Here is a 144,179-nt window from a genome sequence, read left to right as displayed (position 1 = left end):
CATAAATATATTACTGCTATCATTCTCAACTATAGAAAACACTTTTTAGACAGAATCTGCAGACATAACGTAAATAAACAATGCCTTTTGATCACAGACAATAATACAACATATGTATATGTCTGTGTGTAGTACTTTGATACAATATAATCTATAGGGGTAACTGTGGTATCCTGTTACTATTATTATCTATTTGGAGTATTATTTTCCTCCTACATCTGTAAATATTATATTTATAAGATATACATATTATAGGCAGATATGTATAAATCATATTTTCTAAAACCACAGTAACCATGGAACTGTTTTAAACATTTACATAAAACAGAATTAAGGGCATCGTGACCTAGTTAGTAGTCAGTACCCTGACTTAGACCGAAAAGTTGGTAGTTCAAATCTGAAAGACAATACACACAGTTACGTGTAACATTTTAATTTCTTACTTACTCTCCGGTGATGAAAACACCTATAACAAACCAAACCTGATCTGATCGATGCCCACTACAACAACATGAGCGACATGTGGGCATATCAACCGTACTGTTCATATTGACGTCGACATGCGCTTATCATTACTAAGCTAGCTTTTAGCGAGTAAGCAATACTTGCAAAAACATTATTTCGCAAATTATATCAAAAATATTTATCATAAATTCATAATTACATATTTAAATAACTATATGTTTAATACATAAATCACAAAAAATCTACCACTATACAAAGTAAAATACTGTATTACGTATTATTGGATAAATAGGTAGAATATGCATTCGTTTGTATTATACAGTAAAAGAAAATAAGTACATTTAAATATTAAATCATTACATCTATCGTATAAATACAATAAGGCATATATATAAAATATGTTGCGGTACAAACTTTGTCTCTTATAGATGAAATCAATTAGCAAATGTGTATAAGCTTATTTCAGTACGGTTAACCCTATTTCAGTTATTCGTGTTTTGTTGTGTTTATAATTCTCATAATCAGATGTGTGAAAGGATTATTAGGACTTTAAAAGAATTATTTGATGTTATACATAACAATAAGGTTTAAAAAACTCCACAGAAAAAATATCATCTTCGGAGCATGAATTATAAAGTATAAAAACTTATTTTAAGTATAGGAAAAGTCAATATATTTCAAAAAGTACTTCGTGAGTGTGTAACTAACTTAAAAAACTACCCGACTGAAGAAGACATTTTGCAGTGAATCAATATTTTCTGACATTCAGATCAATAAAATGTAGGGTACATTTTATTGGTTTTAAAGTTATGTTTTTAAGTCGGATAAGTAGTTAGGAAGCTTATCGATAAAAATCGCAACGATGTATATAGAATAAGAATATCTACTAGTTATATATCACATTTCTAAAATATAAGAATAATATTATTGTTTTTTGCCTGAAATCTTTACGCTCCTGTTTATTCTGAAACGTCAAAGTAAATGCGATAGTTTTCTCTAAAAAGCCTCATAAACTGATAAACTCGTGAAAGCAACCTTTGAGGATAAACTAATAAGTAAGTAAGTAAATATATATATTTGTGTTTTCAGGATTTATATGTAGGTACATTATTTTGGCGGTTTAACCTAAAACTACTTAACAAACATTACGTGACATCACAAAGTTTGACACTCTGAAAGTCAGAGCAACCAACTAAAACATAAAATTAAACAAAACTCCAGAAAAAATATATAAGAAGGTACATAGTAACAATGTTGTAATCTGCCAGATATGACGGAATTGTTATTATAATTAAAAACCTAAAAAATGATTACGGGACTCCAATAGTGCACGGCTAACACGCTCGTGGCCGGCATTTAACACTAAATCGCCCGTCAAAAAATCAACGGCAAATAAATATATGTGCGTATAAAGTAATCCACTGAATAATCTTGATGTTTATTTAGAAAGCAAATTTAATGGATGCCCGGCGGGTCGAGTGCTCAATATATTTGTTTTCTCGCGCCTGGTTTCAATCCCAGTTGAAGCCATTACTGCCAGAACAAGTGGTTAAACAGGCATCTAAGATATTCAACTCGAAAAGTTTAATTTAAAAATACCCTACCTCAAAGGAAGCAGGAGCCATGCACTGTAAAAAGGGCTTACTTAATATGAGCTGACCTAATAACGGACGCTTTCACGTCTATTCCTTTCCAACTTCCTTAAGCCTAATGTCCTCGTTGTGTTGAGTAGTACCATTTATAATTATGACAGTTCAATTTAGGAGAACCAGACGTATTTTTAACATTTATATCTGAGGCCCAGCCACACAGTAGCCACTTCAATCCATTGCAACTCGTTCAAGTACAGTCGCTACTCGTATTTTCACCTATATTCTTCTTACATTCCAAATAGATACAATATGAGTGTGAAATAAATTTCATAAATAAATAACAAAGCCGTAAAGGGTCTAAAAGATAATACATATTAATATTCGTATATATATTTTTATAATTATAGTGTACTATATCTACAATAATAAAAAGGTTTTTTACAATTTTATTTAAAAAAATCAATACCTATTTATCATGGTATACAACATTTTAATCCCACATGCGATCAAAACAAAACGCAATTGAAATATCTTTTAGATATCTACGATAAAATTCCACAAACAAACAGAAAATGTGAACAATCGCGATGAGATTAAATTAAAAGTTACAGGTGTTTGCATTTATTTTGTTATGTAATAATTTGTATTCAAACAAAGTATTCATTACAATTACTACACAAGACAAAAATGTTTCACTGAACGAATTCTTTGTGAATACTACGACATATTTTCAGTAAATAATATATACAATTTGTTCACAATTTTATTCGGTACATATTTTTAATTATAATACATGTAGGTACCAAAGTTGATACATAAGTAATATGAACACACAAAATGTTTATTAATAAAATGCATATTTCAATTGTCATACAGCAGCTCTTTAAAATGGAAGGTAATTATAAAATATGTCTTACAATGAAATAAGTAATTGAATTGGATTGAACGTCCTACCAAAAGTTTTAATGTACCACAAAACATATTTATGTAGAGAAGTGAAAACAATAATTTACTAAACAGCCATGTATATTTTGTAAATTATTCTTTTCCCTTCCCTACATAAATATGTTTTGTAGTAATGCAATCTAAGATTAAATAATATCATTAGGCATATAGATGTACTTAGAGATAACAAAATGCGTTAATGATAAGTCTTCTATGTAAGGTATGTTCAATTTAGAATTAAGATAAATGCCTAAAATGCGTCATACCGCGATATGATCAACGTAGATGAAAGATTGTAGCTATTAATATATATGTATATTGATAATTTATCAGTGGTTACAACATCATCAAGGTCATTGCCCTAGCCTTAATTGTTAACAAAATATTGAAAATAAATTAAACCCTTTTTAGGGTTCCATTACTCTGACATTTGTCTGAGTAATTTTGATCGTCATGATTAGAATGTTAGAATAATTTTATTCAGTAATTAAAAAACACAAATTAATTATGAATAATTTAAAATTCAGCACCCCAACAACTATGTAATCTCAATTTCCAACATTCAATCAAAATAAATTTGAATAAAAATGCGCATACAAAATAATGATTTGCGATTATCGACTTTTTCACAAAATTAATAATTAATCTTATCTATCTTAGAGACACACGTAAAGTACTAGTTTCATTAATATAGTATTAAAAATTTTATTTACAAATGATTTTTATATACCTACGTAGAAAATTATTTTATATAATTGATTTCTATTACACACAAGCCTACGGAATCCAGCAACAATGGTGCCTCTATATGATATTGTCTGATCTCTACAAGTTGTAGATTATACTTACACAATTTTATCCGAAGTAATTAATAACTTTCTGAAAAGTTATTTCTTTCATAAACTGAAGTTTTTATCTGTTAAAGGATTTATAAATATAGCTGTATAATTTGCAACAGTTATGTAAGTCAAATTTAATTATTTAAATATAAAAGTGTTTTATGCTTCTAATATTTACTCTTTGTTTAAGTCTACTAAAATTAAACACATACATCTGACTAACTCTACCCAATATTATAACAAGTAATAAGTATTTTTAATAGATGTATAATATAATCAACTGTTATTAATTTGTGAACCTATTAGAATAAAATACACAAGTAAATATAGAACCATGGAACCGTGTTGGAACATCATATTATTCATGAAATACTCATTCAAATCGGTTAAACCCATTTTGGGATTAGTGTACACAAACCTAAATACCAACAAATGTAAATTCTTTTTTGTACCACTATGACATAATTTGAATATTTATTATAAACACGCTTTACAATTTTGTTATATGTATGATTACAGCATGCTTATACAAAGAGGTTATCTTTTTCTATATATTTATTCTACAATGCCGGGATTAGTCAATTTACTCAAATTATAATACATGTTTCTTTTTATAACCGCAGTCAAATGAGTATAATGGACATTTAGGATAAAGAGCGTAATATAATATATGGTTTTATAAACCAATTATATGAAGTTAATGTTATTATATAATTCATATAGTGTCTATTTTAAATTCATATAATTGTATATACCTATGCTAGTATGAGAATGCAGATATTTTAAAGAAATGAATGTTAATTCGTCTGTAAATATTCAAAATGCGGATCTCTTATGTTACGGTAAAGTATCAATAACAATAACAACACTAATACACGGTATGTACATGTGTCCTAGCTCGTCTATTTTCATTATTTGTCTTATGAACAGTGCCACTCTTCCTTGGATAAAATGTTATTATAAAATATATCTAATCATATTAAATATAATACTAATTACTGTTAAATAACATTAAATATTTTTTAAATAATAATATAGTACCTAATAATAATACTTGAGTAGACTTTGCAAAAAAACATCTGCGTACCAGAGATACTTACGTAGATGGTAAATGACACTTCTCACCTATTACAGCCACCATACCACATGCTTTGTAACATATATTTCGGTTGAAGGATGTATTAAGACAGTGAAATTAAAGGATACATGAGTGGTATCACGGGCATTACATGATAACGTGATATCCGTGGTGCTATTTATATGTATAGGCGACGGTTGCCAATTACCATCATCATCCACCAGCCTGTTTTACATTCCGCTTATAACTGTTTATTTAATAGAAACTTAGTGCCTTAACAAATTGTAATAAAAGTTTTCTAATAAACATTCTTAAAAAGACGTAAAGAAGATTAATTATTTCTTCAACTTCATTGACGACAATAAATTATTATTCGGTCTTGTTTCTATCTAAATATTCTTATCACAACTGTCTAACAGAAAATATTAGCATAATAGATAGAACAGATATAAAATTTTACTATTGTTATTACCAGAATATTATATTCTTTATTGCACAGTTAATACATTGGTATTATTTAGAGACATTGTGAGCCAAGGAGAACTTATTTTATTATTATCTAAATAACATGCGTTTACTAAATTGGAACTTCATTAAAAACCAGACAAAAGTTTGATAAAATTATTACAGATGAATAGTAAAAACGAACAGAAAGATAATTAAAAGCTCGTTCAAAAATAATTATAAATTTATTGTTAAATAAATATTAATCATATTTACCATACTACATAGTTATGTAAAGTAGGTGTGTCTAATTAGTTTTGTTACTGATTCAAAACTATTATTTTAGTAAAATGTTATTATTTAAAGAAGTATCCCAATTTTACAAGTCCATAATTGCTATAAGTTAAACACAGTTTTCATGACAATTAACTTTGCGTGTTCTTTAAGCCAAGCATCAAATTATATGACTATAGATCTTTTACTTGTATTCAAGATTACTATATTCTATTCCTTTTCTTTTCTATCCTTTTTCTTTTATATTTACTTTCAATCCATATATAGAATCAAAAGTAAATATTAATAGAAAGTAAAACTTGACTTTCATAAGCAGTTAAAATATCCACCTTGATAAATGAGTTTAGTTGCATATATTTTTAAAAATGAAATTTTCTTAGTAAGACTATCTATATCCAACAAGTAAGATTATCCAAATTTCCTGTTCCATGTATTCACAACGATGGGGTGTAGAAATTGAATTTTTGCAGGTGCAACGAGAATGGCACTTGGTTCCACCACCCGGAAACTCACAGACCTTGGTCCAATTACACGACTTGTGTTGATTTCGAAGACCTGAGTGTGAGTATAAACAGATCAGTTTTTATATAGTATATAGGTATAATAGTCTTTAACATCACAGAAGAAATTATGTTACCGGACATACCGTATCTTTGTACAGTGTGTCCGGTAATATAGTTTTTGTTTCAATTACATGAGCAGTCCTATCACACCTTTTTACCATCAAAGATCTAGCACAGAAAGCTGTATTCTGATTTCTAGATTTAGATAAGTCAGTTGTATGATAACATAAAATCATAACGCTCAGGATAAACAGCGCATAGAGATACCACTGAAATCACAATTTATTTTGTGACGTACGTGGTTTACTTTATCATTAAATAAGAATAAAAGTATCACATACGATACGGTTTACCGCAAATACCAATATTAGTGGAGCGACTTAAGCAACAAGTCTCCTCACGTGATAATTTATCAGGACACGAAGGATCGGCCCGACCAATCGCCTACTAATTTATGACGCACGTAGAAATCAAAATACAAACTTTTATCAAGTAGATACTATATAATCTCGTCATGATTTTGAAGTAAACTGGAAAGCATCGATTCATAATAAAAAAAGTGATATCTATTTTGCCTAATCCTTTGTGTGTATGATACTTCTGTTTTCCCTCTGCGGAGCGTATGATTATGTAAATACACACACTAATACGAGGGAGTGTATGTGAAAATATATCACTGTACCGGATGACGTGACACCCGTTACACGACGACGCCGGATCTTGGCACAACATTAGCGTCACTTACACTCGCCCCGAACATTTTTCTACTAAGCTATCAATCACCCAATAATTCAAGAAAGCACAGGTTGTCACGTTGATTTTTATCACAGAAAACTAAAAGCTGTTCAGCTCGAAATCCTAGAATGTCGTTGCGTTCTAAATTTGCGCAGAAGGAGCCGCAATCTAAATTGTTATAATATAACATGCAGTGACTATATTAATTTAAAAATATTACTTAGGCATTAATTTTTCTATCGATGTGTGTAATATTTAATAATGTTGAACAGAAATTAATTTATTTTATTTAACATTTTAATTTCCGTACAAGAATTTAGAGAAATTGAAAACGACAAAATCAAGTGATTTCATTATGGTTGTTTAAATAATTTAAAATATCTACGTTACGGCTCTTGGAGTAACGGAAAATTTATCGGAGTGTCAAAAAAATAAATTCTCAACTTAACTGAGAAGGATTCGTTGATTTATTTCCTGGGTCAGAACTTAGAAGACTTATTAATTTGTGACAGCAAGCGTAGTCTGCTATTTCTAAAATCTATAAATGATATTATCTTTTATACTTTTCTTAATTATACACCATAATATAATTTAGATCATCGTGGCAAGACTAAACTCTACTATTAAGCGCAGCATACTGCGCGGTTCAAAACTCCGCTCTACTGGGGAAACAGTGTGGAGTTAATCATCATGTGCGATACTCCTTAAAATAAGGAAGATTATAATATAGCCCACAACAAACATATAATAACCAAAAAATTTTTTTAACTAATGAGAAATCGACTCTGGTTGATTACTCTACTTATTTTGTTACAGTTCCGAAACATCATTAACAATATCTACATTGGAGGCTATTCAATTTCGGTAGCTGCTCTATTGCTTTCTATTATCATCTTCGTGTATTTCAGGTAATGTATATATAAATTTTATTTTATTCTAACTGTTGCTCAAGTGATTCCATGACACACATGCTACGCTTTTTAAATGATGCATATGCATCAAGTACTAAAATCTTCAGAAGATTCAAACGATATTAATCGTTGTAAGGCCGCTAATATCAAATGACCTAAAATAAAATATTGTATTAGCCTGCGCGTACTGTATAGCGGATAGTACTTGAAGAGCATGAGGTCGGATTAATTACCCTATCCTGTATGGGGAAACAAACATAATAATATCCAGGGAGACCACGTGGTTGGATTCCAAACAATCCCCTTTCACAACCATCTTTTTTCTGTTTGAACTGTTATGTTGTATTACTATGTATTACTGATTAACAATTGATACCTATTAATCTAATCAACCAAATAAAAAGGACTTTACGTCGGTTACAACTTTGAATATTGACAAATCTTATAGCGTCAAGTGAATTATTACGCAAATCAATAATAATTATCTATTATTGATATAATCTTTATGCGGTATAAATGCGGTATATAATATACATAATATGATAAATATTGGTTACTGTTGTTGACTATGTTTTTAATGAAATAACATAATGTTTCTATACAATGAAAACGACCACAGGAGTAATTTGTCGCGCTACGTATTTTGTTTCCAGAGAGTACTAACTACTAACAGACTGTTATCACCTCGTTACCTTAAGATTTTGTATTAGATTTTCTTCACTTATTACATGTAAGTGAAATAAAATAAAAATTACATAATACAATATAGATGCTACTCCTCGTCCATATAATATTACTGTAGTAGATATAGCTGAAAGTACAACGGAAATTTAATAATAGACTTCCGTGAGCAAGCATTTTCTCCTCTAATAATCAGCACCTTAGAAATGTATATTGGTTTTATTGGGGATAATAATAACATTTACGTAACTTAAGTATACCACTAACAAGGATGCCGAAATATACACTAACTATATTTACATATATATACTATAATACAAAAGATATTTTAAACTAGCGATCTGCTCGGTTACTTCGAGTATCTAAGAAGTATATATATATATATATATATATATATGTAATCTGTTAATTGTAAAACTTTTATATTGAAGCAAATTTTTATATTATCCATATAATTTGAAAACTGATGCGCTTACTTACATAGTACAAATGATATTTAATATTAGGTAGTATAACTACAGGGGAGTAAGTTTTCTTATCATTTTGGGAGCGTGACGATGGCGCGTGAACGTGAACAGAATCAAGCTCATGACCATTCTATCACCCTCCATTGATGTTGTATTAGCAAGCGCGTAACCGCATTTCTATCAGCCGTTAAAAGTTTCATCCATAAATTGTAGGTGTGCCTAAAAAATAAATTAAGCTTCTAGCTTTAAAAATGACGATACTTTCATACAATCTTTCATCCTTTTTCGCAATAAAAAGCTTATGTTCTTTCTCAGGGTCTAGATTATCTGTGTACCAAATTTCATTTCAATCGGTTCGGTAATTTTGCCGTAAAAGCTAGGTAGACAGATAGTGTTACTTTCGCATTTATAATAAAAGTGAGGATAATTAAATATATGTATGTAATGTACCTACATATTTTTTAGATCACTTCAATGTACGCGAATACGTATTCACATACACCTCTTCATTTCCTTCGCTTTGAACAATATTCTGTGGATTGTGTGGTACAAGGCAGTAGTCAACAGAGTTAGTGTTGTTCAAAATAATGAGGTAATGCCAATGTTTCGTTATTATAAACATAGACATAATAAGTTTGTTCACTGTAGGATACATACTAATACGTACTAAGTACTTTATATGTCTCAGTAGTATAACACATTCTCCGAGTTTTTCGTGTATTTCGGCATTATATAAGCTTCTGTATATATTATTATATTAAACTCTTTTTATGAATAAGTAAATAACACTTATTCAACCTTTATGAACAGTAAGAGCAAACGATTATTATGTAATCACTTAATTTTATTGCATTATTTACTAAAGTAAGTGAGTAAGTGCTTTGTAATTTGTAGATAACTCTATCTTAGTAATAATAAAGTATAATTAGTCATTTATTTCACCACTTACATCACAAATACTGTCTTACTTTCGATGGTTGCGGGTTCGATTCCTCGCAAGGCACAAATATTTGTATTCATTAGTACGATTGTTTGTATCGATCGGAGTATTTTCTACGTATAATATGAATGTATTTACGAAAAAATATTTATGAATTTATATCAGTTGTTACTACTAACAGTCAGTTGGGTACTAACCCATAAGACCAGATCTAGCTAGCTTAACTTGGATCTACATGGCGCTGTGTGAGTTGTCCTGAGATTATTATAACTATGTTTCCATTTTATATGTAATTGACATAAAGCTGACCTAATCTCCTGATTGCCTAATATGAAGATATATTGGGATACAATCTACATACAATTTTATTAGGATTCCTTTAGCGTGTTAATTTTGAAAATATAACAAACATCAGACAGACACTTTCACATTTATAATATTAGTATAGTAGTTTTTATGAAAATCCTATAACTTCAATACTATTAAACATCCCTGAATAAATGTACTTGATAACGATTAAAGGTTATACCTACAGTGAAATATACTAAACAACTCAGTAGATAAAAATAATCCTTTCAACATGTTCACATAATTTTCAAATCAAACCCTTTGTTTTTATAACATTGGCGACCAGTCAAATATTGAAAACAAATGGTAGGTATTATACAAAAAGCATTGGTGCTTTCTGCTTGTTTTATTTAATGAGTATCGAGTTATAATGAGTATGTAATCGAAGAAACTGTATATAGTAATATACAGTTTCTTCGACTATATTCTACAGTCAATATAACGAAAAAAAAAGAGTAGACAGAATAGCAGATAACAAAGCAATGACATTTGTATAAAATATTCTTGACATTCAATAATAAAAAAAACATAAGAAATATGCAATAACGTCTTGCACAGAGTACTTTTGTATATGTGAACATATGAAAATCATTTCTATGTTTTGCAGATATGGTGCCAAATACTTCACATCATAACTAACTACTTCATGGTTACTAGCTACATATGGATGTTTTGTGAAGGCCTACATCTGCATATAGCTCTTGTAGTAGTGAGTTATTTGTTTAATATTTTCTCAATACCAAATTCCAGCAGTTACTTTAGTCATTATCTTGAAACTACCTCACAATACTATAAACTTTATTTATATTTAAAGTAATATAATACCTATATATAAAAATAAATGTAAATTAATACCTATAATAAATACTAGTTGTTCTTTATTTTGTGCAGCAATATGAGAGAGATAACGTGACCACATCGGTGTAGGACACAGTTTATAACTCCTATAAGATCAATGTATAAATTTAAACTTCAAATTAGATACCACTTCCCTAGTATTTAATTAAGAATTGGTGCCAACTAAATAATTTCTAAATATAAGCATTTTTCTACAATGTATATTCTACATCTAGTAGTATAGATAAAATTAACTTTTGATAATGTTTATGAAACTGTCATTCCATACTTAATTGAATATATAACAGTGATTTATTACACTTTGTTATATTCTGATCTTAACTTTACATAGTTGTACCGACTCAATATACACACATACACATCCTTGAACACTGAACCTGTCTGTACTACTGCATTTGATTCTCATTGCGTCTCACTGGACATCTGATATGGTTAGTGTGTAGTAGGTGTGACACATGCGTTTGATGCAATATAGTAAGGTTGTTTGATATTGACAACCTGTACCATAATTATCAGGTTGTACAATAATTTTACCTACTCGTATGTACGTTGTACAATATCGTACCTATTTTTAAAATACCTTATACCTATATAAAAAACCCTTGTTTTAGAAGAAATAATCGTTCTTTCCTCTAACGCAAAATATCAACAATGAACAACAACCAAACAAAAAATCAATACCATTTCTAAAGTAAATTTTAATATATTTTTAAAAACATTATTTGTTATTTCATAATATTTATTTCAAAAGGCGTTTATAGCAAAAAATGAAAGCATTGGAACACTAATTATTTAAATATTGTGTACAGTATGATGTTAGGTCACCTGTAGAGAACGATAAGGTGACCGTCAGGTTAGGTTAGTTAGCCCTTCTTGACAACTTTACTCACTACAATTGTTTTGAAGGAGGACCACGACATTCTAAATTGTTTAAATGCATAATTATTTAATTTAACTTCCTAAAGCCAAACTTTTAAAATTTTGACCAATCAAAATCAGGTATTTGTTTAAATGTAGTTTACATTTAAACAAGTACACATTCAGTATACAGATCTTACTGCATACTCATTCTGTTATACTTCACTGGTACACCGTCAAAGTATAACGTTAGCGCGGACATTACATATTCATCAAATGAGTAATACAGAATAAGTACCTATACATATATACGCTGCTATTAGAAAATAACGTTTTAATAAAGAAACAAATTGAAAATCATGTCACATTTCTAAATAAAATGTTATAAGTGCTTGCGATGATATATAAACCTTTCATAAAAAATAAACATTTATAAAAATATTCTAGGTTTTCGTGAAAGATGACGTAGCCATGCGGTGGTTCGTAGCAATGGGCTGGGGACTGCCTCTAATCATCATCATGATTTATTCATTCATTAGATATCATACCTATGAAGACACAGAAAGGTTGGTATATTATTTTGCTAACACCATTTAATGTAAATAACTGAGTACTATGTCACATTATGTAAATGTGAAGATTTACGAAGCGTAATAATTTTGCACGTGCGATTTATCGTTTTTGCAAACTTAGTTGGATATTATCTCCTTAATGGTATTTACTAACTTTACTACCATGTAATGTACTAACAGCATTGTATATCTGTGCTCATGCGATTGGCGATAGACTATTGTAATACTATATAATAATATATAAATTGAAAATTTCATACGTTTTCATAATTGATGAAATAATATAGTATAATTCCTAATTCCATCATAACATATACATTGGATTTTAAAAAATCTGTAACTTTTCTGTTTATGTATAATTATATAAGCAAATTTTAAAATTATTGTAAGTATTCATTGAAAGGTCTAAATAAGGTGTTATTAAGGTTTTTATGCCTAAGGTCTCAAAATAAATTGCACGTGTAGGTAATGCGTGATATATATAAATGAGACCAATTTTGGAATAATATGTACATATTTGAGCCAAAAAAACTAAATTAAATTAAAAACATACTTATTTATAATAATATGTTAATATTTACCAATCATCCCCGTATTACTTAACAATAGGTCAGTAATCATCGAAAGAAAGAATAAATTCTCACATTTCTAGTAAGGCTTTCTCTCTTTGATTGTTCTTTCTTATAACCTCAAGCATCAGATGACATCAGTTTCTCCACAAATTTATCTACACCAGCCATTGCTGGTGTAGATAAATTTGTGTTTTTGTGACATAATGACATCATTATGTCATTGAACTTCTTTATATACATAAATGTTTTCCACCATTCGTTGAAAATATATTAAATACTGTGCCCGCGGTTTCACCCGCGTTAAATTTATAGCCTATATTGCTGTAAATTTCATCAAAATCCGTTCAGTAGTTTTTGCATGTACAAGTAACAAACATCCATCCATTCTCAAACTTTCGGGTTGATAATATTAATAAATTAAACCGGATGTTCTCTGATACAAAAAGTTCAAGCTAAAAATTTATTTTTAGCCTTCAAATATTATGACGTACAATATATGAAACTTACCTACTTCATTGAATACACTAGCCCATACTCCAAGTCGATAACACTACGATTATACATAGTTTATTTATTATTTCATCCAAAAACAATAACAAATAACAGATATTATTTTGTGCTACAGATATTATCAGATTACTACGGAAAAACATATATAAACATATATAGGTACATACTGAATCACTAATCTCGTTTTCAAATCATGTTTGACTACATTAATTATATGAAAACAGGATTATATTATTAAATAGTTATATAATTACTATAAAAATCTATAAAACCTATCGGTATTCATTAGCATTTTAAAAACTATTCGCTAAACATATTCTTAAATATTCTCCTAGTTTATTGGTAATTGACGACTAATAGATCATTTATATTTAATAATAATATACAATAATAAAATGCTGTTTTATTAACTGGACAATAAGTCACGCTTAATACTTAAAGTGCTAAAAAATATATTTAATAAAGTAAACAATATTTGAAATCTATTTTCTCTTCTGATCATCTTTGAAGAATATTCCACCCTCAGGATACACCGCGATGCGATTCTACAAGTACATAGTACCTACACCACACTTGGTGATCGATGGATCGTATATAAAATGCTTTCCTTCGATTATAATAAAAGTACTTACTCCTTTAACTGCTTTTATCCTTTATCCTCATTTCAATTTTTAAATATAATCGCTCTAGAAGATGCCTTATTTAGAAACTAATTCTGTATTAGTAGATTATCCGTAGTTGAAACTATTATGCTCTGATAGAATTTATTACTAAGTTCTACTACATTTTCAAGTATCAAAAGGATACTCCCTATATACAGCACCATTATATATATACCATTAAGTACTTTGAATTAACTTCATTTTAATTAGAGTTTATGTTATCCTTATATATCTCGAAAGGGTAGCAATTTAGTAGGAGCCGCTTTAGCTGTTGTTTCTGTTAATCGCATTTATTTATAAGTAGTTGTATCTACAAATACGTTAGTGTGTTTTGCATTTCACTTTGTAGACGTCAAGTATTGATGATAATCAAATGACAGGAAATAAACTACACATTGATATAGGTGGCTTATTGGATATATTAGAAAAAAATCTTACTGAAACTGTATTAGTATGATTTTTTTTCACATATCCTTACCAATATAATAACATATTCATTTTAATTCCTTAATCTTGACACGTATACAGGCAAACAAACAGTTTTTATATCATTACTGTATTATTATATGTAAAGATGTAATTAAATAGCTCGTAAAACCGAGTGAGTGTCCCTTTTATCGGACTGTGGCAAGCACAAAACGAAATATTTATTTTTATGTCCACAGGGAAATTAAAGCTGAATATTGAAATGTCTATGTAGTAGGTAATAGACATAATCCTACTAATGGCGCCAATTTAGTAGCGTTTATTATTTTTGAATTATTATCCTCCGATACAAATATATAACACAGTGCCTAATTTGTCGGAATTTCAATAGATTTATATTTTATACCTATTTGATATAACTAATAAATTCACTAAAGTTGCTTCGTATCACGTCACAAGAAACCTTATAACAAACATAATCACACAGAAGTTCTAGAAGAGTAAAACTATAAGTGGCAACATATGTACTATCGTTGTGGAAATAATAAATTAATCATACGAGACTATACACTTGAATAACGTCATGTTTAAACCTTCCATATTCAATGGATTTTCACAAACATTAGTTACCCGCCAACCCTTGACCCCACACGTGTATTAAATAATGAGATCATTAATATTCTGCTTTAAAGATGCTGGATGGACCAAAGTGACGCATTCTGGATTATCATAGTACCAGTACTGATGTCTCTCGTAGCTTCATTTGGTAAGTGTCAGTACTATTCAAGTAAATAAACTAGATAGTTAATTTAAGTACTAAATAATTAAGAGGACTCGCGAAAAGAGAAGTCAAGATATATCTTGTTATTTTTTTATTATAAAGATATCAATAAAATTTATTATTATTATAATGTGTTATTATTTTATTTAATAAAAACATATATATATTACTAAATTTTAAAATCTTTATAACAAAAATCGCAACATTTGCAATAATGTAAAATTACCTTATCTCAAATATTGGTTCGTTGACTCTTCGTTGGCTATACTCGTAGTCCTACGGTAGTATTAGTTATTCTGTGGTCAAACGCTATTAAATAATTCAGGCCGCTTGAAGGTCGCAAACCTCTTTACCAAAAATTGTCGATACTTTGTAAGTAGGAGGCTAAATACAACGTCGTCATTTAATGTAATGAATGGAAATGGATTTCTTCTTACCAAAGACATTCAAAATTACTTTTGACGATCATTACCAGCGCGTATTTTACCAATTTACTTACTACTGTTACCTATATGTCACCAGTATTATCTAAAGGTTCTGCTATAGCAACATACGCATTATATATTTGACCCATCATGTAAAAGGCTAAATTATAGAGACGTAGACGAACCTAGAATGAGGCTGACATCCAAGGGACAACAAAGGAGAAGCAAGGGTCACGTGCGCCGCCCGTCGTCTGTAACGTAACACTACGTAACCCACGCCATTACTGTTTCATACCTCATTGAACCCTAATTTACATTATAAAACTAAAGCCATGAAAATAGTTTCTCTTGACATTAATTTCATATACAGTTACACTTGTAAACCTATAATATACGTATTTGTATTACTCAAGTAAAATACGAGTAGTTTTGTGAAATCACTAAGAAGCTTAAATTCTTCATTCTGCAAATACGATATTAAGCTGTTGTCTATCTATATATTTGGCCTTCTATGATATAGTTATTATAGAGATATATCTAATTTTCTTCGAATTTTGTATTAATTATATCTAAAGATTGATAATTTGTTTACATTCATCTATTTCAGATGATAGAACATAATTTGAATAGTGAAGTAGTCAAATTCAGTATGGCAGTTAATATTCATAAGCTTATATTATAGATAATAAATGATTAAAAACAAGAATTTTCAATTAGAATGATTACCATTATTTATATTCATATATTTATACTCATTCCTTGCAATTTATTTAGGAAATCAACTTTAATGTGGTACTCCTTCTCCTCTTAAACCATCTTGGGAAATTCCAAAGAATTTGCTGCTTAAACGGCGAACCAGAGTGATCCTTTGATCCTCATCATTTTGTTCTTCAGTATTTCTTTGTCTTGCTATTTCTTGGATAAAAACATCCAACGTTCGCGTTACCACATTTCTCGTAATGATTTTACCAAATGTTTATTTTATTTACAGTATTTTTAGTTAATGTGGTTCGTGTACTGCTTACTAAACTACACCCGGCTCCCAATCAGCACGCATCACTAGCTGCAAGGAAAGCAACTCGAGCAGCTCTTATACTTGTATGATATTTACATTCTATTTAATATTATATATGAGTACAATTTTTGATAATAAAAAAGATCATGTTAATGTCAACTTTCTATATTATCATAATCTAAATTTTCATTGTAAGAATTTAAATTCAAATATTAAATGACAAATTATTAATGACTTGCAATCCTAATGACGAGAATTGTATTAGTGTCAATTTTCTTACAGACCAAAGAGCATAAATCGTAGGTATATCAAGAACCCCTATTATACAATGGTTTTGTAATATCCACTTTTATAACTCGTATAAAGGGGCCTAAAAATATATATATGTGCATATGATTCAAATACAGAACAAAGCAGTCCCGTACAATATACTCGTATATAACTGTAAACAGTATCTTAAACATAGCTAATATACTTATTTTGCTCGGCATATATACCTATATATTTGAAATAATAATTTTATTTGTAATTAATCTTTAAATATTTTCTTACATAGATACCACTGTTTGGGTTGCATTTCGTACTCATTCCATTACGGCCACCGTCTGGTACTCAAGGTGAAATTATCTACCAGGTTATCTCTGCCCTTCTAACTAGTCTGCAGGTGAGTTAAATGCATGGATCTTCTTTATATTTATATATCTGTATATCATACATATTGTATAATAAAACTACCACTGAGTTAGATATGGCATGTTCACAATAATCCCAAAAAGTACTAACGGATTTTAATGCGGTTGTTATTTGTACGGTATAGTCTAATTTCTAAAGAATAAGCTACGTATATAATTCTTGAAAGGTTTTAGTAAAATAGTTGAAATATCACGATGATCGATACTGTACAAAAATAATCAAGTCGGGTGGGAAAAAAATTCATTCCTGCCATTGTAACCGTTATAACTTAACAAAAATTATACCTTTAGACTGCTGTCCGTCTACTTATTGTCTACATTTTGAAAGATATATGGTATCACGAGAACAGACTTATGTATGTATATAAGGCTATCTTTTGTCATAAAAATTATTCTGAGACAGGTTATAATAACGTGCATATTCTATATACTCTTCACTATATTTTGAATAGAATTGTTTGTATTTAGGTGAAATATGTACTTTTGTATATATTTTTTTAATATATTTAATCTCTGCCATTAATAATATGTGAATAAGTCGAGCTCTTTACCATTTTTTTATAATGGAATATCGTAGTATGTCTACGCAATATTATACATACATACCTACTTACAGCTTAAACATCACAAATATACAAGCATTAGCTGTTTACAAAAGGTTGGACCCTCATGAAGCTTTGATTCCCGTGGGTATTACAAGAAATCCCACGTAGTGATCGTAATAAAATGAATGTATATTATATCTCAAGTTTTCATCTTTATCTGGTTAATAGTAATATTAAAATCTTAATAGTAAATGATAAATTCAACCTTTACACTAAATTGAAGTAAAAAAACTAAATTGTTCTACTACTAACAAGACCTATAATATTTATATGCTTCCAACGTATATATTTGTGCGTACTACTTATTGCTGTTAGCAATATTGTCATATATGAATAGTTGTTAAGAGATCAACTTTACTATTTACAATAACAGTTAACGCAATGATGAATAAAATAGATCGATCATAAATCATAATCAATATCATTTAGATTGAAAATAAGATAGAAATAGAGATAAAAGTAATTAAATATTTAACATTAAGTATTAATTTCAATAATGTACGTCAATGAACAATTGATAAATAAATCAACCTTGTAAATCAAATCATAAAATAACGTAACTAGTCGAATGCATGTTCAAAGATTTGGAAGCCAATAACTTAGATCCAATACTATGTATGTTGGATTTAGTGCAAATGCGTAGATGAAATAATTTACAATTAATAATTTATCTAACTACCGTTACATCTTTTTCATATTTTATCACACCAAAGCTGATGTCCCAGAGAGGATCGCTATTAGTCTATACCGAATTGCCAATAGATTTTTTTGTCTGTGGCGGTCATTAGCTCAAGTTATAAGTCCAATCTATTATGAAGTCATAAACCTACAATTTACCTGTCCCTATTGTTGTAACCTTGTGTTGTAGCTGTTTTCCACTTTATTTTTTAAACAAGCATATTTCTGTGTTAGGGAAAGAATATAGTATCGCGTTAAATTTCATTAAGATTCGTTCAGTCGTGATTTGTTGTATAAAGGTACAGGTAGAGTACCTCTTCGACTTTATAGTACTGGTATCGATATTAACCATTTATATATTATTATCATGTCAAGTCTATTTTTATGTCACAGTATCATATATCTATACTTTAGAAATTTTTTATTTGAATTATTTGAAAATCCCACTTAATGGAACGTTATGAGGTCGCGAAGGTAAAGTGTCCCTAAATAGCTAATATTATTTAAAATGGTCCCTACTTACGCCGTAATGGATCTTTTGTGTTTGTATATGACGTTTAGTACAACAAACGGAATCCTCATAATGTAATTTTATAATCTATCTCTATGTTTAAGTCCTTCCTCCATGGTATAAGGAAATCTTACAGAGCCATTTTAGGAAAAAATATATTTAAATATACATTTTGTTTTCCTACTATCTCTAGTCTATTCTTTATTCTGAACAATATTATTTTGTAGCAACCCTAAATCATTAATTAAATTATAATAATAATATTCTCAGGACAATTCACACAACGCCATCTAGATCTAAGTTAAGCTAGCTAAAGCTTGTGTTATAAGTATAATAGATACAAATACATAGATATTTTTTTCTTAATACATACATATTATACATAGAAAACATCCAGACCGACACAAACAATCATACTCATGAATACAAAATGTTTGTGCCATGCGAGGAACCGAACCCGCGACCATTGGAAGTAAGGCAGTGTATTAAACCACTAGACTACCGAGGCTGTCAAAATTAATAGAAAGTAATACTAACCTTCACATCTAAAATAAATAGTTAATATGCGCCTAGTTACTTGCTTCTCCTAACAAATAAAAAATAAAGTAAACTCGAAACAAAATGCTGTTACTTTCTTTATTAAAAACCTCCTTAAAAAAAAGGACAAGCGATGAAATATATTTCTAACCGATGTTCTTTAGTATTGAGTCTTGCCCTAAAATAACAATCAATATGATGTTAGGCATATTATTAGGTAAACAAGTAAAGATATATCTACGATATATTTTTGTAATTAACTTTTGTATGTGCAGGGTCTCTGCGTTGCCATTCTCTTCTGCTTTACGAACCATGACGTAATGACCGCTACAAAAGCAGTACTCACTAGGATCCTCAGGAGCAACGATGTGATAGTCATGACAGGTAAGAATCAATATCTATAAAGGCTGATTGCATTGTCAAATACATTCTGTCTCAAAATTATAATTTCGAATGACCAGCGCAGAACACTGCTGGCGGATCTTACAAAAACTTAAACTTGTCTTTAAAAAAAACTGTCTATGTGCGATTATCCTAAAATTTCTAATTTTTAGGATATTCTAAATCTCTCTCAATCTCATTAAAATAATCATATAAAATAATCTTTTCCCATATTGTAAAATGTAAAAATTAAAAATAAACAATTGCAATGTATGTTACATTGAAATTGTTTATTTTTAATATCTGAATACTGTTCATATTTGTTATTGTAATTAAAATATATACCTATAACTTAAATTTTTTTGTGTAAATGCATAGCCAATTTAAGAAAAAATATATGATTATAGATAGGTACTATATATTAATTTATATGGATAATGCCATCTAGCGAACGCTAAACGAAGCGCGGTCGCCCTACTAACTTTTAAATAAACAATTCCGATAGTTAACATTTTCAATAGAGAATAATAGTAATAAATCCATATTAATAATTATGAATTAAATATAGGAAAAACAGATTTATTTAAAACAATTATTAAAATCTAAGTTACTTAAATTTATTTTATTCTAAAATAATTTCTTGTTTTGTTGTTTATCTATTTATGTAGGTTATTACCCTTTAATTAGTAGATGTATAACTGAACTAAAATATTTAAAATCGAGATAGGTTGCCTAGCATTCAGTAATATACTGAATAATATTATGCAATAAGTATCTGAGTTTTTCTTTTTTATTTCTCATAATTCTAGCAAATACCTATGACTAATACACTACTTTTTATTAATTTTATACGCAGTAATGAAAATAAGTATAAGATTTTAGCCATAAAATATAAAATATTTCTACAGTCCAGTTAGTTTAAATAAAACTTTGAACAAAGGTCAGTTGCAAATTGTTCCTCAATATTTATATGTGTACTTGTTGCAGGGATAACAGGTGGAGAAAGCATGGTAAATACAAGAGAAAATATAGTATAAAATATGTAACTCTGGTTAAAAATATCCTTATCCACCTATTCATATTTAATCATATTATAATAAATGTAACCACTCTGTCTATATATGGAAAATACATGAAAAAAACTATAATTAGTAGACTTCATCGACGTATAATAATATCAAAACCAAAGTTTGATAGTATATTGGAGTAGTTTGTCAGTTGTCATAGAAGTATTGTATAATTTTAATTTGTTTATTTAACTTTGCAAGTTAACAAACGCGCAGATAAACTAAAATTTTGGACGCGGTTTCCACCAATGCTTTATAGTAAGCTTCACATAAAATGTTGCGATTGTTTCATTCCATTTGGTTTACGTTCAAAAATGTTATGAACTATTGTTACTACGTAATAGTACAGTTACTACGTTTCAAGCTCAGCTAGGTTTATATAAAACTATGTCCTGTGAATACTTTAGAATTTCCAATGTTGTTGTTAATATAATAAACATGCAGCAATTAGCAGATAGGTAGGTAGTTATTAAATTATATATAAACTGACTAGGTATGCCTAATACAAGTGTATAGTAAATTACATGTTTTAATTTAAATCTTTGACTATATGAAACATATGTATTCAAAATTATTGAACATTAAATTTACTCAATAGACTTGGATAGTCAAGGAAAATGTTTCAGGAGTCCATTCATTATTACAAAATCTATTACAAGTCCAGACAGAAAATTCCATAAAAATACAAACATGATTTTCATATTTCCGCGAATTTTCCTTCAGAAATTGTAATAGCCACGAATAACACTGTCATTAACATTCCATGTAGCCATTTTTACGTTTTTCACTACAAGCGCATTATATTACAAGTATATTATATATTGTATAGCTGTAAATGACAGATATTAATTAACTAATAAGTATTTATAACAATCTCTATACTACTATTATCTCATTTACAATAACAAATCTAGTCAGACATTTATTTAGAATTAAGAATAACTGAGACTTTTAAAAGCAGAAATGTTTCATCTCAACATAAATTTTGTTGATCTTACATATTTCCGAGTACAATAAAAGGTATTCGGTACCGACAATGTATTTTTGGAGAGAAAAACATTCTTTTGTAGCATTTTTAACGAACTTCTAATGTGGCGAATGCTTTGATGTCCATAAAGGCTATGCTAGCTTCCAACCCGACAATTTATGAGGTCATTAAAAGGGACAAACTGAATTGCAAATGAACACACTTCACATAAGGCGATTTAAGTTAGTTAATTTAAGTGTTAATACAGCTTGTATGCCACACGTATAAAAAGAAATTTACCTATTGTTAGAAATATTTATGCAACTCTCAATGATTCGTCTAGTCAGAACTCAAATATGTTATTTTGTTTAATTATATATAGTATGAACAATAAACACCCAGACTAATATAAACAGACAGCCTAGCTTATTTACATGTTGTCTTTCTGTTGACGGGTGTGATAGGAGAGTGAAATTATTAAGTACGGAAGCTGGACACTTATGTCTGTATGGTGCTCTTTTCATGTTTTTATACGTCGCTTGCCGCTTACCATCTGGCGGGCCGGCAGCTTGTTTGCCATTTTACTAATAAAAAAACATGATGCTCATGAACACTAGAGTGTGTATTATGCAGGGATCTAACTCGATAATATCTTAAGATAAGGCAGTATGTTTAATCGATAGTCCTGTAAGGTCGTATACACGTAATTGTATACAAATATGTTATATTACATATGTACTATTCTTAGCCTAGATAAAATATGTTATAAAAACACTATTAAATAAATTATTATCACGTACCAAAGCATATGTGTTTTATTTCAATACCAATGTGCACTATTAATGTTATTGTATTATATTGTATATCTTTACTTCCAATAATATGACTAAGAACTGTCACGTAACGTAAGTCTCTTTATCTCAGTGAATAAAATATTTATTAGATGGTACTGGCAAAGAATTGAGAACGATTGCTTAAAAATTATTATTACTAATAACATAAACAATATAAACAACGAGTATCGCCACAATTTTTTTTATAAAATTTTGGGCATTCCTTAGTACTGTCCATGTGAGGTAAGTATTATTATTATTTCTGTATTATTCTGTATTATTTTTGTATAATAATTTAAGTAGTCTAATTCCCGTATCTTACCAGTCTTATTCACTACCATCTTCCGAGTCTATGATAATTACGTCAATGTTATATAATTAGAAATTGACAGTTTTTGGTATAAAACAGAATTAACTTTATCTTCTTTATAAGTAGTTCCCTTATACAGTATATTTAGTTATTTCGGCTACTACTTATACGTTTACAGAATGTCATCAATGTGTGTGAAACCTTTTCTTTTCTGGTTCTTGTTATTAATGGGAATCCCTATTTATAACCAACGTCTCCGCCCTAAGACTATTTCAAAGTTAACGGCTATTGTACCTGTTATCCTCCACCAATTCCCTCGAAAGCATATACCGTTTGTGCATACGGGAAGACTATTAATAAATAACCTTTTCATCTCCAAGATATTGTAGAAAAGACAGTAAAAAAACAAAGTGCGGACAAATATACCTCTGCAATAGACGTACCTCGCCGAAATAAACCCTTCTACAAATCTCCTTACTATCATGGTAATGCTAAACTAAATCCCTTTCTAATGAGGAGAAACCTATATCCGGAAAAAGAACAATAAAGGGTCGTTATAATAATGGAATGCAATTACTATCAGTGACTATTTTAGTAAATAAATTAAAGTCGATAATAAATATTTCAAATCATTTTATTGACGATACTATGAAAATATTGGTACTAATATACTAGCTTAAACTGAAAATTCTTTTACTTGCAATAAATTGATCAAGTTACTCATATTTTCTTTAGTTTTCAAAATTACAGACATATTAGTTAAAGTTCTAGAGTTTCCTTACTTAAATACTACCACTGGTTACGAATTGGAATTTTATCTTAATCATTTCTGTCTAAGCCAATATACATACTTACTTAAATTTTACATACTCTTATTTCGTTAATGTATATAAGAATGTATATTAGAAAAACGAATATGTAAATAAATAAGTAGTATATTATGTAGTAACCAATTTAAATCCACTTTTTATGTACATGAGGGAAAGAGGGGTTAAGCAATCGACAACTTAAACCAAAAGTGGAACAAATATAACATACATTTTCAAAATCACTAATCATAGATTTATATACATAACACAAATTTGTTGATCCTACATTGAGGTATTATGTCTAAAAGTATATAAAGGAAAAGACAAATATAAACAACGAATAACAACAAACGCCACGAGTCTTAGGGAACATAATAAACAGTTACTCTTTTTGATTTAATTATTTCTTGAATTATAGTATATATGTATGTATTATATTTTATTACACAACACGGAATATTATTCAGATTACGTTTATTTTTCAGACGCGACTACACTAGCGAGCGTCTAGGAACTGAGTATAATAGCGGCACTGATGCCGCAATCCATAGAGACACTTATAGCAAATGTATCTTTTCTAGGACTTACATTAGAGCATAATACCTCAATGATTTATGCACGCTAATGCATTTCTCGTATATACGATACGTATCGCATTTCAGATCTAAATTAATTTCTAACATCACAGACATCATTGACACTCTCCTTATTGTCATTTCATTCTAAATCACAATATTTGAAGATATATATTTAAAACGGTGCTGTAGAATATATAAAATAAAATTAACAGCGTCTTATGATCCTATTTTATAATATATTTGACTTCATATGTGACATTTATAATCAGTATTTTTTTCTGTAATTTTTTAGTATATGTACGTATATTCACATACTATTATTTTTATTTCGAAAGCTACTTATATTTGTAGATATATTTTTTGAATTTTCATATTAAATTAATCAAATAACTCCAAATTGTAAAAAAAATACTTGTTTTCTCTACCAACACCATTAAAGACCTGGCTTGATGAGATCATCATCAATATTTCACATCCAAATTCAATCACAATCCAATTCGACATTATTATGGGCATTGCGCAAATGCAATAAGTCATTCATCCTAATAGTACTTAAGTAGACATATGAACTATAACAACCAAAAGTAATCACAAACAATCTTTGCTTTGGGTGTATGTATTAATTACTGCACATATATTTGTAATTAAAATCATAAATATTACAATTCAATTGACACTTCAAGCCAAGTTTTGTCTAATTGTAATGTTCTGCCACACAATGTTAATGTAAATAACACACTAATAACAGTGGTTAGAAATCAACGACGCACTACAACACGAGCCGCACGGATCAACAATTTTCGAGTCCCCTGTCAAAAATAACACCCATCTCGACAAGAATCGCGAAAGTTATACATATAACGTAGAGAATTGCTAATATGGCTCCAACAGATTTTCTTAATTTAAACTTTCCAAGGTATAAAGTAATCCATAAACATGTGACAGCCACCAGCAGGGAGCCCACGATGAAGTCAATTCCAGCCGAATTAATTAAGATGGCCGTCTGATCGGCACCTTGGGCGACGTTTGCCAAAGTTTTGATCAACCACGGCAGTCCTAATGCAAACAATATCGCTAAAGAGTTCGCGCCCAACGCATTCGATACACCGATGCCGCCTTCGCCTGAAACAATATAAATACTTATTGTTAACAAAAACTATCCATTACATTCTTACTGGACTATATAACCACATATATATAGAGCAAAGACTACTGCCATGTAGGAAAATGTAAAAATGTCATAATAGAAGAAATATAAACTAAGAAAGCCCAAAAATAAATAGGTACACCTGGTAATTAGTAGTTTATAGGTTAAAGAAAAATTATAGGTAAGATTATGGATATAAAATGTAAAATAAAAACGTGGAAAATAAGATAGAAGCCTGGAAATATAATATGGGATTGATGTGTGTATAGAAAAAAAATAACAAAGCATGCGCAGAATATTGCCATTGTTTTATCGAACATATTTATGCAAATATCTATTAAAATTCCATAACGCCTCTAAATCAATTCGCAGGTATTTATATAAATTTGAAACTTCGCAGTCAAACATCATTATAAATATTCGCCTTAGCCATTCTTAGGAATGCAATAAAATTGTGTACTAACATACTATCTATATACATCACAGATTGTTATCATCATTTATCTAAGATATAATACATAAGACATTGCATATCCAATTTATATTGGAATTTGACACATTATAATGAGGTTATATTATTATTACGCATAAAATATATATATTTATCTATTAATTGAAATATATTGGACAATGGATAAATATGATTTAAATACTGTCAGCCATTCTAATGTTATAAAAAATCAAAATTATTATGTAAAATTGTAAGTTAAATTGTAAAAAATAAATGAAAGTTATTTCAACAGTAACAATATATTCTATAAATTCAATATCATATGCATTGACATTCATCACTGCATGAAATTACTTAATTCTACGTATGCAGTAATTCAATAAATATATTAATATAAACGTATAGAGCTATAATAAATTCGCTAAAAGCTTTGGTAATGAAATTATCTGTTAATTTTGTTAATGTTAGATACTTATTGAGGACATATCAAAACGGTATTGTGGAATTTTCCGCTTTACATATATTAGCTACTGACTAACTTTATGTCATACGGGTATTGTAGCAAGCTCTACAATTCGGTAAACGACAAGTAGGATTATTGTAAGATAACGATCAACTTTGTGAAACTAGATTTAAATTTTCATATAAAAAGTCTCCACGGTCATGCGATACTAGAATCAAAGGCGATATCGAAGCCCTTATGAGAAGCACTCTAGATCGCTTCCTAGATCGTTGCATCGTAGATCGCTTATAAATATTCAATATACTTATATAAATATGAGACTATTTTTACTTAACATCCGCGCCAATCCAAAGTGTATACTATTTTAGTCATAATATATTCTAGATAAACCTTAATCTACCAGAATACTAATATATCATTATAATATAATTCATAAATATGTATATATATATATATATATACCTCGTCGAGACATGATGAATATAGAACAAGCCTCTGGTAAACATCCGCCGAATGCCAAGAATGTCATTCCCATCACTGACTCAGGAATGAAGAAGGTTTCACCTAAAATGAAATATTGCAACATACAATTACTATATCTTGTACTAGCTGACCCGCGCAATTTCGACTGCATTACAATTATTTGACTAATTTACAAAGTATCTTTTTAAATTGTAACCTACGTGTTATTCTGATGTGTAAGCTATATTATTGTAAAATTTCATCAAAATCTGTTTAGTAGTTTTTACTTGAAATAATAACAAACATTTATCTATAGTCACAAACTTTCGCGTTTATAATATTAGTAAAATTGACGTTAGCGTATGTAATAAAATATCAGACCAAAACTTAAAATCTGTTGATTAATTAATAAATGGATATGGTATATACATAATATCAATTATTATAGTCAATATACCATAAACAACAATTGGACAAATTTATATCTAGCACACATTTTAATCTTTCCGGTATTAAACTATTAGTCATTTAGTGCCTGTTATAAATATACATCATACATATTGTTTACTTAAATATAACGAGCTATCTGTTTTTTTTATATTTCTTAACTAAAAAGTATATCTGTATCACTGTATCTGTAAGGCAATCTATAAAACTGTGTGTGGTAGACTTCACTTAGAGATATTATAGGTAAGAGTCAGAGACGCAGCTAGTCTCTATCCTTTATATTCTACGAGTATATACAAAACATACCTATAACAGTCATGCTCCAAGTAACGAAATATGAATTTATTCCAATCCATACGATACACATGAAAAATGCCAGTGGATATAATTTTCTATATTTCACAGGCGAAGGGATAGTCAATCCGAGAATTAGTTTAAGCGGCCAAGTGTAGAGCCACCATATTTTTTTAATCAACGATTTTTCTTTAGGAAATCGCCATAAACTTGTCGGTGGTTTCGACTCAGTTTCTTCAACTAAAATATATAAACAAAATTAGTTGTAAAAAATGTATTGTTATTCATACAAATTGATTAAACTTATTGTATTATAAATGGAATCATTACCATTTTCAGCAGCTATAGCCTTATCGTTGGTAGATCCATTGACTGTTTTATTGGCTTCGCCTTCTTTATTATCAAATCCTTCCTCAACAGATTTGTTATTATTTTCGTTAAGAGATGTATCAATAGTATTGACAGAGGCTGAAAATATATAAAAATTAATATATAGGTAAATAACTTCTACTGTAAAATCATACTGTACTGCGTACATTAATTTTAAATAAAGAAATAAATTATTTTTGTGCATTAAGACATACGAGTAGATACTTGATACAAATATAGACAGAGAAGTGTGGTTTTGTATGAATATTTTTTTTATATAGCATGAGCTGGTGGTATCTGAGTATATTTTGTATAGCTAGAAAATTATTAATGTGAAATGAAGCCTAATATTCCAGTGAAAGCAATACTTTTACAGTTGGTTATCCTTTTCCCTAACTCCCCGAAGAAAAAATTGTGAGTTCTTTTATTAACTACAATAAATTTACATATAATAATAATATATATCTACATAAAATAAGGCGCGGCCTTTTCTAATACAGAACAAGATTATAGTTAATAAAAATGTATACTTTAATATTATAATTGAATTACTTACATGAACCTTTAGGAATACATTTTCCAAATAGTTTGTCGAAAAGAGCAAATAGTCTTAGACTGTTAAACATTATCACAAAGTAGACAATGTATAGTATGCCCAGTACCATTGCCTCGTACCAGTCAATTTGTCCATCCCACACAAATATTACCAGGACACTAACGTTGACCATATATATTATAACATCTCTAGTTACTGGCTGAGGTTCGATTGCAATTGACTGCGAGAAAATAAAAAATCGATATATTATTGTCTTAAAAAGCATTTGTTTTTAACACGTTGAATTAAAAAATCTTTATCACATAGGAACCGGCATTTTTTTATGTTAAATACGTATATTATTTTATTAAATATGTTTTTAGTGTACAATAATTTTAACTCCGAGATTTATTTCATTTAAATTGACGGATGATCATCCGGTGAGCATGCGGTCTTTAACATTTTGAACAAAATATAACTTTAATTACTATAGTTTTTTCCTTGTAATCTGACGGTAAATGATAACACTCAATTGTATAAATGAACATCATATTATTATGTGTTGATGTGTGTGGGATTACACATACCTGCATGTGTTCATACCCAGTAATTTCACTGCAATATCTGACCCGCCTACCTCAATGCAACTGTACGTAAAATTTTCAAACAGCGAAAATATTTTAAATAATTAAGTATTGTAAACTGTAAATAAATAAAATATTTTCATTTACACAACAAGTAATCAAAAATATAGTAAGTGACTTTCAATAAAATGACGAACCATTATCTATGTGTCAACAACGAATGGAAAATATTATAATGTACACCGGTAATTACACACAATGACATATTATCAGTTTATGGGAACCGTACAGACTATATCATACGTGTACTACTAGAGTATTAGATATAGTACGCGATAACGATATAAATGTAGGTTTAGTTAAGAGATAAACTATTTTATATTGAATTGTGACTAGTTTTGTCTATAAAGTATACTAATACTTTATAGACAAAACCTATTTAAACATTTATTTCAATTTAGGCATTGAATGTTGTTTTATATAATTATTTTCGACTTTATACAAAAAATAATGGCGTCCGCTTAGTTAAGTTATCTGTGTCACTTATTTCAGTAGCCAAGCAACTTGCTTATTAAAGTCATTTGAAGGATGAGATAAGTTAGGGAAATCGTGAGATTACGGATCATAACATCTTAGTTCTTCAGAAGAACAATGTACGAGTAGTATCACTAGAGACTTTAATATTTTAAAAGATAAGAAGAAAATTACCTAACACTTATCCATCAGATACTATCATCAATTAAATATTGTTTGCCATTCAATTTCTATAAAAGAAAAAAATGGTTTCTAAATAGGTCTAAAGAACAATAACTTATAACTTACATGTACTGCGGCTAGACCGCCTATGGCACCAACGCCGAGAGCATTGAAAATTGCAGATCCAATAATTGTTCCTATTCCCATGTCAGATTCAGTGAGAAATGTTGATATTACGTTAACAAAAAACTCTGGAAATGAAGTGGCCACGGACATAAATGTAGCCGCTGCCACATTCTGAAATGTACAAAAATATTATTAAATAAAAGTTTCGTTTTTTAACCTTTACCTAAAATATCTTATACAATCAAGTAATCTCTTATGGGATATGTGTAGTGGTCATTGATATTTTGTAATAACATATACTATGTGTATTATATTTAAAAGTAAATGATTAAATTGATCATATGTCCAAGACTATATGAATTCATAAAAAGAGATAAGGGTGATTCACTCGTATTTATTTTGAAGTAAATTTATTCTCTTAGTATAATTACAAAATATCGCATAACATAAGAGCGTTTTGGTAACAAAAATTCAATATAAATAAAGTAGATAGTTGTCTAAATTTCAAAACGACGAAAGTTGGTTATATTACCTACTTTATTGATGTCGTAGATACAACTGATCAACATAATTTCATTGTATAGCGTAGCGTTTTATAATAATAATATTCTATTCACTTATATATTGTTGTTTCCTACTGCGCTACGAGTATACCTCCATTTGATTAAATTCGTTGTGAGATTTATAAGGCAGGCTTGGTTTTCCCCCAGGGCTATATGAGCTTCATTGTTCTTCATATAGATACAGTGTTATATATGTAATACAGAAATCACATAGGTAGTAATATATAGTTCGAGATTAACTTAGGTATCCGTCCATATACCTACATCATCACTGGTATCGATATAAAGGAATGGCCTCAAATCAGTACACAACCTACTACATCGATTTACAATCCATTTGTTTTCTTTATCATTAAGTACCTAATCAGTGTCAACATATCTTAATTATGCAAGGTATCTACTTCAAGAACTGTAATATTTTATCTAATTATTACGCATAATAATCGAAGCGATATTAAACTCAATAACGGATACAGGTGAAACTACTTTTTTCTATTTAGAACTATTACTCCTATTACTCCTCCGAAACGGCTTGACCGATTTTTATGAAATTTTGTATTCAGTAGGTCTGAGAATCGGCTACTATCAATTATTCAATCCTACAAGTAATAAGGATTGTTCACCACTAACATATATTTTATGGATATGTTTTTTATTTTTATTATAATGTGAATATGAATTAAAAATACACACAAGCCTGAAATTTCACCCTTCTATCACCAACCCCTATTTTTTAATAGCGAGTTCAATTTATAAGGCAAAACAACGTTCGCAGGTTCAGTTAGTATTTTAGAAATGAGATGTAATTAAAAATTGTCAGTTGTAATTATTTTATTAATTTGAGGTTAACATCAAACTGGGTAGCATGATATTATCGAAACTTTAACATAGAGAATTTTCTACCCGAATTCCTTAATGACAATGCTTACCATGCTCTTAAGTTCATGAACGTATTATAGTCATAACCTCACGTATTATTAGTTCTCATAAGAGTTAAGGTGCTTTGCCTTCATAATTATTTAAGTACAGGAAACAAAAATAACTAACCTGCGGTATTTTTAAATCTTCACATATAAACTCTACGCTCGGAATGAAGTAGTCATTGCACACAATTGCTAATAATGTAAACGTATAAATTCCAAATAATGCATATAACAAAAACGCCCCCTTCCGTAGTTGGTCCTCTGAAAATATTAGCGTTTTTATACAGAGTTACTATAAACACATATTCACTAAAAAATAAAATAGAAATAAACTTATAAACATGTATTATTCTTGATCATCACTATGCACTAAATTATAAAATTAATTTCAAGTTGATATTGTTATGTTATGATAGCATATTATATAAAACTCAATAAGTTTTATATAATATGCTATCATAACAATAATGCGTAGTTTTGGCTCAGCACTGTATATCAACATATTACTATTACGCCTTTCATTTATCGTACAATACGAACACTTGTGGTAACATGGATTACAAATAACATTCTGTAGCCAAACTAATGTGGAAAAGTGATCTGTCTGCATTGTGCGTGTTTATACATTGTAATGGTAAATGCTCTTATGCTGATAATGCACCTAATAATCGTTCAACCACACAACGGTATCATAATTACCATACTTTCCCAAATGATCAAGAAAATTATATGTAAATATTATTCAAAAAATTAACTTCAACTTGTTGTCATAATGCGACTAGGGTAAGTTCGATAAATCTAGACGACCTAGACAAAGACCTATCACAATCAGATAGATCAGGTCGATAAATAGCTGGCCCATGAATGAGTCAAAGGTCTCCAGAATTGACACATAACAAGTCATTACGAAAGTAAAAAAAATTGTGCGCGAATAGATTAATTATTTTTAAGTATACAACGTAACAAGTGTGATTCGGCTTTATAAATTATCTAATTCTAATATTAATTAAAAACCAATTAAAATTTTTGTAATAATTAATTTCTCGACTTCCTCAAGATAAATTAAATTACAACGATTTAATCTAACATAATACTTTATGTAGATATTTGCATCCAACAGAAGAAATAAAAATATTCTATTTCTTTTCACTCTTGTTACGTATGGATTCTTAAACAATGCACAAGTAATAAATTAATTGGAGTTTCTCATTATTATGACGACGACATAGAACAGGTTCGTATAACGGCGGTCGAGATATGTGTTCGTATCGGCCAATAAATATAAACTTATTATCAAAGAACTAAAAAAATAGGCAGCATAAGAATTGTTTTGTGCCATGTTTCAATTTGTAAAGATAATTTTACAGTAAAATTACAGGGTATGATTGTAATCACTTCGAAGAGCAGCCTAATTTATAAAATCAGACCCATGTTCTTTCGAGAATATGAGCCCACTTGTTAGTGTAAACAATAGTAAAATGAGATAATAGCAGTGCAGTATAAGCAATCGAGCCATGAAACTATAACAATCTGAATAATAACGCACGAAATGTATTATTTAAAGTATTACCAGTAAATCTTACCATCAAATATGCCTTCAGGAAAATTATTACTAGAAGGGTCTTCGAAACAAGAAATATCATTTACAACTCCATCTAATACCGCAGTCCTTGTTCGTAACCATGGCTTCAGATGCCAACTCTCCTGCTCTAAAGTCAACTTGTTCATTAATTCATATGATATATATACGGATTCACCATTTCTATTGATCATCAATAAATTGTTAAAATCTTCGGTTGCGTCTGTAACAAAACATTTGTTAATGGAATGAAATGATCGCTAAACACGTGTAGTCTGTGCGTTGTACTGCAGAAACTTTGTTTCTGAATGTAGCTCAGTTTTAGATAGTCTGATAACTAACGATGGACCAATCATTATATTCCCTTAATAATCCAGATTCAGATACAGATTAGCAATCACATATATGATAAGAGTGTCCAAAATGACGCCTCTACTAAATCTAATGAGAAAGTGCCTACACATGTTTTGTTGTCAATGCGCCACTGTCATGGGCCAATTATGTAGATATAGATATTGCGCTTCAATATTCACTTCGCGTAATTAACTTTAGTCATTTGTACTGTCAATATATTTTTAATGCTGAATGATTTTTTATTTTCAAAATGTATTTTCGAGAATTATTAAAAACTTACTAAGTATTTCCGCTGCATCACTGAAAGTGACCCAAACTAGAATCAAACTCAAGTAGGCGATAACACTTTGTCCTTGCAAAAGCATTTTCTCTGTCTTCAGTTGTACTCGAAATATTTTTATTCCACAAATCTAAAATGAAAACATGATTTTATAATACACACATTGTAAAGACGTGCTCTTTCGGTTCTTTAGGGTGATATTAAAGATCAAACCGTGGAGAATGAAGTCCTAAATGAAATCATAGAATTACTCGGCCGCAGAGCACTTAAGGGCTCAATAATATGACTTTGAAGTGATAGCATTAGAAGAAGCATTAGATAGAAGTGATATCGTTCTGGTGTCTCTTCAGCATGATTGCTGAATAGACACCAGAACGCGCGTATGGGCAAAAACCCGTTTCGATCCTATGATCCCGTAAATACATCACGACATACTCAAGTAGTAACTGAGTAGTGTAGTTCGTAGATACCATCTACACTGCAGAATTGGGGAAGTCAATACGACGTTGATAGTTGCTGTATTACAAACACCATATTTTAGTTTCATAATTCCATCAGTACTCAAGTATTCAGGGTTATGTGTTTGAAAAGTAGGACCTGGCCCTACTCTGATTATATATAAATAAATACTATTAACCACATAGTGGTAAAATCATTTACATCAAAAGAGAGTATATAAGTATATGTCCCAATCTAAAAGAGAGGATATTTATTAATCACTTAGCACACCAGTAACAACCAGATAATACAAATTAATTATTGTACAGAAATCACTAAGTCCATATAGCTATACATATTCACATGGAGAGGAGCTACTAAGTTAAAATCTTACTAAGATTTTCATTATGTATTACTATATATAAGCCGATATATATAGCGAGGCGATGTAGTAGGCATTTCAATCAGCTAAATGACATAATGAAATAAACAGTAATATTTTGACGATGTTCTATTGATAGAATACTAGGCCTATACAGATGCACGACTCAGTGTAAAATAACTTTTAATAAATTTTGCACAAGCTCCTAGATTCGTATTCTCATCCATAAAAACTAGATATCTAAATCGTACTGAATTCATTTAATTTGAAATATAATAAAAGTTGATGATGATGGCACGTTCATTTATTATTTATGTATATGTATAATCCTAATATATGTTTTGTATGTTTTTATGTAATGAAACCTACCTTAAATTATTTAATTCCGCATCTATAATCAGTGTCTTTGTTATCATAATAATGCTTTATCCTAGTATTATACTAGTATTATAATAATATCTAAATAGCATGTAAGTTGAACAATAGAAATATAATTACGCGAATGCGCATAATATCTGAAATGAAATTTTAATAGGTGACTGAAATATAACCATGATATTAAACTAATTAGGATACGCTTCACATCACCACGTGTTACTTGTCAGCTTCATTGTATTTACATGTCCAACTAACTAGCTAAATCCGTCTAAATTAGCTGAAAAATATAGTAAAACCCTGTAACTATTTACGATAATTAATAAACTATTCATTATATTTGTCTTGATTCGGTATCTTAAAAATGACTCAATCAATACTCGTATTCATATAAATTTTCATTGACAGAATATTGTTAATAGTGTATTGTTGTGTGTATTCATATCAGAACAATGAAATCAGAAAAACCTCACCAATATTTCACGGTTCGAGTTTTCCCACTTTTTACGTTTTCGGGCTTACGTAGATTGTACGGTCTATTTTTAATTCATGCAAAAAGTATAAGCTCTTCCTATTGGTCCAAATCGGTCCTCAGTTTCCCGCCAATTTTAATTCTATATATACATATTTCTTTTTTATTTTCTATGGCCAAGGAAATTTAATGTGGTATTAATTAACTACCATGTATAACTTAATTAATTTTACATTCATATTTCATAAAATAATGTATTTTTTAATACGCTTTGCATCTTATTTCATCCGTTTTTATATATAAACAAAACGTAGTTATAAACGCAAATAGTATTCAAGTAGTATTCCAAAACCACTGTACTTTTTGCAATTTTTCAAATTTCGAACTGACCGAGCCTTAGCCAATAGACAGCGCGCTGATTTAAAAACGTAAAACGGCAGGAAAGCTACGTTTGTCACAGTTTCATGATTGAGTTTATTTAACACTAGCAACCCGCCCCAATTTTGCAAGGGTCCAATATTAAAAATAAGATATTTCCTAAAGTGTTCGTTTTAATCATACAGTGTAAATTCAATAGTTATGTTAAAAATCGTATTTATTTGGATAAAAATTTATATAATGTTTCTAGATTCAACTACGGAAATAAAACGTTATCTATACATATAAATAAAATTGTAGTGCCTGTTTGTAATATTGAAATGACCGTTTTTTACTACATGTATATGAATATAAATACCAAAATAACATTTATTACAATTTTTGTCTGTCTGTCTGTTTGTTCCGGGTAATCTCTGAAATGGTTGGACTGACTTTGGCGGGACTTTTTTTGGCAGGTAGCTGATGTAATAAGGAGTAACTTAGGCTACTTTTATCTTAGAAAAATAAACTTGAATTCCACGCGAACGAAGTCTTGGGAACAGCTAGTCTGAAATAAATTAAAAAATTGCCACATTTTTAGATTAAAGATAAAAAACGTCATACGATATGCGTGTGTATTTAACACACTTAACTTTACTAAGCCCTCGCCTTCGACTTGGGTTGAAATTTCGTATGTTATGTAGTGTTTTAAATAATATATGGTGATATAGTATATCTTTTCACTTGAATTACATCAATTGAAAATTTTTCTTTATGAATAGAATAGAATAGAATAGAAAATCATTTATTCAAATAAACTTACATTGAAGCACTTTTGAATAGTCATAACATTTTTTTTTTAATCTACCGCTCATTCGGAATGCTGTCTCATCACAAGAAGAACAAGCAAGAAACTTGTGTGTTGCTCTTTTAAATAATTTATTCTTACTTACAATTTAAGTTTAAGTGTGTGAATACAAACCACCGATTAGCACTAATTCAATTAAATACTCAAAAAGAAAAAAATATTGAATACATAACCAACTGGTTAAACAATTAATAAGAGGAAATCAGTCATAGTGATTAGAGCAGACCAGTCCCTATGGTATTGTTTATTTTGATTTACTTTTCTAAAATCGTAGAAATAATAATAAGGCCTAATATTATTTTATTCGTGATCATAAATAAGATAATATTACATAATAGGGTTATTTTTGTTATTATTATTATTATTAAATAATAATAATAATAATAACAAAAATAACCCTGGACAATTCACACAACGCCATTTAATTCCAGCAGAGATAAATATTTAAATACACAGTAATATACAAACAATCATACTCATGAATTCCCTATCTGATCCCAGAAACCATTGTGATTCATGACTTCTGAACTTATCACTATAGCTAACTGACCAGACATCACATCCATCTCCTCTACTGGTGCCCCGCTAAGTTTTATGTTAACACAATTGGGTGCACCATTTCATTCTTATTCATTGATAAAACAAACCTCGAAAATCAGAAGCATTGATGTTATTACTAATTATACGAAACTATTAAAAGCGTGGCTAATTTACACTTAGTTTAGTTCAGATAGCATCCACATAGATAGGTATATCAATGACGTAGATTTCGAAAGTCATCTATAATTAAACTAATAGCTTCGGCGACCACAGATTTCTAATCTATATAAAGTTTTAATTCACAACAACGAAACATGTCGATTTGATTTTAAAGTATCATAGGCGAACTCTACTTCACTCATTTGCTCTTAGTAATTCAAACAGAGGCAAAGAGTTCAATGTCATTGTATGTAAGTACGATATTAAAGTAAAATCGTATATAGGAAATACATTACTGATATTACACTTTTTCATTATTATAACATGTTATTAATACAATGTATTGTAATGTATTAGTTACAACATTGTACTAAAAAAATAAATTACAATTTAACAAGTAGTTTATTTATCTATAGATGACTATCTAGATAAGTACATATACATTATTAAAGATTTTAGTTTTAGTTGGTGTATTTTAATAATGTAAACCTCAAGAAAACAGTAACAACCCTAGTGAAGCCATTACTGAAGTAGAAGTAGTCACTATCGATTATAAAAATAAATCTGATGTAGATGCCATGCTACATATAAACAAAATACCGTTGAATAATACATGGTGGCAATTGAACATAACTTTTGTAACAAGTAAATAACTGTTGGTTTATACTACAATTTAAATAATAAGTGCAAAAGTAATTGTTTATTATTTAACCATTATCACATGAAACGTGAAAAATAGGAGTATTATACGATATTATGTATATCTTCAAACTTATCTTTTTTCTACATAGGTTAGCTAGTTTGTCAAAATCGATTGGTAATTGAGTTAATATTCGACTCTACTGTTTATTTACTTACGAGACTGCACATATTTCAGATTCTGTCACGACGAGCCATGCCGCCAAAGCTGTTTCATTTATTGCAAAATCCGACACTGAATCGTGATCTGATCGTGAACCATTCCATCACACGGATCACACACGCACGCATACGACGCCATCCTCGCCGGCGAAGACGAAGACACCTCACCATACAGCGCAATCTACCGGACGCCTGCACATTCAACTACAACGCCCACGGTCGCTCCTCTAACAGACCAATTTAAACTGCCGAGCCGAGGTTCGAACCTCTAGCAAAATCCTCAGAATAAAATCGTATTCGTCAGGCACAAGTTTGCCTTCAGCCGGCCTATAAGTTCGCGGGTTTGGAGTGCCATCTGCACTCGCCCCTTATCGTTCTGTGAACCCATAAAGCCCATCCGCGGCCAACAGCATTAGAATAAAATAATTAAAATGCCAATAGCATTAGTTCGAAAAAAAGGGTCGTCGTAGTTGAAGCTAATAATCTGAATAGGTACAAGTTAAAGAGTTACATTGCATGTGTAATGAAACCTCCCCAATTGTACGTACCTGCCATAATCATCTCTAATCTCACCAATCCACAGGCTTCATCGGAAATAATGTAATGGTAAGGTTTTCATTTATTTATTTATTGACATCAATTCTTTTATTATGTTACATAGGTCAGTATATATATATTTTATTTTATTTTATATTAGTAGTTATTTCATTTCAATTTAGCCATAATCTAAATTTAATAGAATTATTAGCAGATTACATTTGTAGTAAGCAGTCGTTCATCATATTTGCTGCAGAGCTAAGATTAATCAGCAAAAATAATCTAATCTATCTTATTAGTGGAGATTTTAATATTCCTGATTATATTATTTTTTCAGGTACATTGGACTGTATAAATAATTTCTCTTTATATGATATCTAATTGATTCTAGAGTCCAATATTACTTATTATTCTTACGTTCAATATGCAAATTGACAAATTAATATAAGCACTGCAAAAATTCTGCATAGGATTATCTAATTCACTAAATTCATATGTGAATATCTTATATTAGTGTTTCCAATAAGTAAATATGTAATTAAAATTAATCTAAATAAGGGAATATACTCTTAATTGAGACGACTATATAATTTTTTTAATGAAGTCAATACCTAATATGTGAATGAAAGGACGATAAACGATAAATAAAGAAATTTCTAAAGGAACATTTCTAGAAATTATAAAAAAGAAGTAAAAGCGCTCTTCTACGTCGAATATAACAACTGACAAAATATGTTCGATAATGCAATTATAAAATGAAAAAAATAGCATGTAGTTGACAAGAATGAATATAAGGAAACACCAATGTAGAGTGTTATCGACTTTTCTTCACCGAGTGTGGTCATTGGTGTATCGTTACACGATATTGATGAAAAGTCCGGTTGTTATCGTTTATCTCTAATAATTTTTATATAATCAAATAAATTAAATCATAATTTAAATGCTAAAATTTAACATTATAATCATTACTAATCCTTGTTAATACCGATTAAATCTATGTTTTGAAAATGAGGATGTTTAAAGAAAACGGATATTATAGTAGGATATAGGGTAGGTCCGTTGATCGTCTGGTGGAAGTAAATCTATATACATAGGTTAATTTTACAATCATTATTATACATAGATCAAAGTATTGCGAAGGAAATCACGACGAGCTCATATTATAACTAATATTCTTTTGAAAATAAGATTTTTTATAATGTTAATATGATCATTATAAAATTTAATACGCATAAATAAAATCTTTATTGCCTGTGTCTATAAGTTCTCCTAGAATACAAAGGATACAGGATGTACTGTATTGTACTGTAAGATAAACATTAAGCATGAAGTGCATAAATGAGAATCTTATTTAGTCTGTAGAATAATAAATAATGGATAATAAAAGATAATCTCCTTGCTTGACTTATCTAGGTACCCTACTTCAGTCTGAGGGCATAGATAAAGGTCCAAACCTTGGCTAAAGCCATCATTTTGTTCGATCCCCATTTAATGAGAATTAATGAGAAATAAATGCAATTTAATTATTTATTGATAAAACGACCTATCAGATATAAAATTGCTAATATATGTATCATATTTATTAAAATGACTTTCGGTATTTTGTTATGTCAATAATTTATTTAACCTTTAATTATTACAAATTTACTTGTGTTTGAGTTATGACATTAAAAATAATAATAAGACTACGCGACACACTAGTAAGGGCATTTATGCATATGTAGCGCTAGGGAAAAAACGTAAATATTATTGAATATATCTTAGGTCTACTAATCACTACATTAATAAATATTTATTACGGTTATTATCCGAAAAATATATCTTTCTTCATTGTGAGTAAATACCGTCATGCCGTATGCTTTGATTATATGTACTCAGTACTCGAAACTTGATAGATGAACACCGACAACTGATAAAAAAACGATTACAGTTCCATTGTATTTTTCAAGTATATATATTACTTATCATCATAAAGAGCAATTGATTATATTTACTCTTGTTGTTAAGGAACATATGGAAATGGGACAGATTGTACAACTTTTGTAATGTTTTATATTGACAAATAACTCTATTACCAATAGATAACTGAAATAAACTCTTCATTATCCCTAATGTCATTATGCAATAAGTAGTTCAATTTTTTTTTTAAATATAACGCGTAAGTCTAGTCTTGCTATGCGGTATCGAGTTTAATATTAAACATTTGCATTTAAGGTGAAAGTCAGAATTAAGTACTACAACAAGTAATTAGAAAGTATAATTGTAGTTATGGTTTGGGATTTTACAACTTACTTTATTACTATTTACTAGTCAATCGCCCCAGCTTTGCAGGTGTGTACATGTATTATATATATAAACCTTCCTCTTGAATTACTCTATCTATTAAAAAAACCGCTTCGAAATCCGTTGCGCAGTTTTAAAGATTTAAGCATACATAGGGACCGACAGCGACAGTGACTTTGTTTTATACTACTACTATATGTAATGATTAGAGTACTAAGATACAAACTGGATCATAGTTTCTACCTCGATGAATTCGATCGAATAGAACTAGTAGATATATTCCTATAAAGTGAAAGAAGAAAAGTTATGTCATATTATGTGTGGAAATTTTTCAACCCACCAAAATAGGAGGGTGGGAGCGGGGAATACTAACCAACTCCAACAACATCTCGGTATACCTCGAGGCCTACTGCCGGAGTCATGGGTCCGGCCCATGACTCCGGCAGTTGGCCTCGAGGTTTCTTGAGGTTAAATGGCCTACACTCGATACTAACTTCATAAGCAAGGCTACTGTACACTACACTAATTGTAAGTATAATTTTGCTACGTACGAGGTGATCTCCGAAGCAATCCCCTGCTCCAATTTTATACCAGATTTCTGTCCTGCTACAACCTACTACTACAACAACTCCAACGCATGACCTACCAAGTTAACATTAAATAAAATGGTGATTCATACAGATAACTCACTTTTATCGAAATGTCACATACAAATCAAAAAGAAGGGTGCCCTTTAACCTGTATGTATGTATAAATACATATGTGCAAATATATTGAATATAATATATGCAAAATATGAACGTAGTTTTGAAGCCTACTTCTAAACTAATATGGTATCATGGTAGAGGCAGGTAAAAGGTGATATTAAATTAGAATAAATATAAAAAAGTGCTGTCTTTAATTATGCCGTGTTAAATCAAATTAAAGAATATTACGACATATCTAATATATACTTAGCTGTATACTTAATAATAAATGAAAACAATTAAATACAATTAAGGTAAATATATTTTTAAGAAGCATATAATTATCATTACTTACTCCGAAATAAATTAAATAAAAGTATCAAAATTCAAAAAAATATTTACATTTGCATTCATTTGCTTAATAACTGAAAACTATTGTTAAAATCTTAATACTTTTTTTTAATATGAGTATTTACCATTACTTAACTATGTATACAATCTTTAAAATATATTATATATAAATTTATATTACTGACTATAAATATTGATTTATTAGACCACTAATAAATTCCAATAAGAACATTTTCGTATTTTTATATATATTATTAATTATTTTCCTATATATATATATATTAATAATTTGTGTACTTATTTTTAGATAATAACTTAATTTAAAAGTTTTTTTATAGGATATTACAAAACATTAACTGTATGTTACTTTGTGATAGTGGACTGAGGCGTTCAAGCCTAGAAGTAAATAAGTATATTTTCTAATTTATAATATTTCATTGATGATGAGATGCAATAAAAAATACTAAAGCCCGCGTTACGCACAGCAAATGTTATTATTAGCACGTAAATACATTTTACAAGAACCATATAATTATCATTACCTTCTAAGAAATATACGAAATAAATTTGCATTTAGCATGATAAAAATCTCGAATTCTACACACCAAAAACGCAATAGCATTTCTAAAGCGACATACCTACTCTTTTTATAATAAAAATCCTGTGATCACCTTTATGAATACCAGCCGTAGTTGCGTTTAGTCTTCTAGATTAGTCTAGATGAATGGAATAACTACACTCTCACACACACTAGCTTAATCGTAAGACTCGGAAATACGAAACGAACTACGAAAATACCCGGACCAACTTTGTAAAAATGGCACTATAATTAAAGAAATATTTTTGTTCGTTTTTATATTAACAAAACAAAGCTAAAAGCAGTAGCATACTCACATTATATTTAAATAATTACTCCAAGAAATAAATGATAACGAGCACAATATAAATTTTATGAAATTAATATAATAACATTAATATATTAATTAACATTTCAATTCAACCATTACCACTCTACAATCAGATCTCGTATACAATACTGAAAGCTAGATATCATTTGCAGTGGTTTTAAAGGAGATAATCTTAATTGATAAGGCATAGTGATTAGTAGATTTAATTTATATATTTCTACGTATATGTAAAGTAGCAATCTATTTTTTTATTCGGCATCACGTTGGTATTGTAGTAAAAAATATATAAATTTACTTTTGTTTTTAATGACAATAATATAAAAATCGTTAAGAAATACTTACTTGTAAAAATAATTTCACTAATCTTTTTAATTATCCTCACGAATTATTTTAATGATAAACATTATGTCTTGAATTTGGTCGATATAATATAAATATATAGTAAACCTGAATAGTTATCTAGTTTCATTCAAGACATTTGTTATCATTTACTTTAAATCATAAGTACTACACTTATGATTAGAAATAAACAAAGTATGCGAATATTTTAATCATATTTGTCGTCATATCATGGGCAATCAAGGTCAATATCATTAATAAAATTATTCTAAGCTGGATGTTTTATTTATTTTCAAATATTATAAATGGTAAACTATTAGACAGCCCACCTGATATACATATCGACCTAATAGTTAGGAACCGTTGTTTTTAGACACTAACGTCTAGCTGCAACGGTAAAGATAGGTTACTTGTCTATTGTCACAAAAGTAGATACTATTAGATTAGATACTAAAAATTAAAGAATAAACGTACAAAATAGGAAATAAAATCACTGGTCAGATAAATATTAAAGACCAGCAAATATCTCCGGAAGCAGCGAGTCTGAGGCAAGCTATGAAAATAGACAGCTTAATTGGCTGTCTATTTTCATAACTTGCCTCGTAGTATTGATTTGGAATCTGCAATAAATTTATGTATTAACTATATAACTGTATACAATTTTTTTATGCCGTTTAAATAATAATATGTCGCCAAATAATTAAATAAAATACTATCGACTCAAAACTTATAGACTTTTGAGTTGACAGTATTTCTTTTACTATAAAGATATAATAATAAACTTTGTCATTTAGAACTAAAGTTCAAAACATTTTGATTTGGGGTATATGCCCGAAATACTATATTATGAAACTTGTGTCGGTGATAGGTATAAGTTACATCTACATATGCACTAAGCCAAATTCCTTAGATTCCCTACTATTCCCTAACACAATAGCGATGGAAGGTTAATATTGAAAATTTACACATCGCCACATATTCGACTTTTCAATATTAACACATCCAGTACGATAACGAATATACATATGTAATACTATCAGGACAATTCACACAGCGCCATCTAAACCCAAGTTAAGCTAGCTAAAGCTTTTTTATACATTTTTTTTTCGTAAACGCATACATAGGTATTATACACAGAAAACATCCAAAAAATGAACCGCGGTCATCGGAAGTAAGGCGGAGTGTTAAACCACTAGACCATCGAGGTCGTTAAATATGTATATAGAAAATATCACCACTCAAGTCCTGTATTAATTTTGTGTCATATCAGTATTTGATAGTAAGCATGATATTAGCCTCAGATATAACAGCGACATACACAGGCCGTGTTATGGCACATCTAGGTATATTAGACAATTGAAAAAGGATAGTTGACGATAGAAGTTAGATTTTTTTTCCTTTATAACACACACGTATCCTGTTAATACTCATATTTATTTCTACCATTCTTCATTTATTTTTCTGTATTATTGTTTTTTCTCGTTAGCCATTCTATATTTGTCGCATGTTTATAAAAACTATTGTAGTTATGCCTATGACTGCGTGTGTGTATACATTTGTAGGTGCCATCCATGATGATATGTACCTAATAAGAACAATAGTCAAGTATAAAGATGTATTACTTTATTAAAAAATAAAATATTAAATAGGAGGAATAGATATATTGAATCTTATTAAAATGATTAATTATATATTTTATTAGAATGATGATGGAATAATGCACCCACCTGCGCTAACCCTGGTACCAGTGGAGTATTATAAGATGGAGATAGGTAAAGTCAGGTTAGTTAGCCCAACGTGATGAATTCACCAAAAATTAACCACCATGGTTTCCATTACTAGCAATAGCGGTAATATTCTCCATTATTATCAACCCCTACCATCACCCTCCACTATGCTACTAATTCTTCGAGTTACTTATTTACTTACGTTTTTCACCTATTCACGATTTCATAATATTATGTGTATCATATTAATTTATAATACAAATTTGAATATTAATTAAGTTCCTACTCACAAACTTCTATACGTTTGTGTATTAAATGCATGGTAGTGTGTATAATTGCTTTAATATATTATGTGGTAATTAAAAAAAATGCGTTCCATAGTTTACATAGTCCATGTAATTTTCGTAAAAATGGATTAAAGTTTAATATAATGATGTTAAGATAAAGATTATGAAAAATCTCTACCTATATAGCTAACTATATATTGTTCGCCGTTAAATTAGTAGATGGAGTATTTAAATTAGCGAGAAACCCAAAATAAGTTTAGGTTCCTCGCGGCCAAAGTCAGGGTAAACAGATACTAAATATGAAATAATTAAGTGCTTATAGACAGCGTTATCATTAAATGTCTTTCGTCGTTAAATCAAAAACGTTTTAATCATTTTTATTGATGATAACTGATAAGAAGTGACTAACAATGAACTATAATATCAATGCGTTTATCATAATTATATTCAAATTTACACCTACGTATATCTAAGTAGATAACAATATCTTAATGTCCTCTCAAATACATAATCCAGCCTCAGACATGACAACATTATTTTCATAATTCCGACTCACCCAAACGCTATTTCACAGATTAGCCTTGATTATGACTTATGCTGGCGTGTAGTTATTCGGGTCATAAGATCTAACTCTCTTGATTATCTCTGTGTATTTGTAAATACTAACAAGATTCACAAAAATAGTACATTATAAGTACTAGACACGCTAATCATTCAAACATATTATATGTTGAATAATTAATACAGTATTATTTCTAGTGTTTGAAACACAATCTCTAATGTAGACAAAAAATAACTTGTGAAAATAAATAGTTTTGTGTATTCAATATAGTATAGGGAATGCAACACATATGTTTTAGTCGAAACACCCAGGATATACCTATATATTATTATTCATAATTCATGCCTCTGACTATATAGCATTTTTACACAAAACAAAAACGATAATATCGTACGATATTGTGCCATGCTACAATTAATTATTAAAGCGCCGATGGTAATTCAGTTGCTCCCACAAGGGGAACCGCTTAAATTACAAACAACTTTCAAAGAAACGAAACAGAGAACAGCGTGTTTGAAAATGTTTTCTCAAGAAGTGTTTCTACTTTAAAAATAGACGCTTTATATTCCAGGTTTCAAAATTTCATTAATACGTAGTTATCATAAATTAATTATACATTTTGTTAATGATGAGATAACTAAAAATAAAATATAAAATTATCCGATTATTTAAGAGATTAACAGGATTAACAAATAATTTAATAAGTAATGCGGTTTAATAAACTGTTTCACTTTCATTTGATCACAGATTAAATTCCAGTACAGTAGAAACATATACCTAGTATATATAATATTGCATAACTGCCAGAATAATACATAATTCATATCAGTAGATGGCGTTAGTCATAACATATGTATAATTTACAAAATCCATATCATAATGTAACTTTGGTTTATTCACTGGTACTGGCCTACCTGGCCTCGCCAGAGTATTCCGCTAACGCAGGCGTCTGCACGACTTCATATTTGTCCTTCAAAAAAATAAGTCTGCTTTTGTGTTATATATTTGTAATTTTAATTTTTGTGCTGCTTTTAAAAATAATTCTATGGCATTTTTTATGTGGCCTGTCTATATTTTTGTAATTTTCTTTAGACATTGACAGGTAGAGATATTCTTCCCGGCCTCTGTACTAGAAACCACATCAAGAGATAAGGAATATTAGTAGAATAACTGTATATGAATCAGAAAAGGAAACACTAAACCAAGTACAATTTTTAACAATGTTTGTAATAAATTATAGACATGATAAATTTTGTAATGGAATTTTTCTACATATCACTTTACTAGGTATGTGATAACAAATTATTATGACTCTTAATTTGCTGACTACTACAGGTAAAAATTTATTCACAATATACATACCTTTATATTATCAATAATAATAAACATAGGCATAAAAATATTGTAGTAAAGTTATATTTAAGTTTTAAACATGTATATGACACTCTGATTACTACTAACTATTGATTCGTCCAGGTTATAACTACGTTTAAATTATTAAGTAGCTGAAGATTATAATGACTTCAAATTTCTTTGTTCTATTGTTATTTCTCATTTACTCTTTACTAAAGTAGGTAGTTCGTCAGCAATGTTTGTCGAATTGGTAACATTAATGGAGGAATGATGGACGTACACCTAGAGAAGACATTTGTATTACTTTTTCCTTTAGTTGAAGATAAACTCCGGAAAAATTAGTTACAGATAAATCATTATGTTGTTTACTTCTTGACGGGAAGCTTTTTTCGTTTAAATTAGTTTCCTCGCCATTATGTAAGCATTTTACCTACTACCGAATATCAGGTACTTGCACATTTGAAGAGAGAGTGTTTTCCATAACAGAGTCCGTTAATCTTAGCTCAATGTAGATTCCTTTTTGAGATAGATCTTCAAGCATTAAGTATAAAATGTTTGTAGTTTTACTCAAATCCAAATATCTAAAATGTTAGTCAATATTACAAACTTGGTATTGTTTCTCCTTATATTTATTACCTCGTAGCGCTATCATGTCAAGAAATTTGGCATGAAAGAGACAAAAGAAACTATTTGTAGCGGACAAATACATACGCTTCTTATTATCAGGGCAATATCAGTCAATGTCCTAGTCAAACATTCGTAGAGTGGATAGTACATTCTTATATTTATAATTAGTCTGTACAGATAGGACTTTAGCGTAAAATTCCGATTAGTTTGAACACAATATAATTCCACAAAATTTACTTGCTGCCGGGCAGATGGTTAGTACTACGAATATCCAGAAGTTTGTCGCTCAGTTTTCCACTAACATGCTTTTCGCATTCTTGTTTATAGTAACTTTGGTATGGTAGTTATTCTCAGACAGGTAGAGTTGATACAACACACTGTTATACGAGATAACGTATAACATGGCCATACTAATATTATAAAATAATAAAGTTTGTAAGTAATATCGGGTACTACTGATCTGTTTTTAAAATTTATTTTAGTATTTAATAGCCCATTGCTCGAGGAAGGCTTTTTTAATGGATAATAGTACCTACACTGGCCTGCGTTTTACGCTGGACATTAATGAAAGATGATGAGATGAGCATATAAGATCAAGGTAGTTAGCGTATCGTCCAAAATATCAACAAGAATTAAAGCACGATCGTTTCACAGGACCGCGTTGAGGTTAACCGGACTTAGTTACATTGACAGTAATGGACTCCATGAATGGATGTAGCCTTCCCCCTATAATATAATATTATTCTTTGCAGATCCGCTCCTATTATTAGGGATTGACCAATTGGAACAGATCTGCATCAATGCGAAATGTTGCAAAAGTGGGGAAAGTATTACATAGACATAGTTGCGAGTCAAAGTTAAATAGTTACATAGCTAGTCTAGTTTACCAGAACTAGACTGTACCTCAACCTCGTCTGTTTCCGCCGCAAAACAGCTTTTTTAAGTATGTATCAATAACATGGTGCGATTATGCTGTTGAATTACGGAATAAGATAACATCTTAGCCCTCTGGAACGCATGAAGAGTATCACGGATGTCACATGATATAGAGATGTGCAAAGCGCTGGGAAGGTGGCTCATCACCTTGAATGCTATTCCAACTACATGAGAAAAGACTAGCTACTTGATATAGGTAAATAAAAATAATATCACTAACTTACTATAAATCTTTCATACTATGGTATCTAAAGCTAAGCGATGGATTACAGGTATTATATTGTTTCCTTTATTTGCAAACAACATAAACATTCACACTGACAGTTTTTCATTATTTATTGTCAACGACAAAATATAGGGTTCTCTCGTGGATTTTGTAGCCAAAAACTGTAGTGTATGAATCCAATTTCTGTATTGACCGCAACAATGTAAAAAATATAGAGTATGTAGTTAATTAGATACTAAAGTGTTGATAGTAATATCCTAAGTTAAAGAGCAAGCACTATGTCTTTGAGCTCCCTTGTACAAGACAATAAGTTTTATCTTGGCTAAGTGTAGATTAAAGCTTAGTTTTATCCTTCCTGTCGCCCTCGATTGCGTCCATATTTCACTTATATATCTATACAGTTTAATTTGGAATTGTATTGAAATAAAATACGATTTATATTTAATTAAGTGTTTATTGACAAAAAATGCGTGTACTTTTACAATAAATATCTTTTGATGTTCTATACTATACATTTAATTTACTTATTTATATATAGTAGGTATTAAACAACAAATATATAATATTTGTAATTACAAAAGACATTGTCCACGTCTCACAAGCTAGATAATTATTTAGTAGGTATGTGAGGCGTAGACATTGGCTCAAAAAGAAAAGGGGCAAACTCGAAGCCTTTAAAATATAGTGTAAAAGTATGGAAAGAATTAGCTGGAAAGATGTTCTACGAAGATAAATAGCAAAAATGATATTGAAAATAGACGCGAAAAATGTTGTAGTACTTGATACGACTTGATATTATTATTGAAGGAAAGAGAAGATGTGAAAGACAAAACACAGTTATATCAAACAGAGCAAGGAATAAGTTGAAGTCGTATGAATACTCACATAATCATGAGCGCGGCTTTGATATTAAAAATCTATCACCATTTTTGAGGTGTTAAAGCCGATTTATCTAACCACGCATATTTTTTTGGATAGGATTTTACATTTAATCGATTGCTTGTATAAATTTTAGGGTCAGAAAAAGCGTTCTTCTTATGGTCCTCTTCGTCATGCTTGAAGAAATGCTCGTAGACCGTTGTAAAAGTGAAGAAGAGTATGAGATCAAATCCTGATATAAGAGTGAAACCCAGCATCAAACTTAGGAGACCGCCAAATGCAGCTAGATAACAAGAATATTTACAATTTAGCATATTACAAAAAAACATGGCTATTTATGAGGTTACAGTAAATGCCCTTATAGTAAATGCCCACACATAAATTAATTATCAAGTTTACTTCTACTGTAAATGCTAATTTAGGTAGGTATACCTTTACATAAAAGTATTAGAATAGCGCTAAAACGCTATATAAGTTTATATGTATATTGTTTTATGTACATATCCTATTACTAACTATAAGGCACCTCAACTAAGCTACCACATTATTCTCTATTACTTAAGACGTGTTTTTCTAATCAAACCTATGTGTTTTTTATAATACGTTAGCAAACAGGCATACGGACCATCTGATGGTAAACGGATACCCTAGTCTGTGTTCGCCTGAAACAACAAGGACGTCACGTGCGCGTTGCCGGCCCTTAAGATATACCCTTCTTGAAAACCCCATGATGTAGTCTGTCGAGAAAACCTCGGTAGATAGTTCATTCCACAATCTAGTAAGTAATTTTAGGGCTACGTTTAGTATTCTAGGGCTACTTATTTTTTTATTTATTTATTATTTATCTATTAGTGTGTTATAACTACATTAATAAACAAAACTGCAATGAATTTTATCAACGATTTGAATTTATATCAATAGATTAATATTTCCCATCATAAATATAACACACATCAAATTACAATAACAATGTTACTCATGTGAATGCATTTGTTCCTTATTTCGACCCTATTTATTTAGATTTTGTTAAAACTTTAATCGAGCTTCTGTCTATCGCCTTTGTAATTTATGTTAAGCAATATGTCAAATATATTAAAATATACAGAAATTCGATATTTTATTAAATAAATATATATTTCTAAAATTCCACGACTACACCTTATTATATACTTGTAACTACTAAGAGCTATAACGGAGACCTTACAATTGGTGCGCTCCTAATAGTACACACATACAATAGCTTATAATTTTTTAAATATTATATTAGGTGTGTTATGTTATAGTTAATTTCTTTATTAATGTAAAGAATATATAAACTATTATAATGTTCTTTTTAAATAGTTACAATTATTATTCTTTTTTATACCACCCATACAACAATAACGAAATGGACCGTTACTGATAAATTACGAGGGCATGAACCAAATGCCAAAGACACTCGTTGGGGTTCCTGAACAAATCTTTTTTGTATTTTTCATTTTTAATTACTATTATTAATTTACATTTTTTAAACGCGTATATTACGTATATAAGCTTATCTGACAACCGATTAATAATGTGACTGTGCATTACGCAGCGAACAAGCAATTTGCTGATATTCTATTTATAGACATACAAATTTGTGCTCGGTAAGCCACAATACCTACTTACTTATCGTTGTGATATTGTCACATATCTTATGTAATCATCAAAAACTACTAAGATAAACTATATTCAAATTAACTATTTCTATTGTATGTAAAATATTATCAATTCTGTTTGTAAGTTAATCCATAAAGCAACGACGCTTTCTAATACAAATACAGACCTAATATATTTTGCCAGTTTAAATATACATCACGTCGATATTTTGTTGAAACCAAATCATTGAAGAACACATTTAACAAGGATCGGTTCTCCAAACTGATGTCCTTACTGAAACATAATAAATATTATAAAACAAAAATTTTTATTAAGGAGGGTGCATTGATTTTATTCGTCCAATAAACGTGAAGTAATAAAAAAAGTATTTTTATTAATACACCTTTATAACCTTTGATAAAAAAAATCTATTTCGATTTGCAATACACAAATCAAGTCTTCCTATATGCCTAAAATCCGTTTATAAATTTATATTATATCTAGAGGATAAGGTGCAAACTGTAAATATTGATGGTGTAAAGTCTAAGGGAACTAATATTAAAATGGGCGTTCCTCAAGGTTCAATCTTAGTCCCATTTCGCTTTTTAATTTATATAAATGACCTTCCCTACATGGTAGAGAAAGTTGCAGATATAGTATTATTTGCGGATGATACTTCGTTAGTATTTAAAACCAGTCGCCAATGTAATCAATTAAACGATGTAAATTATGCTATCTCTGCTATATTAAATTGGTTCACATGTAATAATCTATTATTAAACTCCAACAAAACTAAGTGTATTAAATTCACGCTTCCTAATGTAAGACAAGTAGGTAAATACGCAGCTATTGCTTAATAATGAAGTAGTAGATAAAAAACAAATTGTTATGACTATTCAAAAGTGCTTAAATTAAGATTATTTGAATTTCTATTCTTCTATTCTATTCTATATTGCTGATTTACGGTAATTTAATTTATAGTAACAATAATATCATATAGTTCGTTTGTTTAACACATAACGACCCATATAATAATAATAATAAATAAATAATGTCAGACCAATTCCCACAGCGCCATCTAGACCCAGTTAAGCTAAATAAAACTTGTTAAGTATACTAGATAACTGATCCAAATACATAGATATGTTTTTCGTATATACATTGAACACATACAGACTAATACAATCACGCTCCGTACGAGGAATCGAACCCGCGTCCATCGGAAGTAAGGCAGTGTGCTTAACCACAGTATCACTGAGGCCGTTAAACATTTCTTACAACCCATTCGAAATACATTTTCCTTAATTTCTGTTACTTCCTGCTCGAGTTCATTCATGTACAAATTTATCAATGTCAAAGAAAGTAACCGCATCAATACAATGCTTTAACACTTGAATAAACCTCATATGCCCACTACACATTATATTTAATCCTATTTTTCAACAAATACGACGATTAATACAGGTATGTAATATTATCTGTGGTATAGGGAAAATATGGAAACGAGTAGTAGGTACCTATATAATGAAAAAATTTTTATAGACCCAAGTACGTACCTACCCAGGTAGCCATCTTTATTATTTCTGTTATCTGAAATTGCATACTACAAGTATAATTAAACTTTTATATACTGTTACTATTTATATAGGATGTGTAACATAAAATAAATGTATTTATTTTATATTTATATTTTATATTATTTATCAAATAAATTTGTTTTTCTAGGAATAATCAAACTTTTGCAATAAGGTTTTGGTTATATTTAATAATACAGCTAAATAAAAAGCCAAACTAGATAAACAAATTTTTCAGACGCTGTTTTTAAACAAATTACTAATCATAGTTTTGGTGGTTTATGACAAAATTTTGGATACTACTTTTAGATGCTTGTTTTTAGTGTAATACAGCTAGGAAGAATTTTACCCCTAAACTTGACTTTATAAAAGTCGTTTCAGTGTGAATCTCTATTTCAACTACATATTTCATCCCAAGTAGCTTGCTTTGTAAGCTACGTTTCGGTTCTAGGATGAGATATAGCAATATAATACAGGATTTGGGGGCATAAACACTTAGACCTCCGGAATAGCTACCCATGAGTTATTATAAACGTCACATGTCTACGAAAAAAATATGACCGTAGTATTTTTTTTTCATTGACATGTGACTACTAATGTTACTTGGACTACTCTAATGCTGTTGGCCGCACCTGGCCTTTACAGCTTCATCAGACGATACCTCCGTGGTGCTGTTCATATATATGGGGGCGGATACCACTTTCCTTCAGATGGTATATTAGCTAATTTTCATAAAAAAATATGTTATTATAGGTACGTAAATAACTTACTAAAATGGAAGTCCATTGAGTTCTATATTGTTAGCTAATGTTCCAAGTGCTACTTCCAAATGATAATCGAAATGTTCGCACTCTGGTAAGCAATGCAGTGTTTGGTGGTGCTTAGAATAGTTGAGATACACTTCCGTAGGACCTATGAAATAAAATATTTTGGATTCCTAAGTACGTTAAGAAATAAAAGTATAACAAACTATTATATTTGGCCAAGACAGTTATTGAAAGATATGATCTTACTATACCAGAATTTACAATGCAATATAGATTGATATGTTTACATTACCCCTTGTATGTTTTAATAACAGAATAAAAAGAGATTCAATAAATGCAGTGAAAAGTAATAGAAAACCAAAATGTTCGTTAGTTATTATACAAGGACAGACAATTTCCTTCAAGATTAAAATGTAATACAGAGGTAGACTTACTTAAAAGTTTTTCCATACAGTCCAAGTCATGGAAGTTACAGACACGATATTGTCCTGAAAAAAAAACAATGAAAGCTAAATAATTTTAAATTGTCCAAGGTAACTAATTTTATCTTGTAATCTTTCGCATTGAGTACCAATGCCTCATTAGTAGATATAGTTTGTTGATCTGGGCACGAACAATTTTAGAAAAATAAAGTACTAAACTCGAAAATACTCGTACTTTATTTACTTCAGCGTATTGTTATAGGGCACAAAGGTGTTTAGTACCAAATAATAATTACATTTAATATATCTTTATAATACGCTACAATACCTTTCATGGGAAAATAGTACGGTATACATTGGCATATGCTTCGAAACAGTTCTACTTTGATAAATACCATACAGTTATGGAAGGAGTACTGTCGGAAGATGCCAATCTGTAACTGAAATACATACATATATAATACAAGTAAACATTCATATTAATAGATTTCTCACACTCTACAACATATAGGTAGGTACTAATATAACATACATATACTGTAAACAAGGTAGAAAGCCAATATAAGGCGGTCCGTTACGTGTTAACTTGTACAAATCTTGTGTTTAAGTTCAGGTATTAAACTTTAGAAGTCGATTATGTACTATGCATTAATATGGTCTCTTCGATATGGTAGGTACACATTAGTTTCGAACGGTGTATTTTGTATAAATACAAATACATAGAGAATGCTTCTATTTTTCTTAATATAAAATGATAAAAAGGCCCCACCAGATGGAAAGTGGTAACCGTAGCCTATGAACATGAACAGCACTAAGCGATCACGTCATGTGACAATGCGATACAATTCATGTAAGACTGATTTGTAATGGATGGATGGAATGGAACTTTCAAAAAGTCAAAAGTGACATATCAAAAAATACAAATATTTAAAATAATAATGGTGGACAAGCTGCTATCAACAACTCATATTTTGGAATTTTCGGTCTTTGATTATATATCTAATTCCAATTTTAGGCTAACAGACCTTTCATTATTCCTAACTAATTACCAATTAATTATGTCAGCTTGATAAAAATACCATTTCTATCTTTTGTTGTATAACATCCTTAGGGTCTCTTACTTAATATTTGATCAAATTATCGTGATTTTTAATTGTATTTTCTAACATATGTATATGTTATGCGTGTATTTGTTATCAATATTCTGATTCAGTAGAGATATATCACAAAATATGTAGATTAACATAAGGCTAGATATATCTTTGAAATTATTGCGTCAATAATTACGTGTGTAGGTAACATACACACTGTCTGAAAAATAGCGATACAATCGCAATAATGTATATAATCCGATAGCCTATTATAGATTACATTTATTTTTAGGAATGCATACTATATTGTAATTCAAATATAGTGTCATCACTAAAAAATTTAACTTCAACCCAACCATCGCCAAATATCCGTCTTACTACACCTGCTATGTTAAAGCATAGCTCTCAAACAAAGTAAGCAGGAATTGTCGACCAATGTACGGGTATAAAAAATTAAAAAGAATACAATAATCACATTAAATAATGATACGCAACGGAACCCTCTGCACATAATACTACTATCACTTGACCAATAATTATTATCTCATGAGCTTAAAATACAATCGCGTAACTATCTGTACGAAACTATCACGGGTAGTTATTAGCGAATTACCTTAATACGTAATGCCACTGCATTGCATCCGTACAAACACACACGATTAATTAGCCCGTAATCTATATTGTCTAAACTAATAAAAGGGAAAAAAAATTTTTTTTTAATTAATATACTCAAAGTATACTTAATCTATTTTAAAAAAATCATATACAACGCTTCATTATGTTATATTCATATATCCGGTGATTTATATTCATAAAAATTAAACATGCCGCTATTGTGATATTTATTTGTGAAATATATATTTGGTGTAAAGTTTTGTTTAAAAAATATTATCTTATGATTTTATGATATGAGAAGCAAAATATTACAGCTAAATAAAATATACGTTTTCATTTACTTGAATCGTAGTAATGATAAACAATTTATATCGAACTACCCACTCCCACCCACAATTCACATTGCTATTTAATCATATATGCAAAGCCTCAACTAACTATAACACCTTAAACTTCCTCTATAATCACTCAGTTGATGACCGAAAAAGATTTTGGCAAATATATAGATATACGCGGCGGTGGAGTTTTATTTATAACATATATATGTATATTGATTACAAAAATATTTTGTTTTAGTTTCTAACTTAATGAAATCAATTTAATCTAACATTGTTAACTTTTATATACATGAGTAATAGTATTCATTCCTTAAAAACTGAAAGATTGATATTGATAACTCAAAGACAATCCTTTTTGATGTCAAAATTTATAAATACGTAATATGAAAATTTCTAAGGCCTATTTTTGCTTTATGTCTTTCCACATTTTAGCGGGATTTATTTGCACTATTTTGCATTCTCTTTAATGTTTAAATAAATAACCACTATGTTATTAAATTTATTTAATATATTGAGATCAATAAAACAAACGTAGTAAATTTAGATTCTCCATTCCGTAATCGTATATTTATCAATCCCTTTAAATATTCTTACATTTTCTACTAAAATACTAATTTGTAAAAATGAACTCAGAATATACGTGCCATACCGAGTTAATGGCGATGAATGATGTGATTTGCTTAGGGTAAGGTAAGGTGAGTTAAATTAGAGTTAAATTACAGGAAAAGAGGTATGAAATCTGAGTTCTCGGAAATAGCAACATAACGCCTGCCATACTATTTAAATAGTATGACAGGCGTCACATGATAATGTTAGGTTCATAATGGTCATATATATTGACGAGGATCTCTGGTTATCGCCGAAATAACTGTCATTTTGTTTGCCATCTTAATTACATAAAAAAGAGGTGGAATAACTTCAAAATATTGCAAGAAGCTTTGTGCCATAAGTAATAGTCTATATACATACATGTAGGTACGGCAGTGGTCGATGAATATTTAAAAAAGGATGATTTATTAAGTATCCCATAAAGTGCCCTCAAAATATTGTCATAAATCTAATAAACAAATTAGCGTGGTGTTGAATCTCTAAATAAAGATAAAAAATATTAGCTTAGCACGCAAAATGAATGGTGATAAACCTTTCATTCATAAAGACAAACAACTTTATATTTAGATATTAATAAATAACAAACAATTACAACATGATAAAATTCCGTTATCTCAATATAAAAAATAAAAAACGCAGCATTTACGTCAATAGTAATTGCTATTAATTAAGGATAAACAAACCTTATTAATCTAACAATTTCATATTACATATACCACTATATATAATAAATAGCACAGCGTACCTACATCATAAAACACATTTTAACAATTGTGAGAGATGGGAAGAATACCCCTTCCCATCCCATCCCATCAGAATACCCTTTCCCAGAGATGGGAAGGGGTATTGGTAACAACGAGGTCATCCCATTGCTAGCAATGCACCATATCAAGTTGACCTCCGGGTGGTTCCCCCTGGAAACTATCCTGATAAAGTCCTTGTCACGTTTGGCTAAATGACCTGACCTCATTCGCATCTTCATATTCCACTGATGGTTGACTGTTAACGGAAGCGCGTGCACTATTTCATTATCATCCATAAAAAAAACATTTCAGAAAATACATACAGGAAATAAATGAATAACTGAATTGAAGAATGTATGTCCAAGAAGTAAAGCATGTAAATCCTGCTTAATCATCAGTCAATAATATAAAACCTAACTATAAAAGCCTATATAATATAAATAATAATTCTATTACGTTATTAAAAGATTTCAATTAATAAGTAATTGTTTTTTAATTTAATTAATGTTAGGACATCATTTTTTTATAATGCTCAACATGCCAACACCCTTATTCACTTTGTAAATATAAGTACGACGCAAACAAACTTTATAATACAAACAATTATATTTTGAATTTGTGTCTGTTCTATCATTTGGTTTAACCGATTTGAAAAATAATATAATATCCTTGTAAAACCATATCTCATTAAAATTGGACAATTAAATATATTTTTCTTTTCTATACAATCGATTACGTTTAATTATAATATGTGGTCAAAACATTAACGGTCAGTTATTGTTCTGATATTACAAGTGATTCATGGTTGTTTACAATAATATGATAAATACTATAAACAAGAAATGAATCACTTTGGATTGCTTTAATTTATTTGAAATTCCACCGTCAATAATATATCATTGAACACATTGTTATATTTATCATAATATATTTTTGATGCCGACTGTAGCACGTATAGTATTGTTATTCAAATTCATATTTTTATTTACTATTATTCTTATTTATTTCAGGCAACTGAATGTTATATAGCAATATTGGTCCGTATTATGTATATATTAAGGAATAACACATATAGAAAATAATAAAATTTTAAATAAAATATTAATATACATTATTTAATTTACATTGTGGTCATCACAATCACTATGTCAATCTGCCACCATCATGAAGGAAGATTACTGACCGAAGGGAGTTATATAACTCCCTGCAGCATGTTGGTAGGGACTCGGGCTATAAATGAGTTGAAGCCCGCGTTGTGACTCGATCCCAACTGCGTCACCCTCATGTTCGGGTTATTCTTCCGTCCGTCCGTATGTAGTCGACGATATACTGTTCCTTTGTGGTGTAGTATGAACGAAACAGATACAGTGCCTTGGTGGCATACAATAAGAAGTTGGGCCAAGGTACATTGCCGAAATTGGTACTGTTATATACAACAAGAAGTTGGGTAGTAGTAGTAGTAGTTAGTAGTGCAGTGCCACAATGCTTTCGATTAACCCTCTTGACCTCTCTCTCTCTCCTTGACTCTTGACTTAACCCTCTTGAGTCAATATATCTCCTCCAAAATACATGTTACGTCGACGTGGTCGAACTTGAACGTGGTGGAAGCTTGTTAATTTCCTAGGCCACGAAACTCCACACGTCCTTAGAATCGATCACCTTCTTCCAACAACAACTTCCAAATTATTTTGAGTACCGTCACATCTGTGAAACACCACCTGTTATCTCTTGTTGACTCTTGGGACACATCTTGAGCTTCGCTATGTGGTTCTGGTCAAGGTTTGACACACATATCTGTATAAAATTAAATTTCCTCTTTGGCGTCTATTTTTGGTTGCAAATTCGCAGGAAGGTCGTTGTCCATAAGTTTATTTATCACACATGGGCTCAGAATGAACTATCATAGCGTACGTCGCGCCGAGCAAATTATAGGTATATATTTAATTAAAACAATACGTACATCTGAACGCACATACTGACTTGTTCGAATCGTTTCAACTCGGGCTAGTCTTCAACATTGGAACTAAAGCTAACCGAATGAACATAAAGTTGGTGCATAAAGACAACGCTCCATCTCTATTTGACAAACCTCTCGGGCGACTGGTTGCGAAATCGAGTCGACCATAGCCACTTTTAGAGACTTAATAATGGCTATCACTAGATAACCAAGTTCGCTAGTATATCTATCCTTTCTATTCATAATCAAATCTCTATCCTGATACACAATAGCGAGGACAGTTGTCCTCACAAGCCCTTCTTATCTGTCCGAGCGCAGGTACTTAATTGAAAATAACATGTATACTATATAGACTATCTCATAAAAGGTCTTTTTTTTAAACTTCCTTCAGATATATTAGTATAAATTCATATATTATATATTATTAATCATTTAAACCAATCACGAAGAATATCTTATCTTATATAATCTTTGCTGTATTATTAAATAGAGAAGTACCTCCTAATATAGGTATAAATATGACTAATGACTAATATATTATCACAAAAAAAGCGATAAAAATAAACAATTGATTGAAGAAACTTTCAGTTTTAAGATGAGACAGGCTCAGTTATAGTTATAACCTATATTTGACTGGTACACTAGTTGAACACACTACTTTACATTAACAGTAGCGGGTTGTTATCCGGGGAATACACCCCGCTTATATTCAAAGAATAGTTGACTTTAAAAAATAAAAATAATCATCATTCAGTTTAACAATAGGATTACAATGTAACACACTTTTTCGCGTTCCAAACAAGGTTTTTATCATAAAATTATGATCTAGCAAAGATATATTTACAGTCGTCATTTTTAGTCAATATATCATTAATAAATAGTCTAGAAATATAGCATGTACTCATGCCCATTTCCAAGTTTCAAGGTAAGACAAGGCAAGAATGGAAGAAAATTGTTTCTATTGAGAACAAGGACAAATCAAGTGGACATCTGTACCATACACCCTCCCTGAAAATGTAGTGGTTAATTGCAATAAAGGACCAGTCCTTTGCCACTATGAAGTAACGGATCTGAAATACCGATTGCTCATTCTAACTGGTGACTCGCCAGCCTTAAATTTTTAGCGCGGTATCTAGATTATTCTTTTGTTTCAGTCCATTTCCGTTCCAATTTATACTGTAGTATCATATAATACTGGTATGGTTTAAATAATACAAGCAATAGTAGAAAAAAACTTTACCTCATCAAAGTAATAACACTGCCTCTGCTCAGGTCTAAAGGACCTAATACCTGGCGTTGCATAGGTGCGTTCCGGTGATAATGATATAAGCACTTCCGTGGAAGGATTCACCATGCGTACAGGAGTATCCATATCAGGTATATTGTATGCATCATCTATAAATACCTGCAAAAAAATATTTTATAAAATATATTTTTTATTTATTCGACCTTTATATTATAATCATCAATATAGTTCAAATATATAACATATTCATGATTATGGAATAAAATTATAATTATTATTAAACCTATAAACCATTTTTAATTACAGGTACTCAAATATTTACTAAACATTAATTTCTTTGTTCTAATTGATTGTACCGGAATGCTAATAACAATTTACAAATCAACATTATCACGGCAAAATCCGCCTACCAAAATTCCTTGAGAAGCCACGAAAGCACTATAATAATCATCAGCATTATTATTCAGAATAACAGTAAGAGCTGTTTGGTAGCCACAGGACGCTACGCGGCGAGGACTGCTCGTACTAAGGTCTTGTCTGCAAAAGAATGTTATATTTAATACGTTATTAATATATATATATATATATATATATATAATAGGCCCGTATCGTAGAAACTTGTAATAGTATAGTCATTACTACTACTTTTGTTCATATTTTACATATGCTTTATATAACATAGATATGGTTTCCATTTAGAAAATACATTAGGTATATATAATTCATTTATATATCTTTCTTTTTCGGATAGTATGTCCGAACTATTTCATTATTATGTTATAAAATTATAATTATAAAAACATTTATATATATATAAAATAAAAAATATAACATATGCAACGGAAAATCAAATTTCCGAAATGCTATTAGTCAATACAATTTTTTTTTTTAAATATTGTTTATAAAATACATTAATATTTCATAATTTATATTATTTATTATTGTTAGTCTAATGTAAAAAGTTCATAAAAAGTATAAAAAAATCATTCATATACAATATGATAAAAGCAGTCCAAAATTCTTCTCTTATGAGCTTATACTCATTAATTAGTTATTATGGCGTAGTATCTACAACCCTACTACAATACACTCTACATGATAGAATAGTAAATACTGTAGTAGTACTGTAGTAAATAATGAAACACTAGTAAATACTGCTATGCTTACAAAGCTTCGCAACAACAGAACGCTGTTACGACAACAAATAACTTATTTAGTAATATTAAAAATTAATTCTAAGATTCCCAAAAATAGATGTCTGTGCATAATATATGCATTACTAATATTATGCATAACGAGTTGACGCAATATGTTTTCCACTTCATTTACCGCATAATTCGCGCATAATGTGATTGTTACGCACTTGTAAAGATCTATAAATATTTTTACAAAATCTAGTACTTTCACACTTACGAGGTCACGTTGTCATTCTCCATCACGGCCAAATAGTTGAAAGCACAACATAGGCTCATAGTTGTAAATATGTTTTGGAACAGCTCATTACATCGATAGATTGTATTCTTCCACATACACCTTTGAACTAAATGATTGCATGACTTTGCTGGTGATAACTGTAAATAATTTAGACATTACAAAAAATAGTTTTTCCTTGTATAGTATATTCAAATAAAACAGCCTTCAACCTACCACTACATCGAGGTCAATATTTGATACAATCGTTTCATATGACCTATATAATTTACTTATTGAAGCAGTAAAGGTACAATAATATCCAGAAAGTAGTTGCTATTTATCTTTGCGCCTATAATCTATATTTTTTATATTCCAAACATTATTTTATTTAAATAAAATTGCATTATATGTATATCTTTTACTATGTTCCCCATTCGCAAATATTTTTGTACATATGATCATCTTTAAGTATAACTTTACCTCTATGTTTTTGTAGGCAAAATGTTCCTTAAGCTGTGCATTCAATAAATAATATTGCGCGCAATACCTTTACTTTTTGCACAGCAATATTCCTAATAGTTGTGCTGAATATTTTACATGTTAATAAAACATTTAAGTCTACTGACTTACCTCCCGAAATAGCATATTTATTGATACATTATTTAGGTCTAGTACCAATTGCAATTTACGTAAGTCTTCCTTATGTTCATTATCAATTATGTATGAAGAATGCAACATAGGCGCTAGCCGAATGGCGTTGAACACAAAATCGGCACTAATATTAGCTGGTAACGTTCTGCGGGATAACAATTATAGATATTAACACTAATTCTTAAAAACTAAGGAAATTTTTGATTAATACCAAAAACTCGAGCTCAACGATTACTTTGGTGGGTATATATATTGTATATACATATATGATTACAGCTAATTTCATAATATTCGTTGTCTCTAGCGCAGGTTAGATTTCTTGTATGATGCAAACATTTGTATTCATGAGTATAATTGTTTATATTGGTTTGGTTGTTTTCTGTGGTGTAGGTGCTATGTATATATTAAAAAAGGCATTTAAGTATTTGTATCTGTTGTCTAGTATCAATATGAGAAGATCTGATTAATTTGTGAGTAGACGGCGTTATTATTATTATATATGTAATTCGTCGTAACATTTTGGTATCAAAAAGATTTACTTCCTTGTTAAAACGTAGCTAATTTTGCAATTGAATATTTATTTGAATTAAATATTATATCCTTGAACAAATAAAATTCAAATCTACTATAGGATAGTGATAAATAATTTTTAAGTACATAAGATCTAATTATAAAATGATTTACAAATAACAAAATATATTTTTTAATTTTCGCAATGATAAGATTCGTTACTGATACTTACAAATTGTCAGCAAATCGTCGTGCTGCCATACGAGAAATTATATTCAAATCGCAAATCGTCACTGCAGGAAATGGTACTTCCCATATAGCGCCCTGTGTACTTTCTATAACCTGTTGTAGTGTGTTTTGGGTGCCATTAAATAATTTGTAACCCCTTAGAAACTTAAACTAATATAAAAACTATCGATTATACCTATGTTTTTTGTACTTAAATAGGTGAATAGCAAAGAGACAGCATACCGGATGTTACAGCACACGGCAAATATGTCGCCTAAATGTCGCATGTTGAGTTGTTTATGCCCTACATGTACAACGGTCACCTCATAATCATAAGATTTATGTCTTTATCCATTGTAATTCTGGATGAATCCTTTATTCATCCATGTTTCTTTGCTTATCTTTACATAGTACCTATAAAAGTAAATCGCTTCCGCTGTTTACTCTCTGAGATCTTTTAAACTATGTACCTACTCAGCGAACTTTAATACAGTTTTCAGCAATAAATACAGTGATTTAAGAGGAAGGTTTATATTATATGTATAATATATACATAATATTGTATAGAAAAGTCGAAAAATTCAAATATTTGTAAAGTGATGTCGTAATATTATTGTGCGCTTTTTTTCAGATGTGCGAAAGCGATTTTTTTTCTGACTACTCTAATGCTTTTGGCCGCAGTTGGCCAACAGCATTACAGCTTCAACGATAGGCGGCACTTCAAAACGGCGGAAGGATTTATGGAGCGGGTAAAGGCCAACTCTTGCCTGACGAATATGATTGTAGTCTGAGGTCACCGCTAGGAGTTCGTACCTCGGCTCAGGCCGTCGTTTGATTTAGACGAGGAATCGACCGGAAGGGTTGACGGGGGATCGATCGGAGGGGGCACTTGGCCCTATAGCGTGGTATAATTCGCAACGATTGCAGGCGTCTATAGATGTTCTCCAGGCCGTAAAATAAAAATAAAAATTGCTTTTCAGTACATTGTTATATTTTGTAGTTATTATGGATTGAGATTTTAGTATTTGAGTAGGTACTCAGGTGAATTTATCAATTAATCTATTTAGGTTAATTTATCTATTTAGTTACTTAGGCAAGATTGATTTCAAAGAAAATAATATGTTTTTTAATTATCATATTTCTAAGATTTTCAATTATCATAGTTTAAAAAGGAACTAGATTTCATCTATATACAAAGCAATAGGTACTTGTATCAAGTGCCGTGCGAAGCCGGCGAGCGTATTTTATACCGGCTATAAAATACGCTCGCCGGTTAATATCAAAAGTAAACAAAGAAAAATAATACATTAAAGTAAACATAGTATAATAATAATAATATTTTAATAAACATATATTACATTATATATTTATTATTATACAGTGCTCGCGAATTTATAACTTTCAAAAATAACTTAAATGAAGACAAATTAATGTTTATAACATTTGACAAAGTCGGGAACTATGATCTACAAAGAAAACACACAGTTTGGACAGCCCTGATGTATGTCAATCCAGGCTGAAGTGATCTAAACGCGAGCGCAGGTAATGTACTATAATAAACTTATAGTATTTTTTAACAATATTTTTTTTATTAATAATCAACTGATCTGGAAAACAGTTTTAACACAAGTAGAATGAGCAATAAACTTGCTTATTCTTTGTTTTAAATATACATATTGTATAAATTTACATTTGTAAGTAAGGATGAACCCGAAAAACGCTTGGCAATTTTTAAAATATTTGATCGCTCATGCCTCGGAGTGTATTTAAATTCCAAAAAAAAATCAGAGATTGTTAGTAAATCTTACTTACGGTGACTATGGGGTTCCTGGCATACCATCTGTATGCTGTAACCACAAAATAAATTGCAATGACTGTACTCATTACAACTGCTATAAACCAACAGAACCTACAACAACAAACATTGAAATTATATACTATATTATTTTACCAACAACGAGACACTGAATGGAGTGCATAAGATTAAAAGTCGTAGCAAAACAACAGAAGGAAAATTTGTAAAGATTTTTATAACTACGAATGAATTGGCAAACAACCTGATGACACAATAGACATGAACTGCACTATATCTACAGTGGATCCGTGTTACCCCACATATACCTACCTAATGTCGTTTCTATGAACTGAAATCAACTCTTTACTCAGTAATATTACCGCTATAGGTATCTTACTTGAAAACATAACAACTTTCAAAACAAGACCTGTAAACAAACCAGGTGACACCAAGGCTTATAAGACCTGCTGTCTTCGCCAAGTAAAAGACCAAGGGCATTTGTAAGAGTGCAATCAAGACTAACCTTTCAAGAAAGCTGAGCTCCTCCATCACAATGTACTTATATCCGTGTAAATCAGTTCGTCTACAAAATTCTTTCAATTTACCCATTAAACACCCCTCTTTAGATTTTTTCTTATTGCGATTCTTTTTCTTAATAACGCTTTTGCCTTTCGTGTCCAATGCTCCATCGATACTGTATAAAACCATTATAATATACCGATTCAAGAAAATCGTTTCCTAAAACAACACAGACATGCAGCACGGTAAAACCGTTTATCCAGAGTGGAAAATAGTCATTATTTGTAATTCACGAGCCAGCAATTATAAACCTTCGATTGAACAGATACGCCAACTCACAAACTGACACGATATATATACATTAAACCATGTTGATAGGACAAACGACAAGGATGAAATTAAACGATACTTATTAGAAATAACGTAAATTATTAATTCTGTTAGTAGGTGTTGTGGAACAAAATATAAAATTAATAAAAGTTTACTGTAGACATCAGACAGATTGAATGAATATTTTCTAAATTTATGCAAAACTCTAAGGATGTACTACATAATTGAAAATTCTTTCACAATTTTAATCGTTGATTAAACCAGCTAGAGATACACTCTACAGTCTAATAGGGATAGGCAATATTTAGAACTCCATAGAACGAAAAACAAAAACTGACGGGCCAACAAATAGAACTAAAAAGAGAATAAATAGTAACCAAATACTATGGATGTAGCCCTTTATATTGGATAGTTTTTCCGTCAAAATATCGGATATAAACATTGATTACAATAGCAATTTTGACAAATTATTTTTCGAAATCTATATGTATATTTTATATCAGGCGCTATTAATTTGTTCGTATAAACAATTACAATGTATTAACATACATGGATCAAGGACAACACTATTTAAAAATTCATTACTGTTAACGATTATTTTACAATTCACGCTCGCAAAGCAGTCGTTAGTTTAATAATTAATTAGATAAATTAGAAACATAGGTATAGTATAGAATGTAGCCTGCCACATACCCACTATGTATCTAATATCTAATTATAATTAGGATAGGCAAATACTAAGAATAGGATATAAAATAGAATAGAAAATTGAATAAATTAAAACTTAAGCACTTTTGAATGATCATACTTATTTTTTTATAGAAACTCCCTCATCACAAGAAGTGCTAGCAAGATACTTGCTCTTTTAAATAAGTTATATCATTATCAATGAAGAAGAAGAATTAACGCAAGAATCAACTTGGATATACTTACCAATATTGATGGAGAATTAGTAGCTTGCTGAGTTTACCGTTGATCGTGTGATCCTCTGTGAGATTCCGGTCCGCCGTCGAGTCTCCAGAGTGAGCCCCGCAACTGGTGCCCACTTGCGCAAATTGTTGAGAGCGATACAGTGCGTAATCCAACTACACAAAGTGTACTTTGTTAACGAGAGAACGCGCTAGTATTGCAGACCGAATTTGTTGACGCAAATTCGTTGCTGCAATCCACTTGCGACTGTCTTACAGTGCGATCACCTGCCCCTTTAGGGCGGAATTTCCTAACTTTCGGTAGGTTCGTCGTGAGGTTCCAGTCCCCACACCACCCTCTCCCACCTCTCTCTTTCGTGTCGTAATGTCACAAAGGGCCAAAGCCCCCAGGAAACCTCCTGACAGGGGAGCTCCCCGAACTGTTGTGCGTCGGGATCTGAGGAACAAGACCTTCCACGCTCGCCCGGCATCCAAGGGCACTCCCTCTGCCCTCGCGGGAAGCGGCAATAATGCCGCCGACCGGGAACCAGGCAGAGGGCAAAGATGCGCACAACCCGGCCCATCTAAACGACGCGCACCGCCGTCGCCGACCTCGCCCGCTAGAGGCGACAAACGGAGGGATGTAGAGGAGTCCCCTCCCCCCGCGACCTCGACCTAGTGAAGGCGCCGCCGACGCCGAGAATCCGGCTCGTGGACAGGGGCTACCAACCCGTACCGTCCCAGTCGGGTACCGTGCACCGTCACCCCCTGCGCGCTCACCCTGCCCACCGCCGGATAGCGGGAGCGAGGAGGGAGGGGAAGAAGAGCGATTTTACGGCGACGCATGTTCGTCGCCGTCTCCTGCGACCTTGCCTGAGCCTTCGCGCGCTCCTTCGCCTGCGCCCTCGCCAGCACCTCGCTCCTATACGCTAGATAGCCACAATCACCCGAGCCGATGCACACCCCGTCCCCTCGCCGCGACGACGAACCCCGCCGTCCTTTGCGGCAGTAGCAGCAGGTCCCGACCTTTTGAGCCCCGTCCCGGAAATCCCCTCACAGACGAGGAAAGCCGACACAGGTATAGAACCCGCCACAGGGCGAGGTAAATACCCCCCCCCCCCCATAGTGGCAGAACGCCTCCCTAACTGGACGCGCCACTTCGACCAGCTCAGACGCGTCCTTGGGGAGGGACCTAACGCAAGACCCTACGGCACGGGGGTGCGGTTCCTACCTAGGACGGACGAAGAATTTCGTGCCGTCCAAAGACACCTGATAGAGGCCAGCGAAAAGGACCCAACAATAAGTTGGTACTTTTATAGTCTGGCCTCCGAACTGCCCACCAAGGTGGCGATAAGGGGCCTCCCAGCCGACACGCCCAACGAAGATTGCAGAGGCACTGCAGGAGAAGGGGTTCGGAGTGCGGCTAGTGCGGGGCATACCCGCACGTTGCGGCCGCCCCGGCTGCATTTTCCACGCCCAACTCGACCCCATGGACAGGGACGAGCTCGCACGCTTATACGCGGCTGAAGAGCTCCTGTACATGCGGGGCGTCGTGGTTGAGGCGTGGAAGAATCAAACCCCGCCCCCCCCCCCGTCCCCACTGCGACGTCGACGGCGCCCACGGCGCAGCAACGGCGGCGTAACAATCCCACCGCGGCGCCTCGTACCTACGTCGCCCAGGCTCCCCCTCCCGTAATAACGATCGAGGAAACCGCTGGCGCCAACTTAATGGCGCCGGCTAACGAGCCGACGCAACGAGGCGCCGATACCGGTGCAACTAAAAAGCGCCGCCGCCGAAGACGCGGCAAGAAGAGGCGCGGAGATGAGCCCGTGACGGCATCAACCCCAATCCCCTTCCTACCCGATCCCACACCAATATTTGCGTACACCGCACCACCCTCCCTTGCCACGCATGCTGTCTCAACCAAAGACCCACGAGCTGCGCCTCGGCGCCGCCAGGCGGTGCCACCGGCAATCAACGCGCCGAGAGTGGCATTCGAGCCGCCACAAGCGGACGCAAGACGCGCAACTCCCGCACATCTTACACATTCCGCATACCCCGCGGCGCGAACGGCACACCCCGCGCCCGCGCCCTTCACACAAGCGCCCGTCGACTGAGCACTGAACATGCATATTAGACTGTTGACTCCTGGGTGAAACGAAGTTCACAGAAAAGGAGACGTTGAGGGTGCCTAACTACCACGAGTATAGACGCGACGAAACGTCACCGGCGGGCTATGCTTACTGCGGTACGGCGGTACTAGTCCGCCGAGACGTAGTCCACGTGGAGTTAGAGAGCCCCGAGTTCCGCGTCATGCGCTCCATAGGAGTCAGCATCAACGACGACGGCGCGGAACTGAAGGTCCTGGTAGCTTACCGTCCCCCGGGATCGGAATTCAGCAACTCCGATGTCCGGAACGTTCTGGATGGGAGGAGTCCCACCCTGCTTATGGGCGACCTAAACGCGAAGCACACGGCTTGGGGATCCCGTTTGTGCTCGCCGATAGGTCGAAGACTCCTCCAGGATTCGCAGATCCACGGGTACGAGGTGTTGGGCCCAGCGCACCCAACCCACGTACCCTCAAATCCCACACATAGCCCAGACGTTCTGGACATTGCCCTAATGCAGGCTGTGCCTTGCCCGGTCTTACTGGAGGTACTGTATGACCTTGACACGCAGCACCTCCCAGTTCTAACCACGCTTGACCTCTCCATCACCACCATATCGACGAGACCGTCGAGGCGGCGGATAGATTGACGTGTTTTTCGCGCAGAATTGGAGCATCTACACCTCGACGGCGAACTATCTTCGCCAGAGGGTGTCGAAGCCGCCTCTACACTCTTAACGGAGCGAATTCGCACCGCCGTGGAGGCGGCAACTACCACCTTAAACGTGGCTTCTCGCCGTCGAGAGGAATTGCCACACCATCTGCGCGAAAATCTCGCCCGGAAAAAGAACCTCCGTCGCCTATGGGCCCGAACCGCCTGCCGAAGCGCAAAGCGCCCGGAGCGGACGGGATCAGCAACGCAGCGCTCGCACAGCTGCCCCGTAAAGCCCTAGAATGTTTAGATAGGCTCTACAACGGTATACTCCGGACTGGCCACTTCCCCAGCAGCTGGAAATTGGGTAGAGTCATAGTCCTCCCGAAACCCGGCAAGGACAAGTGCCTGCCGGCAAGCTACCGGCCCATCACTCTGCTCTCGCACGTAGCAAAGTCGTTCAAGCGCCTCCTGCTCCGCCGCCTGAGACCGACTCTGTCGCCACTCGACGAACATTTCGGTTTCAGAGGCGGACACTCGACGACTTTGCAGCTGACGCGCGTGCTCCACCACCACATGGCTGTCGAACACAACCGCGGCCACTACACGGTCGGCGTATTTCTCGACATAAAGAAGGCGTTCGACCGTGTGTGGCACGACGGTTTGGTGTCGTACACAGACGACATCCCCACCTTGAGAGATGAGGTCCGAGAGGGAGAGAGGGACCTGCTCCCCGAGTGGCTGGATAAGGGGCGCACCACCATTAATGTGGGTAAAACGGCGCTGCTTACCCGCCCCGGGTGCAAATACCCGCCGCCACTTTTACTGAGAGGCTAACCCATACAGTGGGAACACACAGTGCGTTACCTAGGGGTGGAAATCGACCGGTCGCTGCGTAGGACGCCGCAGGTGGACCGGGCTGTTACTCAAGCCAAGGCCAAACGCCGCCCTCCGTCTGTGCACAAATGCCGTAATGACGTGATCGCCCGCGACGTCAAGATCCCATCGGTGGAGCAGTTCCTCGTCCGGTTGACGCGCGCAGACAGCGGGCGCGAAGCGCACCTGCACGACCTCGCCCCCCTCCACGCACGCCCACCGGACGCCACTCGCGCGCTCCCGCGCGACCTACTCTCCACCGAGTGATCACGTCATTTACGTGACGTGGCGGCGTTAAGCCGGCTCGGCGAGCGAAAGAATGATGCCCGCCACACAACGCCCACAGGCGGCCGCTGAAAAGCAGCCGCCCTCAGTAAAAGAACGACGCTGGGGTGGTTTACCCCAGCAAAATGCCCGGGCAAAGAACGCAAGCTCGGGGCCCGTACCCAGCGGTCCACAAAGAACCAGCGGACGACCCGAAGTGGGTAATATATTTTAAACTATAAGTATTTTGCATTTATTTACAGATGCTTTTACAATTGTCAGATTTTACATACAAATGACGAGACGAGTGACCGTTAACATGCAAGACGTATATAGAAAAATATAAAGACATTATATAATAATTTAATTTTTGCTTTATAAAGTTGCCGCGCAAATTCTTTTGTATTATATTTGCTCCTATTTTGCAAAATTGTGGACTAGTAATCCTCAATTAGTGGCTAATATTAAAAATTTCAAAATGGGTTTATCGGTACCGAAGATTACCCCGAACACTCAAACTCAAAAATTTTACCTCTTTATAATAATACTGTATAATGTACTTATTAAATGACAGTTAAAATGAAATTGTGTTTATGTTTATTATTTTTAAATTGCTTTAACTTTTATTGGTATTTCTCAGGTTAGTAATGACCCCCGCCGTTTTTATATCACTGAGAATGGGTACCATTTTTCTTTCTATATTAGGTTTACTGCCCTTACACTGGGCATAATGTGCAATTTAGAGGCAGTCTTAGTACATAAGGAGTCTGCGAAGGAACTGTGAAGGATATTCTACATTAAGATACCGATATTAAACATAAAACATAATTACATAATCGACATATTATGTATATATATATATGTATATATATTTGTGCAAATAAAATATCATCGGTGAAGCGAAATTAAGTTTATTTTCTAAATGACTGCATTACTCTGTAAACCATTTTAACCAAATACATGGTATTCCATATCAAGATATAGACTAATCCAAACCAAATAATAAAGATAAAATATAATGTTAGCAAAATATAACATATTCTAAAATCAACATATGTATTTTGTGACAACATTTTTATATATTATTATTATATATTGTATATTAGTCTTCTGGTAGCACCTGTTACATTGACATAGAACAATATAACTATATGTAGTTATTTACAAATTATTCAATAAATGCCAAACAAATAACAGTATATTCAAATATCAATTACATTTATATACATATATATATATAAATTCGAAATGTAATAGAATACAAACTTAAGGTTTTAGGGTTTAAGGTAATACATTACAAATTTGAAATAAATAAATTCATGTTCATTTAAAAAATAAACTACTTTTAGTAGTAGATTCGCATTGAACTATATCAGTTACAAAAAAAGATTACATGTTTGTAATGTACGGAATTTATTACTTTTTAAACCACATCTTTACTTCTAAACATTCAGTATTATCTGAGCTCTATACAGCATATAGCTCTGCTATACGCATATACAGATCATTTATTTATAAAAAAATAGTTTTAATTGGTTTTATACCAATAGTTACTTTTCTGTATAAGTTACCATACACCTTAACAAATTCTTAAGAATTAAACTTTTAATATATGTATATATATATATTAGATATACTTTCTTAATAATATAATTTGAATGAAATTTACAGCAAAAATATAATAGTATAAAAATAGAATTTTGTCAGATCCGTGCCGTTGCCGTCTAATATTATAAATTTTCACATTCATATAGTATAAGAAATAGTTAATAACTATTAGATACCAAAAAATATTATATAAAATAAACTATTTTTTTTTTTTATGTTGTCATTAGCATGTCCATTATTAAAATTAATGATTTAAAAATAGGAATATTAAGATACCTACATGAGAAGAACATAGAATACCTAATTAATTAAACCTTAGACAGATTAATGCAAGCTTGTTTTAAATGTTTTTAATAATTACAGAAAGACATTGCAAGTTTATTACAATGTATGAAATGTATAAAAAAGATGAAAAATCTTCCGCATTTCATATATTTGTTTAAAGATATACATACATAATAGAAATTGCTTACAGTAACAATATTGTTTGATATTGTTGTACTTATATTAAATTGTTCTATACTCTATTATAATTATAAATTGAAACAAAACTAATAAAGTAGATAAAAATTGTATTTTTTATGCTAATAACTTACTTAATATTGAGCGCACCACATGTCTCTGTGGAAAATATTCATGTTTACATAACATAACATAGTCCCTAAATTATCACATTGGAAAACAAATCCCTATATTTGTCAAACATTAATAATATTAAGTAATTAGTCGCCATTCGGTAACATTCAGTAATATTTATTTTTCATTATAAAAAACAGAGACAAATCATTTTTAAATTCGCTAAAGAATAACTCTGGTTTGGCAACATATGTTTAATTATTTATAAAACATATTTTATATATCAACGTAATCATCTATGAAAACAATGTAGATCTGTATATATTTATTTAAATTATATACATATATAGATATACTACTGTATTGTTTTCCTAATAAATAAAAATAAATCTTTGTATTTAGTATTTGAGTACTATTGTGATGGCTAATTAAACATTACTTTCCTAATATAATAGTGGCAGCAAAATCAATAATTTGGAATGAGCTCTGTGATATTCGTAACATCTTTTACAAAATGTGGCCAAGTCTTAATAATATCAAACAATTTATCACCAGGACTCAACGTTGACGCTAGTTGACGATGGGCAAACAATTTATAGTCTTCTTTTAGTTTTCCTAACTGAACACCAAGCTTAATAAGTTTTTCACAAGCTTCTATTTGTCTCTGTGGTGGTGCTTCGTTATTAAAAGTGCCTATGAAGGCAATAGCGATACTGTAACGATTGTATCCCAGGGTATGTGCTCCGACGCTGTCCCACCCTCGTCCAAGATAGGCAGAACCATCTCCTCCGACCAAAAAATTATATCCAATATCAAACCATTTCCTTGACTCAATGTGGTACATTTGTATTGACCGGACGTGATACACGCACTCGCTCTGTAATCATAATATTAATATTTTAAATGAGATTTATCCTTTATATATACAGTGTTATAAATTGTTATATAGGGTATTTGAATTAATAATGAGCGTTTCGATCAAGAAGCTGCCACTAGTGTACATTTCAATATTCCAGTTTGCAATGTCTGCCCGCTAAAACCTACACATTGTGGTCGTCTTAAATAGCTAGTATCATTTGGTTGAAACTTATACAACAGTACTAAATATTGATTCGAATATGTCCAATTACGTACCAGATGAAGCGTTTTGGCGGGTTCTTGTTCATGCCAAAAAAATAAAGGGCTTTTTGAATCGCATTATCACTGGCGATGAAAAGTGGATTCGTTATGATAACCCAAGCGCAAAAAGTCATGGGACTGCCCGGACAGCTATCAACATTCTTCGCAAAGCCGTATTAATATTCCGTACAAATATTCATGGCATGAAACTTATGCTCTGTATTTGGTGGGACCAGCAGCGTCATCTGTCACTGAGCTGTTCAAACCGAATGAAATAATCACGGGGGAATGCTATCTGACTCAACTCATGCGAGAAAGGCACAGCAAAGTGATTTTGCAACATGACACACACTTGGCCACATGTTACAAAACCGGTAAAATCTACCTAGAAACTCTGAAATGGGAAGTTCTACCCCACCCACTATAATCTCCAGACATTGCTTCCTCAGACTATTACTTATTCCAGTCGATGACACATGGGTCTGACCCATCAGGAGTTCACTTTATATGAACACTCCAAAAAATGGGTCCATGATTGGATTGCCTCATCCGAAAATTGTCAGAAAGATGGAAAAAGGTAGTGGCCAGCGATGGACAATACTTCGATTAATATATTTGGAACCATTATTTGAAAAAGAATCCGTAAACTTCGAAAAAAACGCTCATTATTAATTCACATACCCTATATATATTTTACATACCTGAGAGTAACAACTTTCTGTAGCTGTGTGCGTAACTATTACCCATGGAACTGGTTGACGTATCTTATCAAGCGCATTTTCTACGGGTTGAGCGAGCCAATCCGCCCTTGGAACTATCCTCAAGTGGTTTGGTGCTATCAGCAGAGTATTCGCTGAAAATCAAGTGTTAATTCTAAGTAAACTAGCAATTACAACACATTGATAATTCTTTATAATATAAAACTATCTCTAGCAAGCAACTTATCATGTAATAGTAAATAGTAGTAGCTTTTACAAATACTTATTGCAATTTCAGTATTCATAGAAATATAATTTACTACCATATAATGTTATTCGAAAAATATTATTTTTGAAAATTAGTAATACAGACTTAGACATGTTATTCATACATACTGTGATAAAATATTCTGATAACAATACGAACAACACACACAAAGAAATGTAGGTATTATTCGATTGAATAGTAATTATGTACTTCATTCCTAATGGAATTAACAACAAAACTGTATTACTAGACTTTGTTATTCTAATTTAAACTATAAACAAATTATATATTATTCGATTCCTTTTTTTAGAACAAATTTATATACGTGGGTATTTATAGAGAATACGAAAAGAAACTTAAGAGCATAGGTACTGAAATATCGATATATATGAATTTTTATATACAATATTTTGTATTTCAATCAAATATCAAAATAATTTCATTTGGACATTCTAATAAATATTATTGCTGAATAATATTAAACATTATTACATTAAATATGTACATACATAGGTCATCCACAGACCTATGTCACATATATAATATTAAATCAGTTTTAATTAATAATATATACAGTTTTAATACACTTGCCAGCAATGTGATGTGATCCTATATATGTAATTTAATTATCACCTACAAAAATAACAATCATTATTGCAGTGTTAATTAATAATAATTATAGAGTCAACAACTTAGGTTATATCACAATATTAGCATACCTTCCTCTTTAACATTTTTTATCATTCGTGTCTCAAATTCTGTAGTACTATGAATCCTAGAATGGGATATTCTTTTCTTATCAATATCACGGGCTCGAAGTGTTAGTAATGAATATAACAGTAATATTAAGGGTACCGATATGATAGTAAACGTAATCAGTTGTATGTTGTTATAATATACTCCCACCACCGAGATGCAGTCTGAAATAATAAAGTCATAAAATATGTGATTTACCACGTTAGATATGAATTAGATATAGATAGTTAAATACTGTATTATTTGCCCACATTGAAATGTTTGTTGTAAATATTATTGGAAATGAAACCTTAAATACAGCACATGCATATGTCATCCAATTATAAATGCCTGCAAAATGGGTACTTCTGTTGATTAAATACAATTTTTTTTATATAGTTGTTCTATTAATTCCTTACTCTAAAGCTATAAGGATTCTGCTTAGCAAATTTAATATGAAGGGTAATAGCATGAGTAAAATTTTACATGTACCTACATGCACAATGATAATGATCATGTTAAAATGGTGATGTTAATAATAGTAATGAAATCTGAATGGATTCCCGCGCCAATTATTAGCCTTTTAAACTCATTACCATTATGTATTGAACAAGGAAATCTGTTCTATAATGATTTATTTTTAGGAAGTACACACCATGAAGTATTCTTACTGAGTCTTGAATAAGGGAACACTTTGTACAAAGTAGTCTGCGTAAACATCTTCTAAATGTCGTCTATTTTTACCGTGATAAAGCTAACTATGCTTGTTGCATTCCATGTGAGGTAATAATAATAACAATAATCTCAGGTCAAATAACTAAGATAAAATACTATGTGTAGAAAATATACAGCAGCTAACGAAGACTAAATTATTATGTATAAACCAAACATGGATATTAACTCTTATTTCCTGAGGAGGATGCTCTTCTCCTTTAGATTGCGTTTAGTTTACATAACAAACCTAAATGTTAAAACTCATCATCATCTGCTTCATATTTATCCCATTTTTTGTGGTCGGCGTAATATGTTTTTCTCTTCCATTCATCCCTGTTCGCAGTCATCTCATTATTTCTTATCATATCATATTTCACATGGTCGTTCCATCTCTTTTTCGGCCTTCCTCTGCCCTTATAACCATCCACGTTCATATGTAACACCTTATTAAAATATTGTACTAAATCCAAAAACTATTGCAAATAAAATTATCATTTTTAAGTAGCTATTAGCTACTTATAAAATAACATTTATGCTACAAAAGAGATAATTATGTATAAACTGTAATAAATAAAAAATGTTTAAACTTACTTTCCAATTCAGCTTCCATTTCAGTCATAGTATCATTGGAACTATTATTATTACGTGGTATTAAGAGAGCTAAGGCACATGTAACTGCAATTAGAATGACAAATACTGCGGAGATTACTACCTTTACCCAGGAGTGAATTTGAAACTTTCTAACAGCTGTGAAAAAAAATCAAATATACAGCACCAGTATATGTGAGTTAGGACTTACTTTACAAACAGTAGTTTGTATTTTAAAAGGATGGTCTACCACAGATGCACAGGATGCTATTGTAGTCTTTTATAATACATATCTCTAAAGCTTTACTTATACATTATATAGGTGTAACATTATATAGGTTATATCAAGGTGCTCCTGCTGTCATGATAAATAAGTAGTCACCATATAAAAATACTTAAATATTAATAATTCGAGTCTCATATATAAAAATATCATATAGACATAGCATTAACAATAATAATTACAATCTCAGGATAATTCACACAGTGCGAACTTCACCTTAAACTAGCTATAGCTTGTTTTATGGTTATTAGTCAACTCATACAAGTATACAGATTTGTTTTTTAAAATTCATATGTATTATACATAGAAAACACCCAGACCGATATAAACAATCATACTCATGAAAACAATTTTTTGTACCATGACAGGAATCAAACTCGCAGCCATCGGAAATAAAGTAGTATGCTATATCGCTAGACCACCAATGCCATCAATATAATGCTATTTATGTGATAATTAAATGTGTCTCATTATTTCTTCACTACTGTGTCAAACATGTAAGCAATTCTTAAAATTGATGTGTGCAAACTGTGCAACTGACATTTTAAAATTCCACTATAACTGATTAATTATGAAGTTAGTGGAGCCTTAAACTACATCAATTATAGAGTGAATAATTATAATTTCTTTAGTCATTTTAACCATATTAAATTAATGTAAAACAGTTATTCTGTTACATTATTCAAAGTATACCTACCATTATCATAGAACTACAAAACTACAAATTGAGGAGGTTGAAATTGATATTTATGATTACAAAACACTGATACAGAAAAAAAAGTTTATACTTTTTTTTCTGTATCAGTGTTACAAATACATATATATATATATATATATATATATATATATAATTTTGATAAAATACTCAATAACTATTTGTGTCATATAAGCAGATTTTGTAAGAACCATGTCTTCATTAACATGTAAGGATGAATATACTTTGTAAGCAGTATATAAGGATTGATAATATATAATATAATAAACGAAACAGTACCTAGCATTTGCTTTAGAAGCACCACCCATATAAACATCTTGTACCCAAAATCATAGACAATTAAATAAATTACAATTATTTATATTCTTATATAAAAATTGATTACTCAGTGATTTAAGAAAAAGTCCTATTAGAACTCATTAAAGCATAATGAAATAGTAGATATCAACAGTAGTAAATACAATGCATTCTAATTGTTAATTGATTTTATAAGAGTATAATCATAATTCTCTGTCTTATAAATTACTTACCATACCAGTATGAAATATGTTTTTACTACTGCAATGTCTACATTAAATAAAGGTGCAATTTTAAACTGCAACTAAAACATTGTATAGTAAATAAATTGACTTCAATATTATATTATATATTAATTTAAAATTTTAAACCGACATTTATTAAAATAGCTTTAAACAATTTAATAAAACAAACAATAAAAAACTTACGAGGTTCGTCACATTTCGTAGTTGTTGAATATGTTTCTCGTTTAGGTTCACTGTCATCTTCTGTGTGTGTGTAAGACACATTCTCGACACCAGTGTTGTTATGGATGATAGTTACAGGACCATGAAAATGAGTAGTGTCACCAAATTGAACATTATCAGAATTAGACACTGCAACACTACCAAAAACAGGCGCATACGAACGTTTTCCTATAGAAGAAAACTTATCTACATCGTCAGTCCTTGAACTCACTCGATTATCGAATACGCCATCATTAATATCATTGTTATTAATAGTGGAAATTTGGAGATCGTCAAGATCCTCTTCAAGTTTTGCATTGAGATTATTGCTGCTATCTTCCTTGATTATATTCGGTGTCATATCCATTTCGCATAAATATCCTCACATATTGTTTTACATATAGATTTGTCCTAAATATTGTTATTCTTTGGTTTTTTTGTTACCTTTAAAATAATATAATTCTATTTTTAAATAAGTAAAAATTTTGTAAATACAAATTCATTGAATGAAATCAGAATCAGATCACAGAGTACTTTTTTAAAGAGAAAAATAGGAACGTATAGCAGAATGTTTTGACTTTTCGAATGACAAATTGTCACAGTTTTCCTTAAGATAAGAAAGAGTGAGGGCCAATGGCTTTACTTTGATTTGTGACACCCTGAGTATATTCTTTGCCCTGTGGTATCTGCCTTACAGCACAGATTACTTACTTTTCATATAGGGTTTGAAATAAAAATATTTTTAATTAGGATTATAAAGAGAATATGGAAATCAACAATTATTAATTGTTCCTATAACTTATAATTATACTCAAAACTTCGTTAATGTTTTTATACCATACCAAAAGGATCTCCAAATATTACTTTTAATGCCAAAATTATCATATAAAATTGAAAGTTGAAGGTTTATCTCGAATTATTATGTATACTATACATGAAGGAGAAATATTGTTGAAAGAAAAATATGGCTCTACATCCAATAAACGATTCTATGTAAAACCGCCAGGTAAGTTTGTGTACAAGTCATAAATGAATCTATAGTTCAATTTAGTTTTGGCTAAGTTTATCAAGTCATCACTGCGATTTCCTGATTGGCAACAGAGCGACTTCACACTCATTTTATCATCTTCCAACTCCACTGGTACCAGCCGTATATTTAGTGCAAAATATTATCATTATATTCTCTAAGTATCATGTATGTGGAACACAGAGTGTGCGCCAAATGCATTCTCAGATACTATTGGGTACTAGTAGCTAAAATTTTGGCCGTAATGTTCTATTTAGTTCGAAACTACCTGTGATACCCCCTAATATAGTGCCTAGTCAATTCACCACGGAAAACTACTATGTTATCTTTCTTTCATATTTCATTATTGGGCCACTAACATATACTACTATTCCATCTATAAAAAACTTAATGGTCTATACTAAATGTAGATGAAGGGTTTTAGAGAAGAAATTTTAGAATTAAAATTATGCAGATTATATATCTTCAACATTAAAACTTTTACTTTACAGCTCTGTATATTGGAGAGGATAAGTACAATTGGGTTACTCTGCTGAAAAAAATAATATAGTCTATCAAATATATAGCTTATGGACAATGATAGAAAAGATCCTCATAACATGATATAATTTATAAATAACCTCAAATATATCTTTTATAAATGTCTATTACAGATCAAGATAATATAGTAGTAGTGGATGATGAAAGAATAAGTGATGTCATTAACTGGTTCACAAGAATATTTCTACCACAAGGCTATCCTGGTAGTGTTAGTAAAGACTACATATCCTACCAAATTTGGGACACTGCTCAGGCTTTTTGCAGTACCATTACAGGTAAGTTGTAAATATAATAATAAAAAGATAAAATATGTTATTGTGGAAGGTGGATGCACATATAGTACTGTAAAGAGATAGAGACAATAGGTATTTTTTAACTTTCTTGTTTAATATATAATATTTATATTATTAACCAGGTCTTAACACAATTTTTTTTAAACATTGAGAGAGGTAAATGCCTTTATTTGCCATAAAATTATTCATGTTAAGACCCACACCCAGATACCACTACTGTGATATTGTTCATTTACATGGTATCCTATAGACATTTGGCTGATGGAATACTGGATGCGGACACAGTCATGTTTTCATTTGGCACACATGCTGGATTATTTTTTAACATTACACATTTCACCTCAAGGCCAGTTTGTTGTTGTATCCAAACAAAATTTTTGTGGGATGATCAATATAATAGCAGAAAAGCAACTCTGCCTTACTACTATTGATTCAAATCATACACATACATAAAATGAAATGAGGTCTGAATTAGGCCTCCTGTCTGGATTTATTCTCAAATGTTTCCATTACTAATATAAAGACAATTCATGTTAGAATAACCTATATATTATGATGTTTGTTGTAACTTATAGGCACTTTGGCCACTCAAGAAGTTCTTCGTGGTGTGGGAGTAGGAGATACTAGCGCCACACCTTTGGCTGCTACGGTTACATGGGTAATAAAAGATGGGTGTGGACATCTAGGAAGAATTTTGTTTGCATTCAGCCATGGGTTGGTATATATATAACTTTATATCTATATACATATATGCTTACAATTTCTATATAGCATAGTTGATCACATTAGTTGCTTTTCGTAGTATAAGTATAAATTTTGAATAGGTATATTCATCTGCGACCCTAATTTATTTTTTTACCTACCTAATCTGTTGAATTTTGTTACATGAACATAACGCCAAAAAGCATCCGTCACTTTTTATTCATTTAATTTTTTCCCAATAAGGTCTTTTTTCATTTTTGAGAATAGACAATAATCACTCCAAAGACTGTAGGGTGGCCGCGTCATAATTCCTAAGCCCACTTTCTGCATGGCACACATTGCAATACGGCACTTGTGTATAGTCGCGTTGTCGTACAGAAGGCAGACCTTTTATAAATCTTCCTCTTTTTTTTTGTTGGCTTCTTTTAACCGGTACAGGATTAAATCGTAATCTTTGTAAATAATCAACTTTATACCTTCTTAATTCCAAAAGGTGTTAAACTTATTGGCGATGGTATGCCTTTTGTGTCTTTGCCTTGAGTCCTGTTTGGAACCAGGTTTATAATGATGAACCCAAATTTTGTTCTAAATAATAATTCAAGCCAATAATCCATCCTTGTCTTCATGATAGAGGTCTAGAAAATCGCGAAAAGACTTCACGCCTTGTTATTGAAGCGGCGTGAGCATTCTCCTCTTCCATCTTATACTGACTATATGATGAACCCAAGCTTCGTTCTCAATAATAATTTAAGCCAGTACCCCCAACCTAGTCTTCACAACAGAGGTCCAGAAAGTCACGAAAAGATTACGCATTGTTATTGAAGCGGCGAGTAGGAGTATATATTTAATTTTCTCCATATTACACAAAATTTTCTAATTACGATAAATTGATTTTTATACTAATAATAATAATAATTAATTACTTCAATCGTAACGACTTAGGTAGGTACTGTTAGTGGTGACTTATCTGCGGAACTAAACGAAATGTAAAAAGTCCTCTCGTGTAATATTAATAATAAGCCTTTTGCGATCACACTAGGGTTCATGATTTCTCGAGCTTTTCAATTTCTCGGGTCTCGAGAATTCTCGAGGTCAATTTCTCGGGTCTTCTCGGGTTGTCGAGAAATTTACATTTACGTACGTTTTGTCATATTATTTGGTTCCAATAACGTCAAGAAATTTGAATAACTTCTTGCAAGGGAAAAAATTGCACTCCGATGGGGCAGTCCAAAGTGCAAAAACAAAAGGCAAAAGTGCATAAATAGAAATGGTATATACTTTGATTAAATAAATATATTTTATATATTATTTATTTTGATATAGTTTGAAAAAAAAAATACTGCAGGTTATTCCCTTACAAAACGCCAATTTCAATTTTTTAGTACCTAATTATTCAAACTTATATATATAATGATAGCACCATTTTTGGCTACTTATTTAGATAAAAAAAAAACAATGTAAACAAAAATAGTTTCTACAAAATAAAAAAATAACATAAAAGAAAACAAAAACGTTAATATCTTAAATTATTGCGCCGCCACGCAACAAAGGGCAATTTAATTTCTATATCGGTACATGATTTCTCGAGTTCTCGACTTTTCTCGAGCTTGATTTCCCGGGAACAAAACCCATGAATTTCCCGGGAATTCCCGAGAATGAACCCTAGACACACTAACTTTAGACCCTAGTTAAACTAACTTTATGGCAATAGGATTTTTAGTGTTATGACCAAATTTGCTAATACTCTTTTACTTGTATAGTGGGGAAGGCGATTGTTAGTATTCTGGAGTCTAATAAACCCATTGCTTACAATGTACCATGGCAGGTTGACCTCAACGCGATTCCCCTTCGAAATCATCATTGCCACTTGCCAAGCTGGCCTAACTGACCTGACTTCATGCTCATTTTAGCATATTCCACTGGCATTCATTCATTTTAGCGTATTCCGTAAACCGTTAGCGGCATCATTACATTATAATCCAAAAAAAAAATTAAAAGCTGACTATGAGTATGCGATTACGGATGATAATGACATATACAATTTAGAAATGCATACGGCGACATGGATTACATTGTAGGCACCGATCCCGAACCCAAATATAAAATAAATATTGGCGTATACATTAAATTTATATAAAACAGGCTGTAAACTTGAACCTATAAACTATATATCTGACTATTAATTATATTTATTTAATTTCTTGAGCTAGAACGTGATCTATGTTAGATTACGTTCTAGCTCCGTATAGCTTACGTTCGTCCTCGTGATACAGTCTTCGTATTCAATTTTATTAAAATGTGGTACGAAGCTAGACTATATATCATACAAACTTTTACGTCTTTTTTTTTACGTCTACAAACTTTTGACGGCTGCGGTGGTCTAGAGTGTTAGCATACCGCCTTTATACCGACACTAGCGGATTCGATTGCTTGCACAGTACAAACATTTGTATTCATTAGTATGATTATTTGTATCTGTCTGAGTGTTTTCTCTATGTGTATTATGTATGTTTTTGTAAAAAAAAACGTATCTATATGTTTATATCATAACACAATTATTAGTACCCATACCACAAACTCTGCTTAACTTGGCATTATTATTAAATTACGTTCAGCCGTATTATCGTGAACAGGCAATACATAGAGAAACACACTTTTAAATTAATAATATTAGTATGAATAGAGATATAATATGGTATTGAAATCTTCATAATATTGTTGTCAATAATTATTTTTTATTCCTCAGGACATATTTAGACGCATACAGTAAAAAGTGGAGACTGTATGCGGATACACTAAACGACGCAGCAATGTGTATTGAAATTGCCTTGCCATTGTTCAGGAACTATACAACATTCGCTTTGTGTGTAAGCACTGTGATGAAAGCTATTGTTGGCGTTGCTGGTAAGTAAAACTATATCTATATATATGTAATGACAATATTTACAACAAAAATTAAAAAAAAATTCTCTACTATACTATTCGTTATCCACTTATCTTACACTTATAATAATTTAAATAAATCTAGAACATCATTATTGGCATTAATGGTAATCTTCAAAGGTTTTTTTAAATGTAGCTTAGCCATAGATGGCTTTGAATATGATGTACAGTACCAATTTAATTTCTGTGTCAATATTAAAATTTTAGTTTTTTACTTTACTAGCTACTCGCCCCAGCTTCGTAAAGGTGTACATGTATTATATGTATAAAACTTCCTCTTGAATCACTCTATCTATTAAAAAACACCGCTCCAAAACCCTTTGCGTAGTTAAGATTTAAGCATACATGGGGACAGACAGCTACAGCGACTTTTTTTATACTATGTAATGATAATCATGATTGCGTTATTTGCCGGCTAAATATATAGTTTCCCTCCATTAGTTCTTACAATCCACTTATTAACTTCTTATTAACATTCATATTAATATAGCCTTGTGATCCTAATTTTTATACCTACCTATAAATCTAATAATATTTATATATAACATTTCGTTACCGATGTACCATCACACAGGCGGGGCGACAAGAGCGGCTATGACTCAACATCATGCCCTAAGAGGTAACATGGCTGATGTATCTGCAAAAGATTCGGCACAAGAGACGGCTGTCAACTTAATCGCTTCCATAACAGCGCTTTTCATCATTAGTTTATTTGGGTGATTACAAGTTATTAATTATATAAACATGTTCCTCAGATTAGTATTACTGTATCGCTGAGTATTTAGTTTAATGCTTTGTACGTTTTGTACGCCATTGCTGAAGTATTTTTTATATTTTATATATTGATTGTCATATCTGTATTATTTTACAGGAATTCCATCATCATTTTTATCTTAATGATGATACTTCACATAATCTTCAATTACTTTGCCGTGAGAGCTGTATGTTTGAGAACTTTAAATGAGCCTAGATTTTTACAAGTAATCGACATATATTTGAAACAAGAAGTCATTGCGAACCCTTGCGAGATTAATCGTGCTGAACCAATAATACTTTATCAATTGGGACCAAATTTATTAGGTATTTATTTTAGATGTATATAATTTTAAATATACATGTTGGATTACGAATCCTTATAAATTAATATATAAAAAAGGAGGTTCGGAATACGGAACAATACACAATTTAAATTTTTAACAATGAAAATGTATCATATACTTACTTTACATTTACAGACTTGAAGCTGTGTGGATTTCAAATTAAACTAGGATATTCAATAAAAAAAATAATTAATGAACAATCAAATAGCGCACGTTTGCGAAGAATCATTGATGTTTATAATGATAAACAGTACCTACTGCTCCCAGATATAAGTAAACGAAAGATGCATGTATTATTAAAGGAGGAAGCAACGGCTGATGACATACTATGTTCATATTTCCATGCTGCGTTACTGTCCATAATCATATGCGCTATAAACGATTATTCTTTGGTAAGCTTTTATATTTGTTAATGAAAATTATTTTTCAGTCAGTCCCACTCTGTTAAACCGGTACTGTTAAAGTTAAAAATAGTAATCATAAATAAACAAAAAAATATCTCACATGTGTATATTTGTAATTCACGATATATGATTTTATATTTTTTCAGCCTATTTACTGCAATTCAGTAGAACCACGTCCATTCGCACAAGTATGTCACACCTTGCAATCGGCGGAATGGAGTCGTGAAGCAACGAACGTCTCCGAATCTTATAATCTATTCCAATACGAGCCTACGCAAGAGCTCATAGTATATGTAGACAAGATAGTACAAAAGGAGTGGTTTAAAATAAGAAGAGGATTAGCACAAACTGGTAAAATATGTATAGCATAGAACTGATTATAATTAATTGCTTATAACCATTTCACCTTCACTATTAATCTAATCCTCTGATCTAAATTTGGGACCTCAGCATTAAATACAGATCTAATCCAGAAAATTATTTTTTTTTACTTTATAAAACATATTCAACCTTTCGCGTTTTCACCTTCATAATCTATACTCCATTATTATAATAATAACAATCTTACGACAATTCACACAGCGCCCTTTTTGCGCCCTCAGTTAGCTAAAGCTTTTGTTATGGGTACTAGATAACTGATACAAATATGTATGTGTTTTTTTTAGTAAATATATACATATTATACATAGACCGATACAAACAATCATACTCATGAATGTTTGTACCGTGCGATGAATCGTACCCGCGACCATCGAAAGTAAAGCGGTGTGCTAAACCGCTAAATTACCGAGGCCATAAATTATATCATTAATAAATGTGAATTTGTAAAGTATTATAGTAAATAAAATATGATAGCTCCTAACACAGTTCCCAACTTGTGCCCGAGCAAATTTTTTATCGCCATATTAGTTCAGGGTTGATTTATTTAATAATTCATATTTGAACAAAATTAAATCTAGTGCTACAATTGTGTAAACTATAAAAAAGTTTTAGTCAGTTGCAATTGCGAACCGTACAGCTTAAGGTAAGTTATGTGGTTCTATACCATTTGCTAATCTCAAATGATTAATAGAAAATGCAAACCTGTCGATTATAATCTGTTGCAATTGAGAATTGTTCTGGGAACTAGTAATTAACCCATTGCTAGCAATGTACCATTAGGTCGACCTCCATGCGGTTCCTCCTGGAAACTATTGTTATAAATTCCTGGCGAATTTGTCACGATGGGCTAACTGTCCTGACGTTATATTAATCTTATCATACTCCACTGGTGAACGACTACAACACTCCAACGTGAACTGTTAGCGCAGGCAGGTGAATCATGTCATTATCATCCATAAAAGAATAGAATTATTAATAATAGCGTTACAAAATCCGAGATTTCACTCTTCACACAAATAATATAGAAAAATCTGAATTAAGGTTCTAGTCATTCACATATTCCCCAAGTGATTTTAGCTTCTTATTCCTATCGGTCTTAATCAGTAAAATTTTGTATTTTTAAACATTATTTTACCATGTAAACATACCCATTATAGTTATTTTCTAATGTACTTTCTGTCTATGGTACAAATTATACACACTCTGAATTTTAAAATCCATACTTGTTAGTTTTGGATAAGTCGTGTGTCCATGACTTTAAATAAATTACCTTATATTATATATAATACAATATTATTTTCAGGCTGGGATCTTAACAAACACCTACTTATGGTTGATGAATGGCGAGTGTGTAGCCAAACAATTACGAATACAGTACCAATAGAAAAGAGTCTCGATACCATTGTACCGCCAAATAGTAAAACGATATCTTTCGGGGAAATACTAGAATTCGAAACAGATGAGAATTCTGAGAAGGATGCTTTTACTATAGAACCTGAATATTCAATGGCAGAAATACTAACCAAAACTGACATAATAGAAACCACAGAAAAGGAAGATTGTACTAAACTAGAAGTGAAACTCAGTAAGAATAAAAAAGAAGACTGAAAAAACTTGTAGGTTAACAATATAGATCAACAAAGACTATATACTATAGACTATAATACTTTGCGCATTTTACATTCAGGAACCAATAAAGAGAATACATGTAATTTTTAAGCTAGACTACTACTTATTTATATTATTTTGTATGTCTCGGTTTCCACAAAAGAATTTTACTCTTCATTTCCGCATTTACTAAAAAAATGTGCCAAAGCAGTGCTAATGTGTCTGATGCAATATATAAGATGCTACCAAATTATCTGCATTTCCTGATATAAGGCATTAATGTTAGTTTTATACAATAAGTAATGTCTTGGCAGCATTGTTTAATTAAATATACCAAAATTTCTTCACTGAATGCCAATCCTCTGATCCTATAGTACCTACTAAAGCATACTGTGACTAGAGCTGTAGTTAAAAAGATACTAGATGGCGTTGGGGTCAAATTAAATCGCGCTATAATTTCTCCCGATCCGAAAGCCTTATACGCAAACTGTCTAAAGCTAACCACTCATACCAATACAACATGTTACAAAAGGCATTGATGAATAAATTTTTGAAGCACCTGGTCTGATTTCTTCAGAGTCTGGTGCATATAAACAAAGAATACCGACGGAAAAATAAATAAATTTGCTTCAGGTGAGTCTTAATACACAATTAATAATAATATACTTATATAATATATATATAATACTTAATAATAGAAAAACATCGAATCATCTTAAGAAAAAATATTCAGTTCCAGTATATACGGAGATGGTGGTGGGCAAGTTAAATCGTACAAATGTTAAAATACTATTGCTAGTAATATGTAGATGTCCACACGGTTCCACTTTCGTTCTATCGTTGTTAATTCCGGAAGAATTCACTATGATTGGGCGAGGGGCTAAAAAATATTAGTCAAAGCTTAAAATGCTGCTTAAAACTAAGCAATCAATCAATTGAATACTGTCAATGGATTTCGAAATATGCTAAATATTGTCAGAAGAAATAATAGTAAGCAGTATTAGTGAATTTAGTAACTAACTTATATAACATTGCCTTGTATCTAAAACTATCCACTTTATAGTCAGTAAGTATTAAGACTTCCTGACTATAAAGTGGATTATTGTTATGTAAACATCGAGGCAAATAAATTTTAATGTTACTAAACTGTAGCAATCCAATGTCCAAACCACCTGAAGACCATGGACTTTGTGGCGTCTTATTAGGCAATTAGATGTAGCAAAAATAGATTATGTATTATACTTTGAAAAACAGAACGATGTTTATTTTATACGAATTGGACATGAGTGTAGTTATTAATTTATGACTAAATCAATTAACATTCCATTTAGGGTTATGAAATTATTATATTAACATAGTGTGTGATTATTTGACAGTAATATTGACAGTATCTATTGTGTAATTAGAGAGTATTCTTTATAGCAGGTACAGTATATTAATAAAATTGTAATCAGTAAGTACAATGTTTTATTACTGTAACCTTTATGGCGCCATTATACTAGAACTATAAACATAAAGCATATCTTAGGTACAAATACGGATCTATGATTCGCTGATTATGATACTTTATTATTATATTTTATATTGGACAATTTGCATATTTTCACCAGAATATCATCATCATTCATTTCAGCCTCCAAGCAGCTTCTTTTCTGAGCTGCATTATCTCCCCCACAGCTGAAGCTACGAGGCAGTGAAAGTTACAGAATAAGAGGCATGAAATTTTAACCCTCTTAAATGAAACATGAGTAGTTTACGGGCGTCACATGATAACGCTATGTCCGTAGTGCTAGGTTCATGAGTATAGGCGATGGTTACCACTTACCATGAAGTGAGCTGAAAGCTCGTCATCCATTCAAATTACTTAAAAAATATTGTAAAAGTTGTTGTTCCTCACACCAACTGGTAATTATCATCAAATTGATAAATAAATTTTAATTTTTATACTAACGGTTCACATATGACGCGGTGTAATATCCATTTTTAAACAGTTGAATTTTATAGCCAATTTTAGTTAATTTACTTACCAATTGTGTTTACCTTGTAATATTCCAACATTTTGCGTGTTACGATTTGAAGTGCAGATATACCTACCGAATAAAGTCTTTCCTAATGGTTGAATTGCTTACCGTAAACTGTACCATTAGACTTCAGCCACTGTTCTTCTCCACTGCTTGACAATAGGGAAACATGACTCGAGGAAATACTTAATATATCAACTATAATTTCTTACAAGTCACAATCTAATCGTTTAAGCTGCATGATACGCTTCGCCGTCGCGACTCCACGCCGATAGTAATGATAAGAACAATATGATACGTGAGCATATTAAATAACGTCATAGATTTTATCATATCTATAGTAGTGACATAAACTAACGCCCGCTATCGAAGTTATACGTTAAAATAATTGTAATGAACTTAGACCATTGGACGTTGGACGAAGATAAACTTACATTTTTTTTACTTTTAGCCACTTATTGCGATGGAAACGCTCCGTCCATGCGACACATAACATATTTAAATCCAAATATAAGTAACTTTAAAAAAATCTATTAAAAAGAATAATTGAAAATTTTGTATCACCGAATAAATAACTGGTCCAACATTTTTTCGTGTGCTAAATAAGTTTTCTGTGGTATCACCATAGTACCCGTTCTTCCCTTTAAATATTCACCTATACAATTTCAATTAATTAAACGTAAAATAAAATATATTTACTATTTATTTATACATATATTAACATAACTGTTTGTTATTACTTCTTTTCACTTTCAAATATAGAATTCATTTCTGCGTCTACTTCTCTCTGCAATAAAAATAAAAGAGTAAATTTCCATGTCATATTTACTGCTAAACTACTTACGAGTTTTAAGCCAATATCGACCTCTATATACTATGATAATCTACTCTACTACAATTTTTACTTTTACCACCTTTTATCTATTTTTATACCGCGATGTTGACGTTTGTTATAAAGCGACGGATACATATAAAACCTAAAGATACATCTCTAAAAATGTATCTCTAAGCCAACGTTTACGGTTTAATAAAGGACATTTTGTAATAAAAGTAAATTATACACCATACCAATTTATTTTAGTATTGTCGAATTATTGAATCGCGCCGATAGAAGACGAGGCACCATCACTTGTTAAATCAATGTCCACACCACAGCAAATTCATACATACCGACACTACTATGAGATGTTTTAATAAATATCAATGACAACAAGTGAATTAATATTAATGATGCTAATACCATAGCCATATCAACAGAACTTTTTTATTATTTTAACAAATTTAAATTTTTTCAATTGGACCTTTTAATAAATGTGCGCAGGGTGAAATTATAAATGATATGGCTATCAATACAGTAACTCATTCATAAATTAAAAATAATGATTTTGTATTTTTATATACATCATAATATATAAATACTTTGGTAACAAGTAATTACATTACAGTACAGCTAAAATCATGATTTAAAAGAAATAAATAACAGAAATGAGAAGAACTGCTCAGGAAAGTATAGCGAAGTAGGATAGTAATTTGTTTCCTAAAAAAGAAGACAAATCACACCTCTCTAAGTACTACTAGACCACTCACTTAACATAGGGTCTATTTATTGTTACAGACACTGTTCTTTTTCATACAGTTAAATAAACCAACGTATTTATGGATAATGGGGTCTTATGCAAATTCTTTACATCGTCATAGTTAAGTATGCACCGCATACTGTATTATATTCCACAATCTCTAAATACAATAATAGTAATATTCTAGAATTAATAAGAACTATTGACCCAATAATTCATTTGCACGTTAGTTTATTTAAGTTACAAAATATGGATGCAGTTGACACACACCACTACATTAGTCAATTTGTATAATGATTTACATAAAAAAAAGATTATAATCCAATTAAATATAGTACAACATTTACAAAATATACATAATATTATCACATGTGAATAAGTACATAATTTAATTATTTTTATAATACTCAATAATCATATTAAATAGTTAAACATAATAAAAATTCATTATTACGCTTACAACTACTAAAGCATTCAAGTTGTATAATATTTTATAAAATTTAATTTCAGTATATTATAATATTAGGCTTATAATATTTTAAGTGTTTATAGATACAATTGACTATCGTGGTGTATCGTGTGAATCGAACTGTGTCAAATCAGTCTAGGATTTAAACTACACGTCGCCAAACACGGACCCTAATGTATCGTTGCTACGTGGTGGTTACTTGCCAACCTGTTTAATTAGGAGCTCGGTACTGAGGGACTTGGGCCGCTCGATGGGGAAGCCGAGAGCGCGGGACCAGATCAGCTGGGCGAGCACGCCGAGAGCCCGGGACACGCCGAACATTACCGTGTAGTAGTTCATTTCCTTCAGTCCGTAATACTGTAAACAAACATTTTCAAACATCAATAAATAGTGATAATATTATATTAATACATACGGTCTATATATTTTACCACTGCAATTAACGAACTAATAACCCAACTCATCCTCCCATCATTGGATGTCACTGTATTTTATAGATCATATATATCTATAGTCATGGTAAGCCTGATTTCGCAGGAATGCTAACCACTGATGTATACTAAAGGAGTAATTCAGTACAAGCACGAAATAGGAAATAAAAGTTTTAATACTATATTCTGTATATATGAACTTATGCATTGTGTACAAAGCACCTCAATTTTCTATTGTAATAAAAGTCATCATTATTTCGGAAATTTTTAAGTATATTTTATAACAAATTTTCTAGTCCAGTTACTTTGTACAACGAAATACTTTGTACATACACATATTTATAATGTGTAAAATAATAATACATGAATTCATTTACCTGTAAAAGTACACCAGAGTGGGAGTCCACATTTGGCCACGGGTTCTTCACTTTGCCCAACTCAGTTAGGATCGGAGGCACTACTTTATATATAGCTGCGACCAGTTTGAACAGCGGGTCATTTGGCAAATGCTTTAGAGCAAACTCTCGCTGGCAGGTATACCTGTACAAAAGTTATTATTTATATTCACGTGAAGTTAAACTCATGTACAATAGCAATGACTGCAAATATATTTGTTATGAAACTGCTTGAATTAAAAAAATGTGTTTATGTTCTGTGAATTACAGCTTCATATGATGATGAATTTGATATTTTTTACGTATCATGTATTTCTACGTTCTAAGTTCGAGGAGTTATTGTATTTTATATACCTGGGATCAGTCTTTCTGAGTACAGCATGTCCATATCCAGGTACGACCTGGCCCGATTTCAAGGTCTTCCAAATGAATTCCTTCAGCTGTTCTTCCGTGAAGTTATCACCGACCTGTTTACGCAACTTCTCCAACCAGACGAGTACCTATAAATATAACAGATAAATAACAATTAATAAATTATATTACTATAATACTACTCTTTTCTCATATAATAAATTAAATTAAAGTAATTTATTATGCATATCTAATTAGATTCACAATTCCAGTAGTGTAGTAATGCATATGCATATTACATTATAAGAACTGATAATTTCATACACCTTATACATTATCTATTCTTTGATTTTCATAATTATACAACTGTTCTTTGTATGTATCGAATCCGTAAATTGTACTAGACACTTAATAACAATAGATTAAGTTGATTTAATAACCGTAAAAAAGATATTCAAGTCACACTATTGCTTCGATAAATTACTTATACAAACAATTCTCTTTAAATTGATACACATTGGGCCTACTTTCGAACGGACACACTAAAATTGTGTTTTAATCTATATTACTGATAGTAAATGTTAATACGTAGATGGTCAACATTCATAATATTGAAAAGCTGTTTATACAGATGACCAAACAGTCGTCCTACCTCGTGATAAATATAATAATCCTTGCATCGCGTTCATACTAACTAGTCAGGGGGAAGGAGATTGTTAGTAAATGAGGACTGTTGCTGATAAATTCCCTGCAAATTTGTTATGATGGGCTAACTGACCTGATCTTATATACATCTTATCATCCTCCACTGGGGCCCCGCCAGCGCAAACCATTAGAGCAGGTGGGTGCAACATACTATATTCACATTTAAACAAAATATAACGTGTTTTTTTAAATGACATTTAAAAAAACACGGGCTAGCCAACGTAAAACATCATCAACGCATCAAGTTTGCACACATTGGTGTGGTAACAACATTGTGGATGCACAATGTGATTAGACTTACGTCTCATTAAAATCCTCTATAGGAATTTCAGTACCTTCCAGAACGTTCTACATCGCAGGTGAAAATCAAACATGTGTGCCCTAAATATAAAGTAAATATGAACCAAATTAACGTTGAAGTACATTAAGTAAATACGTACTGTAATTAGATCAGTGACATTAATCGGAAAATTACGGTCTCGAATTAAATACGTAGGTACAAAAGTGGATAAAGTGTGTTAATTTGAATTAGTGGGTTAATGGTCTAATATAACAATTACATAACCATATATTACCACACCAATAAATTAATTTCTGTAATATTGTATGAGAGATAAAAAAGGTAATACGCAAAAATTCGAATATTCTGAAAAAAAGTGAGTTATCACTTCTTATTATATTGTATTCTGATTTTAATTACATAAGTCTCTTATATAACATATATATATATATATTACATAAGAGGATTATTTACGTAGTAAAATTGATAATTAGTACTACGGAAAAATTGTAGCTATAATGAATTACTAATTGCCGTTGATAATTTTATTATAGGAAATGGATATTCACATTAATTATAATACTTTGATAGTGTGTCATTATCAATGCCCGTTAGATATCCGTATCGTTTAATAATACTTAATAGAGATCCATTTTTTAATGAACGGAATGAAGAAGTTTTCGTACCTATTATAAGAGTGAAATCAAGTGAGTGTTATGTTTTAATAGAATTTTCGAGATTCTAAGGTTACCTACCTTACTACTAATTTGTTTGTAAATTGAAAAAATCACTCATCAATAATTATTGATGAGTGATTTTTGCACTAGTAGTTGTAGATTGGTAGGTACAAGATATTTCAATAAATATATTGAATTTATAAAAATTAAAACTTTCGAGTCAAGTCAGGTCAAAAATCTATGGATGACATCCATAGATTTTTGTAGTCCATAGACCATAGTTTTTTTTTTGTTCGGTTCGTCTAATATGAATATTATTGTTTAGATTAAATTTAGTCATAATGTGCATATTAAATAAGTATACTTACTTCCTGGTTGGCAAGCCCGTGCAGAGGCCCTGCGAGGCCATTTAATCCTGCGGCAAAGGAGAGGTAGGGATCGCTGAGGGCGGAACCCACCAAATGTGTCGTGTGAGCAGAAACGTTGCCGCCCTCGTGGTCACTAAACAAAATACAGATAGTATTTTTATAACAATTGTTATTTAAAAACCATTTAGAGCTGTAAGCTCTAAACACACCGATTTACTCTTTCGGGTTTTCAACATATAAATATAAACAAGTAATTTTATGTGGATCTGCGAATATTCACCGCATGGTGTATTGTGCTGATTGATGCCTAACGTGTAAAGCATGAAACTTACTCTACCAATATGCTTTACACAACTTTTTGTAAAATTTCATACATATATAATATGTGAATTGAGATCTTTTGCATTAAAGGCATCAACGATAATATATTTTCGTACCTAGGTTACATAATACAAAGCAAATCTAATAGAATTCGTCAGAAGCTGCGTATAAGACCCTCCATTCATATCATCCTTAAAATGTTACATAAAAATTACGTTTTATTTACTATAACTTACAATAAGTTTGTCAAAGTATTGCCGCGAGCGCATTTTAAATATATTTACTAAACGAAAAGTTGCAAAAACATATATATATACATGCTTACATTCAATATAATATCTTATTACAATACTGTAAATTGATATTATATAACATTCGTGGATAAGTTTCGTTATCATGTAAAGTAAAATGACATAAAACTAAACTTATCAAATACATTCATCAAGTTAACAGTATATCTGAAAATAGATCGTATATCAAGATTTAGTTGCTGTCATTTAGATTACAAGTACACAGTAACAAGTCCATGTATATTTATATTCTTATATTTATTAAAGACTTTACGTATATTTTCTACTCTTGATACTTACACTTATCACTGATACTATCTGAGTGATAATAAAACTAGATTTTTTTAATTAAATATCAGTTCAAGCCTAACTGTTCTGTTATATAGTCTGTTAAGAAATCTAATTATTATCAGACACTTTGAACAAAGTTACTATTACCTCTGACTTTATATCTATAAAAAAAAACTATTTCCGTCGACACCTTTTGCTGCGTAAATTGAGGTGAAATACGTCAATTACAATAAGGTACAGAAACGTTACTCTTCGAGAAGAGAACATGAGGTTCCACATTTGAAATTACAGAATAAGAGAATATAAGGCATCATAATCCTCCGAAAAGGCAACGCATGAGTGGTGTCTCGGTTATCACACGTAACAAAGTGATGGTGGCCTTACATTAGTGGGTGGGTCAGCCTGTTTCCCATTCCAGTTACATAAATACGGACGACACATATATTTTATTATATTCATAGGCTGTTCCTATATATAGACCACTTTTAAGTGGCGTTCAGCTTGTTTGCCGGCATTCCAGTCGTATAAACATTTACGCTTTATCACAAGTTTAAGGCTAAAGGGTCTCAAACTTGTGATAAAGGATAGCCCTGATTACAGTATGTAACATGATTTATGGGAAAGCTATATGTTAACGAGTACAATTAAAAGAAATTATTATATGCTACACATTTCGTAAACAACACACACAAGCATATGAAGTCGCGAGCAATACGCATGCAGATGAGATACAAAGTGCAATGTGCCAAATGGAAACATCTATTTTTAGTGATACATTTTTCTCCGGTCAAGCGTCTCACTCAATGCTGTAGTTTATTAGCTTACATGTTACATGAATTGATACGATATTATAAACTAATGATTATTACTATTGACAACATATAAAGCTTTTAAAATTCACTACATTATTCATAACCACATAAATTCAGCTATTTAATTTAACATTGAAAGATACATTGTTTTGTAGTAATCAAAACCACTTTTCATATAGGATTGTATGAAATTTCAGTTGTTATCATATTCAATGGAACAAGAACAAGTACCTACAACTACTGTTTTAAGGCTCGGTTGTTATTAGTAAATAAACTATTACAAAGTACAACTATATTCCCGTTACTGGTGATAAAATATCGTTGTACCATATTCTTAAGTGGTTAAATAGAAAACAACCTATAAATTTAATGCCTTGACTTCTGTAAAAAACGGGCGTGGATATATTTCTTTTGTAAATTATATATACAAAATAATGTAAGGTATATATTAAAGAAATCGATATTGAATAAGGTAGTCGGGTCCAGACTCAAGGTTCTTGTGAATAATTGGTACCACAATATCAATGAGTGCTTATTATTTTGAATCGACATCTTTCCTAATACAGTTCTACAAATAAGATTAACTTCAAATAATAATAACTTCCAAACTGATCAAAACTTAACATTGTAGTACACTGTTGTATAAAATTAATTAATATGTAATAAGAACAGAGTAAGACGCATTAAGACAGTCAAAAATGAAATAAATTTATTTATTGTACATTTCTTGTTGTGTCTGCGAATCTTAATTAATTGAGATAAAAAGCGATCTATGTACTCCTAAATACACGTAAGCGAACATTTAAACAAAAAGTTAACTGTATGCAGTTTATTTATTGCAATTTATATCTCAATTACTGTAATACCTATTTATTTCTTTTAAAACAAATAATATTAGCTAAATTTATAATTTTCGCGAAACAGAGATTAATGCTATTATGTGTGTGCTGAAGATATAAGTCGTTCATCTATTTATCAATGCACAATTCACAGCAATGGACAACAATTGTAAAAGTACCCTTTCAATGTTAACTATATGAATGTAAAGTGGTATGTAAAATGTTGTAAACTGCCTTTGTGATATGCACATAAGCGGATGTTATGTCTGCCGAGTTAAAGTAGCTCTCGACCACAATATCTATTGACATTCACTTGATACGCTTGACACCAGATGTATGATCAATTGTGCAAATGATGTATATGCTAAAAGATAAGGCAATCACATGCAAAATTCGCATACTGCCTATTCTGCATTCTCACAATGTACATAAATATCATTCGCTATGTGTATACTACGCATTGCAAATAAAAAAATATATGCAAGATGACTAATTGCTACACAACATCACAATACAAATGCCACGACAAAGTAAATTCAAGGCAGTACACTAAGTAACATTATTGAAAAAAAAAGTACTTCTTAAATGGTTGCATATTCAAGTACCATGTGATCTATGACTGTTGCAAGAAACCAGTTTCATTCTGACTTAATATACACGATAATTTTCTATCATATGATCTCTAAAATCCGAATCAAAGTGAATAGAACAATGAAACCTTCAAAGTTTAGTCGTATATTTTACAATATTTCAGGACTTCGGATATTCACGAGACTGCAAACATGAACTGGGTTCAAATATACATTATGTATTGAGTAGTTACAATAGAATGAATTATAGTGCATGAAACAATTGTGACCACTGAAAGAGCATAATAAATACCTGTGAATCGTGAGATAGAGGCGCATGAGTTCGGTGAACTGAGGATCGTCAAAGCCCAGCATTGTGCAGTAGTTCGCAGACCAATCCTTGTTATCGTCGATCGCACCGATTCCTTTGCCATCGCGGTAAGTATTGCGGTAGATAGTGGCTGCGATTACTGGCAGTTTAGCGATCAGGTTCATTGAATCTTCGTAAACGTACTGATGAAGAAGAAATAAATAAAAATTACTACCACAGCGATTGATAAGTACGAAAGATCGTTATAGACTAGGAAATTGCCTTCTTTTTAAGTTTTAAATGCCATCCGGTATCGCGAAAATATTTTTCATAAATTACTCTGTTGGTGTATCAAAAACACATGAAAAACCTCTCAGTAGTTTTGACATTTTCTCCTACATACAAACAAATGCGAAATCTATAGAAGTAAACTTAAAATTTTTATTTCATCAGTAAAAATATTTAAACGCGTGTTTATAATTTGTTACGCAATACATCCTTTAATTTATTTTATAATACGTTTAGTTTAATTTCATTAAGAAAGGACAATAAGAAAACCAACACAGTTACATGTAGTGTAATAAATTTTATAATAATTAACCAGTACGTCAACCACAGTTTGCAGCGTCGAGTTATTTTTATTCGATCGATGTATCGATCGAAGTGAATCATGCATATTATTGGGTCAACCATCCAAATCGTTTTCTTAGCATCCGTTGAAATAAAATAAAAGACTGGTTTAATTAATTAATCGATTAACAACATAACGTACTTTAATTTAATATAGAAGGCGAAAATAGTTTTTATACTTAAAACCTTCCATATTCATCATAATTCCTTCTATATACAAGACCGTATCAGTAAAGAAAATGTACTAATTAATATTTGTTAATATAATAGTGAGTTCCCTCAATTCTCTTCATTTAAGAAAAACAGTTTCATGTCAGTAATTCTTGGCCCAAACTATATACCAAACTGACGGTAGAGTTCACTTACTCTATGTAATAGATATACAAGATTAAATATATTTCGATTGATTGAAAAGCTTTTGTACACACTTACCTCCCAATATTTGGATTTGTGAACACCTTCGGAATAGGCCTGTGCGAATTTCGACTCACTGTTGAGTGCGGTGACAGCAGCCGAGAATTGAGACATGGGGTGCAATTTGCTCGGCATGTTGTTCAGCATGGTTACTACGTGCGCTGGTAACTCAGCCCTGAATAACCAATTGCATCACATTAATGCATGTATGTACAATATCTTGAGGTATTTATTTGTTGGTTTGGTTGGGGAATGAACTACCTGCAGAGGTTTTTCTACAATACTACAGCATGGGGTTTTTCAAGTTTTTCAAGAGTTATTAAGGTTTCTTAAGTGTGCAACATGCATATTACATCCCTGGTATCTCAGGCGTAGAATACGGTAACCATCATATGCGCCATATATATAGATGGGTCTTATGCTTGTTTGCCACCGAAGTAGTATACCGAAATATAAAAGAAAAAGGGTTATTTTTTAACAAAAAGAACAAAATTAATACTAAAAGAGAAAGTAATCGTAAGCAAAGAAGACCAAGAACAAGAGCTACCGGTCAAAATTTTCTTCTCAATTATTAAGGTATTTTAGTACTTGGTAGTCTAAACATATATCAATGTTTAGACTACCAAGTACTAAAATACCTAAGTTTAAATGTTGCAATAATAACAGGTAGAATGGTATATTTTTCAATTTTGTCAAATGATGTTATTTTCTAATTCAAGATATAATAGTCGACTGAACTAATGCCGTTGAATGTAGCACACTGCCACATACACATTTAGATTAGACTAATTATAAATTAAGACCTTTAACCAATATTTCAATTATTTAGAAACAAAGTGTTGCAATTCTAAAACAATACAATGTTATCTACATATGTGCGACAACTATGTCACCTTATCTTCACACGGTTATTTTCCACTGTAAAGTGTAGGTAAAGCTCTCGATGAATTAATATATCTTATAATTCTGCATTATCAATTGCACCATAAATTACAAATGCCATAAAATCAAGAAAACAATGTATATTCTCATTTCAATACTTATGTAACTAAGTAAAGTCGAACTTCAGCCACTAATTAGGTACATTATTACATATATCAATTGACATTCAAAGGTGCTTTTTAGCTGATCACATTAATGTAACTTGATATGACGTTATGTACTGGGGTCAGATAACGCCCTGTCAGTACGTGCTCACGACTTAAATAATACGACAACGATAAAACACTAAATCATAATTGAATTAGTAGTACAATTATCAGTATACTTTGTTTAAAAATTTTTTACGAGCACGTGATCGAATATTTTTATAGTGACTTCGGGTCACAGACAACACGCAGATAAATTTATAGATTTCAATTCAAAATGAAAACGAAATTCTGTGTCGTCTATGGTGACTAGATACGTTAATGTACTTCTATTATTTTTAAAAATAAATACATATTATTTGTGAATATTAGCTTACCTTTGAGCCCATTCTTTAGAAATAGCTTTAACTTGCGCTTCGGTGGGTATGTCGCCGGTAACAAGAAGCCAGAACAGACCCTCGGGAAGGGGTTCCTCTCCTCCTTTCGCTTTCGGCAGTTGTTCCTGGCATTCAGGAATGGAAAGTCCACGGAACCGGATACCTTCGTCCGGATCTAACACTGAGGTTTCCCAAACTAAACCTTTGATGCCTCGCATACCGCCGTACATCTAATAATAGAGAATTTAAATAATTTAGACGCACAATAAATGTTCGTAACGCAATGTTATTATTAATATTATTATTTTAACTTCTAGCAATTTAGAATATTAATATAACTAAATTGTAGTATTCGTAATTCTATAAACCGCAACTTCGATATTTGTAACAATATTTGTAGAACAAACGATACCAATTTATCATAAACACTCAGCTTTGGCACAAACGTCAAAGACGCATCTACTAATATAGTCATGTTTGGATCAGAGAAATTTACGATATTTTCAAATGCTACGATACGCAAAGTTTCTTAACGCAAGAGAAATCTTTTAAAACCAGGTAAACAGTTCCATTAACAAGTAACTCCGATGAAACAAAAGTCGCCAAACATAAGTAAATTTTAGAAGCCTTTTTTGTTAAACTTGTATAAACAAAATAGAACTGTCACTAATTTACCATGATGTCATTGCCATATTAAACAATAAAGTTAGTTAAAGCATTGTATCGTTTAATAATATCCTAATATACATTTTCACAATTTTTCTGTACGTGTGTTTGTCACCTAACTATTCATAAATATATGGAGACGAAATTTTGGTTTTAAAGTACAATTGCTATTTTCCAGGTAGGGGCGCACGGCTACCAAGTTCGCTAGTGTTACTGTAATATATATATACAAGCATATTAAATGCCTGGATATTGATCCCCATAATGTATAACACATGGTAAATGTTTACAGACATTCTTTATTCTCGAATATACATGTGATCGGCATGTGCACTGCATGCAGTCGGTACTTTTAGCCAAGTACGATAAATCCAAGAATAAGAAAGAAAAAGAAATAATTATAGTTGTTATTATTTTACATGTATATCTGTAGGGTATATACTATATGACCTACAAAGTTGCTCGAATAAATAAAACAGTTTCCTTGATACTTCTTAATTTTTTTTCATAAGCAGATCGTTTAATTTCTGTTTAATTGCTATACCAATAGTAATAAAATCTCAAATAAGCCGTATCTGCATATTCATTTATTTTTCCATAGGCGTATGTGCACACCAATCTCGATTTTATTTCATTTTAATCGTTTCATGACCAAAAGTTATAAAGTATTCTTATTTTAAATTTACAAGGGTACGAAAGCGACAGCCTACAGTAAAAATCATTCTATTTTCATAAAACCTACGATCTATTAACCAACACATTCTATGTTTTAAGGGTATGTTTTTTTATGTGTGACTATCAAAATTGAAGAAGTAGACGTTACTAACGTTAGAAACATGTAAACGTCATACACGACGTTGACCTAGACTTTGGAAGCAACCGACAGCATAAAATTCAAGGTCATGGCCTAAAAATATTAAAAATAACAAAACTAGTAACGTGTTTGTATCATTCATTCTACTGCAATAGTTCTTGTTGCTAAACCCTATTCATTACAAAATCACGACACATTAAAATGTTAACGTATTATTTTATAAATATAAAATTATTTGCTACTTTAAAGATATTTGTTTTTAAGTTTACATGATTGTAAGCATGATGGTAAGCGTCGCCTATATACATGTACACTACGGACATCACGTTAACATGTGACATCCGTGATATCAGTTATGCGTTGCCGTTCCAGAGTACTACGATGTCATGTAATATTGCTATATTTAAAATGTGTATAGTGTTACATTTGAAAAAAAAATCTATTAAGTACACTTCTAGTTAACAATTTCTTTGCCGTAAATCAACATTGGAAGAAGTATTTATTTGGAATTATTATATACACACTCACCATGTCGACGGTGACCTCTCCGACCTTGGTATTTCCATTATTTTTACGGAACTCCCGAATCCTCTCTTGTTCCCTTGGGATTTTCTCTTGCAATACAGTCTTAAGATTGGTCTGTTCGGCGCTAAGCCCCCTTAGCAGAATCGATGCCGTTGGACATACTTTCTGTACACAAATAAAAATAGCACCATGTGAATATCAACATACTAGTAGTAATAGTATTTGTACATAAACCACGCAATAGCCGACTTCAATGACACTATTAAGGATAACTCAAAAATCGTGATCAAATTTAACTATTTAAATTTGGACTAAATGTGAAGCACCAGTTTTCAGCGGTTGTAAATAAATGTTGACGTATTTTTTATTTCAACAATTTATTTACCATAATTATGAAAAGCCATTTGATAGGTGATGGCTAAATTATGAATAGTCATAGACGAAAAATTTATACAGCTTAAATTTAACAATTTCACAGATCACACATAGTGTATCTATGAAATATGAAGTGACCTACGGTTATACAGTTATCCAAAGGTTCAAGGATTATATAAACATTTTTGTTTCCTAAATTGGAGATATCTTTGATTAGTACAATATACTATTAAGGGGGTCTTCCTATGTGACGGCCTGTTTTTTAGGGATATTTTAGGATTATTTTTCTACGACCAGTAAATATTTAGAGCTTCAAGTTTTTTATCATTTATTAACACATATTTGGACAGTATAAATATAAAATTTCAGCTAAAAATATTCAGTCAAACTAGAGTTACAGCGCTCTGAACACCCCCGCCTCGAAAAAAAGAGCTCCCACTTCCTCCACGATTCCGGCTGATCGGCTTATCTGAAAAAAAAAAAAAAAACGGCGTTTTAATTTGTAGGCTTAAAAGCACGGAATGACCTATAATCAAATGATGAATGAATATAAAAAAAATTGGATTTTTGATAGACATTTGAAATAAAAGTTGCAAATTAGGCGTTTTTTTTTTTTTTTTTTTTTGCTATAAAAAAATCGAAGTTTTGAAAATTTTCGATTGATAATAGTTCATTCCATGCGTTTACATATATTGAGTGTGCCCTGTAAATTTCAAGTAATTCGGTCCAGCCGTTTCTGAGATACAATGGAGGAAAGTTTGAAAAACACAGTTTTGAGAAAAACGCGTTTAAAGTTTCAAGTCCGTTAAAAACTATTAAAATATCAACTTACTCTCAATCGGCGATGCCTGGTCCATAGAGTATTCCTTCCTCTTCCTCGTGAAACTCTTTTAAAGCAGATTGTTCAGCTCTTGAGTCAATCCTGGCTTGTTTAACGACATCACTTACGCGCCGCTCAGAGCGTAAGATTCGCTTTTCATCCCGTTTCTCAACATACGCTTGGGCTTCACGACCAACAGGGCATCCCATAATCGACATAACTTTTAAAATACCTTGAAAACCTTCATTAAAGTTAATAACTGCTAAGTAGCTAGCAATTTCAACAACTTTGGGACCAGAATGAAGATGTTTAGGAGCGAAAGTCCAAATCAAAGAATTCAAAGATTCGTTATTGTTTTGTGTCTCTGCTCCTAAACAACGAATTAATAATTCGTCTTTCGATAAATCTTCGAAAACCGGTTTGATAGCTTCTTGGACTTGCGGAATTAGAGGTGGTTTATCGTGATGAAATTGGTCCAGTTCATTATTAGCTTCAGCCTTACGCCATTTACACCAACTGTCTTCGCCTTCTGGACAAAATTGATGCTGAGGGTTTTCATCAGAAGAACATTTGTGATAGTACGTTGCCCAAAACTTCCTTTCTCATATCTTCAAGCGAATCTGGATGGCGTCGAATTGCTAATCCGTAGAATTTTGTAATTTCTTGGATAACTTTATCAGTAAGTTTACCTGCTCCTTTTCTGTTTAAGTCTGTAGAAACGTGTCTAAACTTGTATAAACAAATATATTAATAAAAGGGAGGCCAGGTATAAAGCCGACGGTACACAATAGGCCCGGTCTCTAACTGCCAACTCACCGCTCCGAACCACTCTTTCTTTTACCTGCTGTATCTTTAAAACGACTTCGAATTTTCTAAAATCGCTTTACTACCGTATTCTAGACATGTTAAGGGAGCAATTTATGAAAAAAAAAAATCGATTTTTTCAACCCATCACATAGGAAGACCCCCTTAATATACATTTGTAGCACACAATATATTTGGGAAGTATGATAGTTCATACCGAATAATTAGCGTGGCTCCTACTTGTTAATTATTACGAGTTTCATTAACCCTTTGAACCCGAATTTATAATTTAATTAGCTTTGTCTAGCTTCACAGCCTGGATACCAATATAACGATTGTGGTTCATTTATGTACTAATTAAAATAAATCTTAAGTCTTGGACACAAGGTTAAGTTTTAATTAAGCAACAATCGAAGCGCTCTCATTTCAATGTCAATGATTAAATATGGAACAAAGGCCGAAACCTACCCAATTAAAAAGAACCACGCTTTAGATTTGTTTTCCCAAATTCCTTAAACTATTAATATATTTAAGTGTGTTAGTATTTCATTTTTCTTTATATTATAAATAAATATATAAAGTGCATCTCTATTTGTTATAGTATCGAACATTTATAAATTTTACAGCATGTCTTTGTGCGACTGCTATTGTGTTTACTGACGATTTTCACATTATGTTTATTTATATTTTTTATAATAGATAATGGAATGTGGCACCTCCTTCTGCGGTATTGGTATACGCCGACAGAGCACCAATAGATAATGTTAGAATGACCAAGAAGCAGGTCTCGTTATCATGGCGAAAACACCAAGAATTAACCGTGGATGGTCTTCAGGGGAGATCCCGTGGAGATCGATATGTCACGGTACATTTCTAGAAAAAGACTAAGCAATTACATCTACAAAGTCTCTGTACAGAAAAGTTCCCAATAATTCTTTGGTTCTATACAGGAATAAGATATTTTAAATTCAGTTACACGGCTGAGCTGTATCAGTGTCTATTTTCAACAGAATCTGTTACACAAATGTGGCCGAAGAGAAATTATAACAATAAAATTCCTCCGACATTAATTAGACATGCTAAATTAGGAAACCGTCACATTAAAACGGAATTTATTCACTAAAAACTACTGTTACTTCATTAAATAATGTATTTAATCAATAAATATACCCTTAAGATATCTCATACATAAAGAAAGCACCAAATTATATCTTAAGGGTACTCTAAAAACATTAATACAGCTATAAATAAATTCGATTGATTCGGCCTCAGTTTAAATCCAAAACCTTTGACCAACGATTGTACCGCTTAGCAGCGAGCGCGGTAAATAAGTATTCAACGAAAATAAACCAGTATTTCAAGGTGATTCTGTACATCTAAAAAATCTATACTTGGCCGTTTAGTTTAATAATATATCTCTTCCGTGAGTGGAGATGTTCGTTGGCTTTTCACATCTTACAGGTGTACGAGATTGGAAATCATGAGTAACAGGTAATAAGAATATTACAATTAAAAAAAGATTAACACTAGAAAATATATCTCCAAATATATACACGTATTTAATGGTTGATGACAATAAGTCCTACACAATATATATTAAAAGATTAGTTATATTTCAACAATCAAATAAATCGTGGATAATTTGTTTTATATTATGATAATTTCCAACAATTACATTAATAAAGATGATTATAACTAAATTTGAAATATGAAATTGAAATAAGCAAAATCGATCAAAAACTGACTTAATTATTTTACGAAGATTAATTCATTCAACGGCATGTATGACGCATGTAATTTATTAACATTACCCTTGTGACCTTCATGAAAAAGACAGGTACTTAGACATTAATATCACCAACAATATAAATATTAACGTTATTATATAATAAACGTTATCTTAGAATCGGTTCTGGATGATTTCTACAAAACACTTTCTTTATCAAATGCAATTACAGTTTTTTAATCTAGCAAACTTTCGATTGAGTACGACGATACTGAAGAATTATTTAAATTTGACATCCTAAGTCTAAAGCGAACTCCGTTCATCATGCATTATAAGGCTTACTTTGAATTACATGCACCAATTTTAGACCCTCTTGCAAAAAGAAAAAAAATATTTTTTAATATCAAGCAAGATCTAATCAAGTACCTATATTACATTATTATATATTGTTGATCCAAACTCGCTGGAACTATTCCAAATCAACAACATTAGTAAGTTCTGAAATATAACGCTGAAACAAACAGATGTACGGGCGGACAAAGTCCACTTTCAGATACGTGTAACTTTCGGAATTATAAAGTAGTTAAAAACGTAGTAGTAATTAGACAAAATCTAAATAATTTGTAGAATTTATTGGTTTTTGTTTTAGTCTTTGTCATTTTTGTCAAAACAGATTTCTTAGTAACTCTTAATAGCCTACTTGTAAGATTCCATAGCCTTGAACGAAACCTTATATTTGCCATATCTCACCAATCGGCCGACAGTCACAATCTATGTCAATACTAAGCGTCTCACTAATTGCTTTGATGTTATAAAATTAATCTATTTATTGATAATAAACTACTATGTGCTAAAATAAATCAATAACCCTCTTTTCCAACCCTCCATACGTTTTTGGCATAAGTTTTGTCTCGCAACTCTGTGTCGAGAGTTTATAATTAGACGCTACAGTGCCTAATTGAAAGTCAAAGGTTAACATGCAATGGAAACTGTTAATTTTATTCACATTCAATTATATCCAGCAAACAATTTAATATATCTATATTTTTTAATTTATTCAACGTCTATTCTGATTTATACCTATTCAGATAAATTTGTTACGAAAAGATGTCAGACTTTGATAGGACATATCATCTATATTAATTATATCTTTATTAATAATAGTATAGCTACTGAATACATGATACGAAGCATTATGCCTACCATATGCAGTCAAAGTATGTACTTTGACTGCTACGTAGCAGATAATTATATTCGATAGGTGGAATTAGTATCACATTTAGAGTCTAGTGTCACTACCTTGCACACAATAATAAACGAAGAAAACTGATAATGATCTAGTCCCAAATTAATCTGAGCTTGTATTTGTGGTACTAAACAACTGTTAGAAGAATAAAATCCTACTTATAAATTCAAATTATAATATTGTGCGGAAATCGACCATAACAAAGGCGGTGTAATACTTATCTGTATAAACTATTGCTATACAATATTATTTAATGTACATAAAAATTGAAATTATCAGTATAATTTACTTTATAAATCATCAAACGATACATAGCAACCTTTTTTTAAACTATCGATCTGTCAGTAGTACCGTTCCATAGCAAACGTTATATACAAACAGATACTCGTTTTCATATTTTTAAATATTTAAAACAATACACCATGTCACCTTAATATTAGTAAGATCATAATTAGAATTTGTTCCGCATAAATACGTCTTCAAAAAACACCTTCAAATTTAGTTTTGCAAGTTAGGCGGCCAAGTTAAACGGTCACTGCATAGCTCAATTCCGCTCGCAATATAGATGTCCTTTCTTGCTGGCAATCATCCAATATTGTATAGTATAGTCACGCTATCTGTGATGTGATACTGTAGCGTTATTACAACGGTCACTTCGACAACCTATCTTTCTATTCTGGATTACAAATGCATGCGGTGTATAGATACTCAATGTATACTTAATTTGTTTAAGAATATTAAAGTCTCAATTAAATAAAAATACAAACTCAAAAATAATCAATTGACAGTAGTTTACGATGATTTTTAGAAGATGTTTTAAACTTAGGATACGCCTATGATATGATTAGCAGCCTTGGTGTGGCAATGTTCACACAACAAAAATGAAGCCTGCCAGAGTACTTGTAATAAATATTGCTTTACTTTAAAAATGATGTATCAAATTTTCTAAACAAGAGATCGAATTCCACATATATACAATTAGATAGATGAAATAAGTTCATATTTTATTGATTGTTCATTGATAAAAACAGGTTTTATCTTTAATCAAACTATCGCCCCGATAAAAGAGACGTGAAAAAATATTGGGAAGATAAATATCCTTACATAATACCTACATAATGAATAGCGTGAAATGGAACTGATAATAAGCCGAAATCCGCCGATAGTGTTCCTGTAACTAAACAATTTTCCTCCGAAACAGTTTGCCGAAATATCTACATACGTACTAAATATAATACCGGGTGGGATTTCAATTAATTTTTTTGTCTGTTAAATCCGTAAAAAGTCACAACAATATTTGACAAATTCCATAAATTTCCTTAAATTCGTATTTCTGTAAGAACTGATCATGTTTTATAAAAGCGAATAATATAAATGTCGTAACACACAAGTTACTCCTTTTTATGGCCTAGGGTATATAAACTAATAAATGTTCTATGACGACAGAATGCCTCGGCAAACTATTAGAATTTCAATGCAAAGTATAGAAGAAGCATATTCTTACTAATTGTTTTCCTTTACTGGAATACAGAACCTTAACTGCTAAGGAAAACTGGAAGTGTGTTCAGTGAGGCCACGAGAAATAAGGTCAGCCTAGTCATTATGTAAAAACCCTGATCTCCAAGAACACTTACGATTTTTTCCTTTAAGGGACATAGAAGCTTAGTATACCAAAGAGGAAAATGTAGGTACATTACCGCCAAAAGTAAAGAAATACATAAAAATAAAATAGTTGCACTTCTGTAGAGCTCCGCTCTACAAACACATAGTACCTACGACAAAAAATGTAATAACTATATCTTATATCCGGCAAACATAATATTTATATAGTATTAAAAATCTTTTGTCATATAGGCGTCTGATCTTGAGTCATAGTGAATTTACATTGTAAATAACTATTACTAAAAAGCTCAAATAAACCCAGACTCTAGTGCTCTATGCTCTTTCTTTCTTACTTCTATAATTCCCTGCCAGGTGACATTAGCGCAAACAGATATTTTAATAACTATCCGTTACATATAACGATAATATAGAATTTTTTATTGAAAAGTAATAGCCCAAAAAAAATTACAATTAGTACTACATTATTTAGTACCTTGGATTTACATAATAAAGCAAGTGGTAACGTTCCACGTTGCATACATTCTTAAAATATCTTTCAACTATTGTAGCAGGAAACTATACAATCATGTATATGTATATTATAAATTAGATACATAATAATTAGTTAGTGGTTATAAGTTTACTATTATTGTATACATAATCTTCAAAGTGCGAATCTGTCACAAGTTAGACAGTGCCTTGAATTATTAGTTCGCCACTAAAGACACTGGTAAACAAACACAATTAGCATATGTATAGGTACAGGCAACAACAAATTACAATACTACCTTCGGCAAACACCATAAGTTCCGTCCAATTCAGATCAAATTTATCAACCAAAACACAGTAATAAATAAAAGTAATAAAATAGATAAAATATAATAGGATCACTAATTAACTGCAATTGTTATGCATGTTAATAAAGTATATTTTATTACAATATGTTTTACCGCTTTATTTACTGGCATGACGATGGCGACTGTATCAATTCAAAGATTCAGTTGCAATGTACGTACAAGTTGATTAGTTTTCCAAGTTCTTATTTAAATGCAGATTGACCTTCATTTATCTCGCATTTATTATGAATATCGCAATATTATAGACATCAATGTCTGAATTGAAATATCTGTTACAAAGTATATAGGATGGAAAATCTAAGTTCTAAAACATGTAAATTTCAATAATTCTAACGAAATTTTATTCGCCTATTCTCGACTTCAATGACATGTCGATGATGTCATAAACTTGATAAGGCAAAATCCGGCAAAAAATACTATTGCTGTTAACAATATACGAATAACCTCCCATATCAGTTGCGTAACGAACAAAATGGCACGTGATTTTTAAGAGTATACACTTTTTGCTATCTCTACGTGGGTCCTTCCTAGTGTTTAACGCACAAATTACCATAGTCTATAATCACAATACTTCTTTAATATATCAGCTCTTAGTTGCTCATTGCTTGATATAGCATAGCCCTCTCACTGCAAGTAAAAAAGCAATAGTGCCCAACTACCATGATCCTTTGACTTCCTACACCTTAATAGAAATCATCGTTTCATCTAGTAATGTTTGATAAGATAGCAAACAGACTACATAATTATAGACAGCTACATAAGTACTACATGATAACATTAAAATACGAGTAATATGCTTTTTCAATGTCTTAAATAAATAGCGGTATCTTTCTCAAATTTCAAGAGATAAGGGTGACAATATTTGAAACCGGGATGACGTCAATGCCAGGAAATAGCAAATGTCCTCGGAGGGTTCGGTTCAATGTGGACAAACCAAATAACACTATTGATACATCATATTTCGTACTCCTGAAATCACGTGTTCATTTGACAATTTATCTAAGAATAAATCGCTTTATCATTATTTTTATTGTAAGATATTCATAATCAATTGTGTTCAAAAGTATTAGATATAACTACTTAATAGTAACATTCTTTGTCCAAGAGGACATGTAATTGTGAACTTTGGTTCCAACGTATCTCACCTATCTGTTATGACATATGAATAGATAAATATGTGCCAAACGTAATATCTGTGAAGGCTTTGTAAAATAACTGCAATCTCTCTGTAAAAATACAGCTGATCATCAATAACAGTTATAACAAAAGTTTAATTTTATATCATTTATAGTTTATCAAATCATCTAAACGGATCAACAAGTTTCAAAGTACAATTTCGAAAAATAATTAAAAAGAAAATGCTATCAACAGTTGTACAGTAAAAAAAAAGTATGAGTTCAATTGATCTGAATAGAACTTTACTAGAAAAAGTATTACTATTAAAATTAAAATAAAACTATGAAATAAAATAGTTGTGTTATTGGGGAAATTATTCTTTATTTCATGAATCTAGATCCGAAAGATCGGAAAAACAGCAACTTCGGTTCTAATGCCAATTTGAAGTTGGTTTAAAGAGCGGTCATTTACATTTAGATTTGATTGAATATGAGAATCTAATAAAGCCTTATAAAGGCTTTTATTTTGGACGTCACTAACTCCCAGTATCAATTAGAAGCCCTATTTCATGATCATAGCCTTGAATACAAAACAACTTGTTAACCATAAAGGCAGTCGATAGCGTAAATAATAAATCAGAATACGGGTTGATTACACATAATTATATGACATAGGTTCCTACAGATACATATAGGTATATTCTAGTTGTTGTGAATAGGACCTGAATAAGATATGTCATGGTGGAGTTAGAACAAAGAGCGCAGAACCATAGATAAGTTAAATATAAAATTAGGTAGGTTTAAGTTAATAAAACAGTGAAGAAACAACGTAAATGTAAGAGCAACAAAACAAGAATACTAATGAAATTACGAAAACGAGACTTCGATTACTTGGCCTACATACAATATACATACGCACATAACAATACACAGTAATAAATTTAAACTGCAATGGCTACAGTATATTTTAATTCACAAAAATATGTCGACATTTGGGTGTGTGCCCAAATGTCCGAATATGACCTGCGTTATCTTTAGCGCACTAGAGGACATGCAGAATGCCATCATCAAGAAGATTACTGTCTATGGATTTCAGAAAGCAGCTAACTAATGGTAATATTCATTACATAAGAATAGGCGTGGTATAGGTTTAATAGATGGCGTCAAATACGCGTACGTAGTCGCAGATACAGTTTGAAAATCATAAAATTGTTATATCTACAAAGTTGTTGATACTAAACTGCTGTTTAAGATTGACAAGTGTAGTTTGTTTCTTGTAAGACTTAAGACTTGTCTTATATTATTAATATAAATAAATAATATTTATAGTATACATTTTTTTTAATTCAATGGTCAGGATTAACTTTTATACCTGACCCATGAATTAAAAAAAAAATCTAACTGTAAATTATTGATATATATATATACTCTGTATATATTCATATAAACCAAAGAATGAATAATAAAGGATTGCAACGCATGAAAAACCCAAACGGTAACTAAGTAGCGAATGTAACTCGTGGTGGTTAATGACGTACGCAATTAGTTTAAGAACTTCGGAATAATACTGAGTCAATGATAGATTGTTTAAAGTAGACACCGTTTCCGATGGGGACATTTGCGTCACTTGCACACTTAAGAAACTACCAGAGTTAGTATTGCAATCATCAATTCAGAGAATAAAAAAATTGCCATTTTTGTTCATCACATATATATAGTATATGTACAATACACCCATTTGTCTATACCGCAAAATTCCTTAACTTACAGATATGTACTTTCAATTAATTGCAATTTATAAAATCCAATCAGTTTATAAATTACTACTATATATAACGTACTTACTTGAAGTATACGCTAGAGTCGCCTTATGGGGAGACAGTGTGATGATAAATTAGTCTTTATTAGCACTTAATCCGATGAGATTCCAAAATCTCATCCAAGTGAATGCTAAACAGCACACTTCAACTACGTCAAGACTAGAAAATATAATGGATATCTATTATTATTTTGTAATCCGTGTTTGCTATTTAATTTATTTACGATGCTTATATCACTGAGCTACCATTTTTTAGACCAAATGGGTCTGATCTGATGTACTTTAAAAAATTATAACTATAGTATTATAGCCATACACTAACATTTAAATTTAACCCTGTTGATAGAAGTACCACCAAAGGAAGACACGGGAACAAAAATGGTGCAAACTAATAATTTATTGTCACCCGTGGTTGCCACCGTGAATAACATTGACATAGATTTTTCACGCAAGGTCTTTCGTGTGCACACACATCGTTAATACATAAACAGTTTGTACGCATATGCGAACACACGTAAAACACTAGCCAAGCGTAGTATTTTCACCCGGTATTAATTTAAAAGAAGTAACGGCTTCTCCCCATCGTCAAAACCATCATATCGATTCACCCCTCGTAGAGGGGTATTATTCCCTGACGCGTAACATTCATACTTTTCTTAATTTTTGCTTCAGATTAGCGTTGTTTCATTTTATTTTTCAATATTTACACAATATTTCATTGCACCTCCGTTAAACTTTTATCAGTTTTCAATTAGTTGTAGTGGATATGGAGATAAACCTACACATACAAATCTAAATCAATTCTTTATTATTTGAATTCATTCTTAAAAATTAATTTAAATATAGTATGTTTAGTCTGTGGCAATGTTTAAAAAAATATATCTTTTCGATTAAAAACATTGTTAATACTAAATGTAAATTTACTATTAAAATATAAAAGTATTTTAACATAATAAAAATAGGCCTATAAGAATTAAATGTCTTCATTGTAAAATTATATACTAAAGAGAGAATGTATTGCAAATATAATACAAATATTACTGATTATTTATGTTTTTGATTGTAAATTTAGATAGATGTTTAGATATATGCTTCACATCCATTGCAATAAATATTATAATAAACACCTAAAAAGTTTTAAATACCGAGTACCTGTTTGCATTAAAAAATATATGTACATTTAACCTATATTTATTAAGAATAAATTTGTAGTATTTTAATTACATACTTTATAGGTATAGTATAGAACAAATAATTGGTCAACACCAATTTCAAGAATTTAATATAAGGTGCAGTTTAATTTATTTTATTACCTATATTTTTTTACTTATTACTATTTTACTACTTACTATTTTCAATGAAGTTAAACAGATGTTTTAATTGAACTTAAGATTTTTTTTAATTCAGTTATAAAAATATTTTTTTTATTCTTATCTAAATTAAAATTAAATTTTCTTTGCAAGTTTGATATTTTTCAGGATCAACAATTCAAAGTAAAATAATTGAATAGAATAGAATAGAAAATCATTTATTCAAATAAACTTAATTTAATTGACTTCACAGAAATTCATCCATAACAAACTATTTACATTCCATTATAACTTACACTGTATTATGTCGACCACGGGGTATTGTGAACTTTGATTAGAGTTTTACTTCTTCAGCACTAATCTAGGGAAGTTAACTACAAAGAACTACCATATCAAACCTTGTTCTCATAAGTACCTCTTATTATAATGTAGAAATTAAAATAAAATGCCACACATCCATTCTCTATTTAAAAATGTATATCTCACAAATACTTTCATAAATAAGGATTACTGTGTCCATACTATACATGATATACTATATCAATACTCTTGCACTCAGTACCCAGAGCCATAGCATTCAAACTAAATTGATTAGATATTCAAACTTCAATTTGAGTTGGTAACAAAAGTATACATTAAGTTTTCAGTATCTGTAGAGCGAAATAATACTAATCTCAAGTTTCACAATATATACATAACCTGCATACCGACATCATGAACTTAGAAAACTGTAAAGGTACATGTTGACCAGAATATAACTATAATATAAAACTATAGGATAAACTTTACGCAAAAAGCAACTCATTTTAATTTACTACTACTCATTTTAAGTTATACAAAATCGAAGTAAAGCCAACGCGATGCGACACAGAAGCCAAAGGTCGTTTCAAAAAAAATTGTACCTACATATAAATAAAACCGGTTCCTAATAACTTCTAATATATATGTAACACTAAAAGTTAATACAATTATAATTATCCTAAAATAGTTTTTATTCATATTACATAACTTCGAAGTCAAAATGTGTTTACGAACGAAGGTTATAAAAGTAACCCTCCAAATACTTTTAAAGAAAATAATTTTAGAAAAACAAGAATATTTTTAAGTTAATAATGATAAAATAAGCTGTATTTAATTAAAGACATTTACCTGCAATTCCAATACTTTCGTTGATGAAATTCTGAATAGAGCCATAGCTGAACCCACGGAGCGGGACTACCACAGTTAACAGTAGGTATCACACGACAATTCCGCGACCGCGGCAATCGATCGAGTTGGCAAGTATGAAAGTACCGTGAAGAGGTGAATGAATAATGAATGATACCAGAAATCTTGTATGCTCATATCAATGCAAGCACGTGATGTTCAGAAGCACAGAAGAGATACGATTGTATTGTACTAATTCGTACAATTTTTAATAAATGTGTAACGTGTACAATTTTAAAATACACATTAACTTTATTATATTTACAGTTAATATATCAAATTCTTTATATACTTATGTAAACAAATTTAAACTAGTAAACATAGATATTTGTTTCTGGAGAATTTTTGATCTTTATCAGAATATTTTTTCCACTATATATATATATATATGCATATAATGTTTTGTCTTTAGTATTTAGAACTAAGACATGCGAAGTAAAATATGTAACTACCTCTAAGATCCGTCATGGGTCAAATCACACAACCTCTGAGAACGCCTATAATATACCTATATTGTATCCCATAAATAGATTAGAAGCAGAAATTTTAATATCAAAGTTATTCATATAGTATAAATGGCGTATGGTGTAACTTGTTTATTTATAATTTAATATTTTATCAGTCTGTAGAATCTCTTCACTGTCTTTCATCGCATAACATTATATCAACCCTTATCGTAACAATAACAAATGCAAATGAATAGATAAATAAATTCATGTAAACTTCTGTCACAATTGATTTCTTTCGAAATGGACCATATATACAACCATATTTTTTGACGACAGCAGTCTTAAAACTTCGTAGTGAAAAATATTTTTAAATCATTTAATATTTCATTCATTCATTTTGTGATTGATTTATCTGAGACAAGATAAAATAGCTATTACAACACTTTTTCAAAATGTCAAAACTGTCAGTATTTCGATGACTTTATGTCAATTATGACATTCGCCATCACCTGACTTTTGTCTATGGTGGCACAGACTACTAGTTACCAGTGATGCTAGATTGAGATTGCTCGAAATTTGGGAGATTTATGGCATTCAGGGAAAACAATTTTGAATTATCCTCATGCATCTATATCATGCAAAAACTCAAAGTTCCAATCAATTATCATGTAGGATAAAATTATAGTATTATATAAAGCTATTTCTTAGAGCCTGGGTTGGAAACAAGTCAGTTTTTATCAAATTGTATATTAGAGGAATTTTAGTAACATATGAATGGAAAATGGGACAGTGGGACAGAGTCTATGGTTCACTAACAGTGTTGCTAAACAGCAACACTGTTAGTGAACCATAGACTCTGTATAAAAGTACATTAAAAAATCTAAATTACTCTGTGCCTCAAAAAACGAAGTCTCAGCTAAATCGATCGAGCCAGTCGAACCATCGAACTATTCCAATTATTTTGTCTAGTCAATTGTCTTATGAAATATTACTTCAATATTTCCGTTTTTATAAAAATATATAAGTATGCGGTTGTTTAATTTGTTAACGTTATTCATAATATTTGAGGCCTCGTATTCAGTACTCAGTACAAAAAGATTTCGTTTAGGTAGAGGAAATGGAGGTAATCTTGGTGCTCCCGGTGGTTATGACGGAGAACCTTTGCCACCGGCACGGTGGTTTAAGCAAAAATTAGACCATTCCACACCGACAAATGTCCAACTTTGGAAGCAGGTAATTATGTAATTTAATATATACTTATATATATATATATATATATATAGAACATTATTGTGCACTTATTTGTCAATGCTTTTCAAATTTGTTTAAAAGAGTATCGGTACGGGGGAGCAATGAAAAATGTTTACAATTACATTTCGAGATCTTTATGCCTGAGGTTTTTAATTGCAGTAAGTGAAGTAAATAAGTAGTGCCCATTCTCCTCATCTGAACCTATATCTCAAAAGTAGAAAAATGGTAGAAAAATATTATTAGTAAAAAATTCTAAAGCAATTTAAATTCAAATTTGTAACTCTTCCGTTAGTGGTGGTTACCTGAAACTGAATGTTTGTGATCTCACAAATCCTAATAGTAGTAGAATTAAACAAAGTAATAGAAAGCAGTAAAAAAAAGTAAGAATAAAATGTCTTAGTAAATGTAGAGATACAGAAAGTAATAATGGATTGCTATAGATATATTGTAGCAACCACCACCGCTGGGTTTTTTATAAATGATAATGTAATGGTGCACCCGCCTGCGCTAACGCTGAGGATGATAGGATGAACATGAAGTCAGATCAGTTAGCCCAACGTGACAAATTCACCGGGAATGTATCACAATGGTTTACAGAGGGAACCGCGTGGAGGTCGACCTGACATGGTACATTGCTAGCAATGGGATCATTAGTCCACATTACTAACAATCCCCATCCCCTCTCCACCGCTGGGTTGCCCTAGCATTAATGATAGGGACAGTACCTGTCTCTGTCTGCTGCTCTCCTCTCCGTCGTCTTAGCGAAGGATACTTAAGGGGTTACATGGGTTTCAGAGGTACAAAGAATAGGTATTTTTAAAATTTTTTTTATATAAGCAATCATATGTTTTAAAAATTTTAAATATATCAAACGTACACATTTCAATAATATCTCCACAAAAATTTATACAAAAATAATTTAATTATTCGCAGAAAACCAAGTATCGAAAATGGAAAGTAAGTGATTCGTCTTCTCAGTCAGTTCATGTAAACTTTCAGCAGAAACGATAGCATTTGTGTCATCTGCGAACATAACTACACTAGCATCATTAGTAGAATGTGTGATGAAATCTGCTAAGTCATTAATAAATAAAACAAATAAAATAGGTCCCAGAATTGAACCTTGTGGCACGCCTCGTTTTACTGTTGTCATTTTAGATGAATAAGTAACTTCGCAATTATTTTCAACATTCTTAATTTCTACGTATTGTCGTCGATTTTGCAGATAAGACCTAAATAATTTTAACTCTTGTCCTCTTATCATCATCGTCATGATCGACAGTATCAAAGGCCGAAGTTAGATCCAGAAAGAGGCCTACGACTTTTTTCTTTACATTTAATTTACTTAATATGTCGTCTATCATTATGCTAATTGCATTAGTCGTTCCTATATTTCTTTGGTATCCAAATTGTCTCTTATTTATAATATTGTTGTTCATCAAATGTTGCAATAGTCGCTATTTAATTAATTTTTCAAAAATTTTAGATAACAATGGTGGCAAAGAAATAGGTCGATAGTTATTCGGATCTAATTTTGAATTCTTTTTATGCACTGGTATTACTTTGAATATTTTCAACTGATCAGGAAAAACACCTTCCTCTAGACACATATTAAAAAAGTATGCTAAAGGCAGTGCTATTTCTTTATTATATTGAAGTATTAATGTAGGCATTTCATCATATCCGCACGATTTTTTAGGATTCAAACTCCTTATTACTTTCAAAACCTCATCCGGCATAATAATTTCCCATTTAATTAATAATAATATAATTAATATTTTCTACTCTAATAACATTTTCATTAAGATATTTTAAGGCGTTCTCGTTATCACTAATTGGTATGTCATTACTTGATCAAATTTTATTGAAAACTGTTTCACAATGTCAGTTGGATTAATTAGAATTTTATTATTTACTTTAAGTTACATACACTTAAATTTTTAGTTTTATTTCTCTTGTCATTTACTACTTTCCAAATGCCCTTAGTATTATTTTTAGCTTTTTTTATATCTTTCTGTATTGATGTTTTCTTGGCGTACCTTATAACCTTTCTATATAGTCTCATATAGTTATTACGATAGATCAAATAACTTGGATCATTATTTGATATGTTAACGTCAATTAGAAATCGCTTCATCATACTAGATACTTTTATTCCCTTTGTGATCCATTTAGATGCTGTGTCATTTGAAGGTTTAATTCTTATATGATTTTTTTTAAAACAATTTTTAAATATATCTACAAATTTAGCTATAAAATTATTTATTCCCATTTCTAACCAATTTATCCCATTAACGGTTTCAGTAAATTTTTGTTTATTTTTTTTTGAAAAATTTCTTTGATGTCTTATCAAAACTTGTTTGTTGTTATTCTCAGTTTAGATTTCAAAGCTGTAGTAGAATCTGTGATTTTTACTTCTATTTTTTATAATGTTCCCTATTTTTTTAAATGTGTGATTTTGTTGTCTCAAAGCGGTACTATATCAACGACACATTCTTCGACTATGACAATCAAGGCCCTGTGTTCCTAATGATCGGCGGTGAAGGACCAGCTGATCCTAGATGGATGGTTAGAGGTGCTTGGATTGAATATGCACAGAAATTTAAAGCCTTGTGCATAAATTTGGAACATCGTTATTATGGAGAAAGTCATCCAACTGAGTAAGTTTTTAAGATTAGATTAGATGTTTTTAAGATATACATACGTACTTAATTTAAAAATGAATAGGTTCTCTCACAATAAGAAATTATGTCTGGTTTATTTACCATTTACATTTTATGTATTAGATAGAATATTGTCTACCTAAAATGGTTTACTTTTTGGGTTACAATATAGTTAAAATTATTTTAATTAACAATGATTGTATATGTTTGGAATAATAATAAACCATAAACTGACAATTATTGTTTTGTATTGAGTGGTATGATACCATCCTATTCATATTTATTATATATTATATTCTGTTGCTCATTATATAATTTATCTGGTTGCAGAGATTTAAGTACCAAAAACTTACAATATTTATCATCATACCAAGCTCTGGCAGACTTAGCTAATTTTATAACTTCAATGAATATGGAACTGAGGCTAAACAAAGATATAAAGTGGATAGCATTTGGTGGTTCTTACCCAGGTTCCTTGGCTGCATGGCTGAGACTAAAATACCCTCACCTTGTCCATGCTGCTGTGTCTAGCAGTGGTCCATTACTGGCTAAAGTCAACTTTATGGGTACACTATTTTTTACTAAATATGTACAATTAGACTGTATTGATAATACAAATAAACTGTTTTATACAAATTCTGGTTTGATGTTTACAGTGTCATAGTAATCTTCAGTTTAAACAAGATATACATGTAGCATTTTCCCCATGTATAATACAATTTAAGAGTGGAGTTTTTAAATTAAGATCAAAAGATAGAGATACTATTTAGAGGACCTAATTAAATATCAATTTTTAATTATAGTTATGTTTATGAATATAATTATATCTATAATCATTATTCCACTATATGGTAGGTCATAAAAGCATCATCACTATGAAAACTTGTGAATTATAATAATGTATGTTTTAAAAATACTACATTACATTCTTATTTTCACGATTTGTTTATTTATCCCTACTGGACCAACTTCAATTATTATCAGTTGCTTGATATCTGCCCAAGCAGGTTTTATATAGATATTTTTGGCCATGTTTAAGTAATGATTTAATAAAAATAATTATATATAAGATGTATGTTAGGAGATGTATGTTTTAATAACATGTGTATATTTTTTTAGAATATTTCGAAGTTGTGGTTAACGCATTACGAGAGAAAACTGGAGGCGAAGAATGCGTCGAACAGTTAAAATTAGCGCATTATCAAATCGTCACACTGATACGGACTAATCCAGAAATTATTGAAAAGGAGTTCAAGTATGTATAACTAAACTAAACACTTAAAACAATATAATTATGGGCAATAGTTTATTTGTTACCGACAGTCATGCAAGATACGGAAATAATAAGGCATAGGTTCAAGAAAGAAGTTTCAGGGACGATTGATATAAAGTATTAATTTTGTTGTTGTTTTAAATATTAGGTAAGCAAGTATTTCATTATTTAAACACATTTAAGAATTCCTTATAAATGTTGATGTTAATGTATAATATATTTTAACAATATGACAAACAAAAAGTCGTAAGTTTAATTCTGTTCGACACAAACGAAACTTCATATTTGTATTTCTGACTTTACGGTGAATAAGTACCTTGTATCAGTAAATCTGATTGACGCTGATTCACCCCCTACCTTGCTTTGAATTCTATATTTACTCGGGCATATCAAGTGTTATGGTTATCAAGTGACTGGAATTACAGTTGTCAAGGTATTTCATTATATATATATATAAGATAAAATACTGGAAATAATGAGATATATATTAGAAACCATTGTCAAGACATTGCAGTATGAACACAAATATACAATAATAATGATAAATTGACATACAAATTTACAATAATACATTTCTGATTAGCCAATACAAAAAACAACAATTTGTTATTTAAATGCCACAAAGTGTGCCATCCAATCAGCAATTCATACATATTTAAAATTACTTTTTAGGCTATGCAAGCCATTTTCTGAAGCCACAACGAACGATATGAAGAATTTCTACAATTCAATTGCAGACGATTTTGCGGATTTAGTGCAATATAACGAGGATAACAGAATTGGTGCTGATAAGCGGTATTTGAACCTCACAATAAACACTGTAAGTAATAACAGCGCTCAATACCTACGTTTTTGTTTGATAATACTTGATATTGTGAAACCGTTTGACGTTGTATATATTATTAAATATCTTATTCAAATTTATAGTTTGCATTGTGATAATAAAAAAATGTAACAAGCTTCAAGATGTCTTTATTAGTTACAATTTTGAATTGACCAGTAATATTTTTCTTATAATGGAATGATGCACACATATCATTCATGGTGATGCAACTGCCTGCCATTACAGTTTACGCTGGTGAGGCACCAGTGGGGGACATAAGATGAACATGAGGTCAGGTCATTTAGCCTCCACGCAGTTTCCTTGGAAACCATCATGGTAAATTCGCTATTAATTTATTACGATGATTTCCAAAGAAGGAGTGGACATGATATGGTATATTCCCCTTTCCCTTCTCAACTGTAATATCTGATTTATCCTTATTATTTGGAATTTAAAAGTATCATAATTATTAATAGTTATCCAATATTTACAAAATCATATTTTCAGGTTTGCAACATGATCACAGGCGAAGGGTCTGACCCTGCTTACAAGAAAGTTGCAAATTTTAACTCTATAATCTTAGAAAAAACTAATCAAACATGTCTTGACTACAGTTATGATAATATGATTAATGAGTTGCGTAAAGTGTCGTGGGGGTCTGATGAAGGTAAGATAAAGTGTGATATACGATATGCATTGAATCGTCATTCGTAGTAAAATAAAGTATCGGGATATATTTTGATTAATAGAAAAATCTGCATTAAAATTGTAAAAAATACTACAACTATTACTCCTAAAAAAATAACTTTTTAATACTACAATCATATTCAGTTGATTTGTTAAGAGTATGTTGATAAGTAAAATATTGTTGACCGAAAATTATTTAAAAGCATCTGACAAGAACGCTTGACATCTATACACCATTTAGCATAGACTATGAACAACCCATTCAACACATGTGGATCAATGGCGGAAAGAATGTTCTCGAGTGACAATATAGAGTAAACCAGACCTAATCTGCTGTATAGAACGAAATAACGTTTCATCTCGTATTACAGAAAAGCAGTAAGAGTGACTGGTCATTTTTTTTATTATAAAAATATTTCTTACTACTGTTCTTGCAACAGTCGAGCATAGTCTAATCTCGACTTTAGATTCAAGCTATTTATATAATGATTAATCACTTTAGCCCTGTGATTATATCTCTTTTTAATTGGTTTTATTGTTAGGCAAGACAGTATGTAGAATTAATATATAATCGTGTTAAGTAAGAATGGAGATGATTCTAAAATGCTGTTCTTTTAAATAATAATACATTGATTTTCCACCAATGTATTAAAAGAGACAATAACAATGTTATTCTCAACTAATAATAATATACATATACAGGGTGTAAAGGAAAGGGTATATCAATACGAAGAGCACGGAACCTGTCCATGGTTACAGGGGAACCACCTCCGATTATTTTATGAAGAATAAATTTTTTTTTATATTAAAATTTGAGCGCGTTTGACCACAATCTCACCTGATGTTAAGTGATAATGCTTAAAATGCACTTACTACCATGACCACATCCAAAACTAATTTATTTCACTTTCCACAACACTAGAGCCCCAATCAGTTGTTCCGGTCATCGACATCATAATGCCTAATATTAAACACAAACTTATTGGAATAAAACCTCCTCACCTCTTCACATTGCTCCGGGTATTTTTCTTGCATTTTGGGTTCAGGATAAAAATGATTTTATAGATAGTAATTGTTTTCAGAATATTTGTCCTATTGCGATTGCCTTTTTGCAGATTTTTGTTAAAGGATGATAATAGAATGTAACCCTCGTTACAAAGTACATAATAATAGTAGTCTACTCTGGGCAGAACTTTACTCCGATGGTTGGATACCCTTATTATGCTACTCCAAGGGTATCTTATTCTACCCTTGGAGTTACGTTCTATTAAGCAGTAGACAGCAATAGTGAGTTATGTTGTGTTGAACTTTGAGATAGATATCGCGCTAGGCGCGCGGCCGTCATATCTGAGCATACTCTCCTTTTATTCATATCATCTTTCACACAATCCATCCATCTTTTTTTTGGACGTCCTCTCCCTTTCCATCCATCCACGATCATATTAAGACATGATTTAACACTTTTTCTTAAGACATGATCGTCGTTCCTCGTTCCGCATAACATGCCCACAATTTTTATTTTAAGTTCAGTCGCTCTCTATGTGTTAAAATTCATTTTAAAACAATGTCTTTAAGTAATATTTAATATTACGAAATACTCTGTAGTAGCTGTAATGGTAATTTATGTGGTGCGCGTGAGATGTATCGCCTGCCGATTTCTTTTTGTGGGGATACATAAAAATTACAAGTAGATAGTGGAAAATATGAGTAGCGTGGTTGTTATTGTGTAGTGGATTGTACGATATCAGAGGAAATTATGGTGTGCATCGTTGGTCGTATCAGCTGCTGCGTAATATAAGTCGTATCAGCTAATGCGTATATGCGTAACTGCATGTATAAGCGTACAGCCTTACATATGGCAGCAGGGTAAGCACATTAAACGCTTCTTATAAAACGTAGGTCTGTAAATCTACTTACTAACATTAATATAATCCATACACAGAGTAATCGTGTGCGCGACATAGTTTTGCATGGCACGTCGCGAGTACTAGGTGTGTTGGAGTTACAGGAGCGCGTGGAAGAACTGACATCGAATTCACGATGAGGTTTATGACGTATATTGTTGGGACAAGTTTTTTATGTAACAATTAATTAAAGTAAACAATAATAATTTAATATTGTTTAAGGTATTGCATTTGATCTAAAAATATGTACAAAGGGTTTTAAATAACTAGCTGTATCCGATCCTTTTGGTTTGACATACCCATTCCGTTACAACCTGTATATATTTTTTTTGTGTTCTTTTCTTGTTTCCTGTTATTTTTAATAATATTATAATATACATTTCTTATTTTTGGAGAAATATATATGTAAATAATAGTAATTGATAATAATAATATAATTCTATTATTATTATTCAATTATTATCTATAATTTACTACGGGGAGCCTACGACGTTGGTTAGTTACTGTATACATTTACTAGATGCTTTATCCAAGACTTATCTTTTTTTTTGTTACATTTACATTAAAGTTATTATATTTATTATTACATTATTTACTGTTTTTTTTTACTTTCAGATTACTAGATATATATAGTAAATATTTATAGTAATATATTTGCATATAACTCAATAAATTCAAATACTCAATAATTTAACGCACAGTAATATACCGGATATTTTGCTAACTCCAAAAAATATAATTGTTTGACATTGTATGTTACAGCACGACAGTGGACGTACCAAACATGTACAGAATTTGGCTTTTACCAAACATCTTCAGGGGAAGTTGAAGTTTTTGGAAATCTCTTCCCAATAAATTTTTTTATTAAACAATGTCAAGATATATTCGGAAATAAGTAAGGACCCACTGATAGCTTCATTCAAACTTAATCTTATAAATATTGTAAAACGTGAAAGTTTGTGAGTATGGATGGATGTTTGTTACTCTTTCACGCAAAAAGTACTGAACGGATTGTGATGAAACTTTACAGTAATATAGCTTATAAATCAGAATAACATATAGGCTATAAATTTCACGCGGGTGAAACCTCGGGCACACAGCTAGTTGTAAGTAATTTTACTACAACTAATGACTAACAATGTTAGAGTTAACATACTGAATCGAAACGACTTGATCTATTTTTAAGAAATGTTATATGCATATTCAGTAGTTTTGAGAATCGGCTACTAATTATTTTTCATAACCCTAAGTGGTAAGGGTTGTTCATCTCTAATATTTTTTTTTTATTTGTAAACAATTTGTTTTTATTTAAAGTAGCAATAAAAAATGATACAATCCTAAATTTTCACCCTTCTATCACCGACCCCTATTTTTTTTAATAGCTAATTTTATTTTATATGGTTAAAAAACGTTTGCGGGTTCAGCTAGTTTACTATAGTATTTATATTTACGTGAACGTCTAAAATAAAGGTAACTTCATAAACTTTACTGAGGTAACTTTGTACAAGGTACAGTATGTATTAAGATTGTTGTACAACAAAGTATGTTTCAACTACTTTTGACCACCAAGCAACCGTGTAACCATGTTTCGAATTGAAGAAAAAGGTATTTATAATTAAATTACAAGTTATCAACGCATACCTTTGGTCTCGTGAGACGACCGTGGTGCGGGTTCATGTATGTAAGTGACGATTTAATAATGTCGCTCAACAGTTTATTTGCCGTTCTAATTACAGATAAAGAAATGCAGGCATGCATTTTATATATCTCAACGGAATGGTAAACAACCTGACGGTTCACTTGATGATACGCTGTTACCATCGCCTATATACATGAACCGTAGCAATTTTCGTAAAAATTATATTATTAAGTTATATATAAAACTTTGCATTATTATTATTATATTAAATTTGCATTGAAGGATACACAAACAAGTTACAGTAATAGGAAGAAAAATATGCAAAGTTAAAAAAAAAAAATACACAACTACATTTGTTAATATGCAATGTATCAGTAACGTAGTTTGCGTGCATCGCCCATACCCAAAAAAGGCAAAACCTCAGTGTATTGTATGCTCAAGCAGCAAAGTACTGATTTTCAGGCATTGCCAAGAGACGTACGCGACAACGCATGCAAAACAATATCAAGACGGTCGGGGGGGAATGGGATTGTTAGTAACGTGGGTTAATAATCCCATTGCTAGCAAAAGTACTGCGTCAGGTTGACTTACAAGCAGTTCCTTCTGGAAATCATCATGTTAAATTCCTGGTGAATTTGCCACAATGAGCTAATTGATCTGATCTTATGGTCATTTAATTATCTTCCTCCTCTGGTGCTTCGCCAGCGTAGGTATACTGGCGAGGCACCAGAGGAGAGAGAGGAGAGACCAAAATAAGATGACCATAAGGTCGAGCCGCAGGCGAGTGCACCATTCAAATAATATCCCTTAAAAATATATATTATGACGGTAGATACCTGCGCTAGGGTGTATCTGCCAATTATAAAAGTAAACAATTGTGTTTCTTACAAACGCTTGTATATGTTTTTTTAGGTTTGATCAAAATTTCATTACATCGGCTGCCCATTGGACCAATGCTTATTATGGTGCTTTGGGTATATCTGTAAGCCGTGTTGTCTTTGTACACGGATCAGTGGACCCCTGGCATGCATTGGGAGTTACAACTACTGAAACTAATGATACACCTGCAATCTATATACATGGTTTGTAATGTTTTTAAATCTTACAAATTATTTTACATTGACACAACACTTTATAAATATCAGGACCAACATGGACGAAGAAGTCAGATCGCTATTTATGAGTAGTAATAAATATAAGAAATGCTGTATAACACAGGACAATTCACACAGCCCCATCTAGTGCCAAGTCTAGTACCCATTACACAAGCTGTGTTATAGGTAGCAACTGATATAGATAAAGTAAAGCGGTGGGCTAAAGTACTAGACCACCGAGGCCATCTAATAAATACCTTTCGTATTTCTTTATCATGTTTTTCTTACATAATAAATGTTACAATATGCAATGGTATGTTTTTAATATAAATAAAAATTAATACATTTTTAATTTACATATACTTTATACTAAATTAAACCATAAATATATATTCACTATGTAATGAATTAATGTCAAAATAAGTTAATTGTGTTTTTGTCTATTTGCCGAAATTAGTCATTTAAATCTATTTTCATAGACACATTTTATTATTCCAGGTACTGCTCATTGTGCTAATATGTATCCTTCAAGTGACAAAGATTCAAGCGAATTAGTCGAAGCAAGAGTGGAAATTGAACAATATCTCAGTTCCTGGATTAATTTGCCTTGAATGATAGTACCATTTAATCATAATAGAATTTGCCAAAACATTTAGCTGCTTATGTATAGACTTAAGAAGTTACTTTATCAGTAGTATGTGCCAAATACAACGTTACTATGGGTTGGTTACTATTCATTAGTCCATTGGGTGTACAGCTGGTATCTAATCATTTTTAGGAAAATGACGATGCTGTATTTAGTCACATATAAAACAATGGAATCCCCAATATTAATTAGGTGTGATATGTTTAAACAAAATAGAATATATACTATAGTACTTAAATAAACTGTCTCATATATAACTTACTATATATAAAAAATATCGCTACAACATAGATTTGTTCTGCCTTTTCATTAATCAAAGAACATGTTGTCTGCGTCGTATATGATTTAATTACTGTTGGCTATGATAAGCTAGGACAGAGTGCTTTCATGACATTATAAGATTAGGAGGTAACTCAATATTTAATAAGTAATGGTAACAACTTGTAGAATGCATTGTTTTGTACAAATAATACTCATTTTGTTTATATTTCTATCTTAATGTTTACTTTAAAGAATTTCTATTTGAATTTATAGCTCTCCATTTATAAACTATAAGTTAAAGTTTTACGACTAACATCGAATGATGGATCTCTACATGTTATCTCGTGTTGATGTGTTTTGGGAAGATATAGTAGCTATTAAGTACCATTAAAAGTCTGTACATTAATAATGTAATAAAAATAATGTTTCAAAATCAATGGCTTTTAAATTTTATGATTTTCACCTCTATATTTCATTTAATGATCACTATTTTAAAAATTGTGTTCATAAGTCTATACTTACATATTATGTATACTATAGACGTCACTATATAATAATATCACTTTAGAATATATCTTCTACTCTTTGATATACAGAAAGATAGCACACTAGTTTCCTGCATTTCATTATAGGATATTCATATATCTCTAGTATGTTACTGTAATGAATATTATGTGTATTGTAAAAAGGAATTTTATTATTGACTTTAACAAATTTAGTTTTCACTATTAGAGATTTTTTTACAGATGATTTATATATAAGTATGTGTACTTTGTTCATTAGGGCTTTGAAGTAACATATAGTATAATAGTTGACATCAACAAAATCATAGGCTAGTGATAACCTATAGGCTATAATGGTAACTAAGATACTTATACTATAAAGCATATAATAAGGTTATGAAGTAAATAACAAAGACAATATTCTTTATAAAAATATAATTTTGCACCTAATTGTATTAAACAATTTATTGCATAATTAATTTTAATCATTAGTGTAGTTAAACAATCACAACTTCTTTAGTCTGGTCTGTTCATATTTTACGTAAGTACGTCTTAAATTTTAGACAATAAGAATTAAGTTCAATAACATCATCGCTGATTGCAATTTAACAATATACATATAAAGATATACATTACTACATTTTAATTTGGATCGCGAGATTCTCTTTCTGCTATGTGCTTTTCTTCTTGATCTGTTAAGCTTTCAATCTTTTTCCCTTTCAACATCATATCTATAATACTGAAAAGAAAATAATAAATTATATATCTTACTAAACCCTTATTAGAATTAGAGGAGAGTAATTGACAACTAATACTTACAGTGTCAATATAAACACAACGGCTTGTGTGCTCATTGTGAGGTAAAAAATCGAATTAATATATTCAGTGTTGAGTGTTGCTTTATAGAGTTGAGAGTAGATGATTGATGCAAACATTGCAACAGCATTCTCCATGACTGATAAAAAGGCATATGCTACACCTGAAAATATAATCAAGACGCATCATCAGTACAATTTTAATATAATTAAAAATCACTACAATTCACCATACTATAGCCATAATATACACAAATTAATTTCTGTGTCAGTAATTATATTGTATCACCTCTAAATTGTCATACTCATAGGATGGACAGTTTAAAATATATTAAGTACTAGATATTATGGATATATTTTTAATAAACTGGAATGAAAAACAACTCTACGACCCACCTTATGTCATGTTGTAATCATCGCCTATACATGACCAGCGTTATGGATAGCACATAATCATGTGACCCCGTGGTACCATTCATGCGTTGCAGATTATCATTTTAAAATAAATCTTATTATATATTACATACAAACATGAAAATAATACTTAAAATTTATTCAGTTTTTAATATATAATCAAAAATTTATGTATATTCAATTTCATTTTTTCAAACATAGAGTCAATACAAATCATATTGTACTTGTTCAGAGTCATTGTTATTGTCAATTTTTATGTTTACTTTGTTAGTTATAGTTTAGAACTTAACTTAATATGCTATCGTCGTCGTCGATCTTACATTGTATTATTTTACTGATAAAGGCTATAACAGAATAGCAGAGAGGGTGGACTCACTGCCCTCACTGAGTTATAGACCGTTTTGTCTCGTTCATTAGTTTTAAATTATATTATTGTATGGGCAACAGTTGTATTGTGTGAAAAGTTTTTGTTTGAGACAAATAAATATTATTATTATTATTATATGATTTCCAAGTTATCATATGTACATAAATGATCATTCAAAATATTATTAACTAGCAAAGTTCTAGGAGCTCTGAACCCCTGCATACCTTGATAGAAATATTGAACAGAAATAGCTAGACTTTGCTCTAATAGATAATATTTAACCTAATGAATTATCACCGACATCCGGAATTTATCCTGGCTGTGATGTTAAACATACCTCGTTCCGCTGCAGGCAGCACTTTGGAGGCCATAGACCGTATAAGAGGTGCTACGCAGGGTCCTAATGCAGCTATAGTAGCACCTACGTACATCAATTCACCTGAAGTAGCAAGTGCGTATGCCAAATGTCCACCCATATGACAAGTGGCACCTAACATTATTATTAACTGGAAAGAATAAAAAAAAATATTATGCCATAATAACCCATTAAAATGATACTGCTTGACACGCTTAATAATACAATAACAGCAAGGGTGAAATAGCACGATAACATATATATACGTATATAGTTTTACTGAACTAAGAACTTGTAACAAAATAAGTTGTTTCCTTAGTAACATTTTGAAATGAAATACATAATTATAATAATACATTTATAATTGTGTTCACCATTTGGTGAACACATTTATAAATGACACATCAATGTTGATATGAACATTAAACGTATTATACATATAAATGGCAAAAGATGCCATGGAAAAATTAAAATGATATCCTGCAATTAAGTAGATTGGTTATTAATGGACTAGTTTTTGGAACATGTTTAGTTGATTAATTTACTAAAATCATATAACCGTCATCTGTAAATACTTCAAAAATATGCACACGTAATATTTTTATAGTATTTATAGATCCATCTCTCTTTCATTTCTACCTTTCCTTGCTGCTGCTCATATTTACACAACAAAATCTACATTATAGTGGTACTTATTATAGCCGCTAGGTATATATAAACATCCGAAAAACATTACCCGCGTTCTTCAGGAGTCTGATAAAAACAAAGTCCTCGGGTTCATCGTATTTTGCAGCCAGACTCGAAGTAAGTATGGAAAGCTTGAGCAGCAATGTACTTAAGCCGGTATATAGGGTTACTTATTGTAAAAAATACATTACTGTGTCCCTCCACTTCAACAGTTTAGTCATAATCGGTATACCGAACAGCATGGCTAACACGTACGCTGCGCTCAGGTAGGTTCGAAAGTTGCTGAAGTCTGTCGCATCCCATTTGAATACTTTGGACGTGTACAAGTACATCACAGGACGTTCATCTAAAATTATATAAAAAAAAATATAATATGTTAAATAAATTGGAACATTAACCCTCATGGATAAAAATGAAAAGGTGCACAAGCCTATTCTAACATGGCATGATATTAGATCAGTATGTCCATCGTTACTAATTAATCAACAATGGAAAATATGTTGAGGTCGACCTGATACAGTACATTACTAGTAATGGGATCAATAGTCTTCCCAATACATATACCTTTTTTTATGTATTATAATGGAATGATGCACCCATCTGCGGTAACGGTTACGCTAGTCCCTAGTGGAGGTTGATAAAATAAACATGAAGTCAGTTCCGTTAGACCATTTTGGCAAATGACAATTTACCACGATGATTCTCCTCTTCCCCCCTATATGTAGTATTTATATGGCGGTGTTAATGAAATATAAAGAACTATGTTAGGCTAATTTCGAGAAAATGAAAGTTTATTTGACCTCAGAGAAGTATAATGAAAAAATATTCCTTTATCAATTTATTTATTAGTTGCGTATTGATTATGTTAGATCATAGGGATCGCTTTATATGCTTAATGCATAATACTGATTCTTCAAAATTCCTGATATACTGAAATACTATTAAAAATAAAGCATATATCCAGCAGTGGATAGATACAGAATGATGAACGTTTCGTTACAATATAATACAATCAATAGTCAATTTAAAACTTGATTGAAAGGTACACTACGCCATCTAGTGTTGATGCAATGTATTATTATTAATATTATTAAAGCGAATGTTTGTTGCATGTACGTGCTTACCTCTTTGAAATGTATAGAATGCCATAGATATTAGCAGGAACCATAAATATAATCTTCTATTGTTATGCCTCTTCTTTGTCAACGTTATTACTGTTCGTTTGATATTGTTAAAATCAAAGAAATCAGTTATAACATTGTTTACATTGGCTTCTCTTAGAGATTTCTGTTCAGGTCTCGTCTGCCATTCCAAGAATATCAAACAATACAGTGTTGCCAGAACCATAAGACTTGTGTTGATAGCAAACATAGCGGCAAACGATCTGTTGACCACGTTCTTGTATAATATATTTCCTGGAATTACAATTTTTTTTTATTTTATACTAAAAAATGTAGAAAACTCAATGCGAAAAATATAAGCTTCGGTAGAATTTATTTGAGATTCCTGAGATTTAGTTATTACAGAAAATTATATATACTTCACCCTAGTTTTCTGTAATAAGTAAAAGCATGCATTATGATATGTATTATTTTTTAATTTCGATATCCAAAGTCAATGAAGCATGAAAATTCGAGTATTTAATTACAATTTAACAACAACCAAATCGCAACTATTTAAAAAAAATATAAATACAATTCTACCACACAATTTTTTGAGAAATTATCAAATAATCCTTAATAAACGTATACAATAATGCAATCTGATTTTATAACCTACACCTAGTTTATTAGTCTTATGGTCGCAATTTTTAGTGATAAAAATATTATCATAAAACCAAACAAAACAAAATTTCATAACTTACCAATAGCAACGCCTGTAGGCATAGTGCTTAAATAAACCACGTCCAATATGCCAACTCTGAGCGTTCTATTTTTCACAGAAGTTACGTCAGCGATGTATGCAAAACAACCAGCAAATATGGCTAGGTCAGCACCAGTAAGTGCACTTGGAAATGCTGCTGTGTAAATAACGTACTCCACAGGCCACGCTGAAATAGTAATAATAAGTAAAAAAATAATGAACCGACATCAAAAAGAGGAAGCCAGGTAATAATTACGTTGGACACGTATATATGTAAGAAAAGTAATCCTTTCTTATAATATTATTAAGTTTGTAAGGGTCTTCTCTGAATCTATTGTACATATTTAGAAAATTCTTTTGCCAACAGAAAGTTAGTTGTGAGTGTCACAGGGTACTTAACGTCATATTACGACCAATAAGAGCAGAGCTGCAATGAAAATGTTTGACTGAAATGAAGACTTCTACGTTCTAGAGTTCTAGGAAGGAAATCAATGCCAAAAGTATAATTATTGTTTTCTAATCAGATACATTTTTATAAAATAACAGAATGTAATGTGAATACATACCTTTCAATGCGTTTAGCGTTATACTAGCAGAGAAATACAGTTTACCGACCAACCCCGCCAGCAAGATAAACTTACGACCACGTTTATCACTATATGAGCCCAAAAAAAATGCGAGTATTAGAGGCACAACATGGCTAGCTATGCCATTCCATTGGTGAAATGTAGAAACAGTTATCTGTAAATAAAATTAACTTAATAAATAGCTCTGGATATCATATACAATATTTTGGTAATCACAGCTCTAATTAATTCCAAATTAAGTTAACTTTGTATGTGGGTACTAGACATCAACAGGTTGTGTAACACTATTTTTGTAAGCAATTAAGGAACTCTGTTTAGCTTTTGATATGCCTCATGCCACCTACATAAGTGTACAATTATTTTTAGTACTTTTTATCGCGTAATTACGAGAACTACGGCTTAAAGGGAAAGTATGATAGTTCATATAAACTGTATGAACAATTAAATAGCCTTCTGACAAAGTTTTTCAAAATATTCATATCAATCGATTTAACTTAATTTATATATTATTAATTTTGCCACATTATTTCTTGCACGGCCAATAAACTTATTTCAGACATCTCGCCTGGATTAAAATAAGGAATATCTAGTTTGAATACGGTAATAGAAATTATTATTACGTTTTTAGTACTTACCTGAACTTTTTCGTTTACATCCTCGTAATTGCTAATGTTATAACATATTTCACTACTGTATCCATGATTTACTGTGCAAGCCTGGTATACATAGAAAGTCTGTTCTATGACTGATGTGATCATATATGCCATCATATACAGGAACATTGGCGGTTCCACTGTTATGTATTTGTACCATGGTAGCCGTTTCTTCTTATACTAAAATATAAAATCATATGTCTAATCTCTTAACATTAACGATTTTGATATAATTGTATACATTTGTATAAATGTCAATTCGTGTATCTAATGTCAGATAGTTGACATTAGATAGACTATTTACTAATTATTATTTTATTATTGATTCTGCCAATAATCGACTGTCATATTTAAATCCAATAAACTATCTCTAAATATACTTGCTAGGCTTTTTAGGCCATCGTAATACGATGATAATCACCAGAGCCTTAATTATATAAGTATATATTATTAACAATTCTAAATATTAATTTCACAATTGATTGAAATTGACGTGATTTTATAATGAACCATTTGTTTATAGAAATTTTGTTTCGCAATTGCAACCAATAAACGATCCTTACATAACTCTAAAATTATAAATTTGAATACCTTTCAAATGACAATTGTTAGTAATATTCTCACATACTTAAGGCAGAGGAGATGACCATGATGACTTACTTGGAGGTGGACCTGACATAATTCATTCTTAGCAATGGAATCACAATTATCTATTACTAAAAATCACCCTTTAAATCGCGCTCCCAGATCCCAAGATACAAGTCTGACCTAGTTTGGGGATTACAGGTAATCGAAATAAAAATTTTATTGTGGTAAATACGTAAATGTTAATCTAAATAGGCGCTTGTTTGTTTAGTAAAATCTTAAACGTCATCTAGCAAAAAAAAAAATCAGTAGATAACTTTGTAAAGTAGTTTATCTACTCAGACTAGATAAAAGTCATCTAACAACAGTACTGAACACTGTGCCAATACAGATAAAAACATAAAGACTGATTGTGCAATATGTGTTATTAGTTGAGTATCTCTAACAAACAAAACTTTTGTCACCTTTTGCTCCTAAGCTATACTTTGAATAAATGAGTTCCCGTTTAGTTCCATTCTGGATAAAACGGCCAACAGACAGAATAAAACATATCATATATGCATGAATGAATTTGAAATATACCTATCTAATACAGATTTCAGCACACATCAACATAATTGAACCTTAGAAAGCAATTGGAGTAACAGACACAGATAAATATGTCATAATATAGTTTTAATAAGTACATATATATGTACATACATATATCCACTACTTGTTTGATAGGTCAGTATTGAATTTGTAATAAATTAAAGAGTAATTATGTGTATGATAATTTACCCTTTAATATTATAGTTTATCTATATCTGGCACTGGAACCTAACATCACTATATTCAGCAACAGATTTTCATGACCAATTCCTACTGTACAAGTACAACAACTTATTTTCACTTTCTACATAACATTAAATTCAGTAATAATGAATCCTGTCTATACTATTGCCTGTGCCATGGAACAGTTAATAAGTTGACAATGATTCAAAAGAAATACATTTATATTTAATAATTATTGTTAAAATAAGAACACCAGAACATATATTAATTTAAAAAAATATATATTAAATACATATTATGCTCATTTTTTTTTATTTATAATTATATTTGTTATATATGTATTCTATTCTGTAATTTATCATTCATACAAATTTAATTATGCGATATAATTAAATAAATCATATATTGATAAGTATCCACTGATCAGCATGACATACTGGCTGATTTAATGGGAATATGTTTGAAGCGGTGAGTATATTATTTTATTTTCAATAACAATTTTATTTATCAATGCACAGTAACTATATTAATTTATATTTCAAAATCATGTAATGCTTCATTTTGTACCTGACAAAAGAACCTTATTCTAAATTATAAATATTTACCTGAAGAAAATAGGTCCTGTTTGATCAATAGTTACTTTATAAACATTTCATGTTTTGAAATACTAAATTTAAATTTTCTATAAAATATTTTTCAAGTTGTTCCTTGTCAAGGTTTGTATTAAAATATTTAAATAGATTAACTACTACTACGGGTGTAAAATTTGGAACTTACCGATAGGAATAATAATCGAGTACGTTTTAAAATAAAAAATATACTAAATTTATATTAAAATTAATTACATTACGTTAATAATTACAGAAATAAAGTAGATGATGGTAAAATTAATAAAAAAACAAATGATATTAATTAATGCATATAATACAAACCGCAGTAAACTGTTTTTCAGTATTCAAATCCATCTAGGCTATAAATATCACTATGATTTTCAACGATTTGGTATTTAACGTATTAAATGACAAAATTATTTAATAAAATTTACAAATTAATTAACACATAAAATCATTGTTGTAAAAAAGAATAGAACGCATTACAAAATAAATTAAACGATCGTATTGTTTGAATTTTTTACGTATGACGGTTACAAAGCAGCGTGGAAAAATCATAACTTTAAAACATGCTTTAATTTATGTAACCATGTTTACTGAGCGGTATCACAGATACAAACCAAACTAATACAAACTAAATGTTTTTTTTTTTACTGCCAGTGTTGCCAAAGTGTGATCGTGCTTTTCCCCTAAATTTTTCCATAAGATTACCCAAAATTATGATAAATTTCTGAAAATAACTATTTTTTATATCTAGATTAACTTGTTTTAATTTAGTACCCGATTCCCGCAGTATTTTATATTTTTGTTTGAGTAGACGTGCAAACCATGGCAGGCGAAGTATATAATATCAAAAATGGTGTGGCTTGTCATTTTATTACTCTACAATCGAATACATAATGAAACGAATACATAATGAACGATTTAACTGTAGTACTAAGTAGTCCTCTGTTAGATCTGGATTCGTAATAATGTTAGGCTTATTCCAAGTATTAACTTTAGGAATGGTTTAAACCACGACCATTTAGACCACGTTTCGTCCGAGTTTTAACAGATTTTTTGTAATAAGACCGTAGTAGTCATATTTGATGGTCAGGTACTACCAAAAAGAATCTTCATGTGTTATAATGCATTACCAGTAGAATTATACACCTATCCAACTATACAAAGTCACAATTGCTGTCGGTATGGTCAAACAAAAATTCAATGCAGGTCAAAGCCACGTTGTTTTATATGCGGTCAAAACCATGCAGGAGAAACATGTGATGTTGAAGATACTTTTTGCTATCTATGAAATCGTTTATCTACTAGCAAATCTTGTCCAGAGTTTAACAGACAAAAGCAAATAATGTTATATATGGCTGAAAACTGTATCTCATATACCGAGACCTCAAAATTGCACCCTCCTGTTACAAAGCCTGTTGCCTTTGTCCTTTCCACACCATCCAGCACTATAAAAAATATACCTGAAACAAAAAATTATAATGATATTGCTTCTAAACAATCTTATAAAAAACCGTATTCTTAAAACCTAAATCTCCTCGTCCATCCTATGCTGGGTATGATAAAATTGCCCATGAGAATATTATAAAAGATTTTAATATGCCCTCCCCTTCTAATGGCTGTGCGCTTAACAGTCAGTATAAAAATGAAAGTCAATCTAATATTACAAAAGTTATTATTTCATTAATCAACTTAATTGTAAGTTCTAACATACTACCGTCCCATGTTGCCCAATGTATAGAAATATTCAAAAATCTACTTCATAATGAACCAAGTGGTTCAAATGAATTGCAGAAGTGTACTTAGCAAAAAAAGTGATTAAATTAATTTAATAAATAAATATCAATAACCCCTTGTTATTGCACTAATTGAAACTTGTCTTAAATAATATTTGTGAATGTGGAGAATATGTGGGTGATTTAAATCACATTGTCTTTTTCTGTTCCTCTCACAATAGTTCTATATTTACAGAGTCACTCATCTCACTCGAAATTCCATTTTCTTCATCGATTGTATGCCTATTAGCTAGTTCTAGTCCTATAATGTATAAATATCTTGCATCTTTTAATTTCCGTAATAACATGAGCACTAATTCCGAATATATATTCAAAATTTAACCCGATCTTTTCCATTATACCGTCTCGTTTCCTGTTTTTAGTGGCATATTAGGCAACACTCTGCCTCTTGCCAAAGATGAAAAAAAACATAAACGTCATAAACAAAATATTATATTTGAATTTGGAACCTGTAATACTTTTATGAATATTCATTATGTTTGTTTTCTCATTTTCGCGCCAAACAGTTGTCAAATATTTTTGTGATATTAAAATGGAGTGGAAGATAAAGAGAATCGATTTGCTGTGGTTGCATTACACAAAATACCTACGTATAATATATTTATACATGTGGTTGAAAAATTCATTTGGTAAATGTGTAAATTGTATTAAACACTAGGAACAAATTCTGCCAACTAAATGGGGGTCAAATCCACCAGATTTGTGGTGTAACCACAAAGCTGGCAACACTGCACAGAAAATAGTATGTGTGTGTATCTATGAATGAGGTTAAATAGACATTTATGTACCATGGTATTTATATGGAAAGTTTATTATATGTAGAAAATGGATTATTTTCTTTTCTGACTATATATTTTATTTTATTCCAACTTTATATTTTATAAACTACTGATAAATCTCTCAATAGGGTGGACCAATTCTGACGAGACTCACTCAAAGATAGCTAATACGGAAATAGATAAATAACTTAGTCAACTTATACTTTAAATAAGTATTATGTTAATAAAAAAAATATTCTACGTGGAGATAGTCGCGGGTAACAGTTACATATATAATTGTACATAAGTACTAGCTGTGCCCGCAACTTCGTCCGCTTGTTATAGTGAACTTGACCAAATAAGAAAAATATTCATTATTTTTTAGTTTATTGATTAAATATAAATAAGAAAAAGGGTTGCTAGGGGTTTAAAGGGGATGTGATAGATTATGATAGTATGGAATTATAATTATTATTAAAAATAAAAGTTGAAATTTATTTTTTGACTTGATAAAAAATAAATAAAGAAAATGGGTTGAAAGGAGTAGAAAGGGTAGATGAAAGGTTGTATGGAAGTATCGTCACTTACAAAGCTAGAAGCTTAATTAAATTGAAACTTATTTTTGGATGTTGTTTTAGTTGTATGGAAAATCGTCATTTTATGCTAGAACGATGAAATGTTTTTATTTGGCTCTTAATGGGTTAGATTATTAAACTTCGCGGTCGTCGCGGATACAGCTAGTAAGTATAATTTTTTTTAAATAACATACAGTATTTTACCGTCGTTCCTTGGTATTCCCGAAAAGATGCAATTTTTAATTAAATCCTTTATAACTAGGAGAAATATATGTATTATGTAACAGCAATTATTTAATTTATTCATTTATCGTTTATAGAACTCCAAATCTGTGTATAGAGCCAATTGGAATGTACAAAAATTGTTTATTAGTTGCATGCCAAGCCTGTAAAGAGATGCTTAATTTCGTACTTACCCTTTGCTTGTAAGATATTCATAGCATAAAATTATAACGAGTTTTAAATCGATGTGTACGCCATCTAGAATATCATATTGCATTATGCGTGGATTAATTAAAAAACGGTGTAAATGTTTCAAAAGTTTTACGTTTGCCATTTCTTTCAGTTCAGCTTAGCACATCGCCTTAGTTACGATAATCGCGGTACAATGTATGATTGTACATTAGGATATTGGGTTTTGGATTACACATTGGGATTACACATTAGGATAATGGGACCCCTATGACCATATTAATAAAGTACTATTTTGTTAGATTAGACAAAGTTATTTTTTAATATGACTCTTTTGTAAATAATTATTGTCGAGTATCAAAACAATGTTGCTTCTGTGTATCACTGAGAGTGGGTACCATTATTATTTTTATTTTAGGCTTACTGCCCTGTGTAATGTACATGACGTTGTTCAATTTAGAGGCAGTCGTAACGGAGTGAACAGTTCCTACGAAGATATAACAATACACATTTATGCAATTATTGGAATTCTATTGTGCCCGCTTCACATTATACTGCTGATATCTACAATCACGTACAACGAAGTGCTAATATTGTTATATTTGTGGTGTTCTATAATATATTTTGTGGTGGATCTCATTCTTCATTAACAATGTCACCGTTTTCGTTCTTACAGCCGGCATTAATATAAATTTTGGCATATTAATATTATTACTTGATTTATCGTCCTGGATATTTCTTTATTTCATTGTATTTTCGGTTGTAAATGGTTTTCGGAGAAGCATCCATACTGTATGGTTATGGTAGTTTGAATTTTACTATTGATCATTTATCTTAATTTAATTATAAACTTATTAATCTTAGTTACTATTTCTACTTAATATTTCTGTATTAGGCTCAAATAAGACACTATAGGTACCTAATGATATGTAACTTTCTATAGTGTTATAATAATCCGGAAAGCCACTTTAGTATTTATAAAACTAAAAACTTTCGTAAAGATATAATGTGCGAAATTCATAACAACTTTTGTAATCTTGGTACAAACTGCAAGGTCATATAATCGTTTTATAACATGTTAAATAATTATTAACAGTACTTCGCTTTGTCTCTTGATGAAAGGGCATTCATTTTCATGACTATTATCTATGTACACCCTTTACAAACCCTGTATTAAATGGTATATAAGAGTAGCGTTACGTTTTTCATGAGGCTCACCTACAATTACTGTCATCTTATTAGTTCCCTTAAGGAACAATTCTTAATGGAACTGATTGATAAATCAGGGGGAAGGACATAGTTGTCCGTATATCTTATTTAATACAAGTAGTTGGTTTCTTTTCATGCTCCGCTTAGCTTGCGACTAGATGGCGCTGTGATAACTTGTGTTTTTAATATTTAACGGCCTCGGCGGTCTAGCTATTTATCACGCCGGCGCCGCCTTACACCTGATGGTCGCGGATTTGATTCCTCGTTCGGTTCACTCATTTGTATTCTTGACTAAGATTATTTGTATCGGTCTGGGTGTTTAATATGTGTATTATATATGTATTTGCAAAAATATGATTTTTTAAGCATTGATATCATTTGTTTAGTACACATAATGCAAGCTCTCCTTGTGGGACTCTTAGATAATATGTGGGAGTATAAATTGTCCTGAAATTATTATTGCTATTGATATTCATTCTATTTCTTAAAAACAATTCCTGTTTTTGAGATATAGAAAGAAATCAACCAATAAATTCACCTCTATAGACTAACTGACCTGCCTTATGTCTATGATGATATTCATTCTCCACTGGTTCCCCAGTAGAGGATGAATCGTCATGTAACCCATTGCGCAGATGAGAGTGCAATTGAGTGCACCCACAAAACAGTGAAATAATGTTTTTTTTTCGGACTACTGTAATGCTGTTGGCGGCAGGCCTTTACAGCTTCACGATACGATGGACGATTGCATATGGCACTCGAAACCCGCGAAAGAACTCATGGAGTGGCTGAAAGCTAACTCCCGCCTGACGGATACGGCTTTAGTCTGAGGGCACCGCTAGGGGTTCGAACGTCGGTTCAGACCGTCGTAATTTCAATCCCCATTTGAATTGGACGGGGGATCGATCGGAGGGGATTGTTTTATGTGTACACCTTTGCATCTACACAAAAAAACATCTACATAAAAAGTATTCAACGAAAATGTACAAATATGGCATAATAACAATTAAGATAATAAATCGATACATACACTATTAGAGTATTTTTATCTGATGATACTTTCTGACCTGACCATGACAGTAATGCTTATATTTTTATTATCTGTATTGCTCAGTGACCTTGTTACTAGTGAACCAAAATACTGGGTTTCCGTGGATATAAAACATAAATACGATATAGTTTCATCTGTAAGTTATTAAATTGGTGGTTTTGATATAGCTCCTACCATGTGTTTATTTTTTTACTAGCTGACCCTTGTATCACATTTATGCCGTTTATGCAGCATTTCCCACTGCATCTCTGCTCCTATTTAGATTTCAGATTTATTTACTAGCTGTGCCCGCGGTTTCGACCGTGTGAAATTTGTAACCTATATGTTATTCTAATGTATAAGCTATATTACGGCAAAGTTTCATCAAAATCCGTTCAATAGTTTTTGCGTGAGAGTCGCAAACATCCATATATACGCACTCACAAATTTTCGCGTTTATAATATAAAGAAGGATTTATTATATTTATATTCTAAACTTCTATGTGTATGTATGTTTATCCATATCACGGGAAAATTCTTAAAATCAATTGTTACCCGTATCGAATATATAATTAATAGTGAACAAGAATAGGATGCCTTTATCACTCCTCATCAATCCCAGAATGTTATAATAGACAATTAGGTAAAACGCTGTACACCACCAACGAGAGTAGGGAATCTCGAAATAAAAGCCTATAAACAGAATAGTACGTATACTTCATAGCAGGATAAACGTT

The 144,179-nt window shown here is 31.2% G+C and overlaps 8 protein-coding genes across 12 annotated transcripts in view; 3 read left to right on the top strand and 5 right to left on the bottom strand.

Moving 5' to 3' along the window:
* Positions 1–22,218, top strand: part of LOC131849217 (calcitonin receptor-like) — a 37,546-nt gene extending 15,328 nt beyond the window's left edge. For both annotated transcript variants that reach the window (XM_059199235.1, XM_059199236.1), the window contains exons 4-13: positions 6,128–6,218; positions 7,772–7,863; positions 9,480–9,606; positions 10,910–11,011; positions 12,466–12,584; positions 15,453–15,526; positions 16,958–17,064; positions 17,538–17,645; positions 20,280–20,388; positions 21,373–22,218. In XM_059199235.1, coding sequence (XP_059055218.1) covers positions 6,128–6,218; positions 7,772–7,863; positions 9,480–9,606; positions 10,910–11,011; positions 12,466–12,584; positions 15,453–15,526; positions 16,958–17,064; positions 17,538–17,645; positions 20,280–20,388; positions 21,373–21,422 — 979 coding nt within the window. In that variant the 3' untranslated portion in view covers positions 21,423–22,218. The remainder of the gene's footprint in view (positions 1–6,127; positions 6,219–7,771; positions 7,864–9,479; positions 9,607–10,909; positions 11,012–12,465; positions 12,585–15,452; positions 15,527–16,957; positions 17,065–17,537; positions 17,646–20,279; positions 20,389–21,372) is intronic.
* A 2,218-nt stretch (positions 22,219–24,436) lies between these two features.
* LOC131849233 (sodium/potassium/calcium exchanger 4-like) lies at positions 24,437–43,483 on the bottom strand. The gene is made up of 10 exons (XM_059199260.1): positions 43,426–43,483; positions 34,223–34,352; positions 33,593–33,811; positions 32,134–32,270; positions 30,524–30,694; positions 29,139–29,358; positions 28,544–28,681; positions 28,226–28,453; positions 27,473–27,574; positions 24,437–26,071 (listed from the first exon to the last, which is right to left on the bottom strand). The coding sequence occupies exons 2-10, from the start codon at positions 34,305–34,307 to the stop codon at positions 25,740–25,742; spliced, it is 1,632 nt and encodes a 543-aa protein (XP_059055243.1). The 5' UTR covers positions 34,308–34,352; positions 43,426–43,483; the 3' UTR covers positions 24,437–25,739.
* Positions 43,484–50,194: 6,711 nt separating this feature from the next.
* LOC131849283 (sodium channel protein Nach-like) lies at positions 50,195–66,710 on the bottom strand. Its single transcript, XM_059199320.1, is given in 12 exon segments — positions 50,195–50,658; positions 52,183–52,289; positions 54,340–54,481; positions 54,771–54,824; positions 55,087–55,198; positions 61,352–61,516; positions 61,768–61,894; positions 62,771–62,928; positions 63,401–63,566; positions 64,164–64,273; positions 65,972–66,068; positions 66,478–66,710. Coding segments are annotated over 12 exon segments (1,713 nt in total). The 3' UTR covers positions 50,195–50,416.
* Positions 66,711–72,240: 5,530 nt separating this feature from the next.
* LOC131849239 (peptidoglycan-recognition protein SB1-like) lies at positions 72,241–80,171 on the bottom strand. 2 transcript variants are annotated; one of them, XM_059199268.1, is made up of 5 exons: positions 79,641–80,171; positions 77,921–78,076; positions 76,600–76,800; positions 75,616–75,767; positions 72,241–74,672 (listed from the first exon to the last, which is right to left on the bottom strand). In XM_059199268.1, exons 1-5 carry the CDS (start codon positions 80,023–80,025, stop codon positions 74,262–74,264), a joined length of 1,305 nt encoding a protein of 434 aa, XP_059055251.1. In that variant the 5' UTR covers positions 80,026–80,171; the 3' UTR covers positions 72,241–74,261. The 2 variants fall into 2 exon arrangements, with proteins under 2 accessions (XP_059055251.1, XP_059055252.1); XM_059199269.1 differs by lacking the exon at positions 76,600–76,800 and having other exon boundaries at positions 72,242–74,672.
* A 197-nt stretch (positions 80,172–80,368) lies between these two features.
* Positions 80,369–89,302, top strand: LOC131849212 (RUS family member 1). Its single transcript, XM_059199228.1, has 9 exons — positions 80,369–80,664; positions 81,339–81,500; positions 82,094–82,232; positions 84,967–85,124; positions 85,738–85,879; positions 86,035–86,243; positions 86,399–86,655; positions 86,814–87,018; positions 88,352–89,302. Exons 1-9 carry the CDS (start codon positions 80,580–80,582, stop codon positions 88,654–88,656), a joined length of 1,662 nt encoding a protein of 553 aa, XP_059055211.1. The 5' UTR covers positions 80,369–80,579; the 3' UTR covers positions 88,657–89,302.
* Positions 89,303–92,128: 2,826 nt separating this feature from the next.
* On the bottom strand, positions 92,129–116,840 carry LOC131849120 (probable citrate synthase 2, mitochondrial). The gene is made up of 9 exons (XM_059199114.1): positions 116,700–116,840; positions 103,880–104,041; positions 101,872–102,101; positions 100,425–100,581; positions 99,366–99,565; positions 95,931–96,063; positions 93,904–94,049; positions 93,532–93,694; positions 92,129–93,080 (listed from the first exon to the last, which is right to left on the bottom strand). The coding sequence occupies exons 1-9, from the start codon at positions 116,742–116,744 to the stop codon at positions 92,919–92,921; spliced, it is 1,398 nt and encodes a 465-aa protein (XP_059055097.1). The 5' UTR covers positions 116,745–116,840; the 3' UTR covers positions 92,129–92,918.
* A 1,270-nt stretch (positions 116,841–118,110) lies between these two features.
* On the top strand, positions 118,111–129,865 carry LOC131849218 (putative serine protease K12H4.7). 2 transcript variants are annotated; one of them, XM_059199238.1, is made up of 10 exons: positions 118,111–118,229; positions 118,314–118,438; positions 120,929–121,116; positions 121,450–121,685; positions 122,239–122,374; positions 123,065–123,212; positions 123,723–123,882; positions 126,569–126,701; positions 128,358–128,527; positions 129,038–129,865. In XM_059199238.1, exons 3-10 carry the CDS (start codon positions 120,986–120,988, stop codon positions 129,148–129,150), a joined length of 1,227 nt encoding a protein of 408 aa, XP_059055221.1. In that variant the 5' UTR covers positions 118,111–118,229; positions 118,314–118,438; positions 120,929–120,985; the 3' UTR covers positions 129,151–129,865. The 2 variants fall into 2 exon arrangements, with proteins under 2 accessions (XP_059055221.1, XP_059055220.1); XM_059199237.1 differs by having other exon boundaries at positions 118,111–118,438.
* A 510-nt stretch (positions 129,866–130,375) lies between these two features.
* LOC131849170 (proton-coupled folate transporter) lies at positions 130,376–138,297 on the bottom strand. Of its 2 annotated transcripts, none has more exons than XM_059199175.1 (9): positions 137,982–138,297; positions 135,673–135,870; positions 135,017–135,191; positions 134,452–134,637; positions 133,712–134,002; positions 132,779–132,933; positions 131,883–132,051; positions 130,769–130,928; positions 130,376–130,688 (listed from the first exon to the last, which is right to left on the bottom strand). In XM_059199175.1, exons 1-9 carry the CDS (start codon positions 138,012–138,014, stop codon positions 130,592–130,594), a joined length of 1,464 nt encoding a protein of 487 aa, XP_059055158.1. In that variant the 5' UTR covers positions 138,015–138,297; the 3' UTR covers positions 130,376–130,591. The 2 variants fall into 2 exon arrangements, with proteins under 2 accessions (XP_059055158.1, XP_059055159.1); XM_059199176.1 differs by lacking the exon at positions 137,982–138,297 and adding an exon at positions 137,655–137,811.
* Between the last annotated feature and the right edge of the window lie 5,882 nt (positions 138,298–144,179).

The sequence above is a fragment of the Achroia grisella genome, unplaced genomic scaffold, assembly GCF_030625045.1.
Source record: "Achroia grisella isolate CSIRO2021 unplaced genomic scaffold, CSIRO_AGI_Agris_v1 utg640, whole genome shotgun sequence".
NCBI lineage: Eukaryota > Metazoa > Arthropoda > Insecta > Lepidoptera > Pyralidae > Achroia > Achroia grisella.
The sequence above is the reverse complement of the archived record's forward strand: the minus strand, read 5'-3'. Positions and strand labels throughout refer to the sequence as shown.

Bases quoted from the DNA above. Each gene is read 5' to 3' on its own strand.
- LOC131849233 (XM_059199260.1), bottom strand. From the start codon at position 34,307: ATGCTTTTGCAAGGACAAAGTGTTATCGCCTACTTGAGTTTGATTCTA. The intron at 33,812-34,222 runs GTAAGTTTTTAA...GTTTTGTTACAG, and splicing joins TGATGCAGCGGAAATACTTA to ACGCAACCGAAGATTTTAAC. The intron at 30,695-32,133 runs GTTAGTTATTTT...TGTACATTTCAG, and splicing joins AAGATTTAAAAATACCGCAG to AATGTGGCAGCGGCTACATT.
- LOC131849239 (XM_059199268.1), bottom strand. From the start codon at position 80,025: ATGGATATGACACCGAATATAATCAAGGAAGATAGCAGCAATAATCTC. The intron at 78,077-79,640 runs GTAAGTTTTTTA...TTTTTTTCACAG, and splicing joins TACGAAATGTGACGAACCTC to CTGTTAGAAAGTTTCAAATT. The intron at 75,768-76,599 runs GTATGCTAATAT...CTTGATTTTCAG, and splicing joins AAAAAATGTTAAAGAGGAAG to CGAATACTCTGCTGATAGCA.
- LOC131849212 (XM_059199228.1), top strand. From the start codon at position 80,580: ATGTATACTATACATGAAGGAGAAATATTGTTGAAAGAAAAATATGGC. The intron at 86,244-86,398 runs GTATTTATTTTA...TTACATTTACAG, and splicing joins ATTGGGACCAAATTTATTAG to ACTTGAAGCTGTGTGGATTT. The intron at 87,019-88,351 runs GTAAAATATGTA...TATTATTTTCAG, and splicing joins AAGAGGATTAGCACAAACTG to GCTGGGATCTTAACAAACAC.
- LOC131849120 (XM_059199114.1), bottom strand. From the start codon at position 116,744: ATGGCTCTATTCAGAATTTCATCAACGAAAGTATTGGAATTGCAG. The intron at 100,582-101,871 runs GTAAGCTAATAT...TTGGTTATTCAG, and splicing joins TCTAAAGAATGGGCTCAAAG to GGCTGAGTTACCAGCGCACG. The intron at 96,064-99,365 runs GTATTTATTATG...TATTTTGTTTAG, and splicing joins CTCTATCTCACGATTCACAG to TGACCACGAGGGCGGCAACG.
- LOC131849218 (XM_059199237.1), top strand. From the start codon at position 118,232: ATGCGGTTGTTTAATTTGTTAACGTTATTCATAATATTTGAGGCCTCG. The intron at 121,686-122,238 runs GTACACTATTTT...ATATTTTTTTAG, and splicing joins GGCTAAAGTCAACTTTATGG to AATATTTCGAAGTTGTGGTT. The intron at 123,213-123,722 runs GTAAGTAATAAC...TCATATTTTCAG, and splicing joins TGAACCTCACAATAAACACT to GTTTGCAACATGATCACAGG.
- LOC131849170 (XM_059199175.1), bottom strand. From the start codon at position 138,014: ATGGATTTGAATACTGAAAAACAGTTTACTGCG. The intron at 134,638-135,016 runs GTATGTATTCAC...TTACTATTTCAG, and splicing joins AACGCTAAACGCATTGAAAG to CGTGGCCTGTGGAGTACGTT. The intron at 134,003-134,451 runs GTAAGTTATGAA...TTGTAATTCCAG, and splicing joins GCCTACAGGCGTTGCTATTG to GAAATATATTATACAAGAAC.